Here is a 144,179-nt window from a genome sequence, read left to right on the forward strand (position 1 = left end):
GCGGACACAAAATGGCGGACACAAGATGGCGGACAAGATGGCGGACACAAGATGGTGGACAAGATGGCGGACAAGATGGCGGACACAAAATGGCGGACAAGATGGCGGACAAGAAGGCGGACAAGATGGCGGACAAGATGGCGGACACAAGATGGTGGACAAGATGGCGGACAAGATGGCGGACACAAGATGGCGGACAAGATGGCGGGCAAGATGGCGGACACAAGATGGCGGACAAGATGGCGGCCAAGATGGCGGACAAGATGGCGGACACAAGATGGCCGACAAGATGGCGGACAAGATGGCGGACAAAATTGCGGACAAGATGGCGGACAAGATGGCGGACAAGATGGCGGACACAAGATGGCGGACACAAGATGGCGGACAAGATGGCGGACAAAATTGCGGACAAGATGGCGGACAAGATGGCGGACACAAGATGGCGGACAAGATGGCGGACAAGATGGCGGACACAAGATGGCGGACAAGATGGCGGACAAGATGGCGGACAAGATGGCGGACAAGATGGCGGCCACAAGATGGCGGACAAGATGGCGGACAAGATGGCGGACACAAGATGGCGGACAAGATGGCGGACAAGATGGCGGACACAAGATGGCGTCTAAGATGGCGGAAAAGATGGCGGACAAGATTGTGGCCAAGATGGCGGACAATATGGCGGACACAAGATGGCGGACAAGATGGCGGACACAAGATGGCGGCTAAGATGGCGGAAAAGATGGCGGACAAGATTGTGGCGAAGATGGCGGACAAGCTGGTGGCCAAGATGGCGGACAAGATGGCGGACACAAGATGGTGGACAAGATGGCGGACAAGATGGCGGACACAAAATGGTGGACAAGATGGCGGACACAAGATAGCGGACAAGATGGCGGACAAGATGGCGGACACAAGATGGCGGCCAAGATGGCGGACAAGATGGCGGACACAAGATGGCGGACACAAGATGGCGGACAAGATGGCGGACAAAATTGCGGACAAGATGGCGGACAAGATGGCGGACACAAGATGGCGGACAAGATGGCTGACAAGATGGCGGACACAAGATGGCGGACAAGATGGCGGACAAGATGGCGGACAAGATGGCGGACAAGATGGCGGCCACAAGATGGCGGACAAGATGGCGGACAAGATGGCGGACACAAGATGGCGGCCAAGATGGCGGACAAGATGGCGCACACAAGATGGCGGACAAGATGGCGGACACAAGATGGCGGACAAGATGGCGGACAAGATGGCGGACACAAGATGGCGGACAAGATGGCGGACAAGATGGCGGACAAGATGGCGGACAAGATGGCGGACACAAGATGGCGGACAAGATGGCGGACAAGATGGCGGACACAAGATGGCGGCTAAGATGGCGGAAAAGATGGCGGACAAGATTGTGGCCAAGATGGCGGACAAGATGGTGGCCAAGATGGCGGACAAGATGGCGGACACAAGATGGCGGCCAAGATGGCGGACAAGATGGCGGACACAAGATGGCGGACAAGATGGCGGACACAAGATGGCGGACAAGATGGCGGACAAGATGGCGGACACAAGATGGCGGCCAAGATGGCGGACAAGATGGCGGACACAAGATGGCGGACACAAGATGGCGGACAAGATGGCGGACAAGATGGCGGACAAGATGGCGGCCACAAGATGGCGGACAAGATGGCGGACAAAATGGCGGACACAAGATGGCGGACAAGATGGCGGACAAGATGGCGGACAAGATGGCGGACACAAGATGGCGGACAAGATTGTGGCCAAGATGGCGGACAAGATGGTGGCCAAGATGGCGGACAAGATGGCGGACACAAGATGGCGGCCAAGATGGCGGACAAGATGGCGGACACAAGATGGCGGACACAAGATGGCGGACAAGATGGCGGACAAGATGGCGGACACAAGATGGCGGACAAGATGGCGGACACAAGATGGCGGACACAAGATGGCGGACAAGATGGCGGACACAAGATGGCGGACAAGATGGCGGACAAGATGGCGGACACAAGATGGCGGACAAGATGGCGGACAATATGGCGGACAAGATGGCGGACAAGATGGCGGCCACAAGATGGCGGACAAGATGGCGGACAAGATGGCGGACACAAGATGGCGGACAAGATGGCGGACAAGATGGCGGACAAGATGGCGGCCACAAGATGGCGGACAAGATGGCGGACAAGATGGCGGACACAAGATGGCGGACAAGATGGCGGACAAGATGGCGGACACAAGATGGCGGCTAAGATGGCGGAAAAGATGGCGGACAAGATGGCGGACAAGATGGCGGACAAGATGGCGGACACAAGATGGCGGACAAGATGGCGGACAATATGGCGGACAAGATGGCGGACAAGATGGCGGCCACAAGATGGCGGACAAGATGGCGGACAAGATGGCGGACACAAGATGGCGGACAAGATGGCGGACAAGATGGCGGACAAGATGGCGGCCACAAGATGGCGGACAAGATGGCGGACAAGATGGCGGACACAAGATGGCGGACAAGATGGCGGACAAGATGGCGGACACAAGATGGCGGCTAAGATGGCGGAAAAGATGGCGGACAAGATTGTGGCCAAGATGGCGGACAAGATGGTGGCCAAGATGGCGGACAAGATGGCGGACACAAGATGGTGGACAAGATGGCGGACACAAAATGGTGGACAAGATGGCGGACACAAGATGGCGGACAAGATGGCGGACAAGATGGCGGACACAAGATGGCGGCCAAGATGGCGGACAAGATGGCGGACACAAGATGGCGGACACAAGATGGCGGACAAGATGGCGGACAAAATTGCGGACAAGATGGCGGACAAGATGGCGGACACAAGATGGCGGACAAGATGGCGGACAAGATGGCGGACAAGATGGCGGACACAAGATGGCGGACAAGATGGCGGACAAGATGGCGGACAAGATGGCGGACAAGATGGCGGACAAGATGGCGGCCACAAGATGGCGGACAAGATGGCGGACAAGATGGCGGACACAAGATGGCGGACAAGATGGCGGACAAGATGGCGGACACAAGATGGCGGCTAAGATGGCGGAAAAGATGGCGGACAAGATTGTGGCCAAGATGGCGGACAAGATGGTGGCCAAGATGGCGGACAAGATGGCGGACACAAGATGGCGGCCAAGATGGCGGACAAGATGGCGGACAAGATGGCGGACAAGATGGCGGCCACAAGATGGTGGACAAGATGGCGGACAAGATGGCGGACACAAAATGGTGGACAAGATGGCGGACACAAGATGGCGGCCAAGATGGCGGACAAGATGGCGGGCACAAGATGGCGGACAAGATGGCGGACTAGATGGCGGACACAAGATGGCGGACAAGATGGCGGACACAAGATGGTGGACAAGATGGCGGACAAGATGGCGGACACAAGATGGCGGACAAGATGGCGGGCAAGATGGCGGACACAAGATGGCGGACAAGATGGCGGCCAAGATGGCGGACAAGATGGCGGACACAAGATGGCCGACAAGATGGCGGACAAGATGGCGGACAAAATTGCGGACAAGATGGCGGACAAGATGGCGGACAAGATGGCGGACAAGATGGCGGACAAGATGGCGGCCACAAGATGGCGGACAAGATGGCGGACAAGATGGCGGACACAAGATGGCGGACAAGATGGCGGACACAAGATGGCGGCTAAGATGGCGGAAAAGATGGCGGACAAGATGGCGGACAAGATGGCGGACACAAGATGGCGGACACAAGATGGCGGACAAGATGGCGGACAAAATTGCGGACAAGATGGCGGACAAGATGGCGGACACAAGATGGTGGCCAAGATGGCGGACAAGATGGCGGACACAAGATGGCGGCCAAGATGGCGGACAAGATGGCGGACACAAGATGGCGGACAAGATGGCGGCCACAAGATGGTGGACAAGATGGCGGACAAGATGGCGGACACAAAATGGTGGACAAGATGGCGGACACAAGATGGCGGCCAAGATGGCGGACAAGATGGCGGACAAGATGGCGGACAAGATGGCGGACAAGATGGCGGACACAAGATGGCGGACAAGATGGCGGCCACAAGATGGTGGACAAGATGGCGGACAAGATGGCGGACACAAAATGGTGGACAAGATGGCGGACACAAGATGGCGGACAAGATGGCGGACACAAGATGGCGGCCAAGATGGCGGACAAGATGGCGGACACAAGATGGCGGACACAAGATGGCGGACAAGATGGCGGACAAAATTGCGGACATGATGGCGGACAAGATGGCGGACACAAGATGGCGGACAAGATGGCGGACACAAGATGGCGGACAAGATGGCGGACACAAGATGGTGGACAAGATGGCGGACAAGATGGCGGGCACAAGATGGCGGACAAGATGGCGGACTAAATGGCGGACACAAGATGGCGGACAAGATGGCGGACAAGATGGCGGACAAGATGGCGGACAAGATGGCGGACACAAAATGGCGGACACAAGATGGCGGACAAGATGGCGGACACAAGATGGTGGACAAGATGGCGGACAAGATGGCGGACACAAAATGGCGGACAAGATGGCGGACAAGAAGGCGGACAAGATGGCGGACAAGATGGCGGACACAAGATGGTGGACAAGATGGCGGACAAGATGGCGGACACAAGATGGCGGACAAGATGGCGGGCAAGATGGCGGACACAAGATGGCGGACAAGATGGCGGCCAAGATGGCGGACAAGATGGCGGACACAAGATGGCCGACAAGATGGCGGACAAGATGGCGGACAAAATTGCGGACAAGATGGCGGACAAGATGGCGGACAAGATGGCGGACAAGATGGCGGACAAGATGGCGGCCACAAGATGGCGGACAAGATGGCGGACAAGATGGCGGACACAAGATGGCGGACAAGATGGCGGACAAGATGGCGGACACAAGATGGCGGACAAGATGGCGGACAAGATGGCGGACAAGATGGCGGACACAAGATGGCGGACAAGATGGCGGACAAGATGGCGGACACAAGATGGCGGACAAGATGGCGGACAAGATGGCGGACACAAGATGGCGGCTAAGATGGCGGAAAAGATGGCGGACAAGATTGCGGACAAGATGGCGGACAAGATGGCGGACAAGATGGCGGACAAGATGGCGGACACAAGATGGCGGCCAAGATGGCGGACAAGATGGCGGACAAGATGGCGGGCACAAGATGGCGGACAAGATGGCGGACAAGATGGCGGACACAAAATGGTGGACAAGATGGCGGACACAAGATGGCGGCCAAGATGGCGGACAAGATGGCGGACAAAATGGCGGACAAGATGGCGGACACAAGATGGCGGACAAGATGGCGGCCACAAGATGGTGGACAAGATGGCGGACAAGATGGCGGACACAAAATGGTGGACAAGATGGCGAACACAAGATGGCGGACAAGATGGCGGACAAGATGGCGGACACAAGATGGCGGCCAAGATGGCGGACAAGATGGCGGACACAAGATGGCGGACACAAGATGGCGGACAAGATGGCGGACAAAATTGCGGACAAGATGGCGGACAAGATGGCGGACACAAGATGGCGGACAAGATGGCGGACAAGATGGCGGACACAAGATGGCGGACAAGATGGCGGACAATATGGCGGACAATATGGCGGACAAGATGGTGGCCAAGATGGCGGACAAGATGGTGGCCAAGATGGCGGACAAGATGGCGGACACAAGATGGCGGCCAAGATGGCGGACAAGATGGCGGGCAAGATGGCGGACACAAGATGGCGGACAAGATGGCGGCCAAGATGGCGGACAAGATGGCGGACACAAGATGGCCGACAAGATGGCGGACAAGATGGCGGACAAAATTGCGGACAAGATGGCGGACAAGATGGCGGACAAGATGGCGGACAAGATGGCGGACAAGATGGCGGCCACAAAATGGCGGACAAGATGGCGGACAAGATGGCGGACACAAGATGGCGGACACAAGATGGCGGACAAGATGGCGGGCAAGATGGCGGACACAAGATGGCGGACAAGATGGCGGCCAAGATGGCGGACAAGATGGCGGACACAAGATGGCCGACAAGATGGCGGACAAGATGGCGGACAAAATTGCGGACAAGATGGCGGACAAGATGGCGGACAAGATGGCGGACAAGATGGCGGACAAGATGGCGGCCACAAGATGGCGGACAAGATGGCGGACAAGATGGCGGACACAAGATGGCGGACAAGATGGCGGACAAGATGGCGGACACAAGATGGCGGCTAAGATGGCGGAAAAGATGGCGGACAAGATTGTGGCCAAGATGGCGGACAAGATGGTGGCCAAGATGGCGGACAAGATGGCGGACACAAGATGGCGGCCAAGATGGCGGACAAGATGGCGGACACAAGATGGCGGACAAGATGGCGGCCACAAGATGGTGGACAAGATGGCGGACAAGATGGCGGACACAAAATGGTGGACAAGATGGCGGACACAAGATGGCGGCCAAGATGGCGGACAAGATGGCGGACAAGATGGCGGACAAGATGGCGGACACAAGATGGCGGACAAGATGGCGGCCACAAGATGGTGGACAAGATGGCGGACAAGATGGCGGACACAAAATGGTGGACAAGATGGCGGACACAAGATGGCGGACAAGATGGCGGACACAAAATGGTGGACAAGATGGCGGACACAAGATGGCGGACAAGATGGCGGACAAGATGGCGGCCAAGATGGCGGACAAGATGGCGGACACAAGATGGCGGACACAAGATGGCGGACAAGATGGCGGACAAAATTGCGGACAAGATGGCGGACAAGATGGCGGACACAAGATGGCGGACAAGATGGCGGACAAGATGGCGGACACAAGATGGCGGACAAGATGGCGGACAAGATGGCGGACAAGATGGCGGACAAGATGGCGGACAAGATGGCGGACAAGATGGCGGACAAGATGGCGGACACAAGATGGCGGACAAGATGGCGGACAAGATGGCGGACACAAGATGGCGGCTAAGATGGCGGAAAAGATGGCGGACAAGATTGTGGCCAAGATGGCGGACAAGATGGTGGCCAAGATGGCGGACAAGATGGCGGACACAAGATGGCGGCCAAGATGGCGGACAAGATGGCGGACACAAGATGGCGGACAAGATGGCGGCCACAAGATGGTGGACAAGATGGCGGACAAGATGGCGGACACAAAATGGTGGACAAGATGGCGGACACAAGATGGCGGCCAAGATGGCGGACAAGATGGCGGACAAGATGGCGGACAAGATGGCGGACACAAGATGGCGGACAAGATGGCGGCCACAAGATGGTGGACAAGATGGCGGACAAGATGGCGGACACAAAATGGTGGACAAGATGGCGGACACAAGATGGCGGACAAGATGGCGGACAAGATGGCGGACACAAGATGGCGGCCAAGATGGCGGACAAGATGGCGGACACAAGATGGCGGACACAAGATGGCGGACAAGATGGCGGACAAGATGGCGGCCACAAGATGGCGGACAAGATGGCGGACACAAGATGGCGGACACAAGATGGCGGACAAGATGGCGGACAATATGGCGGACAAGATGGTGGCCAAGATGGCGGACAAGATGGTGGCCAAGATGGCGGACAAGATGGCGGACACAAGATGGCGGCCAAGATGGCGGACAAGATGGCGGACACAAGATGGCGGACAAGATGGCGGCCACAAGATGGTGGACAAGATGGCGGACAAGATGGCGGACACAAAATGGTGGACAAGATGGCGGACACAAGATGGCGGCCAAGATGGCGGACAAGATGGCGGACAAGATGGCGGCCAAGATGGCGGACAAGATGGCGGACACAAGATGGCGGACAAGATAGCGGACAAGATGGCGGACAAGATGGCGGACAAGATGGCGGACAAGATGGCGGACACAAGATGGCGGACAAGATGGCGGACAAGATGGCGGACAAGATGGCGGCCACAAGATGGCGGCCACAAGATGGCGGACAAGATGGCAGACAAGATGGCGGACAATATGGCGGACATGATGGCGGACAAGATGGCGGACAAGATGGCGGACAAGATGGCGGACACAAGATGGCGGACAGGATGGCGGACAAGATGGCGGACACAAGATGGCGTCCAAGATGGAGGCCGAGATGGCGGACAAGATGGCGGACAAGATGGCGGTCACAAGATGGCGGACACAAGATGGCGGACAAGATGGCGGACAAAAAATGGCGGACACAAGATGGCGGACAAGATGGTGGACAAGATGGCGGACAAGATGGCGGACAAGATGGCGGACACAAGATGGTGGACAAGATGGCGGACAAGATGGCGGACAAGATGGCGGATAAGATGGCGGACATGATGGCGGACAAGATGGCGGACAAGATGGCGGACACAAGATGGCGGACAAGATGGCGGACAAGATGGCTTAAAAGATGGCGGACACAAGATGGCGGCCAAGATGGTGGACAAGATGGCGGACAAGATGGCGGACAAGATGGCGGATAAGATGGCGGACATGATGGCGGACAAGATGGCGGACAAGATGGCGGACACAAGATGGCGGACAAGATGGCGGACAAAAAATGGCGGACAAGATGGCGGACACAAGATGGCGGACAAGATGGTGGACAAGATGGCGGACGAGATGGCGGACAAGATGGCGGACACAAGATGGTGGACAAGATGGCGGACAAGATGGCGGACAAGATGGCGGCCAAGATGGCCGTCAAGATGGCGGCCAAGATGGCGGACAAGATGGCGGACACAAGATGGCGGACAAGATGGCGGACAAGATGGCGGACAAGATGGCGGCCAAGATGGTGGCCAAGATGGCGGCCAAGATGGCGGACACAAGATGGCGGTGGGAGGTGACCCGTGGGAGGTGGGTGGTGACCCGTGGGAGGTGGGCGGTGACACGTGGGAGGTGGGTGGTGATCCGTGGGAGGTGGGTGGTGACCCATGGGAGGTGGGTGGTGACCCATGGGAGGTGGGTGGTGACACGTGGGAGGTGGATGGTGACACGTGGAAGGTGGGAGGTTACCCGTGGGAGGTGAGTGGTGACCCGTGGGAGGTGGGAGTTGACCCGTGGGAGGTGGATGGTGAAACGTGGGAGGTGGGTGATGACCCGTAGGAGGTGGGTGGTGACACGTGGGAGGTGGGTGGTGACTCATGGGAGGTGGGTGGTGATCCGTGGGAGGTGAGTGGTGACCCGTAAGAGGTGGGTGGTGACCCGTGGGAGATCGATAGTGACCCGTGGGAGGTGGGTGTTGACACGTGCGAGGAGGGTGGTGAGCCGTGGGAGGTGGTTGGTGACCCGAGGGAGGTGGGTGGCGACCCGTGGGAGATGGGTTCTGACCCGTGGGAGGTGGGTGGTGACACGTTGGAGATGGGAGGTGACCCGTGGGAGGTGGGTTGTGACCCGTTGGAGGTGGATGGTGAAGCGTGGGGTGAGGTGACAGCTATTTGACGGCTTATTGGCATGGAATTGCATAAGAAGTTGCGCGCCATCTACCGCCATCTAGCTCGGCTGGTACCAGGTGTCACCTCTTGAAAAACATGCTCTCCTGGTATCGGAAATCTGAAAACAGCTGGTTTTGTATAGAATTTCGTACCAGTCGATGGAAAGTTTGAGCGAGAGATGAGGGGTACTTCCCATTTCATCCATCTCACTTGCACTTGGGATTTGCAACTATCGGGAAGCGCCGGGAAGTGAGCGATGAACAGGGAAAGAGGGGAGGGGGAAGGAAGATGTCACCTCTTGAAAAACATGCTCTCCTGGTATCGGCAATTTGAAAACAGCTGGTTTTGTACGGAATTTAGTACCAGCCGACGGAAAGTTTGTTCTCCTGGTATCGGAAATCTGAAAATAATTGTGTGCGCGGCAACGGTATAGTGGTTTTCACAGTTGACCAGCTGATTTGGTCATTGGACAAATTTGTCAGCATTTTGTAAACTCTCGTGGCCCTGCACATATTATTATTCGCGTATTAAATTTGATGCTCCAATTTTAGGTCGTTGTCCGTGCGTCTAGAAATTTAAGAATTTCTGGGCCGATCTCTTCGATCAGTATGAAGACACTTGCGATCATTTCGTCACATTTACACTTGCACATTTACATCAGTATGAAACACACTACGTGCTCCTCAGGCACAATTTGATAGTCAGTAGCAAATTATAGGTATACAACACCACAAAGCTCTCACTAATTTTTCTCAAACAAAACGGGCAAACACTATTTAAATGAATAAAATAAATAAATAGGTGCATGAAACTCATGAAAATGGAAACTTTTCTCCGAGCTTGTGAATGTATAACCTCTCTTTAATAAACCATTTGACATTTTCGTTCATTTTACAGTACAAGAGCGACTCCATCCGTAATTTGTAGTAGGCATATAAACTAACATGAAACGGATGGTACGATACAGCAAGCTTGTGCTCTAAAATGTTATATTATTTTGCATATCATTCAGAACAAAATTCGAAACGAACAAAGCACGCTCGTTGTACCGAGTAGTGTAAAATTTTGCGCCTGAAAGTATGCAAATCATTGTACATGCCTTTCGAAATTTCAACACCACCAACATCTGGCAAATGAGCTTACAACATTCTGATTTTCTATTCGCGGTACACAAAATGCACAAAAAAAAACACAATCTCATGTAAAATACAAACCTCTATTGTGCAAGAAATAATTACCCAGCTAAATTAGTAATACGATCAAATGCAATGGGAAGGATTAAACCGTCGTACCCATCCCGTACACTGCATACACTACGTTGCAAAAACCTTCATCAACATGGTTCAGCGGCATCAAAAGTAGCTTCCTCAATAATTACAACCCTCTCATCATACCCGAATTTCGTGTTTACTCACCGTACGCAGTAAATCAAATGAATGGCTGTTTGGTATTATTAAATTGATAATATTCTTACGGTTCGATAAAGCGCCCCACATCCTACGCTTTGTCGTGTCCTTGCATCCTGCTGCTGTAGCTTCTCCCTGTCTCATTCGATTGTTTTCCATTTTGCTCGTTACAACGGGCACCAGTGTGTGTTTGTGAGTGTGCCGACACCACCAAATGCCGGTTTGCTGATGAATCCCTTCCCTGTTTGCAATCGTTTGTCGATGTTATTAATGACGACCAAATGATGCTGCAAGGGAAAGCTCTCATTGTGCTTTATGCACCCGTTGTCAAGGTAACCGGTCACCCATGCATTGCTTCCAAAAAAAATAATGGTTACGAAAACCAATTAAATTATTTATTGTATCCATTCGAATAATCTTCTTTTACTCTCTCTCTCTCTCTCTCTCTCTCTCTTTCTCTCTCTCTCTCTCTCTCTCTCTCTCTCTTTTCTCTATCTCTCTCATCCCGAAGTACTCTAACGCTTCTGTCAAATGATTTTCCGACGATGCGCGTCGTGTGGGTGAAACTGCTTTTCGCGAACCACAATAGCAAATGGAGTGCAATGAGCTTGTCTTGTTTATATTGGAAAACGAAAATTAATTTTTAAATTTAAAACAAAATGGCTACAAATGAAAGCTTTTGTATTGAATTTCCCGCATTGTGCTTAAAGCAAGTAACCTTCACCAAGGATTTCTATATTTTTTCTTGTGGTATTAACCATTTCCAATGCAGCAATGCGCTGTACTGCACGGAATTAAAATAAAAACTGTTTAAAAGTGTGCAATCAATTGCGCAATGATCACGAAAGCCCTTTCACCACACAGGCACAGTAAATATTGTTCGTTTTCGATGTTGACCGATTTTTATGGAAACATTTTCCCTTCGACATTATTGTATTTGCTTGCACGTTCCGACCACAAGCAATTCGAGACAAAAAATGAACTGATTAAACACAGCAGAGCTTGCGGAAAATCCTTTTTTTAAGTAGTTTACATGCCACATCAATTTTAAATCCGATAATGAGAATATAAAATTGCCGCTGTTTTCTTTCCTTCTCCTCACGCACGTTCGACACCACAAACACAAGCTTATGTTTTTCTTATTTGATTTGCATTTTATCAATTTTATTAATTCTTTTCCACTAGTTTTTCTCTACACGATAGTTTTGTTTTGTTTTGTTGTTTCTTCTTTTACTTGCATACACCACTGCGGTGTCTCATTTTCTTCTCTTTTGCATGAATTTTTCATTTTCTTTTTTGTTTTCGATTGTATTTGTATCTGGGAGGGGGAAAAAAGGTAGGTAGTAAGAAGGAAGTACGGGAAGATTGGTATGACTGGTTTGACGCTGGTGCGCGGCAGTTTGGTTGATTACCTCCAATAGTTTGTTTGTAGTTTGAAAATGCTGTTTTTCACTCTTTCTTGATTTCTGGAGTCATTTGTTTGAAATATGTACAAAATCGAATCGAATTTACACGGTTTTTCAACCACGCACCTCTTGCAGTATATCTTGAAATAGTAAAGTAAACCACCCTTTCGCACATTAACGCCTTCAGCATCAATGATAGACGGTTTGCTAGTGTGTGTTATCCTTTCAGTTCTCTCGGCACCGTATCACTCGCAGTTTGGTTGATATAATTTTACGGCTTCACACACACACTCACAAACCACCATTTTATGCGGGTTTGGTGCTACACCCCCTGTAGTATCCTTTTCCATCTTCTTTTGGTTTAAAATTTGCTTCCGAACGATACAAAACACATTGTGCTGCGCGTTTTCGAGAGTATCCTCTTATGCTTCACTTCCTTTCGCTACTCGTTTCGTTCCTTCCTTCCCACGTTTCAATATGTACTACAGTCTAAAATGATATGGTAATCTTGTTTGCTCTTTCTGTATTTCTTTGTATTTTCGTTCTTCCTTTTGTTCGCTCATCCATTGTCTTATTACTTTGCATTTCTTAGTTTTCGTTTATATATCCCTGTGTTATGCTTCTATTGCTTGCCTATCTCTCTGCTGGTGAGTAGACGATTTTCTTTAGTACTCCGAATTGGGTGTTTTGTTGAACAGTTCTATTTTCTTTTTTTGTTGCTCTATCCTTGTTTTCGAAACACTCAGCCACGAGACGCTACAACGGTTGATAATGCTACCAAATACAGCGAAATGAAGGAAGGGTTCTTAGCTGTTTTTGCTCACTTTGCTTTGTCTATCTTCAATCCAGCTTTCACAAGCGGCAAGGAAGTGACGAATACAGGTACAGAGAGTTGTTAGGGGAGAGAATATTAGAAACGTAGGGAAGAGAAAGAACAATTAAAACGCACTATTTATTGCCTCTATGCAAAACTGCACATTGGAGAGAGCAGTCAGTCATAAAAACTAGATAAGAAAACTAAGTACCAACAATTCGAAGATTACTGCAGTTTCAAATGAAACTACCAAGTAATAAGTGGAAGAAAACACAATCGAAACAGATCTAACTTCAAAACGAATGTAAAAGTGAACCATCAATGTGTGTACAAGAGTTTTGCTATTTTCCTCTATTCTGCAGCTGCTTCTTGTTTTACCTTCGCATCCAGTGACTTTTGTTGAATTTCGTAAAGTTCTATGTCTGTACAGAGTATTTACAGGGTTTTAATCTATCATTGTTATAATGTCGGCGCCATTTTACAATTACACGATCGTTCAGTGGCGCTTTCTCAGCTCACACTGCTTTACTGATACTGTGTTGTTAAACAAAACCTAATGCATTTCTGGGTAGAATTTGTGGTACATTGGCATTAAATTTGCGTGCACACAGTATTAAAAGCAAAGTACAAAATTGTAACCAGTTATTAGGAAGTTCACTATCAAACTGTTTCAATCATCAAGCAGTAATATAAATTACAATTAAAAAACGCATCAACACAATTTGGAAACAAGGAAGTGAAGAAACATGAATCAATGACAATATAATAAAAGAAAATCACTTAACGAGATGATCATCACAAAGACCAAGTAACGTTATCATTACCATTACAGTTGGTAAGAATTTACATCACTCCGGCCATAGAACGGGTTATATTTTCTAAAAGAATTAAAAAAGAAATGATAGTATTTGCATTCGTAATGACAAATACAATAAACAATACAATAAAACACTCTGAATTTCGTCCGTGAAGCGAAAACTGATCATCTGAAAATTCATCCTGAAGAGCACAAAAATAACTTCCCAGGTGATGATCTTATAGAACAAGATAACCAAACAGTTAAAAAAGTAAATAAAAAAATTGCAAAACATTAGGCGCTTCCAACATGATATGAAGCCTATTCTTATGCAATCCGCATTACAAAATGTATCAGTGTTAGGCTCACCAAAAGCGAATGGTGGTGCAATTCTATTGTGATGCGATAGATACAGCAATAATAACACCTTGTTTGTCAACAATAACAAGACTAACTTTGTCGAGATAAAGTCGTCGTCTGCATCGTACAAAGCGATAAACCCAAATCTGTACAGATGAAAGAAAATAAAACAGTAAGCGAGGGAGAGAGAGAAAACGCTTGCTGACCGATCGCGGAAGGATATCGCCTACGCGACATCACGCTGGCTTAGAAATTACGCACAAATTACAACCACAAGAGTCAAACTCACCGAACAACCTTGCTTCCTGTTCACTATCTCACTAGAAGATGTCCGGACAGGACGGATTGACGGGTCGTTATGTTGATCGTGTCTGATCAAAAATTGGTTCAAACAGAAGGGAAAAACAAAACCGAAAACCTAGCAGAGGATTTCTAGCAGAGCTTTTTTTTCCCTGTTTGACAAGGGCATGGGAACGATGGGGAGGGAGGAGTCGAGTAAAGGGGGCCCGAAGAGATCTATACACAATTGTTCCACCCTCTTCACGAATATGCTCCTAATTAGAAACGGAACCTCCACAACCTGTCGCCCATTAGGATACGTGGACTGTGCTCATGGTTTTGCGTAGTATGTTTGTGTGTGTGTTTCTGTTTTCTCTTCTATACGATACGATTATGTGTAAGGAAAGCTCTCGAACCGACTGCCTCTGTTAAGTACCTACCACAAACACACATACTCACTATCGACCATTTCTTCTATACCTAACCCTGCTACGCTGTACACGGTGTGTGTGGTTTTCCTACTACCCTACTGCTACTACTAATATTCGAAACTGCCATTATGGAAACTGGACAGGTGGACAGGCAGCCATTTTACAACCGTTTTACTTCCTCTCTAACGCGCCCAAGATGAGGCGCGTTTGGCGAGTGCTAAACTTGGGTATTTAGAAATGATTGTTTCCTTACAGGGATGCTACTATTAGTTGAGTGGGGACAGTCTCTCTCTCTTTTATGGTGGCGCGCTGCCCCACCCATCCAGTTCCGGTGAGGGGGGCCATTGGTATCTTGGCAAACATAAAAAAAAACAAACTGTACACTCAAATTAAGCTTAAAAAGAAAAACGGACGACGGCTACTATCAACACACACACACACTCACACACCCGACGACGACCGGAGATGCCGGGCGGGGATACGATTGACACTAAAATTAAAATCACATTCTTGGTTTTCTTGTTCTTTTCTTTCTTTTCCTTTATCAGCTAACTCTCCTCTAGCTCGTTTCGGAACGTTTCTTCCCTCTGCCACTCTCGTTCGCTTTCGCTATTACCTCGCTAAATATCGCGTGACCCTTTGCTGATTTTTGTGTGTGGGGGTACGCGACGACCCTTTTAGACGACCTGTTTGACAAGTTTGACTTGTGCGCGCACAGATCACAGTAGAAGCTTGCCGTATACAATACTGGATATGAAGGGTCCGGCAGTTCTGGTGCAGACCGTTGCTTTCTCTCAAGAGTCCACCATCGTCGGTGGCACTGCTGAAGGCTGCTGCTGTTCGGCTGCGTTGGCTGCTTTCGGGGGTACGGCTGCAACACCACTACCACTATTGCCGCCACCACCACCACCAGGACCATTACTGGACGTGGTAGACTGTCCGGTGGGTCGGCGTTGACTCCAACCGGCCACGCTGCGGTTCGACGTTTGCGTATGCTGACTGTAACCCGAATCGGACCCGAAGCTCGAATCGCGCGAGTATATCGAATGGCCGGCAGGATGTGATGACGGTGGTGGTACTCCTCCATTACCACCACCACCGACCATACCCGGCACGCTACCGTTCCGGAAGGTGGTGAACTGTGGCAGAATGTAGGGATGGTAGGCGACACCGCCGGTACTGCCCGTACCGGTACTACCGCTACCACCGCTCCGATCGCTGTACGTGTGCGATAGGCACCCATCGTAGATGAGGCCCTCGTGGAAGACGGGCTCGTGGTAGATGTACTGCGAGGGATCCTGCGGGGCCGATATGACGGCCAGCTGGCTACCACCATTCCCATTCCGTCCGCCGGTTCGCCGGTCGGACGCGCGCGGGTTCGTTCGCGAGCGTCCACCACCGGGTGGCCCGCAGTAACCACCGGGCGCCACCGGTCCACGGTGGTGCCCGCCGCCGTTGCGGAAGATGGTCGACACGGTGGTGCCGATGGGTCCGGACGCTGAGGCGGACAGTTGCGCGTTGATGCGATTCCGCCGCTCCACCGGATCCAGCAGCTCGCCCGCATCGTCGATCGTGCTGTAGTAGTTGGACCGGCCGCCGGTGGTGGAGTTATTATTAACACTGTTCAGGTGATGACTATGGTGACCGTGGTGCGGATGGTGATGGTGATGGCTCGTCGCGAGCGTGTGGTTGTAGGCTGGCGGTGGTAACGTCATCATACCCCGATCGTCGTACATCGGGGGCAGCCCAACCGGTTCCCCACCTCCACCGAGCAGTCCACCGTCCAACGGGCTCGCTACGCCGCCAGCAAACGGATGTCCACCGCCGGCCCTACGACCGGATCCGCCCAGCGTGGCAGGATGATGCTTGCGCGTGCGGAACAATCCTAACGAGGACGACACTACACCGTTACCGTTACAGCTAGCCCCGCTAGCACCGTTGTTGGCCACACTGCCAGGATGGTGGTGGTTGTTGTTGTTATTGTTGTTGTTCCCACAGTCCGTGCTGGAGTTGGAGTTGCGGTTGCTATTGCTGGCACTGCTGCTACCACTGCTGTTACTACCGTTATTGTTGTTACACTGGCCATTGCCACCGCAGGCAGCACCAGCACCATTGCTGCTTGCACCGGACGGTGTCGATGAGCCATTGACGCCGGCCGCTCCGACACGATGGCCGGTGTGGTGCAGGGGATGATTATTGTCATTGCCGGACGAGGATGACGACGATAGGAGCGAGTTGCGCTCGGTGCGGTTTCGCTCCAGGTAGGGCGCGGCACCGGGCTGACCGCCAGCAGCAGCCACCAGCAGCCCATCCGTGACCGGCACGGTAGAGCCGGATGCTGTCGTGGCCGCACTGTTGCTGCTGCCGCCATTGCTGCGATCGTGGTAGATCGTGGCCACCGTCGTGCCACCGTCCGATGGTGATTTGTGGAAGGAACGGTCGCCCGGCAGGCTTAGCTCATCCTCGGCAAAGTCATCGTCCGACTGGATCGGTGGTTCCGAGTCCGTGTCCCGCCCCGGACCGTGCTCCAGCTCCTCGTACACGTTGTCATGCGATCGGTACGGATCCGGACCGGGTGACGAGCAGATAAACAATGGCGGCGACCGTGGCATCGGGTACCCGCTAGGATAATGGATCTGCTTCGCGTGCAGCTGTGTGGGGGAGAGAGTGAGGAGGGAAAGAAAACAACGCACATTAGTTACCGGCCGACAGGCTGAAAAGGTGGTCTCGATAGAGAGGTTCTCTTTTTTAACTAAAGCAGCACTTATTCACACTTCACCCCGATTGCGAGCGATAAAATCACACGAGAATCCTTACAACCTATGGCCCTATGTCTGCGGCTCCGTCGATGACAATCGTAGCTAAAAGCGAACCCTCCATGGCATTGAGCGTTTCAGCACTTTACGTTACAAAGCACAGAAAACACGCATTTTCACACACGCGGACCAAGGGATTTCGGACCACTGCATTCCTTTATGTCCCATCGACCGCGGGAATAATTTGTGCGGTATGTGCCCGAAACCGTCAACGAAAATTCCCACCCTTCCCATTTTAAGGTGTGAATTTATTTTATTACATGAATAAAACCATACAATAGCGCACTTCAGATTGTTTTTCTTTTGTTCGTCCCGGACACTTGTGTGCGGTTCACCTGGCGCGTTCAACATCTATTAAAGCGCCAGTAGTGAGGTTGAAGAAGTGTTTTGCAAACCTACTCCACGTAAAGCTTTCCGCTTTATAACTTTCTTTCCGCTCGCCTGTCCGGATGCAGTAAGCGAAAAGTGCATTGGAAAGTATGTTCCACAGCGTCAAAACCTCCCAAGAACGTCCCTGCCCCGGGGGAAAACAATGATTTCTTGCCGAGTGTTCCTCCGTCTTGGCATGGGACGGAATCGATCGAGAGTGTGAAATTCGAACCACTTGAGTAAGTTTTATGTTAACAGCAGCTCCCAGCAGCCTCTCATCGCAGAAGCGCTCGGTAAATATACACCAGCTATCATCCCGTGATACGATACCGGATGGTTTTGTGTGCGACAAACACACGGACACGGATGGATGGATGGTATGGTATGGTTCCAAACCGAAAAATGTACCAGGGACACACTGGATTGGATTGGATTGAATTGGGCCAAGAAATCCAAAATGGGTGAGAGTTGTTTGCATGATGTGTGTGCGATACCGTTTCCAGCTTCATTGTGCTTCACACACATTCAGCGCCAAACGCGGAGAGTAGCGGTTAAGGAAAATCTTGGACTACTGTCCAAACAAAAAAAAATCCCAGAAGGTTCCCCCCCCCGGCACTGGGGTGGTTTTGCAGGGTTTGTAAGTGAATTTACCCACCTTTTCCCTTTGCTTTCAACTGTTACTCGAGTGGTTTTCCAAACACACACACACACAGGAAAGCGCATTCTGCAGAGTTCAACTTCAACTGGTCGAGGTATTTGATTTTTGGCCACACGACGAACGCATTCGCTACCATCGTGCTTCCACTAAGTGTGTGTGTGCAAAAGGGAAAATAGCACTTGTTAGGTTCGAAAGGAAGGTAGACAACACAATTTTAAACTTATCACCGGTTCGTTCCCGAGTTTTGCACACGAGATGGTTCCCGCACGGACGTGGGCGTTCTGTTTGCTTATGCATGCACTTTTTTTTTCGTTGCTTCGGGATGATCGGAAAACTATCCACTAAATCCAGGTTTGCATTTCCTCCGTGCAAACGGAAAAAGAAAAGAAAACCAGTGATGTATGTATATTCATTTTTTATCCATTTCTCAACACTCACGACTTCATTTTATTATTTGAATTTCCCACAGCCACAGCAGCGCCTCTTTCTCCAACGATATGTTTGTGTTAAGGGTAGTAAGGGTAGTACAACCCTTCACAGCCACAGCCCCTTCGCTGATATACATATAGTTTTATGCATTTCCATGTGCGACAATAGTTCGCGTTTGCCGCGCGTCTTCGCAATCATGCAAAAATGGCATTCGTGTGCAGCAGTTTTCCAATCCACAATACAGCGTCGTGTAAGTGTATGTACATATTTAGAGAGATGCAGCAAGTAGTTGAGCTGTGTGTGCGCCTCGATGTTGGTGTGTCTGCCAGATGTCAGAAACGTGCCAGAGCTTATCGTCCCATTAGAATGATGTGAAGGCGGTAGGGAGAGATTGGGACAAGTGCTCCAAGTAATATGCGCAATAGTGTGTTTCCACCAGCATGGGAAAAAGGTGTTGAAAATTCACGATCAACGGGAAGCATAAAATAAGCGTGTGTGTGTGCTGGTCATGATGAGGAGCAGAGATGGTGCCTCAGAGTTTGATTGTTCGCACCATTTCCGGATATCATTATGGCGTAAAACGAAAACACGACAAGATAAGAGTGTGCGCTCTGCCGCTGATTTTCCCCCAATGCCAAATACCTATTGTTGTGTGGCACCACCACTTCACACCACTTGAAGTTGCCCATGGAAATGGGAAATGGGACATGGGTTTTTGGGCATCTGAATATGAGCAGTGTGTGTGTGGACGAGCGAGTGGACACTTGAAAGACGTGGAAAGATGAGAGGAGCGAGAAGAATAAAGCTGAACATGATTACAACAAAAGGTGGGGGTTTTGGATGGATGAAAGCAGAAGGAATACAGAAGAAGTAGCGCGCAACACACAGGAAACATGATCAGCCACGATCTCTCAAAACATCGCGCCAACAGAGATCCACTTGATGGACGGTGGGGAAGAACAGTGGAGATGGCCGTCCTGGCACCCGTAAAGACATTGTTTGGATAACAAACAGCGTGTATCAGACATTACCACTGTACAAATAATAGATGGCGAAGTTGTGTGTTTAATGTTTTCTATATCTTGTGTGTTTTTGTGTTTCCCATCATCCCCCTTCGCCACCATCATCATCATCATCATCATCATTATGAGGATCGGTTTGATTTAGCATTTGGATATGGAGAGTTGTGTTTTCATTCCGTTTATCCAGTGGTTTTCTTTTTTGCTAGCAGCTGGTTAAGGAGGTTAAGGGATGGCATTAGACGGAGAAGAGTTGTAGTACTACTACTACTACTAGATTAACCACTCGACATCGCGATCTTCACGCGCGCACGCACGGGATATCTGCTGATGGTTGATGACGAACAACTTCAACCCCAACACACCACCCTCGTTTTCGTGTGAGCCGTCGCGCCGTGTGTGGTCTCTGATCGGGTTGCCCGGCTTGTTCTACCGGCTTTGTACGCGAAAGTGAAGAAGAACGAGGCATGAGATGGGGCACAACAACAACGTAAATACCACCCAAATAGCGAGCGCGCGCGCGCACGCTCGATCGTCCCTTCGGCCATGTGCGGGATACGGGGTGGGGCTGCGGAACTCCTGAGAAAGGGAGGGGATGCTGAAGAGTGGTCGTTCGTCATAAGAGACGCGTCTCACCACAGCAGCACCGGGAGGAACGATGGCCGGAACGATATGCCGTGGAGTGTGCCTGGTGCGGGGTGTTATGGTGTTGCTGCGCTCTTTTGTTGATATAAATGTGCCTTTTTGAGGTGGAGTAGTTTGGTGGTTTAGCTCCCTGACAGGAATATCTTTTCTGTTATTTTTTTTCTTCTCACAATACGCGCCAAGCGCACCCCTTGTATATATCTTTTTGTCCACCACCCTCGTGGGGGCTTTACGGTCTAACGCGTCCGAAAGGCGCACGTCGATCAACTCCTCTCTCGGGGATCCTTTTTCTTGTTTTTCCCTTGATCTGATCTGTCCATACCATTTTTACTGACCACAGTCAGCCGGCTTGCTGATCACCCCGAGGGGGTGGGTGGGAGGATAGTGTCACCCCTCATCCCCCTCTCCTCCTTGTGGGTTGAGGTTTCGGATGAAACTAAATATTATTTGTTTGGAGTCGTGTCTCAGCAATGGGGGCCGCGAGGGAGATGCTGAAGGGGGGTAGTTTGCGCTGCATGGTGAGGCGTGTGAACGTGTGTTCCAAAGTGGCCAAAGTCGGACGGAGCAGATAGGGGGAAAAAGATTCGATGAAAATATGCAACCTGATGTGCGAAGACGTTGAAAGGTTTCACACCGGGTAAGGAATGTATTGGAGCATTATTTATTTATTTTTTCATTTGAATTGCATACTTTAAGGCTTTAAGTGAGGAGGCATCCAAACATGGCAATATCATTCGAACATATGCTCACCTGATAGGGGGTTTTGCAGACAGTGCTATGAAATGAAATTTTAAATCTCATTACGATAAATCCTAATTAGACAACAATTCCTAGCACACATTCCTAGAGCGTTTCGCCATGGTTATCAATTTCGACTAATTTTTATCGCCTGTCCGTTGAAGTAACTCAGCTGCCCGAGAGGAGTTGGTCTATGTATAAGTCCGCTCGAGGTTCCTCTGCTAACCTTTCTTGGTGCTCAAGGTTCGCATCGCTTCGCTATCGAATAATTAGGAGTGATAAGCGTTTGAGACGATCCTTAAAATGTATCCCCCCTTCTCCCCTCCCCCCCCCCCCCCCCCCTCCCCCATTCCAGTTGCGGTCCCCGTTGATCACCTTTATTCGAATAAATTCCTGCCAAAGGCCAGCATATTTCGAGGCGTATACAGTTGTTAATTAGCAGCAACGCCGCGGCATCTGCTGAAGACCTACGATTTCACACACACACACACGGTGTACCGCGCGCAGCATGACAGCGAACATGGCAGACAGACGAGACAAACATACAAAGCGGCGGCCACAGCGCACGCTTTCGTGGTTGGCGCACCGGGGCGACAAGGACGGTACACCGAAACCCGCGGGAATACCGCGGGAATAAACATGTTTGACAGCATTATTACACAGACACGAAATTTGATCATCACACGCCAATCATAATTCGCTTCGCACTCACCCCTAACACGATGCGACACGGCCAACCGGGTTCCAGGGGGGTTTTGTGTTGCGCTTTGCGGTGTGAGCTTGACCTGGCCATGGGCTAAAGGTGGAGAGGGAAGGGGGGGGGGGGGGGAGCGGGGGGGGGGTAAAAAAGAATCACTGCCCTGTCTCTCTCCTTGAAGCGAGAGTTATTAGCGTTTCAGCCTTTTCAGCTGGCAAATCCCTGTGCCGGTACACCCAGAGCCCGGTCCTGGGAACAGAGCGAAGAAACGAAGCATCGAGACGGTATGTGGTTTCGATGGAGGAAAAGGATTATATTATTGAAGGTTGCCACCCGGTGCCGTACAAAACGGTACACCACACCACTCTCTACTACGAAAAAGCCTCTCGAATGGTCAAACATCTATTCACGCACGCAGCGAACTCCTCATCTGCGCCCAAAGATTGGTTATTTACTGCGCGAGCGCGAACATCCCCGGCCGGGTCAGCCTAATGAAATGTAAATGGAAACATATAAATTAACCGCGGCGAGCGGACATCTTCCCCGGTCGGGGTCGGGGTATGGCCGAAACCAAAAACAAAACCAAAACATATTATATTGAGAAACAAAACGTCCGCTGCTATGCGAATGGGGTGTTGTAGGCCCAGAGTCGGCGAATAGATATCTTACTCACCAAGCTCTAGAGCCCACCGGTTTGTTGTAAAGGAAATATGTTCTGTGGGGATGCGTGACACACCTGTACACACCACCGCCACCATATCACCAGAGCAGTTCTGCTTTCAACGGTGCGGGATTTCGTGGAACAAACAAAAAAAGAAAAGAAAAGTCCCAAAAAAACATTTCTCTACGCTATTTCTTCTCCTCGCAAGTACTACACCCTTGCCCTTGAGGCTCTTTTTTATATCCACAGGGAAGCAAATATCAATGGACGACGACGGAGTGAGGTAAGGAAATATGATATGATGTTTAAATTTTCACTGGAGACACACGGCGACACAAAAGACGGGTTTTGTGTGGCACACCGGGTTTGGTTTCCATCATTTTCCGGCTCGATTGTTATTGTGGTGTTGCGCTCGTATGATTGAGCAATGGAACTAAATACGTTACCGTTCACAATCCAACAAACATTGCGGAAAGGAGAACAGACTGTCATACGAATGTTTTATTATAATTCTGCCACGGAATGCTCTCAAGATGGACAGCAGAACAGGGAGAGAGACGCAATGGGGGAAGAAAAGGAACCCTTCCGCTGCCGTCGCCACCGTTTGAGCATTTCCAGTTTTGTCCAATTCTCTCACAAGCTTCATCCATCTACACCCCGTTTTTTTTTTTTGGGTTCTGTGCATTAATTTTGAAATCTTGCGCCGCGTGTAGCGGTGCACCGAGAGCTGCACATACAGCAGATCGAGAAGGGCCCTTCATCAAGTTTCAACCCGATATCGGTGCACACACACGAGAAAAAAAACCTGTGTGCTTGTCGTTTGTCATTGATCCTTGGTCCACAAACACAAAATAAAACACGCCAAAGAGGGGCCACACCTCCTCTCCGAGATGCAGGAGGAGGCCACGAAAAAAAACCCAAAAAGGCACTTGAGAACATCATACGGAGGCATAGGGAAGAGTGGCCTTTTCTGTCAGTGCAAAATTCCACTCGCGCCACAAACCGGAGGGGATTAGGAAGCGAACGGGCGAAACTATTGTCGTTTGTGGATGAAGTGCCTTTGACATGGTTTGTCGTAATATTATGACAGTTTATCCCGACGTGAGCTTTATGCGCGAAGTGTACCAAGCCCGATGCTTTTGTTCGACTGTCCCGATTGTGTTTTGGGTAAGGGGGATGTAGTACGTGTGCGCGCGCGTCTGATCCTTGCGACTGAGACGGACGTACCTCTTGCGTGTCTTGTTACAGAGAAGAAACTGGAAGAGGATTGCGATTTGGTAGGATTGTGGCGCATCAAACTCAGTTATAAAAAAGGCCAAATAAATGCTTGCCGTTTGGAGATTTATTTCCCCACGGCCGTACACATCCGGTTTCTATTGTGACAGTTGTTGTGACAGCTGAACGGTGGTTCCTGCTCTCTGAAGCCAGAACTGCATTAGAATCTATTGGATGTAGAAAAAAAAGTAGGCACAACGGGATGCTGCTACTCTCGAACAAAAAAAATTACGCTATCCATTCATGCTCGATTCATTCATTTCATCCTCATTCTTGGTTGTGGTGAGTCTCCAGTAAAAGACGAAACACAAGGTCTTGAGAGGCACTTTTTTCCATCGCCAGTTTCTGCTTTTCTATTGCGGAAAACACAAACCGGTACACACCCTTCATTTGTACCGTAAAGCGAACAACGTGTTCGTGTTTAATTTTGCATCAACATTAAGACGTGCCCAGACTTCGTAACAAAACAATGATCGATAGTAGACACAGAGACACACACACATTGTTGAACAATTTGATTTTCCAATTCATCAAAATTGGACATATTTTGTACGCAACAACCCCTACACTTTTAAAAAGGAAACAACATTCCCGTCGATCGGTAGAGGCGATGTGTGGCAGAAGAGCAGCATAACATAAATAATTAAAACTGAAAACCGAAAAGAGGCCATACGCTGACACACACGTTTGGACATTGTGTATCGGCGGCAGAAAAAAAAAACCCGCCCCCGGCGAGTTCTGGAGATGAAGCAATCGTGAAGGAGCGAAAGCGAAAACCCCCCCGAAGCGAAGTGATTGTAAAAGGTAGAAATTAAAAATTGATTACTGTAACAAGTGAAGTCGGCATTGAACAAAAAAAAAACACCCCCCCCCCCCCCCTTCCTAAAGAAAGGACCGAAAAATGACACGGAACGAAGAGTATGTGAGGTGAATTTTTTAATTTTGACTGATTCGGAGGGTGAAGGGCCTCCAAAAAAAAATATGTCACTTGGAATTATCCAATTTAAAATGATTTAATGTAATCTGACAGAGCAAATTAATTTTGACAAACGCAAACCCTCCCCTCGCGGACGAGAGTTCCCCAAATTCGGCGAGTCGGTTCGAACGTGAGATTTGGGAGAGGCTATCTGACATCTTTGTTTCCTATCGCAGGCCTTCGCGTGCGCTTGGAAATCGGTGTTCTGTGTTTAGTGTGCTTACTCGAGAGAACCTTCCAACATCCTTTTTCCTTTCTCGAGCATATCTCGGCATCCGCCATCGTTACACTTACCTCCATATTGTGGTGATGGTGGTGATGATGATGATGCCGCATCACCAGCGGATGATGGCCTAAGTGTACGTCCGGATCCTCGTACGTCACGGAATGGGCCGCGGATACACCTGTCGCGTCCAGATGCGGTGGTCCACGGGTAGGCGTCTTGCATGGCAGGAAGTTTTGAACTTTTCGTTTGTGTCTGTTGGTGTTGTTAATTGGTGGGAAGAGAAAAATTGAACACGAATCGAATTAATAACACTGCACCGGTGCAAAGTCGGCTGAAAATTGTAAAGTTTCGGGGTAGAACACGGTATATTTTTGTGCGCTCTATAGTTGACAGTTAGTGCCCCCGCTCGGGTCTCCCCCCCCAAGGGAGCCACAGGAATATCTCTCTCCGGCTCCAGGGCGACACACACAGTTAATTAATGTGCACGGGATGGTGCGTTCCCTTACCGAAGACCGAGTAGTGTGTCCCGTGGGACTGTGGGAAACCCAAGACCGGAGAGATACAAAACCCGCGGCATGACGACTGCGGTTGGCATCTTTACACCGCGCGCCGCACTAAAATGGACCCACAAGAGTGTTGCGGTAGTGTGCGCAACCAGACACATCCGACCACCGCATTGTTGCATTTAATTTAAACAACAACAGCAACAAAAAAGCGATCCCCTTACAGCCTCCAGGGTCCGCTCAGCACTTCAACAGCCGCTCGAAGGTTGCTCCTTCTACGTACAGCCAAATGTCAACCGCACACACTGCACACTGCCACACACGTAAACACCACATTAATTTCCAACGGCATTGGTTGCCTCCTAATGACACCGGCCCGAGCGGTTTGTCCCGGGTCGCCTTTTTTGCCGCGTCGCGCCCTTTATCTTGGGCCGGATATTTCAGCGGCCGACAACGCGTACCGCGCGATTGGAAGCAATTAGAGCTGTAAATTAATTCCACTCACAAATTCCACTCTCCGGTGGCTGTATGTCCCCGCAGGGATCGGGAGGGGGTTCTCCTCACTCTCTATGAGCTGCTGGCGAGTGTGAACAATGTTCGGTAAGGATCTTATCCGACTCGAATACCGCGAGAATCGAATACCGAACCGATGGGTGAAACTCGGTGTGGCGGTCGGCGGTGCAAAGCGAGCGAGCTAGCTTTTCTTTTGCAATAATATTTTGTTCACTTTAGACAGGCTAATTAACATTCTAATTATCATAAGCATGCAGCAGCAGCAGCACACAAAAATGCGGTTCTTTCCTCCTTCTTGAACACATTACTTCAACTTCGACACCCCGCCCTTTTGGTTGTGTGGGTGTGACAGCACACACCGGGGGGTGCAGCAATTTTAACGCTTTTCTGCCCCATTTGGCAACGAACTTGCTTAATAATGGGCCTTTTGGTGTGTGTGTGTGTGTGTGTGTGTGTGTGTGTGTGTGTGTGTGTGTGTGCGCTGGGGTTGCAGAAACAAACTCCCCCTACTGGAGACGTGAGCAGTTATGTTTGCTTACTTTGAAAAGCCACTCTGGGGCGAACAGAACACGTCTTCCAACTGTCGTTTTGCGCCTCTATCACCGAAACTTTGCCACCAATTTCGGGTACGACGGCTTGTGGGATATTCGATATCAGTATCAGTATGAATGAATGAGAATCGAGAGAAAAAAAAACTATATCGATTTTGAGAGGTAACGCGTCACCCAACACAGTCACCCACTGGGTGTGTCACCCACCGTGTCGTCACCCAGAATATGGCAGGAAACGTTAATCCTTCAACAATCCCCCACATAAGCCAAATGGGCGGATCGACTCCCCCATCGGCAGCTGCAAAACCTCTCGTGCGTATGTATCTGGGCAGGTTGACACAACACCACCGACGGCACGCATCAACTGTCGCTCACGCATCTCGACGCTCAACTCAACGATCGAAAGGTTCAAGTTAACGAACCAGCCTTCATCTTATTTAACGCTTGACAGAGCATCCTTTTGGGGTGTGCTCGATTGCATGGGTGTTTGTGTGTGTGTGTGTTTGTCCATATTTGCCTTGTGAGTGGGCATGAAAATAACCCGAGTAGCAAGGAAAAAGAAAACCACCCTCTCACACACACACACGCATCAGTGGAACTTCGATTTGCTACGTCATTTTCCCGAACCTGTCCTGTGCCGACATGCCAAACACTCTGCTGTGCGTGGAAGCCGAACGCGGCTCAATGTCCTTTGGCTGTGGGACATCATGCCGACAGCAGCAGCAGCAGGAGGCACCCACCAAAAAGGACACATGCTGCTGCAGAAAAAAATGACAAGTCAGTAACAACGAAAGCAAACAAAACAGAAAAACTCACATCAAATCAAATTCATATCACTCGACTGTTATGAGGCCATGCGGAGGAGTGGGGTTCGACCAGACCAGCAGGGAGACTGCCGATAGAGATAGAACGGGGATGGAACCGGCGACGGGCGATTACGATTGAGGACAGATATGAGGACAGCATACATCGCAATATGGGGCTGTCTGTCGTGTGGCTCGTGCCGTAAGTGAACTGCAGAGCGAGAGATTGATGGATGATTGTGAGCAGCAGCAGCAGCAGCAGCAGCAGTAGGGAAATAAAGTCACCATCAATCCATCTCGCCCGGATCGGGTCGAGCGACAGGAGCAGGCACAAAGCCAGTTTGCTACAAACAAAAAAACGGACCCTAAACCTATTGATTAGTACAGCGCACGAGTCGAGTTGCTGACCGATACTGGTAATCTCCTCTAAGGCACTTCACACAACCCTGTGCACGCGAGAAGCTGCCATTTACTTATATTGCCATCAAAACTGGGGACAAGTGTGTCTTCGTGTCGAGTGTCTATAATGAAATGGTGTTACTTTTCAATCCGCCTGCTCCGGCCAGTCAGACCACCGCGAGGAAAACGATATTGAGTTCCTTGGTGGATGACGCTGTGCGTGTGTGTGTGAAGATGCGTGGGTAAATATTTGATTTATCCCATTACTTACACTTGACGCTCACATCCGGGAATGCCCCCCCTCCCGTACCATTCGGCACCGGCTGACAATCCTGGGCAAGATCGATCGATCCAGTGTCAGATGTCAGCAGGTCAAGTAAAACAGTCGAGTGGTGGTGTGCTTGGTGTGTGAGAGCGATTGGGATGGGCCCATCCCCAACCATTCCCAGGCGCACCCGGCGAAGAATCACTCCTTAAATGGTGACAAGGACGCAAAACGCAACGGTAGTCCATCGTCTTTTGTTCGACCATTAGCACACCGTTGAGTTTGGCGCGGCCGGGGGAGGGGAGAGACCATTCGGAACGCAATGACACGAACATATCGCGCTCCAGCGAACGGCTGACGTGAAGCGAACAGGGTGGAAAGCGTTGAAGGGCAGATAAAATCGTAGCTTGATAGCTAGCGTTCTTTCTTCGCAGATTCTATCTCTCTCTCTCTCTCGGCCAGCAGTAATCTCTTCCTAAGGTCACGAAAAAGCACAAAAAAAAACACGAGAAACCTTGACAAGCGATATGTAGTTACCGGCCATCAAAGCCCGTTGATGTTGCACTGGATCCGGATGTGAAGGATTTATAGTGCAATTTTCCGAGCTGCCCAGCCAATTGTCGGATCTCGTAAGGGATGTCCTCTCTTATTGCTACACCTCCGAGAGCTCTGAGTCGTCTTCCGAGCTTCGGAGCCCCTGACCAGTTGACATCTTATCACACGGCTGAAAAACACTTTCCACGGGCAGGCGTGCGCTACCCCCACACCCCAAGCAGTACACACACACACACACACCCACACCAAGGCGTCACACATCGGGGGCGTTGTCGTGGAGAAATTTAATAAAGTTAATTTATCTACCGTGCGACAGGCCAAGCTTGACGCCGGGAAATGCTTTTTTTTTCTTGCACGATTTTTCCTCTCCCGTTTTTGTACTCCCAGACAATGCCAACCGGAAACGGAACGTTGAGATGAACCGGAGTCGACAATAAAGGCAACAGGGAAACGGCAACAACAAAAAAATACATACAAAAGGGAAGAAGGTTAGAGAGCTGAAAGTTTTTCCGCACTCCGGACCCCCTAACAATCGTCTGCGCACACACGCGACAAAGGAGAAGAACATGGCGCGGTTCTAGAGAGAGCTTTTCCGTCTGCCGTAGAGCGGTGATGGTATCACGTTGGGTTTATGTGTGATGACCCAACGGTGTCTTGACTTTTATTAAACTCGGAACAAACTTTCCCAATTTTACCACCTTCCATTTTGTCGTTTCCACATTTTTTTTGTGTCTGTGTGTGTGGGTTGAGTTTAAGACCCCATATTCCTTACAAGGTGCTGCGGAAAGCATAAGACCGGACGTCCAATGCTTTTCCGGATTTCTGCAGCATGGAGAGCATGGAGGGGGGGAGGGTCCAGGGAAAACGGAATGCATCTCGAATCTTTCGCAAAGAAACTTAAAAACTTGAATATATCGTCCCAGACCCCGGGCGTTCCCGTGTCCGTCGGGTTATCCTCGTCGGGCAGAACCCCGAGAAACTGTACCATCTTCCCGGGGGTGGCTTTTCCACCCCACCCCCCCGATCGTCAGGATCAGGTCTTTCAGCAGGGGTTAAAAGAGATGCAGCCAAAGTGTCGACAAAAAGCGTCCCCGGCCGCTCTGCCGGTAAAAAGTTAAACTAAAGTCAATTTTCTCCTTTGGCTCAGTTACGTTCCGGGAATGTAAGTACACTAACAACCTGTGTGTGTGTGTGTGTGTGTGTGTGTGTGTGTGTGTGTGTGTGTGTGTGTGTGTGTGTGTGTGTGTGTGTGTGTGTGAGTGGGTGATGTGGCCAGTGCTAAGGAAGCGCAACCTTCCAGACTCAATGTTTGCTGTAAGCATTAAACTGAACCTGGACGACATCCGGCCACCTGGGTGTGTGTGGATGTGGGTGTGAACAACGTCCGGTGCAAATCCGGACCTGAGGTCGACCATACCGAAAAAGGGGTGCTGTTGACCGGCCTTCATGAGGAGGAGGGGGAAAGTGTGATGTGTATCATGGAACGGATTTTCTTTTCAAGACCAACAAAACCAAGAAAAAAATGGAAACCCCGAAATCAATGACAACTATTTAGGGGGTGCAAAGTTTTCCTCTTTGAAAAGCGGGAGAGAAACAGAACGGACCGCTTACCGTATCTTTTTTTTTCCTTTTGGGAAAAATTCTTCGGAACAAGCCCGTCGACAACACTGCTCCTCCGGGAGGACCCTAAGAATGGTTGCGACGGGGCTTTTTAGAATGTGTGCAACGCTGCTCCGTTGTGCCTGTGTGATGGAATTTCCGGATAAAATTTTCATCAACCTTGATCCTTTAACTTGCCACCCCTTTTACACCATCCCTCCACCGACACCACACACACACACACACACACGTCCAGAAGCTGTAGCTGGCGTTGCGGTATACTCACCCCTGGGGGGAAAACGGAAAAACACACACAAACCCGGAATCCTTTTTGCGGGAACCATCCAACAAGGCACTTCTTCCCGGTTCCGGGCGACGTGAGCGACAAACCGATACTGGAGGAGGGGGGTGGTGGTTACCATCGGAGAGTTTTTACCCGGCGAGATTGGACAAGAAAAATTGGATGAAATTGGTCGGTAAAAAGTAGGATGATCCATTTTATTTTACGTCAAAGCCGGACTTTTGGGGCGGGGGTTTGGCCGTGTCGGAAAACTCCCAAAAAATCTCACCACAAAAAAGCAACGAAACAAAAAAAAAACATGGCCAACCCCTACCGACAGAATTCGCGTCAGTGAAACCAGACGCCGAAAATAAATAGCCGGCGTTAGGCTCTTGCTAATCCTTTAAAGCCAAACGGATACAGCTTTAATTGCGGATGGTTTTCCGAAAAGTTGGAGCCCACAATTTCCCGGTTCTTCGGTCGCATTAGAGGGAGGGGGGGAGGGCAGGCCAGAGTGGTAATAGAGGTGGTAGAGGATACACTTCATCACCTATACCAGGGGGTTTGTGTTTCTTTTCGTTTCTGTTTTCGGTGAACGAATCGAACCGTTAGGATGTCCGGTCAGTTTCCAGTTGCTGCTTAGCCATGGCGTGGATTAGTTATTTTGCCCGACTCGAAACCCCTCGAAAAGAACGGAAAACTGGACCGAACCAAAGCGAACTGTGGAAAAACTCATTCATCCGCGAACGGAGCCGGACTCAATTGCTGTGTATCCCCTTTCACTTACCCGGGGTGTTGTTCCGGGGTTCTATTTTCCGGTTTAATTTCAGCGGCAACCACCCTGCCGGAAAATCCCTCCGTCCCCCGGAAAGGCAAAACGAGAGAGAGAGATAAGGGTTTCATGCGGCCCACAAGTAACAGCTTGGACGACGATCACGTTCCAGTTGTCAACCTTTTTCGTGCTTGCGCCCCCAGGATGGAAGGAAGGCGAAAATTGTGTACAAATTGAATGGGCGAAATTGGTCGAGAAAATCGGTCCCACAGACCCTTGGAAGCATTTCTACGCATCAGTGAGAAAAGCGAAACACGCACGAAGAATTATGGAAAGTTTTGCTCGGCATAAACTGAGTTGCAACTGATGTTGTGGCACCCATTTGCAACTGCTTCCCGTATTACAAATAAGGATTTTGTGTGCTGTGGTTGTTTGTGCGTTCGGATAGCGGAGAAATATTGTTCGGATTTTGTAATTATCCAAAGCGCAGCGCCAAGCAACGAAACGAATTTAATTTGCATATTCGCACAAGATGGCGCGCGCACGGGACAACGTTTGAGTGCATTCCGTATTTCTTATCCCCCTTTTTCCGGGCAGCAGACACAAACCCTAAACCAAGATTTACCCACAAGCACTCTGACAGAAGCTGTCATCTGCATTACAGCGTGTCGAAAGATTCGGAGAAAGGAGGAATGATTTTCCATTACTTTGGCGGCGCTGTGCGAGGAAAAGCCTTGGTTAAGATGCAATGGCGAGGCGTACACCAAATGCGCATCCAAAAATCCTTTTAACGCAGTCGAACCGCAACACAATTCATTTTCCGTTGCTTTGCATCCGATGTAGTCGTCAGGACGCACACCTCCAGAGGAGGAAGAGATGGGATGCGTGGGGAGGGTGGAATACAAAACCACATCACACTTTTATCGTCTGCTTCTGTTTTTACGCTCTTTCCACGCACCCCAGACGAAGGAATCACACGCACAAACCGGCACGCACGCGTAGCGAACGGGTTTATCTTCATTAAATGGATTTCAGCCCGTTGGTTTGAGTCTTACGCATGTATGTACAGAGTCAGGGGAGTATTTTCCCCCTTATTTTGCTCTTAATCAACGTTCCCATTTTCCATTCCCTTTGTGGGTGACTTGGGCGCGTGCTTCGGAAACCAAAACATGAGGGAACGCTGGTAGCAGGACAATATGTACCCAAGCTGCCGTTCGACCTCTCCGGGAAAAGCGTCCACTAATTTCGATGCAAATTTTCATCGAGTCTCTCGGTTTTGCAGACTACTGCCCTCCTCACCCCATCGGATGCGAATTGCCCCTTTTGTAAACCATCTGTTAACGTGAATAGTAGTAAAGTGGTGATCCTGTTAACATGACAACCGCAATTGGGATTTTAGCGAGAGTAACAACACTAAAACCATAACGCTTTACGCTTATTGCATTGGTAGGAAAATTGGTTCCATAAAACCCGACGGTCGGTTAAATCGTCTTTACCACCGGCGACACAAACACACATTACTAGCGGAGGAGGGGGATTATTTTCTTCTACAGCTGGACAAAAGAGGACCTCCAAAGACACTGGGATAGGACGGGCCCACCATCTACTGGGCGAATTCAACCAAAAAGTGGAAGCAAAAAAACCAAGGTTTATTACATCGATAGATTCATAAATTAATCAAAACGCGCGCGAGAGATAAGCCGCGAGATATACCTTCGGCCCCATAAATTATGGGTTCCCTACTACGGTTCGAAAAGAGAGATGGGCCCATCACGAGAACGTGGCCCATCTACGGAAAAAAAACTAGAATTTCCTTAGCGTTGCGTGCCGCAGAAGTGGACCACGGCCCGAAGAAAAAGGCACTCACACAACGAGACGGAGACGGCGAGAGTGAATATATCATCGCCCGCAGCGCTCCCCTACCGAATGGGGTTTTCTCCCCACCGGTGTGTGATCGGGTGTGCGCGCGCGGTGACGACGAGAATGGATGATCATTATTTGATTTTTTTTTTTCTTTTTCTTCCGACGACACGACTCGGTCCCAGATTGGTAACGATGATTACACGCACGGACACGTACGACCTTCCGCGGAAACGGAACGGAGCGCGCGCGCGGTAGAAGGCTAACAGTGGGGTTGTTTCAAAAATTTATGGAACAACGTCCAAAAACCCAACGTACAACAGCGAAGGAGCTCCCTATTCAGGTCTTCAAGCCCACAGTTTAACAGCGATCGGTTGTCGATGATGGTTTGAAATTATGTAAATGTCTTTTGCGCTTATCGCAACCGCAATTCTTCCCCACTCGATGGCCAAACCCATCAGCTCACTCTTCAAAGTCGAGCATTTTAGCGAGAATGTTATTAGGCAAAACGCGGCTGTGCGTGTATATTTATGAAAATTATCCTGTCCGGATAAGTGAAGCTAAAAGAGAGGCCGCCTCTTCCCACTGATAGCGATCATCTAGACGGGGAGAAGTGTTGCAACACTTCCTCCGTTTTTTTTTTGAACTTGTTGCACATGGGAAAATTGGAGACAGATGTGAGAAAATGTGTGCCACTAGGGGTGAGGAGGAGCAAACAAAAAACGACCCAATGATAAAAGATTAAATCATCCCCATTCCATTGCGATCCTTTCCGGGGCCTCAAGACATGTTGTGCGGTGCCAGTAGAAGTCCACGTGAGAAAGCATTAACAATGTAAAATTTTCCCAAACATCAAAAACAAAAGGCTTCAACAAAAAAAATCAAAAATCGACGAGCAAAACACCACAAAAACATATTGGTGGCCAAAAACATGCCAAAAACATGCCAGCGAAGAGAAGAAAAAAATGGAAAAGAAACGCATTGCCGGTTTAAAAAAAATAAGCTACAAAACAAAAGTGGGAAAAAGCAGTGAGCGCAAAAGGGGGGCCGCGCGATGCAACACCCCACGAGTAGAACATGAGAAAAAATGGTGCCGAATTCGCGAACTCCTCAAAAGTGCTACCGCCAAAAATGGCTATTATGTTTAATTGACCGAAAAGACGAGATGGAGAACTCACGAACATGCCAAAGACCCAGACACACACACACACACACACACATACACACACACACAAACCAGCAAGGAAGAGTGGCAGCAACGCGCGCGCCAGATCGTTTCACGTTGGCTTTGTGTTCCGTAATTTATCTTGTTATCTTCTGGCCGGGTGGAGCCACCAAACCTCGGGGGAGAGCAGCGCCAACGAGAAAACAAAACAACCAGTTCGTGAACAGCGCGAACAAATCACCGGGGTCCCGGAGAATTCGTGCCTTTGGACAAGAACCCGATCCGGAAACTTGTGATGAAGATGGATAAATCTTCCTTTTGAAACAAATTCTCACTCACACACACACACAAAAGCAATGTCCGCGCGCATGGAAGGAATTGCAGAATGTTGATGAGTTATACTCGGTGTGACGGTGGACTTCGCGCCAGAGTACACACGCCACAGTCGGAGTCGGAGTTTCGGGAAGAATTTTCCAGCTGCATCCACACCCCGATATACAGGTGTGGATGAAGAACTGCAACAATTTTCCATCACATTTAACCTCACCAATGAGCCGTGGTGGTGGTGGACTCCAACAACACACTGTGAGACAATGATATCCACACAGCCAGCATCGCCATCGCGCCATCGCGGATAAATCCTTGGTGTACGTTTTGTTGCTTCCAGCTGCAGGCGCCACACAACCGGGAGAACCGCAGCAAAACCCAGTTGCCAGTTCCACAAGTCTGGGCGCGTCCAAGCGCAACCGTGTGTCATAAATTCATGTGTCACCCGAAACGAGCGACTCGTGACAGCCAGGAATGCAGCAGTGTGCTGGGTGGTGTGTGCATTAGGTCCCTCTCTCCGGAGGGGCCGTTTGCTTTTGGAAATAAAAGTGTCACTTTTGGCACACAATAACATTATCAGGCTAGAGGCCTGGGGTGCCTACGATGCAATATCAAAAGCCTAAAGCCCAACACAAAACATCTGTCAGCAATTACGGCCATTGCCGGCGAGAGAAGCACAAGAAGCTGTCTCCAAACATGGACGACAATTGCAGTAACAGTGGTGTGGATGTTCTTTTATTATTTAAATTGTTCCCCTTTTCTACATTTTCCGTTTTAAATGTTAAGTTTATTGACCCACAAACATTGGAGATTTCTGGACACGTGTGATCCCGGTTACAGGGCTCAAAAACAAAGAGTGTCTCAAGCTGTACGCCAGAAGAACATTCCAATAGTTCCACCGGATGTACGAACATCGACCGGAAGGTTTCTCGGATCGGTAAATAAAAGCACAGCATTAGTGCGCTCACAGCAAAGGTGGAGAGTTGGGTAGTTTTTTTTTTTCACCCTTCGCCCGCTGAAGTTTTTCCGACTCCACAGCAAAACCATGAAAAACATTGGATTCAGTTTTAATTACTGATGGCCATTTGGAAAACTCCCGGAAAACCCGGAATGGTGACAACATAGCCTTCCTTCTTTATAACTGTCTCCAATTCTTTCCACTCCATCAACCCTCCCGCCTTCCATATCGGGGCAGTCCATACGCCGCTTGTGCCACCTATCAAACTATCATGGTGTGCCGCCGCGCCTCCCACGATTGTGAAAACTTTCCCATGCGATTCGAACGGAAAAATGATTCCCCATCTCCAGCTGCTCCTTTGTAACCTGGGAGAAGGATCACAAGGGTTAAAAGTGAACGAGTTTCCACAGAAGCGAAGGAAAAGCGAGAGTGCGAGAGAAACGGCACTATGCCAGTGCAATTTTCCGCTTGATGTGGTGAAAGTAAAAATCACACAATGAGCAAAGAGCGGGCAAAGTTTTCTACAATGTGTCCCCGGGTTGCTTTCACACAGAGGATCATGCTTTCGGAAAACCCGGGATCCGGGCGTTTCCACCAACTTTCCCGACTGTCAATAGCCCGGCAGGAAAAAGATGATGAGACAGCGGGGAGGGGTCTGTGCGGTCGACGCAAGTGCCATTCGCCGGAAATAACGCTGAAATCCTTACAGCATCATAAATTAGACTACCACACCACCACCACCACCCAAACCCCGGGAAGGAAAACCCCCCGAAACAGGATACGGTGGGAGGGGAACGGGAAACTTTTGTTCCTGGCGGGTAAAAGCAAAGAAAAACTCCCAACTGCCGCCGTGTATAACCACCCCGCTGGACTGGCCGCCCGCAGTGGGTAGGAAAAATCGAGTTCCATGAAAAGCAGGAAAATGGATACATGGTTTAGTTGGTTCCATGTCGTCCGCTCTCCCTTTCGGGCTGGCACACGCTGCTTGTTCAAAGCGGGTGGACAAAAAACTCCACTTCCACTCTACCACGCTTCGCCACTCCGGAATCGCCCACTTCCCGATTCTTTCCCGAATTTTCCCCCCATGGCTGTGTGTCTCTGGATGTGTGTGTATTTTGCTGACCATGTCTCTCATCCTTGCTATTGTAAATTTCACGTTTTGTGTGCCGAAACCGAGTCACCGGGGTACAAGAATAGCGAAAAAAGGATGTAAGAATGGCTATTATTCGCGTATTTGCACTGTGGTACACTGTCCACCGGGGCCAGCCTGTGGCGGGTCGAAAGAAAGGCTAGAATTTAAAAGAATATCAAGTCGGTGTTTTTTCCCTTCATTGTGGTTTACGAAGCGAGGCCAATGCTTGAGCGGGGCGGCCGGAAGGATAACAACGGACGAAGTAAAAAGTAAATGTTGCTACATCGTAAGGGTTTGATCGGTGGGCAAACCACCACCAGGACGAGTAAAAAGGACAGCATTTCGCTGTCAGTTACTTTAAACACTGCGTGGACCTAGTGGAGTAAGGTGCAGAATTGTCACGTTCTGGCACCGTATCAACTGTTGTTTGAAGGGTACACACCACCACACAGGAAAGAAACAAAAGAGAATGGTTCGCCCAGTAGTAGTGCCTGCCTTTATGATAGTGGAAGTACCTTGTACAAGTTGATTTTCAATTTTATGTCCAATATAGAAAGAATTAATTTTACCAGCATTGTCGTCTCAGGATATTGCATCCAGGGAGCGAGAGAGAGAGTTCCCTTACAACAACGCAATAAAGCACCCGGGTATTTTGCCCAGGATATGCTGCCTCTCGTCAGATGCCACGGTTTTATTTGTTTACAATATGTGTCAACTGAGCGAAAAGCGATTACTTTACGAAGGATAACTAAGCAATACGGCAGGCATGAGTACAACATGACAGTACAACAAACAAGGTCACCACTTGTACCACGCTGAACCACGCAGCAGCACGTCAATAAAGTACATCGAAACAGTGTTTGTTTGTTTTTGTTTGTGTGAAGCAAAAGTTTCAGCAATTGCTTCACAATTGTTTCTTGATGGAATCACCCAATTCAATTTCATCCGACATACGTCTCAGACTCATCCGCAGCGGGAACTTGTGTGACAGTGTCACTGTGTGTGAGTGTGTGTGAATGGAGGAAATTCCACCATTACTCGAGTGACAGTTCGTGTCTTATCTCCTATCACAACCCATTCCATTGCCTGGGCGGCTTAGCGTAGTAGCGGCTAGTGACGCGGGGCGCATCATCGTCTAACTTGTCTCGTCTCACAACCGACCGGCAGCGCCAGATGTCATATAAAATGAGTGACTGCGGTCACCATGGGACCATGACGGTGGCTGGATGGTGGCTTCGTTATTAAATTGGGTGACAGTCGGTTGTGGAGAATATTAATAAAATTGGACCAGGAAGTATGCGAGTTGCTCCGTAGACGATTCCACCACGGCTTACGGTGTGTGGAAGTTTTTGTTTTGTTTTGCTTCTGCTTTTCACTTTCACCATGCAGCACATAATTTCCGATACCAACAACCAGACGTACGTAGGGATTCATCATCACACGCTTACACCGCACAAGGACGTGACAAAAATTTCCAACCCAAAACATAAGAAGGAAAACATCCACTCACACCAGAGCGGACCTCTTGCACAGACAACAAACGCGGTCGAAATTAATAAACAGAACGTGAGAGAGTTTTCCCCCGGGTTGAGGAGGAACGACCCATCAGCCGGGCATTGGGAAACGACATGCACTTGAAAATTAGGATGGGCTCTTTTACGGCTTTCGGCCCTCGGATGGTTTCACGTAGCGCACAGCACATATGGGTCGAAAGTAGAAACATCGGCTGACGAAGTCCTTCTTAAACTCGCTTTGGTTCGCTGTCAGCGGATAGTTTTTCAGCACTCCGTTGGGAGATTAATTGTCAACGTGTCCCTTTTTTCGTCGCTCGGTGGTAGAAGAAAGCGAGGAGGAGGAGGACGTTGTCGGTGGCGGGTGTGATACAGGATACGGGATTTTCGAACAGTGTTGATGGAAAGTAGGCACAAACGATTGTGGTGTAGCGGAAAACTGGAGTGACTTTCGTAGAAAACGAGCTCGGATTGGACGTGGGACCAATTATCGAGAGCGCACCATGATGACAGCAGCCGTTCAAGAAGCTGCTTCTTCAGGAAAAATCATAAATCACCCTCCCAACGACAATGCGCGGCACCAGCGGGACTCAAATGGGACCGGTTATTAGAATGGAGCTAAAGAGAGAAAGAGACTTTCCACGGTTTGTTTATTTGTTTGCAAGTAAATCATCTGCCATTTTGCCGTTTTTCGGTTTGTCCAGACTTCCGGTGTTTGTTTGTGTCTGGACCGAAACGAAGCGGACGAAAGAAAACACTGCGCACGCCTTCCCGCCTCTCCCTGTGCTTAACGATCATTTGTTTTCCAGCAGAAGAAATAAGCGCACGAAGGATCATCCAATCGCATCTCCCGTACTGCGCACCGTCGTGTATTGTGTCCTTCCGCAACAACTTTCCACCAGGCAACAACAACACTCGACAGTCCCATTGATTGATGGCCACCGTACACACACAGCACTCGAAATCCGCATGCAGCATGTGAAAGTGCATTCCGGGCGGGTATGAAAAATCAATTAGAAATAATATTTACGCTTTCACGTCTTTCATCAACAAACCGAGCTGCGCACGCATTTATAGAGCTGCGGCGATCGCGCTGTTGTTGTTGTTTCCCGATGAAATTTGGCATTTGACGGGGAGTCGTCTTATTTTCATGTTTGCTGCTACCCACGTCAGCCGAATGCATCCAACACAAGCAGCAGCGGCCACAAACATTTGCGTGTTTACTTTAATGCCTTTATACGCTACAAAACCGCATGACTTGACTGCTTTTAGATAAACAGCAGTAGCGAAATCATTTTTTTTTTTTTGCTTTACGGTTTTGCTCAAGTCGCAATAGTGGGCGAGAATCAGTTATGCGCAAATCTTTCGTACAGCTCAGAAACAGTGCGACTCCCTATGGCTGGTGTATTTTTGGTTGTTCTTGGGCATACCATAGCACCTTATTCCAAGTTGCATGATTTGACAGCTGTCAAAATGACAGCTAATGTTTGATGCTCGATGTGGGGTACTCCTGTTACTGAGGTCTATGATACCTTAAGCAAGAAAGCATATATTCTTTATGTGCCTAATAAATCATTTAAAAAAAGAATCATTTGTAAGAATCTTAAATGAGTAATTCATTCGAATCAGGAATCGACTCTTAAAAGATTTATGAAATTTTCGACTCGAGGCGAGTGGATGCATGACGGACAAGCTCCGTCGAGATCATAAATTGTGGATGATTCATGAATCTTTCAAACAGAGATTCAGATTCATTGATTCTGATCAAAGATTCATTCAGATTCATGATTCTCTAGATCTAGATGCTGGACTCGAGATCAGATTCATCTAGCAATAGCATATATCTTAAGACAGCATACAGTAAAAAGGATCGAGTTGAGTGTATATCATTTAACAAATTAAATGATCGTATCAGAGATTAAGTAAGAAAAGGATTGGTCTTCGAAACATCAGGATGTTGTTGTTGAAAAACTTGCTGAAGTTATCATTGAATGTCTGACAACTTAATGTGTAACCAATTCTATAGTAATTGAAGAGCCTTTATTATCAGGATCTCAGGATCAGAAACTGTTTTATCCGCCACCGACTCTTTCCACAGTATTTTTACCCAAACCCCCAAGAATCACATACACTTGTCATCTAACACCCAACAAAACACGCCGTTGTTATAACGTATGCACGTCCGTCAAATAACTCGCAGTGCTTCGCTTCACCCCATTGGAATGCATTTGTGCAAGACAAAAGGTAACAGCGGAAAATGTGCACTTTGCTATTATTATCTGCAACAAAGATTTATGCTTTTGTGGCATACACCCACACACCCACACTCCCCTGGGTAAACAATTGTTCGCGCAACTTTTCAGCTAAGCTGTCAGGGCGTGTAACACCGTCAGGATGGCTAAAAAAAAATAGCCAACAAAACTACAGGACCGCATGCCCACAGGAACCACCGGAAGTGGCCTGGAAACACTACCCCACATGCTGCAATCATACCTCCCCGCGTCCTCCGCGTCCACACCCCCTATCCACCTTTACAACTGTCCGGAAGTAGATCGTTTTCCTCTTTTCACCGCGAGCGAGCGTGCCAAAGTGATGAACGGTAAAAGGCGAACCCGCCGTCTGCGTTCGAAATGGGTGGCAAGTGAACGTCAGCAACACCGCTGTAAAGCGGGGGGGAGTTAGTATACACCCTCCCTTACACTCATGGGACCATTTTATTGCTCTGCATTATTCAGCGCTCGAAGGGGGAAAGAAGGAGAATGCGCTTTTCCAGTGTGCACCCCAAAGGACTCACCCCAACCGCGGTGTGCCGTTGGGAGCAGCGACTACACGAAAACAACTACTGTCAACTTCAATTGTCTCACCAGCGAGTACGGCGGCGGCGCGCGTTCCGGGATCGTCCAAATCGTCCCGGACCGGCGTGCGAATAACGACTGACAGCTGACGGAGTGTGTGGGCCCTCCATTCTTGATGAAAAACGCTTCCACCGCTGGAGGGGGAACAGGCAAAATTAGGTTTCTGCCATGCAGAGTGAACAGTTTTGTTGCTGAGCGGTGATTTAATGAGCAGTGCAATGAATTGATGTTTGCCCTTTTGGCCCGGAACACCGGCAAGGTAAGGCAAACAAAAATCGTCACTAAACCCACCCAGCGTTATTTCACCGTTTGGTATAGCGGGTGCTACTGCAACTGCTCGTCCAAAAGTGCAGTATGCCAATGGATAGGGGGTGGATGGGTGCACACGTCATGAATATTCATAGCGGTGGACTGTTCCCATCGTGCTACCTCTTCCCGAAAAACCTATTCCGCCCAAGGGCACACCATACTACCATGGGGGGTTCTTTTATCGCTTGGCTAGGAAGTGTGAGAGCACTTCCACGGACGCGATCTTGGACAAGCGAAAAAAACACCCCATGGAGTAGGAGAGGAAGCGCGGTTCTAATTGAAATATCTCAAATATCTTAATTCGTTTAATAAACATGTAAAAAGATTTAATTAAACTCGCCGTACGCGACCAACGGTCTTTAGAGTGTACTCGCACACCCGTGTGTTCCATTCCAGGAATTCATTCGTGTAATATCTCCCCATCCGTTGGATGACGGAAGGGTAGGGAGGAAAAGGAGGGGGATAATATGTTGCGATATGCTGGTTGGCCACCCCCGCGCTTCCCACTTATGCGGGGGAGGGAGGGGGGATTCAATTGCAGCGACCATCACACAACCATCGCACAACATACACACACTCTCTAACCGGTGTGTGTGTTCCGGAGCCGATCGACTTTAGTCACCTCGGGATAGAGACACACCAATGCACCACGCGCTCCGCTTGGGAAAGGTGCAGCGAAGAGTTGCATCCACCGCGCGTATATGCAACAACCCTCGGTGCAACAAAAAATAGGTGGGAAAGATTTATGAAATCGTAAAGTATTGGTTCATTTAAATAATTGAATATGCAAATAAGGTGCATGTGCGAAAAAGCGAAACGATCTGCGCACACCGTCGTGTATGTGTGCACAAACGTTTGCCAGCAGCTTTAGGTCCGTGTGTGTGTGTGTGTCTGCGCTTCCTTCAGCCAACTCCCACGATCCTTTCCCTTCCGGGATGAGCGGGATAAATGGTGGTGAGATTGTTTGTTTGAGGCACTGTTTGCGCTCACTGTTGTGTTTTTTTTTGTTGTTGCACATTGCGAAAGGAATAGTTGAACAAATGTGCACTATCTGCCGCGTGTGCAGTAGAGAAAAACGATGCGTTTTTAGCATTGCATATCTTCGCGCCATTTTTTTCCTCTTATTTAAAGCTCGTTGCGCATCTTCCACTTCTCGTTTGCTGCTGTTCAGGTGTTGTCCCTTCCTTGTCAGGTGTGGAAGCGGATCGGACGCGGTACGGCAAATAATCTCTGCCAGCATACATTCGAGCATGAAACACTTGGTCCCCCGTCCCTCGCATCCACCATGCAACTCACTCCCCCATGCCACAGCACAACTTCAAACGATTGCTGTGCAAATAAATCTTCCGTACCCGGCCAACCAAGGGAATGCTAAGGGCAAAGACCCGGGCACGCTAGGATACGGTAATTGAAAAGGTAAACATGTCGCGTCGATCCGGCAACCGATTCCACAACAGCACCAAACCCGTACGCGTGGTGTTTGGGGGGCGAGGAAGAAGCCCCCGCGGTGTGTCCGTAATCCATCTTAGATGGATGGATTATTCATGTCCCCCCTCCTGACACGTGTGAGTGTGTTGGAGTCTGACTCAACTACTGGCCCCAACTTGTATGGTCGTGTGTCTATCCCCTTACGAATCTCGTCTGATCTTGACATGCTGTCCCGGCGTGTCCGGAGTGCTCCGGAGTAATTTCTCCTCCCTCACCGAAGTAGCAGCAACACACAAATCAAAGCGAAGGCATTGCGCGCTACGCTCAAGGAAGTGATTGCATATTTCACAGCGTACGAACTTTTGCAATAAATAATTGCACATTATACTGCGGGGGGATGAGGTGTGATCCGGGTGCCCAGCTAGTCCGGCATTCAGTCGGCTTTGTGGCATAGTTTTGACATCACATGTCAAAATCACCGCGTACGTGAACAATTAGGCACGCATGTAACTGTTGATGTTGGTCTGCGAGTGTCTTTTCCGCTTGTGGAAAAGTGGAAAACCATAACGGAAGACGGTAAAAGCCTTCCATACGGAACATCCCTTGGTGGGGGTATAACACTCCGCTTCCGTTTCACCATCGAGAGCAGCTATTAATCAAGTCCGGTTTCTTGTCTACCGTTGGCACGGATATGTCCCAATCCAGATAATTCAACATCGGCGTCTGCAGTTGTTCTTCAGCAACTTCAGCAATTCTTCGAGGAGTGTGTGGGGGAATGAATTTTAAAGTGCAGGAAATCCCACCCTCCCAGGTCCCGGGGAGAGGACTCGGGGAAAATGCTTGCAAACATCCCAGCATGTGGTCACTGCCGTATGCGTGCATAGAGGGAGATTATTATTAAACCAACATACAGTCGTCCGGGAGACGGTGTCATGGTGGTCTATCCCTCTATCGATCGATTAGACCCGAAGAACACACGGTACAAACTCATCATGATCATCATCATCATCTGGCATCGTTACCGGGCTTCGGAAGATATTAAACGTTGTAACTCGTGATACTTTGTCTATCGCAACGACTCTCCCCAACCGGAGTCAATCGATTCTTCGCCCGAGCGGTCGATCGCGGGGGGATGCGTTCGACCTTTCGATCCCCGATCTTCCACTGCCGGTGCAGAGTGCAATGTAAATAGACTCATCTAGGCATCATCAACTCTCTGCCACGAACATACGGCCAGCCAGAAGGGTCATGCGCTGATCATCCTCCTCTCCCTGGCAAGATGTTTGTTGTGTCCGGTTATGCTTTGCAATTTTTACCCTCCTGGAATCTGGGGTCCATGCGACCTAAAAAAAAAGATTCCCCCCAGTAATGGTGTGTGCGTTGTTGTTGCGTTCCGTCGTTGCTTGGGCAGTTGGACGACGGGCATGAGATTTAAGATTTCTGCAAACGTTCCCTCTCGCTGGATGATCTTTTGCACAATCTCGTATCCAGTCAGCGCGGAACAAGCCCGTTGAAACAAAACCCACCATGCGGAACCCACCATGCCATGGACGGCGGAAGAGCACCCCACTCTGGCCCCTTCCCACCCCGGTAATGGCGTGGAAAGAAAGGTGTAGCCAACGGAGCACACACAACAGATGAGGGATGGATCGATGATGTATCCCGAGATGGTTCGCAAGATTCATCATCTTTCGCTCGAAACTCTTCGGTCTCCGGTCGTCGGCAGTAGTCCAGTGGAGATCTTCTGACGATGCGCCCTTCCCCTCCGGATGTCCCGGGTGTTCGCCCTCGAGGCAAGAAAACACGGGGTGAATAAGTGGAGAATAATCATGAAATATGAATCGAGCAAAATGCGTACTTCGCTTATTAATGCATATTTGATATTGATATATTGTGCCGTAATGACGTTACCTCCGGCCGAAGAGAACTTGGCTTCCGAAAAAGGGTACAGCGGCAGCCACGAGAGAGCAAAGCGGTGTGTGTGTGAGAGTGATGCCGTTCACCGAAAAGGGAATATGCCAAACTCAAGAACACAACACTGAACTAAGGGGGGGATAATATTTTCCCCCCTTTCCAGAAGGGCCTCCATTGTTTTTGTAATACCATTTCCTTAAGGGATTTAGCTGTACTCCGTGTGTTCGCACCAAAAACTGCAGTATGAGAGCAGAGGAGGTATGATTATAACGAATGGAAGGGCCGGAAAATCCATTATCACACCGGCGCGTCCCACCGGAAGTTGTTGCTCAATTCATGGTGCAATTTACCCAGCAAAACCCATCTCAACACCACACACTGGCTGTTGTGTGTTGCCTGCCAACCATCTAACGCCAAGAGGACACACACACACATATATGCTCATTTCGGTTCGTCACGATGACTTTGCCGTGTGTGTGATCCTTATTTTTTTTATTTCAACGAGCGAAACAAAAAAAAAATGATATCGCTAAAAAGGCAAACACACCGTTTCGTTCCATTCAAAGTGGAGTCAGCATTTTATCAATCTCAGAGTTCCCTTTATCCCTTGCCGAACCCTCCAGGAAATTCTCGCTATCAAAACAAAAAAAAGGGGGGGGAGAGACCACCATGATGCAGTTAGTTTCCGTTTAATAAAACGCCAAGATCCTTACGGATACTAAACGCACAATATCTCCGCGTAGGTACGGTGACGCTCTCTCGTTGCTCGTGTTTTTCAAAGCAAGCGGAAAGCGAAAAATATTGTCGTATTATTTTCATTTTAATTCAATGGGAAAGCATAAAATTTCGAGCGAAAAAGCAAAGAAAAAAGAAACCCTTTTTATTTCCCATCGCAGTTAGGGGGCCTCCACCCGGGTCCTTTGGCGGGTGTTGCCGCGTACCCTTAACGGGATTTTTGATGAAGGCGCACGGGATAGGCACACAGTTGCCGTTGATGGTAGGCGGCGGTTTTGGTCCTTTTTTTCGCTGAATTGGTGTGTGTCTGTGTGTGAGAGAGTGTTCTCGTGTGGTTCTTCCTTTGGCCACATGCTGCATGCTGCTGCGCACCAAGAGTATAAGCATGTTTATGTGTCGGGCAGGCCCGAAAAGGCCCTCGCGGTCCACACACGCTGAGCGCATCGGAGGTTCTTGACTTTCAAGCAGAGCGAAACCGAGGGCTTCTATCGTCGAAAGGCTTGGCAGGATTTTATGCGCGGACTCGCATGGCTAGCCATTGCCAAAGGGTGAGTTAAACACACGCACACTCACACACAGCGATGGCTAAAAACCCTTTAAGGCTGCTTTGCTTTATTTGTCCTCTACGGTCGCATTTTGGGAATGGTTTCGAAGCGCAACCACGCTTGTGCAGACGCGGCGAGTGTGTGGAAACGGATGTGGTTGTAGCAAAAAGGATGACTACCGAGTGGCACCGGGGACGAGACGATGCCCTGACTGAAGGTCCTTTTTTTAGATCAAGATTCCACCCGGCAGGCGATGATGCGTTCCATCTTCGCGGGACACTGTTGATTGTGTGTGCGTTTTTTTGTTTTTGTTTTGTTTTATTGTGAAGCTTTTTTATTTTTACACTTTCTCAGAACCGGGGTTTGTCCGGGGGAACTGTGGTAGGCAGGCTCGACACCTAGACCCAACCCAGGAGGGAACAAAAAATCTGATCCCAGCTCTGATGTGACATTTGATGGCGGACCTATGTACCGGTTTTATTGTATTTCTGGGACGGTGGTGTGCAATTTGACTACTTAACGCCATTGCCGTGATTTCGGACCGTACATTTCACGTTCGAATGGACACAGGCGCAGGGACGATGTGTTTATCCTTGGAACAAATTTACGATCCTGCGATGTGAGACACTTTGCCGCTGTTTGCCTGTTCCTCGTCGGGCCCGGTCCCTCATTTTGGGCCCGGTTTTTCTTTTTTTATGAAGCCCAAGGGAGTTTGTTTCCTTGGCAATGAGATGAAGGTATTCCTATTCTTTAAGAGGGACCAGCACTGTGCCGAATAAAAATGAAGCCAACAGAAAGGGGGCATTTTATTTTCCTTTCCTTCTGACACCATTCAAGAACGGTAAAGTTCGTTTGTTTCCGGATTTTCCGGAACCAAGGCGCTAACAAACATCAACCCCCGGCGAGATGGATGAGTCTTGGTCCTTCGCTCGGTACACATAATTTAAAATCTTGCCCCATTACAGTGCGCGCAAAAAAAAAACACAGGGGTGTGAAATTGAAACCTCAGCATCAAGGGTGGTGGAAAGCAGCAGAAGAATGGAACCTCGAAACAATGGGAAGCGCATCCGATTTGGCGTGGTTTGCTGATTAAAGAACAACAATCGCAATCACAGCGGATCGAGGAAGCAGCTCACACTGCTAGTTCCACGTGCCGCGTGGTTCCACTGTAGTTAAACAAGCCCTTTTTATTCGCTGGTTTTTACAGTCAACAACAGCCCGGTGGTGTTAATAATAGAATGCGTCAAAGGGAGCGAGTTTTCCGTGGGTTAGCGACATTTTAAAGCGAACTAACTCCGCGTTAGGGGTTGGTTTTTCGAGAGATAATAATAATGATGCTGCTGTTGCTGCCGCACTCAAAAAAACAGGGGAATGGGGGTTTTAAAAAGGGGTTTCGTTTGTGTTTATTAAAATGTAACCGGTTCAGAAAATGGAAAAAAAAATATATAAGTGGATAAACAACGATGCCGGTGGTGTGCCTTCCGAGGATCTGGTTACCGGTGGTGTTTACCATTGTGTAGGTAAAACGCAATTGTCGAAAGGATATTCGAGCACGGTGGATAAATAATGAGCGAAATAGTAGCACTGGCACTGAGGCGCTGCTGCGTTGACAGAGCATTATGTCGTCATTGGAGATTCATCTCACGCGGGATGACCTTTTTTTTGTGAGTTCAATATTAAAATTATTTATTGCAACAGACATAGGCATCAAATTACTCCCAGCTTCCGAACCGTTTGTTCGTCCCATTCGCAGACAATAAGTTGCGCTGCTATGAATGAACGAAGTCATTTATGCTACAGCAAAGAAAACAGCGTGGTGAGGAGTTTTAGTGGAAAATAAATTAAGCCGCGCAACAGAATTTGACATCCGGACCCGGTCGGGCACGGTTGACTGCTTGTTTTCTTGGAAACCGTTTCGCCCCACATAACAACAACCCTTGCGCCAAATCGTGTCCCATTGCAAGGGGATGAAGACTACCTTCTTCTTTGCACTGAGTGTCGCGAAATGAGTGAAATTTTTACAGGGATTTCGCTGCCGTTCTGCCGTTGCCGGAAAAGCAAAACCCACCACAATGACTCCGGGGCATGTGAAAAATGTGGCTTACCACTAACTTGCGACCTGCCGCCTCTTGCGAGCCCTCCCCAAAACCAAAATAGCTCGGAAAACCCACCCAACATCCTCCCCGCCTGGGGGGGGCAGAACACGGAAGGAAGGAAGGAAGAACGGAAATTGCTTAGCATTACAATTTTACCCAAAAATGTACCGGCAATAGCAAACCCCCCCCCCCCCCCCCCCCCCTCCCCCATTCACTGCCACAAGATGACAACAATCCCCGCTACTACACTTTGGGGCCATTACTTCCTGCTTCTAACAGTTCGTTCCGGTTTCGGTGTGAGAACGTGGGGGCACCATGTATCTGCATCATTCATATTCCGAAAGTCGCACTGTCTGCTTCAGCCGCTCCTCCAGTGGTTTTCGGTCTCGGTTTGGGAATTTATAAGTACCTTTTGCTTAATGACATTTGGCTTTTCCTTCGCGGTAAGAAGTTTTTCTTCCTCTGTTCGCCCAACGCGACGCGCATAAAGCGAATCATTTCCTTCGCAAAAGGAAAGTGCTCTTTCCACCCCTATCGGTGGGTGATGGTGGCAGGCAGTGTTGGTCCTGAAGCATTGGAAAGAGGACTCAATGTTTGAACGATAGAAATTGAGGAAAATGATTCTTAAAAATGGAATTTATGGTTTCCGAAGTGCAAAACCCCCAGTCTAGGCGTGGAGTTTTTCCAAAGCGAACGTTGTGTCTGTGTGTCTATTGGCGAATGGCACTGGAACCCATGCACAGCACGAAGAGGTTTCCAATCAGATATAACCCTAGTCATCATCGTCGTCTTGCGTTCGTACCAAACGGGTAAAATGTCTTGTCACTAGGAACATCCAACTAGAAGAAGAAGAAAAAAAAACGATTCCTCTCCAATAAAGAAGGCGAACGAGAGATAATGACTTCAAATACTCCGATCGAACGGAAACGATGATGATGCGTTTGTATTGCTCCCGGATTCGACGATAAGTACCTACCAATTTTCCAACGACAGCATTAATATTATCACAAGGAGGATTAGAGGCGAACATATTTCCTCCGATTCGCCTTTCATCATCCACTTTGGCCGTTGGCCGAGAGGGGGAGCGTTGTGATTTCCCAAAGCACGTGGTACACACACACACACTCTAATATTCCCTGTCAGTTTCTTTTATCGCAAAAACGATCTCGGGCACCGTGGGCGCGCGTGCACAGCAACAGGATGATAACCAGCGACATCGGAGCTAATCATCAAACCAGACATTCGAGAGCTCCTCGTTCAAAACGTCACAGCAAGGGGACAAGCAGAGCACAGGATTTTTCAGCAAAATGGCAAGGAAAAATAATTTTCCCACCTCCCATCGATTTCGATGACAGATCCCTGTTGTTCTTCCCTTCCCTTTTTTTTTTGTTTGTCCTTGCTGTTGGTCCGACCAACCTGAAGGACATTCACCATGTCGAAAGCATGCCACGCGCGCACTGCAAATCCGAATTATTTGGCATCGCAACGAAAGACTCACCACCCCAAAAGGTGGGTCCAAACACACGAACGAAGACGGTCGTCGAAACGTTCGTCCCGCCGGGCTTAGTGTGTGCCAGGGCACTTATTAGCGGTAATGAAAACGGATTATTATCCTTTCGGCGATGAACCGCGGCACGGACTCACTTCATCGGTTTCCGTTGCGCTTGCGACCGTCGCCCGTGATTAAAAGGGGTGCGACGGCGCACAAAATAATTCACTGGCCAAAATAAAAATACGAAAAAGGGAGATGAGAGTTTTTGGCACAAGCGGTGTGTCCTACGCACGTGGATGGGGTGAACGAGTTCTGCCGGGAAAATCGCGTAGGATGGAAATGAACGTCGGACCGACTGGTGGGCGATGCTTTTAATTAACGTTTCCTTCGTGTCTGTGAGTGTGTAGTAAGCAACGACATTTTCACGATCGGTTGTTTTCGAAGTAGCAAAATCTGGGGAGTTACCAGGCGGAGTTGATGATTGTCGGTGACAGCTTTGCTTGTCGATAAATACTAACCGGTGATTGAACCATCAGTAACAGTCGACAAAAAACCTCCCTAACCTCCCTAAAAGTTCATTTTTGCGTGCCAATTTTCTTTTTATTTGCGATTGTTTTTGTTGATAAATGATCGAGCAGTCAAGCCATTTGATAAGAAAACACACGTTTGAAGAGCGTATCGGTTACCCGGGTATTTTTTTTTTCATGCATAAAAGTAAAACAACAAAGTAACTTCACATAAAAATCAACCAGTTCCAAGCGTTATTTTCGACCCCTTTTCAAAACGGGTCAAAAACAAAAAACACCCCAGAACAGATGGTTAACTTTGGAAATCAAACCACCAGTCGACGAACAATAGTGAAAGGCTTACGCGCAACAACGAAAAAGCGTACCCGGGGCGGGGGTTTTGGAAAATGCCTGTTGATGCAAATTAAACGTACTTCAACGTGCTCGAGAGCGAAATCTTGATTAACGTGATTCTTATCGTACCGAGCGCACACTACTGTTCACTTGGAAGATGACGGTCGCCCCTCATCAACACACGTGGCTCGTCGTAACGCTCGGACCGGGAAATGCCGGTGAGGAGTTCTGGAAGAGATTTAGTTGTCTACGGTATGCAACATACGAACACCGGGCGAGGGTAGATGCGATAAATAAAACATTATGATGCACATTGCTGATTGCCGCCAGGGCACGAACCCAAGCGAGTGGTTGGGTGTGTTGACGGTCTCCTAGCTACACTAGCTTCCCCTTTTTACTCTGCTTGATGGACACACGCGTTGGTCCAATGTAGTTTTGCATTGTTTGCACACACACTAGGCACACCGATTGCTCAAGCGAACTGTTTAACCGGCTTGCGGAGAGTAGCAAAGAAGCGGCGCGCCTGTTTTTAATTAAACCTTAAACGGCCAACCATCTGTAGCACCGTTTAAACCACTGCCTGCCACTGGAGAGCTTAAAGCACACCATTCCCATGCCGAAGCCGATAAAGATTATGTAAATTATGCCCCGCCAAGTGGGGGTGCTTCATCACCGCTTCACAATCAAGTTTCGCCCTTTAAAATGTGAAAGATTTTGTTTCCCATTTTGCTGTCTTTTCTTATCGGGAGAGCGCATGTGATTTTTTGTCCCCTCCTGTCCCTAGGGTTGTAACACGTGGTAACAGAGAAGAGCACAAAAAAGATAGATTAATATTTTTTGAAACGGTGATGATGACAGTTCGCTAATGTCTTCTTGCTGTGCTGTACCGGCACACACCGCTGTATAATCTCGCTCCGCTTCCCGAGATTCCCCCCCCTTCCCACCATTACATTAATAGAATTACTGTAAGTACCATCTAAAGCTTTTGCTCCCTTTTTTCTCCATCAGGCCGCTGGTGTTTCGCGTTGAATAAGCGTAATTAAAAGGAATCAACTGACTAACGCAATGACACACCACGGACTCCATTTCCTGGGGGGGTGGAAGGGGGGTGTGAGAGAGAAAGAGAGAGAGGGAAGGAGAAGGAGAAGCATATTCTTTGTTGCCGTTTGCTCTTGTCAACGGAAAAAGCACTTACGACACGCTGTGCTCTCATCATGCAAAAGCCAAAAGTATCTCCCTCAAACCCATAATCAGGCCCCAAAAGCGGTAGGGAAAATCTTCCCGGGGTTTTCACCATTACAGGACTCGCAACAACAACAAAAAAAAAAACACCCACAAACCCGCTTCGATAGAACGAGCCTCCTGCGTGTCCGTGTGTGTACCCCCCGCCAATATTGTGCCGACGCCAGTGTTCGTCGTAATCATTATGAATACGTCATTATGCAGGCACACTCCACGTCCCCCCACCGATGGTCGGGGGGGATCGGAAAAGCGTCAGGCAGCAGAAAACGCACCGCCTAATTCGCGTCCGCCTGGGTTTGGGTAAATCCGTGCACGGGGGAGCAGCTGAACGATCCGGCAACCGGGCGAAAACGCTCTCGCCCCAAGTGTGTGTGTTTGTGTGAGAGCAGGATCATCTAGCGCCGCGATATGTGCCCCGCGGTTGAGAAGCCACCGTGTACGTGGAAAAGCGGTACGACACAACAGTGGCAGTACGCATTCTTCGCTGCACACACCAGCTACAAAGTTGATGGCGACACAGTGCCAATGTTCGACGGGGTGGGCGATGCAATGGGGTGCGCGCGTGGTGTGGGGAGTATATTAAAACTTTATTAAACACATTACGATAATGACTTTCATCTCGTGCGCGTATGCGTGTGAATATGTGCTTTAGAGAAGGGAGGGAGGCAAATTTTAGGCAAATGCCAATGTGTCCCCCCTTCTGCCCTTGCACAGGGAGCTTTAGTCATTTCCACAAACTGTAAATTGGGCGACTTTCTAATGGGCATCATGAGGGCCCCCATCACCGCAGGACATCACCACCCGTGTGAGAGGACCGGCGAAGAAGAGTTGCCAGTTTTCGCATCCGCGCCTCACAATATCTATCAACCGAACAGCGGGGCAGACGTGTTACGGCAGCTTAGTAGTGTGCGCGATCGTGCGCTCCAGGAGGACAGGGATTTTCCCCGAAAACCGAAAAGGATAAATCACTAAAAGCATGACCTGCAGGAAGCGTCGCGTACGGGACGGGCAAACGGTTCCGTTGTGTTTTCCGCGCAAAAGCATGCTGAAATTGGGGTTTTGCGGCAAATGGATAGAATATTTAATTCATTTAAGAGCATGTAAGTCGAGTGCCGCCCGATCCGCTGGCAGGAAGGCAAGCAATCTCTTTAATGGGACAAACTACCTCCCCCCCCCCCCCCCACGTTGCTAAAATCCGACGCACACACTGTCATAATGTTGCACCATTATTGGGTCCCGGTGGGAATTGCTGGTGGTGATGGTGATGATGATGGTCTTCCAAAGCCTTTCAAATATGCTGGTTTTCCGCCGCCCCAGAAATAATAACTTTCGCGGTTTATCCACTTTCATTGACAAGTTATGGAAGCGGTTGAGCTAAGCAAAGATTATCCGGGCGTATCGCAAACATCACAAGACATCACCGAAGTCGCGGGGCAGAGCGATGGTACGCTATTTTATTTTATCCTGGCGATGAAAGATGAAAGATGAGATTTAGAAGGATTACAGCACGGGCACGTCATCCACACAGCAACACGAAATGGTTGCATCCGCAAGTGGTTCGTTGTGCAATTCTAATGTTACATGCACAAACAAGCATGAGCAGCCATCTCCAGGGCAATGTGTGGAAGATAAAAGATTACATTGCAATTTTAATTAAATTGTGGCCAAACGGTGAGTGAGTTAGCTCTCCCGCTTAGTCAACATTGGTTTGTACAAATTTGCGGAAAAACAGACAGCTATTTTAAGATAGCAAACCTGCACTAGTGTGCATTACATCTGCCCAAAGAGCATTTAAATTCTAGTTGAAGTTGGTTCTACGCAAAAGAAACTCACAGCAACCGCCATTTCCATCAGCTGCAGATCAAGGAATTTTTCATCGCTCATTTCATTAGCACTCACGCCCCCCAATACTGCAACCTGTTGTGCCCCATGTTCTTCAGCATTCCTCTCTCGTTCGTAACCAGATGCTAGAAATTTTCTTTCCATTTCTCGAACAGAGAAGCAAAAATTGAAGGAAAGCTCCAACAATTGCAAAAAGGAGACGCCCGGTCGTTTGTGAGCGACGGATTCAAATGCTGCTTAACGAACCGATGGACATTGCCACCCCTAAGATGGCGTCAACAATAATAAAAATAATGACGAAAAAAACCCCTCCTCACGGATCTGCCCCGGAACTAGGCATGCCCAGCACGTGGCACAACCATATCCTCCTGCAAATCTCCTCTCTCTCGCTCGGGTCGAATCGGTCGTTCCTCGGTTCCATCAAAATGATGGTTAAAATTGAATTTAATTTCATGAGAAATGTTATCGGCATTTTTGTGCGCTTTCATGTTCCCTTTTTGCTTCTGCTTTGGCTGATCCCGGTGATGTGCCACCGAACTCGCTTCGGGCCGGCATGTCGTACGTCGCTTGATCGTAGAGCAAAAGCTACGCGACCCACAGCAGGACGCCACATTATGATGAGCTTTGCTCCAGCATCATACACCCGCACGACCCCGCAGCTTTTTTTTATTGCTTTCATTTTATTTTATACGTCTCAACCAGTCATACCACGGCGGGGGAACTACACGCGCGTTCAGAAATGGAATCGCGTTTTTTTTATTATATATTTTCTGAATGATGCTTTGTTCGTTTATTACGCATTTTGTGTTCAGGGGGAAGGGGGATGAATGGGGAAAATGTTCGGGGCAAAAGGATGCCTACCCGTGGACACACACATCAAACGAATGCGCGCAGCAACTAAATATTGAATTATTATTACTTTTGTTGAGTTATTTTTTTTTCATTTTTGTTTCGGAAAATTTTGCTGAGAAAAACCCATTTTCCCATGCACCATATCTCATTCGATTATAATGATTCCGTGACAGCTGCAAAAAGGACAAAGCCATTTTTCGCTGACCTACACACTGACTGCTGCTAGAACCGTTATCGGTGGTGGTTTGATAAGGATAATTGCACCCACCATCCTGCTCTCCTGCATCGAAAGGCGTTAAAGCAGCAAAAGAAGAACGGAAAACAAAAACCTCCCCGAGCGCGGACGTGACCCGTGTTGGAAACTTAATTATAGTTGGCAGAGAACCTTTGTCTTCGTACCGATTTTCCTTTGAGCTGCCAGTTGAACAGCCTGTCACGAAGAAGATGCAAATGCACTACACACCCGTGGGGCGAGAAGGAAGACGATGCTTGGCGCTTTTATTAATGGCGGAGCGTTTCTGCTTCTCGCCTGCAAATAATAGTTCATCTGCTTCGATCAATGACGGCGACAAAGTGCTCGAAATTCATTTTTATTTTCCCTCATCACCGAGGCAGGTCATCAGGACTTCAGGGGAGCCGTTGCCGAGTACAGGGCAACTGGATTGGGCAAACAACCAAGGCACTGATAATGGCTTCCACACCGCGCCACGGCTGCTCTTTCCGCATAGTGCGCACGTTGTGTTGCACACACTTTTGTCGAAAAGTACGGTCGGTGTGTACCATTTTGCAAACTGTCAGCACGTTTCGTTTTCCGCAAGCGCTAATTTAGGCTAGTGTGCAGCAGCAGTTTGATAATAACGTTCCAACAGGACCTTGACAACCTTCAGCGTGAAGCTGCTCTCGTTCGTTAATGGAGCGTGGTTTGTTGTGGATGGTATTCTTGAGCTGAACTGGTGGGTGTTTAATGCGAGAAAGGCAAGTAGAAAATTCTTCCCCAAGGACACCGCTAGGAGACACCGCTGGGCTATATATAAGCAAACACGGATGACTCTCGAAAGCACAATCGAGAAGCGAACGTGTGACTGGCCGTGTAAAATTGTGGCACCGACTTTCTCAGGCGCACGCAAGAAACGATCACGACCACGACACCGAATGTCCTCAAAAGCCCAAAGGTCCACCTCCCCTCCCCTCTCTTCTCCATCACGGACCCATTCAACCCCCCCCCCCCCCCCCTCTCTAGCATCGTTTCGTCGCAAAGTGGCGAACGGCCGGAGAGAAAGAAAAGGACATTAAAAACATTTTCCTAATGGCCTCTAAAACCATTACCCATTATAAATCATTTTAGAAGCTGCAAGCTGTAAGCACCCGCGTGACTTTCGTGGCGCGCGTCTGGTGTCTCTTTTCGAAAGGCGCCACACCCGCGCGCGGCCGCTGTGCGAAAGTGATAGTCCTCGTCGTTTTTTCCCTCGACTGCATCAAAAAACCCGACCCGGGTGGGTCCATGCTGGTTTCCTTTCCAGCATTTGGCGAACTTTCCACGTCCGTTGGGTAACAAGCCCCACAAAGGTTTCGCTATCTGCGCGTTGCATCTTTGCTCTGCTGCCCCCGACAACGCTGCAAAAGTGGTTTGACCAACATGGAACGCGCATCGGGAAGGACAAGCAATATGGGAAGGACACTCAGCCACACCGCGCATCCCAAGAAAGTTGAAAGCATCCAATGAATATTTCCCAAGCGGTGTGCCACAAACTGACGCTACGGACAATGTGTGCGGAGGGCACACCAAACAGTAAGACAGAGAGCTCGTGGCCGATTCTGCAGTGGCAGGAAAAAAGCATCCTGCTGACGATGCATCCACTCTCGACTAACGCTGCTGCTGCTGTCGTCACTTCGGATCGGGGGATGGAAAATATCACTTTCGCCACAAAATTGCACCCTGTACGATGCCTTTTTTCCATTGGGCCACCAGCAAACAACCGGGAAGTGTACCAACTGGAGCGATCCGAGCGAGCCGAGGTGTGAAGTGTTCACGCTTTCCACGTGGAAAAACGATGACCTTTTCCACCAATATTGCTGTCATCTCGCTTGTGGGGAATCTGGGATAGTGCGCGATGGTTAATAAAAAGTAGTAAAAGGTTAAAAGGATTTCAAACTTTCTTGCCTTTAATTTGCTGAAAAATATGAGACAAGTCTTTTCACGCTGATAACGGGTAGGAAGACGTATTGCCGATAAGGTGTATTGTAATACACCCATAAACGGTAGGTAAATTACCCAACATCATGCCAGAAACATAAAGAACCACCGAAAAGCTTTATCCTTTTCATCAATCAGAGCTTCCGCAGCAGCAAGCGAATGAATTCTCGGAAAACAAAATCTCACCTGGCTCTCGTAAAGGTGGGGAGCTGTCAGGAAAATATTCTAATTTCCTCATCCCCATTTCCTACGTACAACCATGGATGGAACCATGGAACGGAAGGAGGATGTGATTCGTTGGTTGATTCGTTAGAAGCCTGCCTAATACGAAACGAATTCGGAAATTGATCTTTCTTTCCTTTTTTTCTGGTGCAAGCCTTTTGCGCAGCAAACAACAGCAACACAAAAAAAAACACACTGCGCCCGCATAATGTTCACCTGACTGGCGCACCGCGCGTTCGAAGCAGATCCACCGGCGATGATGATAAGACTTCCCAATTTCGTGTGCCTATATCACAGCTTCCATTTGATTGGATTTCGAGCGATTTGTCTCGGTTCGTGTGCAATGTCGTCTCCCTCCGTGAAGAGAGGGAGAGAGAGAGTGGGCGAGATTCATCTGTCTTAAAAAGTGACAAAAGCCTTCCAAACAAAAAAAAAACACCGGCGGCAGGATGGGGGGGTGCTACAAATTTTCCGCTGGGTGGTTGTGCGGTTTCCATTTTGTGGGGCCGGGGAAAATACTTTTCTTTTCGCGTCGTTGGTGGAAAACATCGTAAGCTTTACAAAATATCCACTTTCCTCGTTGTGTTCGTAAGGCGGATGGGCGCGAGGAAGCCATTTTCTTTTTCTTCTTTCGCTGCCGAAAGAATCCGTAAATAAATGGATGTGGGGCCCGGGCGCCGGTACAATCTTTCTTCCTTTCGTCGATAATCCCACCGATGTGTCAAACGAAACCCTCTCCTTCTGTGAGGGTGTGAGTGTGTGTGTTGGAGCTTTTGGAACCCCCCGTGAGAGCGTGTGCGACTTTCGACTTCCTTTCTTGATTGATTGTACTCCTGCCTCCTCTCTGTCCCAGCTATCCCAGAGAAAGGATCCTTTTTTTTCTGAAGTATCTCCCATTGAATGCAGGGAAGGTTCTGGAGCTCGATTAGGAATCTCATAGGTGTCTTCTTACCCAGCATTTGTGGTTCAAGCGAGGGTATAGAAACCGAACGTTCGATGGTGGGGAAAAAGAAACTCTTTAGGAAGCTTTTCTGCCTCACACACGGAAGGTACACACACGACGTTCGTGTGGAAGTAATTTTCCAACATTCACACTCCCGCGCATACATTTTTTCTGCTTCTCCACAGTAAGATGCCGGGTGCCGGCAGTAGCAGTATGGGGTGGAAAAAGCCAATGATAATGGATGTCTTTTCGTTCGTGGCTGCGTTTTCTATGGAAGACCGATGTCACGAAGCTTCCTGCCAGGGGCCGAAATATAGCCCTACTGGAGATGATGAAGCTCTCCGCGACTCCTGGAGGCCCTTACCTTGATGATTCCCATTTCTCACTCAGACTTCCATGAAAATAAAATGATACATCCCTTCAAGTGGCCAAAAGATAAGTTCCACCACCTTCCAACAGCAGTGTGCCTCTTTTTCCATCGTGCAGGCATCGTTTAGTCGAGGCAACGCGTATGGCAACACGGGAGAGACGTTGTTGATTCTGGTGAATTTCTTTTGCCTCTGATTTTTCCCTTCTTCAAACACCTGGGCAAAAGTGAGGCTCCAGCCCAAGACGTCTTCTCCTTGCGAATAAATGGTACAAAAGGATAAGAGGGAGGGCGAGAGAGAGAGCGAAAAAAAAGTAAACACTCCCACCCCAAAAACCTTGCGCTACAATCAAGGACACGGTTCTGAAATCACGTGCAAGGATGTGCCGTTTCTTTACGCTTTCATCCGCAACACGCCACTCTACCCAGGAAACGGACGGATCACGAAGAAGTGAACGAATCGCTACAAATCTAATTTAGTACCAGGGGTTTTCCACACGATTTTTCCTTCATGCGTCCTCCCTTTGCGCGCACCATTTTCCGGATCGTCCGTTCAAGTATGCGCCACTCGAGCGTTAATTTGACAGACAAAAAGGTAAACAGTTGACTTTTGACTAGTTTGCTCGGCGCGTAACAGCCATTGGTGGCTGGTGGTGTTTTGTTGCTGAGGCTTTCGTCGTGCGTTATTTTTTTTTTTATTTCTACTCCCCCCTCCACTGTGGGGAGAGTGTGAAAAATAGCAGGCAGACCACCCACCCACCACACTGGCCACTCTCATACCCGGGGGTACGCTGTTTTTATCCTCGATAAATGAGCAGCTTTAAACGAGCAGAGAAAAAGCGTTAAACGAAGCAAATCATTGGGCGCTCTCCCCGGTCCAACAGCACAACCAACAAAAGGATCCAGAGCAGAAGCACACTGGCAAGGGTGCGGTGCGTGAAGAAAAGGTCCGCAAAATTGGATACCAATATTTGATTTTCCACCTCGATGGCAAACGTGGCCGTCGTGTCCCGGGCCGCTATGGCGGCCGTTCGATTCCCTATATTCCGATGGGTGGGCGCGCACAGCAGCGTATCAAAGCACAAATAAAGCAAGATTACGAAAACACCGGTCCATGCGCGGTGTGCAGAACCCTTAGCAAAAACGGAAAGAGACCCTTGTCAAGGGAAATGTAGGTTCCTCTCAACTAAAAAAAAAAGACTGGGGAGAGGGCAAGATGTAGATGCCTAAGCCCGTACGAGAAGGCAGAAATTACATCAATAATTCATGTTGTACAGGCTTTTTTTTAATGTTCGCCTTTCTTCATCGCTTCGTGACCGAAGTGTTGTCACACCTGTCTCACGATTTGTGCCTAAATGTCTATGTGACTCTCTGTCGTAACGTATTCAGCCGTAACGGGTAGAAAAGGTCAACGGAACAGAACCCTCTCTTGGCGGATGGTTGGCCATGGTCAGCAATAAGGAACGAGCCGCATAATTTAGGCAAACGATGGGTTTTGGACATCGACGAATGCTAAAACGGTGACTATTTGTTTATTTAAATTGGTTCAGCAGCGGAAGGAAGAAGGCTCCCGGCTTTATCGAATCTTCTTCCCCCTCCCAAATAGAGAGGCACGGTTTCTCCAAAATGGCAAAAGCAGGCAAAGGCAGCGACCGTTGGTGCGATATGACGATTTGCATATAATAAGCGCACACCGTGCGTTTGCGGCTTTGTGTTCGCGAACATTATTGCGTCTCTCCTCTGGTTATTATTGACCCGCCGTACAATTAACCATCTGACGGCTTGCCATTGCACGCGCGGTGGATTGTTCAGCCGTGTGGATTGTTACAAGCGTAAAGAGCTTTCGGCTCACGATTCGAGTACGGTCAGTGCCTTTGCTCAAAATCCCATTTCATGCTCGAACAACGGGCCCGCAAAATGGTTGTTGTGCGCTTTGCGTCGGAAAACATGACGCTCGGACCATTAAAGGTTTGAAAATTGCCCCAAGTTCAAGTACCTGGGAACAAGCGCGTATGCATGTGCATACGCATCAACGTGTGCCGGTGTTGCAGCGCGACAAGAAACGTTACATTTATGATATCCCGGGCAAATGGATGTCCATCGACCAGCGCCGCGCCTGGAAAACCTTGGTAAGGTTCATCCCGGCATTACGTGAGAACCTTTATCCAATGGTACCAGAAACAAAGGAGAGAAACCTGATATCCGGGACAATAAAATGGTGGAGGGGGGGGGGGGGGGGGGGGGGAGGGGGGGAGTGGTTCTTGGTAATAAATGAAATATGATTTATTTGTGCATTAATATGAATTAATGCAACCTGACCCCGGAGTGTACCTGTGGCAGCAGTGAGCCTCCGGTGGTTGTGCTTTATCATCACAGCAGCACCGGCAATGGCTCCACCGAAAGTGCATTTAAATGAAGTACATTATCCGGGAAATATTTGGGCAATAAAGCGGCCGTTTGTCTACCGGTGGGAGGGGGACCGGCTTTTATTTTAATACCGTTCACCCCGATTCGCAAACAATTGAAACTGTTGCCCTTGTGCGGAGGGGGTGGTTTGTGTGTGTGTTTTTTGTTTTGTTTTTCACATTGTCGATAAATAATAATTGATGGGTGCGCACGCGGGTGCATTTATTATATTTGCAATGCAATTTTTATCGATAGCCAGGCACGGCCAGGCTAACGGGAGGGCGCTCGGGTGTTGTTTGTGTACGTTAAATTTTACCGAGTAAAAAGAAATCTTAAATTCGTGGAATGCTTCTTTGTGTACGTTCATCTATGCAACTAACAAGCATAATAAATTTTAAATGAATTCTAACGAATGACATTTGTACTTGCTTCGAGAAGCCAATTGCAAAATGAAGTAATAGCAACTGACGTAAACAGTTGTTTTCTGGTCAACTATATTTCTACACCCTTGGACACGCTAAGCAACCCATCAACTGCTGTTCGCTCCGCTGTGGTTTAAGAACCATCCCCAGAGGCAAAATCTAGCCCGTCATGCACATTGTTTCGCTCCGTTATTGCACACACCCTCATGTGTCATGCTGTGCAGTGCGCGCCACCCACTGGAGCACAAAGCAAGCGCTATCAACTTTTTTCCCCTCCCCGTCCCGGTGCACAAATCGTCGAATTTATGGTGCGATGAAACAGTACACACACAACATTGTTTAATATGTATGTTTCCGTACCGCCCGGGCCGGCGGAAAGGGATCCGCCGTTACGTTTTGGTTCCATGTTTGATGGGGCCAAGCACTCTGCTCCCCCAAAAAAAGGACATCCCACAGCAGCTCCCACAACGCAACGGGCAGGAGAGATTTATACTTTATGACATGACTCGACGCCGACAGTAAAGTACGGGGCAGACAGCAGAGATGACAGCTTTTATATGCTCCGTTTTGACTCTCGCATGAAAAGCGCTGGTGCTTGGATTTTTCCCCAAATTTTCTTCAGCCAAGTGTTACATGTAGGACCTTCTGCACTGCACGACCGGCAGCATGTGTGAGCGGGTTTTATTGCTACGGGCTGCAGAGTCGGAAGACCATCTCCAGCCAGCTGCGAGATCGAAAATGAAAGTGGTAATCTCTGTTCCATATATCGTCCATCTGCTTACATTTGAACGACACAGTGTGTTCGCCAAGGATGCCTTCCGCGAAATGGTGACATACCAACAAGATGCGCGCTAAAATGAATCACAAAATAATATATTAAGATTGTTCTCGGTGAGATACTGCACAGTACTGTGCGCCATATACCTGAGCACAACACGCGTGTGCGACAGTGTTTGATGGAAAATGTTGCTATCTTCCACAGCTTTGATCTCTGCTGTTTGCTGTTTGCAACCGTGTGTGCATCATCTAGCCGACCGGAAAAGCCATGTTAACACGCCTGACGCACATTCCGTACATCGCAAACATAAAAGAGCGCTTTGCGCTGCTTCCTTTACCGTCGCACGGAGCCGTAAGGCACCTTCCACAGCTGATGCTGCTGCTGCTGCTGGTTGTACGTAGTGTTTTCCAGTTGTCAACAAAAAAAAAAGCTGGAGCTGGCGCTGAAAACAAGCTTCCAATCAATTTCGAAGCTAATCGGAATGAGCACACATGCTCCCGGATCAAAACCGAATCCGCTTCACGGTCGTGTGGCGGTTCTCGTTGATTCCCCTCTTTTTGCTCACATTTCACTTGATTAGCATTTTATTGGAAAACGGTTCTCCAGTGGCTCCACAGCATAACCGAAAGGACACACACAAGTTTTTGCTCCGAAGGTCCTCTTCTTCCTGCATGTGGGTGGTGTGCGTGTGTGTGTTTACTGCAGCAATTTTCACCATCATCAACAGCTCACACATAGCCCCCTCCCGACGCCCATCATCACAGACAGCATGCCAAACTGCTGCTTTTCCGGCATCATCATTTGCATTCGGATACATTTTTCACGCCCGTTATCTCCATTGCGCCATGCTGCCATTTGCGATTCCGTCGGGTTGGGCGGGGGCGAGGAGAGAAAAAATGTCTTCCGAATGATTTTTCATCGGTTCGCTTCGATTCGATTTGATTTCACCAAAACTACTTCCGATTCCACTTGGTTGGCAATGGTTGGGAAACGGGTTGGGGTCGGCGTGCCAGTGTTGGGGTGATGGCACGCTCTAACTTGTGGCTTCCCAGTTTTCCACAGCCAACGGAGAAAAATACATTTTCTTTCATGCTTGAAATTTAACTAAACCGTGACTGGTAGTTTGAACTTCGCATGTGTGAACAGATTTTCCCATTAAAGGCGCATCCGTAGTACGGTGGAAAAAAGCGAGTTTCCCTCCAGGCGCGCGTTGGTAAATAAACACTCCATATTCTGTGGACAGAGGAAGGTCCGGTTGTCGCAAACGTGTGTCCCGGACAAAGGGAAAAAGTGTCCCTGCTGACTCTCACCCGTTTGCTTTCAACCTTCAATCTCGGGAGAGCTGATGAAATCTTACTTTGTAGAAGGAAAAAAACCCTTCAGGGGTTGCCCTCCGGTGCATAAACACACGCTAGAAGATGATGACTGGATGGTGAACGGAGAAAAATGTAGGTTGATTAACTACTGTTGACACTTACCTGAAACGAGAGTAAATAAAGCAGAAGAAAAGAAAGCATTAGTAAAGGGCGGCAGTTGGATGGTAAACAACGCGGAATGGAAACGTTTAATGCGGGGCGGGGAGATTTTCCCACATTTTCCCTTCTTCATACAACCATAGCGAACAGTAGTGAAGGTTGAGCTACTTTATTGCACATTGTATTGCCGGGGAGGAAAAAGGATTTATTATGTAACACTGCTTGGGTAAACTCTTCAAAGGATTTCTTCCTTACATCTACAAACCGATGACCTTTGACACTTGCGTTCATTTTCACAAACATTCCGTATATTTACACTGCAGTAAATAGTAACCATCACACTACGAATAACCAAGGTCTATCATCCGCCTTTCGTATAAAATCCGTGTTCTATATGGCATTCATCATCCGGGCGTGGTCTTCCAGCCACGCGAGTCTGTGTGTGTGTTTGCTGATGTACCACTTAGATTAGAGTGTGCCCCAGTGCTGGTAGTAGTAAGCACACTTATGCTTTTGCCCACACTATTTGCATTACGGAAGTGGTGCTCAAACAGCGCGTTAAGAGCGTGCTTCGGTCCGAGTGGGAATGATGGATTCTGATTAGTTCACACTTCCACGGCACACGTTTCCTAATCGTGCGCGTTTCCACTGATGAATAGCGCGGGGGACACCACACACATTGGTCTGTCCAAACTAGGTCAATGATGCAACTTTTCCGGCCGCGATAATCGATGGAAAGCGGGACGAATCTGACAGGCGATCGCTGCGCTAAGTTTGCACCTGGCGGTGTTGGATCGAGGGATTGTGACTTGTTTTTAAAATGTATATTCTAAGTTCTTTGAAGACATCTTTAAAAAAAAAAGTTTTCCACCATTTGTTCTTGACCAAAGGAAGATACATTAAAAGTACCCCAGCTACACATGTCTCTCTACGAACTACACACACCGCGGTTCAAGGTATGCGACATTCACCCAATCAATTTAAACCATAAAGTTTTGTCTCTAATTAAATGTAGCCCTTAATGCGGGTAATCGAAACCATTACAACACGGGGCAAATCGCCTCACAAAACCCATGTCACAACCTTCTCTCCTCCGACCTGGCCCTCCGTGTGGATGTTTGACATTCTTCTGCTGCTTTCTGTTGGCTCAATCTTAAACCACGACGTACGAGGAGCGCTCTATCTATTCCAGAGATTCCATGTCACCCTGGCCAACAACATACACACAAGGGGTTGACGCTTTGCGAAACTCCGCAAGCGGGGTGAGATTTCTTCACCGGCCTGGGGGGGGGGGGGGGGGGGGGGGGGGGGGGGGGAAATTGCCCTGTGTGATGTGTCTCCCACACCAACGAGACACGAGCGATAATGATGGTGATAATGGTACCATTAAAGTTAAAAGCTGCATCCCCGAAAGGTGATTGAATGGAGGAATAACATCCAACCGGGAACGGCCGCTTGTACGACACACACGGGCAAACGACAACGGCGACGACCAAACTTCCACACACCGCTCGATGCAACGCTCGAAAGCAATTGCGCGACAACCACCGTGAGTGAGAGCATGGTTGGGCGGGCTACTGTCCCCATCGTCCCCCATGAGGTTAACCGGGGGTGGTTTCTTCTTTTTCGAGAAAAAGCGATTTAGAAGCGATGCGCTGTGTTGGACGTGTTTCGCGTTTACCACCACACAGAAGGGGCCTTTCCGTCCGTCCACCAGCAAACCAAGCGCAAGGATATTGAATATCATCCCGGACGTTGCAATGCACCAGAGGCACCGTTGTTTGATGCTGTAGCTTTGTTGCTCATTAATTTACCACCGACACTTGCAACCAAAAACCACCCCCGAAACGGTCGCTCTACAAATTCTTTTCAACAAGCGTCCCAAGGGTTGCATCTAATGCGGGGGCGCGCGCACAGTACAAACAAGCAGCATTAACATCAAGTGCCTTTCCTCGCTCGCTTGCCTTCGAGAGCCCTCCGTGTGTGTGCTCATCTGGCCACCGCCATCGCACATTGTATAGCACCACCCCCACCAGCGCTTGGGGCTGTAAGATTGGAAAACACCGGTGTCTCGGTGTCGTTGGGGTGAACTTGGTAGACGATGCTCCAAACATCCGGAAATTGCACCCGCAAGCCAGAGGTGCGCGCCACACCGGAATGGGCATCCCTCCCGCACTAGAATCAAGTGGATATATGTATATGGTAAGCTTAAATTAAGCTTACATTATGCGATCGTAATTAAGATTGTATAATTTTATTAGTTTAACGTGACAATCTGTTCGAGGGCTACGGTCGGTCCTCTCGGTACGACTAACATCCCTATAAGGGGGGTCGGAGCAAGCGGGAGGATGCAGGCTGTGGTGGTGGTGATTATGTGTGGCTTCCTGGATGGTTTTAGTTTTCTTACAGAACACGTTTTGCGGTCGATTCTGTTGTAGTGTTCGCTCGTCGCTCTCGTGGCAGAAGAATCTGCAGGTGTCACCAACGGAACACGCTATATATCCGCAACGCAGAATGCGCAGCGTTTTATATTTTTTTTGCACCGATATCGGTACCAATTCCACTGGTATGCGGAAGAAAGATCTAATTGCAGGTGGGGTTCGCATACCGGAGTCCCCCCGCTCTAGCAAAAAGTGGAGCAAAACTGCTTCTTCAGGCGCAAAAGGCATCATTTAACCTTCCCACAAACACACATCGATTAGTTTGTGGCACCCCCGCTTAGCCTGTTACATCCAACAATAAGTCTTTCCGTAATGGTACGGCGGCCCCTCTCGGGTAGGACAGCAGAGTCCTGCAGGAAAATACAACCCCACCCGAAGCGGCCCACAGCGGTTGGGTGGGTGGGTGACTCCTCGTAGGGCAAAATTGTGTGGGCTATTACCGAAAATTAATATTTGAATTATTTATCACCACCACCTTCCTTCAACCGCCCATCGAGAAACCCATCGAACGATACTCACTGCCTAACGCACAGAGAGCAACCTTCACAACAAGATGGAGGTGATTTTTTCCGCCCGCTTTCAATAAACGGCTACACGCATTTCTTACGGCCGTTGGTAGGAAAGAAAATACTGGCCATTGTGGTTGATTCTGGAGGATGGGCGGCATCCGTTCTTATCCCGAGGAGGGGTCGGGCATCAGTTGCTCCATTAAACATTGATCGGTGTGGTTTTGTGGCAGCATTTCCTTCCGCAATACACGGGAGGCGCTTGGCAAATAGTAGGGCGACTTTCTTTAATGATGATTTGATTCGCAGGGAGTTTGTCTGGAGAGATTACAAGCACATCTTGGAATTCTTGTGATAGAATCGTAAGCGCAATGGAAGCTGAATCCGCTGTGCTTATTTAAGAAACAATAAAGAATTTGGTTTATAATAAACGTGATTTTATGTGAAAGAGCTAAACAAAATGGCAGTTAAGAATCATCAGAACTCTGATGATTAAGGTGAAAATGTTAACCCATCACATAAATAAGCTTTGCCTGGAAATAATAAACAAAAACATGATTTTAAAACGCGCCTCGCTAGCGCACAGCAGCTGAATGGGAAATTCGATAACTTCCAAAAACAATTGTTCAAGGAAAAGTAAAAATAAATCGGCACTCCTAAAACCCACATAGAAACAACAGCAACAACAACAAAAACATTCAACCGTTTATCATCGCAAGAAGCTAATAAAATTGGCGACCTTTTCGGAAGGACCATTCACCCAGTTTCTGTGTGTAGCGTTCTCGCACAACCGTAAAGGAAAACAAATAAATGTGCCAACCCAACCCTCTCCCCCCGCACCAAAGCAAAAAAAAAAGAGAAAAAGCTCCACAAAGCACAGTACCTACGTGTTTTTCTTTCCAAATTTCCTTCCAATGCAGTAAAGGGTGCGTTGGCCGGGCTGTTGTATAAAATAAACCATCCCTTGCCGGGAGACGGGGATGGAACACCTTTTTCCAGCGGGGATGGTGGTGGTTTTTCCCGTTATTGGCCTGTGCTTTTAAAGCGAACCTGTGTGCGCCTTGGACAGGAGGGATGGTTTTTGCTATCGGAAAGTCTCGCCCCGGCGAAGGAAGTCGGAAAGGAACTTACTCTCCCAACCTCTCCCTCCCACGGTGGCGACCGACCGGATGAAAACTGTTGGTGCAGAATTTTAATTACTTCGTATCGCATTTTCGGCAAACCCCCCGGTGAAAAAGGTCACATTAGCGGAAGGAAATAGCAAAAAACGAAAAAGGAAAAACATTCCACATGCCGAAACGTTGTTCTAGGCCAAAGTTTACGAAAAGAAAATTTGTGAAAAATCTCCTTTCCGTTCGGTCGGGTTGAACAAAAACTGGCAAACTGAGGACAATATCTTTATCGTTAATTTTAAGCAGAAAAGAACGCTAATGAACGCATTTAAAGGTATATTGTGTGGGGGGCGAGAAAGGGGAGATGTAAATAAAAAAACCGAAAGGTATCATTTACTAATAAGAACTGGGTGGTGGGGGGGGCGGATGCGTTTTATTTTTCCACCCACCGGAAAAAAAAAACAAGGAAAACTCCAACAATTAAGTCTGTTTGCTTTGCTAACCATTAGTTTACCGCATTTTCCACGAAGATGACATAAAATGCTTCATTCGTACGAGGATTTTGCTTTCCACACACACAGGCGTCATAAGCTGTCTGTAGGTTGATAAAATTAGTGGCTAAGTAGTGTTTAGAAAAAAAACCACTGAGATTAGCACACGTGCAACGATTACAAACGTAAACCAATACGGCTCTAGATACGGCTCAAACAAATACAAAACCCATCGGCTAACCATTTGGTGTTTTGTTGGGTTTCGTGTACCAACAACTTCCTGCTTACCACCGCCGGTACACACATTGAAGGGCATCCCTCTTGTCATGACGGTCCTAAGGATTCCTAATCCTTCCAAAATCGGCTCTACGAAGAATTAATTCTTCATAACGTTCAGTTTCGTGTTCTTACGCTACAACAAGTCCATAGCTAAAAGCACAAGCCACAAACAGGAAAAGAACGAATTGTGACAAGTGATTACCCCCAAAACAAGCTGGCGAGGGGGGTTTTGGGACAGGAGAACGAGTGAAGAAAAAAAAAACCATAAATCATCGGTACTTAATGCTATGCCCTATCTGTCTGTGGTAGCTCATTCGTATGCGATGCCCCTCCCGTGCATAGAGGTGCGTAGGTTTAAAATTCTTGGAAAACATGTTTAGTGATTAGAAACACACAGAGGCTCTCTCCGTCGCTTAACGCTTAAAACCTCGAGGCGTTACAATATTACGAAATCTTCCTAATCAACACTCCGGGCGTTGACAGCGGACCCCGGCGGGTAGAGAGATGTGTGCAGGACAGCAGTTCAACAAACGCAACCCAACGGCGAGGGAGCAAAACAAGAAACTGTCTCACAAAACAACCTGTGCCTTTGTGACCCCTCTGCCTGCGTGGAACGGGAAGAAAAGAACTGATGATAAGCTGTAATATAAGCAGCATTACATAAACACCATCGTTGGCTATGCTCAACTCGAAACGTAAGGGGATTAACAAATCACCGCGCCTGTAGACGAACCCAGGCAACACGGAAGGGCGCGGAAAACGGAAGGGCCCGAAACGAAAAAAAAAATCGATTTAGAAACAATCGCCCACTAGGTGGCATTTGTAGGAATGCGATCGATTTATGTTACAATTGCAGCGAAACAAAAGCGGAAAAGCGAAACGAAGGCGGTACCCATGTTTAATTGTTGTCCTTTTTACGTTTCTGAAACGCATTTTAGAAGTAAAAGCCAGAAGGAGGACATTCGGAAAGCAAAAGTACAAGCAACGGAGATTTAAACATCAGATGTAATCCTCCCGTGCTTTGCTTTGTGAAAAAAACATAATAAACTCCAAGAAGATCCACTCAACAATCCTCAACGGGTCGGAAAAGGGTTCGAAGAGGTAAATAGAAAAAAAAGGGTGCGAAGAGCACAACGACAGCAAAAACTAAACGTTTAAAAACAATCATAATCATCACGATCGGCCCACGATCTGAGGGGACCGGGGTAGCCGAAAAGAAGGAAAACAAAAACACACGAAACAGGATAATAAAAGTCGAACAAAGACATGAAACAAAACGAACCCAGTAAAAGATGATACCTCACCCCCTCTCGGGATGCGATTTCGATTTCGTGATGGATAAAGAAGGTACGACGTACAAGCTTGATTTATCAGCAATTTGAATCGAATACATTGGATGAGTTTTCAATTCCTTCGTTCTCTCTCGCGCACCAAAAAAAAACCCATTCCCACTGCCCGGAAAAAGTCATCGCGCGCGGATCAACTCGAAACACCGTCCGTTGCGAGGAGTTTCTTCGGCAAAAGGGCTTAGAAGAATCCCTTCTTTCCCGAGGCGCACTTAAACACTCCGGTGGCAAAAGTCAACCTGCCACACACACACAGGATGGCGCGCGGTTGGTTCCTGGGAAAAATCACTGACTGTTTCGAGCGTTTCTCACTTTGACCAACTCCCCTCGAAGGGCTATGCGAGGTGGTGGTGGTGGTGGTGGCCGGGAAGTGCCGAGATTTAGGATCAATTTGGGTTTTGTTTTGTTAGGATCAAAATCTTTTACCGGAAAGCGCACAACAGACACACACACACACATTTAAAGAGAGTTTTTGTGAAAACAAAACGTCCTAACCGTGTGGGCCTCGAATGGCTGGAGGGTGAAGGTACCTTTTTCCCATTCGAAAGTTACACTCACTTTTACCGCAACTCAGACACACACGCCCGGATGTATCGGACGGGTTAAACTGTGTGCCGGTGCACTGTATTTTTGCAACCTGTTCCCGTTCCCAGGCCGGGGAACCGACTTTTACATTTTCCATTACTTATTTGACGTACAGCCGACACACAAATCGATCCCGGTGTGGCCCCGTTCCGGTTACTTTTTTTACCCGAATGTTATTGCTTTTTGATCGGATTTACCGCAAAACGGTGCGCAGAAAACATCAAACCTGGACTTTGCTTGCAGGGGGTGAGCGTGCGTGGTTGGACGCACAATTTTAAGGGCTTATTCCTGCCTTCTCGTGGTTTATCTAAACACCTTAAAAGGACCCCTTAGAAAAGCTCAAGGAAGATGGAGAAAAATTACACGACAAGAGCGTAACACTTGTTAAGAATTTTGTTGGGCGCAAGTTATCGGGAATAACAGATTACCACATCGGATTCCCATATGGGTTCGATCAAACGAACGTTAGGAATTTTCCTCACAACTTTCGACAACTTTTCCAACAGAAACATACCTTCCTGCCATCACAGCGATAATCTTCTCCATTGAGTTTCCAATTAAAATGAAGCTTTTTTTGTCGCAGACGAACATCCGAGCTGTTTAGCACGCTACGTTATCTTCACGTTAATCATCCTTCCAACGAACAGCCATCCCTCTATGTATGCGCATCAAAGCTGTGACACAGAACAGGCACAGGTGCCATCTTATCGCTTCATTTGACGTGTGCTACACCCCGAGAACTTCCAATGGCACACAGTCGACAGAAGACTTGCTACAGAGACAAGAAGGTGCGCTCATCCGCCACTACTGCCATTAAATACCGACACACATGACACGCGGCCACTTTTATCAGACCAACTGCTTTCCAAGGTTTCCGCAACCCAGCTACGAGAAAGAAAAAAACGCTTGCATTGCATTTCCGCCCTTTTGGCATAAAAGATGGAGTAGTGTGTGCACAAGGCGCGATTACGGCATCCACAACCACTCTCGGTAAAGCAATACGGCGGTGAGATGGGGTTTCGCTTTCACTGTTTTTAATTAAATTTAATTACTGTCACACACAGACACTCTCACAGACAGACGCTGCAGTGTGCAAAAGCAACTTTTATATTATCTAATTTAACTAGCACAGCAACAACAACACATGAAAGATCTTGATGCTGTCACTATTACGAGTGAGCTGCTGCAAAGGAGACGCTTTTTAGAGTGGTCACTTGAGATTGTAAAATACAGTCCACTGTCGCTTTGGATGTGTTTCGTTCCACTGTGTATGTGTGTGTTGAGGGTGATATAGTTTTGGTATTTAAAAAAAATTAAAACCTCTCTGTTTAATTTATTTTAAAATTGCATTTTTTTTCACACAACGAAAACAAAAACAAAAACCCAAAACTCTTCCAAGAAGTACACCGGGTGACATCGAGATAAATTGCACTTTTCCCATCTAATGAACGAAGCTCATTAGTTTATTGCATAAAAACAGATCAGTAGAGGGGGTTGAAATGAGAGAGAGAGAGAGAAAGAAGAGGGGGGTGGGGTCCAATCGGGGAAGCATAGAAATTGGAGAGAGGGAAAGATAGTTAAGATCTGCATGTTGCACACAGGCCCCATTATTTTTTAAGGGGGAGTTACGAATGGTACTTAAATTATCACGATAGTGAACACTCTGCCACCCAATCCCAACACCGGGGGAGCGAACTTTGCCCAGGCCAACAGAGTGATGATTCCCCCCACACCAAGGGATCCTTTTATTTCTCCACCTTCCGCCATCGGGCGAATATAGAAAGAATTCCCAGGATGCATTTTTTTGTTGTTGTTGTCCCCCTCCCGTGCTCAGCAGGAGGAGAGCAAACACAGCTTCCTCCAAATCGCGCCAGTGACCGGTTGCTCGCCAGTTTTCCTATCTGTAAGTGGGCCACTCGAAGCCGAAGCCGAGAAGGAAGTGCCAGGAATGCTGCTTAATTTCAAATTTATTGCAGTTTTACTAGTTAGTTTTACTTTTAATTATTTTAACGGGGGTTTGTGCTTTGTCGTACGCTTCTGCAAAGCTCAGCGCATTTCGCCCGGTTCTTGGCTTGAGGGCTGGGGGGTTCGTTCGTTGGAGATATCACGGTTATTGCTAAGTAGCCTTTCGAGTACGCGTGCACATGTTTGTGCAGCAGCAGCAGCAGCAGCGTGGGGGGGGTTTGATGTTTTTGTTTTAATTTTCCATTTGCCATTTTTCCCATTTTCCGGGCTGTGTGTTGTTGCTGCATTTCTTTTTCTATGCGGTTTGTTTTTCTTTTGCTTTTGTTTCAGAATCCAATTTTTGCTCACCTCCCTCTCTCTCTCTCTCTCTTCTTTCCTCCCCCCTCCTCATCCCCCTTTTCTCTTGTCACAAAACACATTGAGGGTAAACAGTTTTGGTCTACTCGCTCCTCTGCCTTTGCTCGTTTCGTGTGATGAAACTTTGGCAGTCTCTGGTTTTTTTTTGGGCGCCAGGACTGTGGGTGCACACACACACGGAGTGAAGTTCTCTGGTAGCTTTCGGTGGAAATTTTTAACCCACCGGAAATTCGCTCCCGAACCGCGCGCCTTTGTATGAGTTGGAAGGTGTATTTTTTTCTCGTTTTGTTGGACGCCAGAAGGTGCTTCCGTCTTGTGGAATTTTTATTTACGAGAGGGAAAGATCGGAGACGAACAAAAAAAAACAACTCACTTTCACATCGTTCGTTTTGGCCCGCTAGAAAAGCTTCCAAAACAATTCCTTCAATACAGAAAAGGAAAGAAAAATGGTACCGTAGCAGCGCAGCGCAGCGCTGTTGCCCGCGTTAGTTCTGTTGATTTTTCATTATACTTCGAAAGTACGCCCGGGTTTTTTTTCCTCTGTGTGCTTCGGAAAATTGTTTTCCACTGGCCCACAACAGAGCAGCGAGGAAGCGAGAGGATGATGGGCCAATTTTGTAGACATTTGAGCACTTTTACACGCGTGCAACCGCAAAGGAAGCTAATGTTAGCAATTTAGTGCATTGTGGCTGAGTTTGGATTTTGTGTGCGTTTTTCTTGGTTTTTTTTTTCGTTTGGTTATGGCACACGATAACGTTACATTTAACATGCTAAGATCCGCTGCACGCCAGTCAGCGAAGACCGGAACTTTCCCGGTCGAGGAAGCAAACGCCGTGGTGCACAAAATTGAAAAGCAAAAGTTTTTTCACGAATTACACAAAGTTTACCGACTCCTTGGCTCCCGCGGGAGGAAAAGGGGATCCGTGGTTTTGGGAGGGAGGCGCACAAATGTTTAATGAAATAGTTTTCACACCAAAAGAAATAAAGCTAAAGCTAAATGAATGTTCGGTTGCTAAAGTTTTCCACTCTACCAGCACACGTTGGAAGTTTCACGAATAGAAGAATCTGCGTTGGAAAGTTAGTGCAAGCGTTGCAACAAAAATATTCCAATACAGCGGAGGGAGCATGCGATTTAAAGACATCGACCCCCCCCCCAAACCCCCAAACAACATTATCGATCATTTCTAACGGAATCAATAGCATTGTTATGGCGGTGCAGGGGTCGTGATAATAATTCACCATTGTCGATATAAATAACGTACATCTCATGAGCACCTTAATGATTTATAAGACATTATATCAAAAGCCGCATCTTCCCGCGTGTTTTTCACAACAGCACAACACACACACACACACACACACACAAACATGCTTAATGTTGCGCCGCTTGGTGAACAGCATAAGTCGCTTGTGCTCAGATCCAAGCGTATTGCCCATCAGCGGTACTGTGATGGCAATCAAGGGAGGTCCAAACCAATCACTGGTCGGAACAGACTATTTTTCCCCCCTCTTTATTCCGTGTGCAAAAAAAAACATCAGTCCCTTTTGGGAGCAAATTTTGTCTGGCCTTTAGATCTACCTTCACAGGCATCGTCTCCCGTCTCCCAAAACCCTCCGAAACTTCCTCTCTCTGCCATTTCCCTTGCTTGCTGAAGTCATGTTTTCGTGTTTTGTTTTCCACCTTTCGGCTATCGGAGAAGGATCGTGATGAAGACATTTGCTCGTAACTCGCGTGACCTGATGTTAAATTACCGCGAAAGCTCTGCTGCTCTGGACGATGGACACGGGGTGGATAAATGCTTCAACGGTGGCGACGTACCTGGGACGAGAAGACATGGCCGTATAATACGATAGATTATGATTGAAGACGAAGGAGTGTGCTGCAACGATCATGGGCGATTACAGTTCTGCACCCTCCCGGTGCACCTGGGACGAAACCCACACCTTCTTCCTCGACCTGTTCCCGAGGGGGGCCGAGGTGCTGCCAATGGATTGTAAAATAATCGATTTTTCATGAGTTCTGCACCAGATACCACCTCCAGAAGTGCAGAAGATAGCGACCTGTCTGCACTTGGAGCAGTGTAATCCATAATACAGCAACACACCGCGCGAAACATTGGATCACAATAGGGTCCAACACAACATTTGGGGTGCACCCTTTTGTCGGCAAACTCTGGAGGGTATTCTCTCTTTCTCTCTCTTCTCGTCCATCTCCGACATCATGTGATCATGATCCTGACCTTAAGGTAATCTTTAATGGAGGATCAACTGCAACGAAAGGTTGATCCCAACATGTTCGAGCTTCCCTACCCGAAAATGTTACAATATCTCACCGTTACGCGCGCGGTTTTACAGCTCGATGAAAGCCACAAAGAAAGCAAGTAACACCACACAGCGACGATTTTCCGAAGCAAATACATAAACATTATATTTACGGCGAACGGTATGCATTCCCTTCCTGATGTGTTTTTCATGTGCTGACTTACCACCAATAACGGGCCGCTTGTTGGAACTTTGTCAGACACTGTCGTACTGTCTCCGGTGGTGGTGGTGGTGGTGATGGTAAAATTGCCATTTCAGCACGGTTACGATGCCGTTGTAAACAAACATCCGATCGGTCTCTCCGGTCGGCAATATCTGAACGGGTCCTCTCCCCGGTGCATTTGCTTCACACCGCTGTGCTTGCTTAACTCGCGCTTCTAGTAACTTCTGCATCTTCGTCCCAGAGATCGAGGTATTAATTGTTTACTTCAAATGTGCGCATCTCAAGTTGCCACCCCACACACAAACGAAGCGCAGCATGTGATTGTTGGATCGAGGGTTTTGTTTTAACTTGTTTCGTAGAAATATCATTCCACCAGGCAAGTTGGGGTTATTTTTGGGAGCGACTTGTTTATAACTCGCTTGGGACAAACACATTGCCGCCCCCCCTGGCGCATTCGTGAGTTCTCGGTTCATCACCGCGTTCACAAATGTTTCCAAGCTGACATAATAAAACTGAGTGAGGTCCTTCATTTCAAACTCAAGGACAACGAAACGCAGGCACAAATCCCGCCTCGTTTGCGAATTATCTCACACAGCGTCTAAGCATCTTCACCGTCTTCTCTTCGTCGTTCGTTTAGAATACCCTACAGTGCGAGGTAAATGACGCCAGGTCTGGCCAAATCCCACCACCCCCAGCCACCCCTTTGCCAACCATTGGTGTTGACCGTTCCGCTGTGATGATGATAAACGGGCTAGTGTGTGCGGGGACCATTTAATTTTGTTTTACTTGCCCAGCCACCAGGATGCTTGTGTTCATCCTTTTTTTTTTTTTTTTGGGGAGGGATAGGAAGGCCACGCCACTCCGTGGGTTGTTGGCTCGCGCTCAGCTCGCTTATTATACTTTTTAAAGTCTTTTTAATTTCTCTTCACGCCACCGGCAAACGACGGCGAAAAATGAGCCAATTCCCACCAGGAAACGTGGCCACCACACCCGCGGGGTGGCGCAGAAGGGAAGGACCTTGTGAGTTCCGAGCGGTTGGTTGGCTCCCTTTTCGCACCCCCCCGATGGTACGCCGATGGTGGAGAGATGGTGGCATAAAATTGCAATAAATTTTCGTAACTTTTTCCACCGTTCTGTGCTGGCGTTTCTTTCCTGCCCAGACTTATTGTGCAGCGTGTGATGTGATGGTCACTTCATTTATGGCTGTGTGGCTGGATAATGTGGAACAAGCTTTGGGGTGCATGGGGTCAGCTCCTTCAGCTTTGTTGAGATTTGTTTTATATATTTAGTTCGCCGTCTTAACGCCGTCTTAATAAAAACATAATTATTAAGGAGAGATTCATTGCAAGAAATAGTATCCCAAGTGAATGACGAAGATTTAAAAATGAAACTAAACTATTCCACGTGCAGAAAAAAAACTCAACAGACAAACCTTCTCACATCAGACAGGCGGAAGTAATATACAACACACCACCAAGTTCTGGCAGCAAGAAAAAAAACTATCACACCGTGAACATGCTACACGAACGGAAACGATGTAGACAAATGTCGTTTCGACGAAACGCCAAATAAACGAAAAACCAACAAAAATAAAACATGTCAACCGCAACCCGATTGGTGAGCAAATAGCCGATCGAGTGTACAAACATCTGCCATTTAAAACGCATCGGGCATTTAAAAACATAAAACGAATGTTGTGAATTCGCATGCTATCGAGCGGAAAAAGAACCCCACCCGAACTAGTGCTTCCACAAGGATGCGGGAAACGTGTGATCATCGCATTCGTAGAACGCTTGCTAGACCAAGGCGAGAAACGGACGCACGCGCGACCATTCTCACAGAATAATAAGCATAATAATCTCATTATCATAAATATGCTAATGACGTTAGGCTAGGCGGTGGTGGTGGGGCACGGTGGACAACATCATCACCGATCACACGGATGCTGGTGGTGTGGTGTGTGCGCGCATACGAACCCGACACATTGGCCACAATCCAACGTCACAAACTGGATCGGAAACGTTATGTGGGCCCCGGACAGAGTCAGCCACACACCATTTTGCACATCCTTAAGTGTTCGTTCTTCAGACGGACGGGTGGCCGTACTATATGCCTTTAACGGGGCAGCCTCGCAAAAGAAGCGCTTCCAAACATCGATCATGTCTCATTGCCATTTGCATTGTGGTTGATAATATGGCGTAATTTGTGGTGGTTTAAAATAGCAAACAAAATCACCACACCAACCACCCGATGTATGTCATGATGGACAATATTATATTGCTGTGAAGTTTACCACAAAACGATAATTGAACAGTAGCAATTGAACAAGATACAGTTCAGCAATAATTTCATTAAAATATTCAGTACTGCCCGTACTTGGACCAAGCGGACAACAAACAAACACAGCACGAACACACAAAGGCGTAGTTTATGTATTTCATTTCCATATGATTCGGGTGCCGAATGAAACATAATTCAAATAATTGCTTGATCAACTTCGTCAAAACGGCAGCAGCGTGATTGAAATATTGTCACGTACCGGACACGAAACGGTTCCACGTTTTTCGCCCTTCCAACATTTCCGTCACCCCCCAATTCAATGGATCAATCGGGAGGAAGCAGAAGAGAGAGTGAAAATAAAAAAAAATCGGCCATCCAAACGATGCGCAAAAATTGTGGTCCGGAAATAAGCCCAGGAACCCGGGTCCAGTGACAAATAAACCATTTATTCCAAACGATTCGGCAAGAAGCAGGCAACACAGAACTAGACGGGAGGGGAAGTGAAAAAAAAACGGGCAAACGAGAGGAAACAATAAAAAATAAAGATGGAAATAATAATTTGAACATCTTGGCAGCGACTGTGCGGGAAAATTGAATTCCCACCCCCCCAACGCCTCTCGCAGGGGGAAAAAAACACACCCAGATGTGACCCCGATTGCGGGAATGTGCTGAATTTGCATAAACAATTCGTGACCTAAACTATTTTGCACAGCGCGCACACTCGGACGAGAGACGCGCTGAGGAGGGACGGCCACCGACTGGGCAATAATAATTTGACCGCGCACCACACACTAATGCCCGCACTGCTGCTGCTGGTGATGCTGTGTGCTGGCTGGTCGATAGCGGAAAGAATTATTCTCTTCATTACCGAACACAGTCATGTGCGGGACCGCCAAACGTAATCGGGGGTTTTTGATGGAGATAACATATTTATCTTGGAAAAATACATTCTATTTTTGGATGTTGCATTAAAAGGCAGGTTGACAAATCAATTTAAAAGAAAACAATTTTGACGTCACAGTCGCAGGGGGGGAAAAGGTGCAACTGTCAATAAAAATATCTCTCCTCCCGGGGGATTATCTTTCCCAGACACGGGGAATATTTTTTTTTATTTATTTGGGAACTTCCTCTCAAGCAGTCTCTCGCTCTTCCACTTTCGCCCACCACAGGCAGGAACAACACCATAATGCGGGCTTCTTCAACTCAAGCCATCTCTAACGAACCGCGACTGATCGGTGTGTATCCGCGCACCTTCCGCCCAGAGAGACTAATGGCCTTACGGAGGACGCCGCCATCACGTCAACGTCAACCCGGTTGTCATCTTGGCCACCCACACTACCCGAGCAACAACAACCGCAACGGGAAAAAAGACTCTCCACCACCCAAAGCCACTCGCAACCAAAGTCGGAGGCGCTTCAAGAGCGTTACGCACTGTCTATCTTAATTACTTAATTGAGGCAAAAGTTCGTTCCGTTCCAGCCCCACAACCGGCAACGGGTGAGGGATGACGATGATGATGATGAAGTCTCCGCGGAGGACCCTCCTACCGGGGGGTTGGTGAATATTCGCTCGTGGACCACGACCAACTTCCACGATGGTTTGAGGAAGCTTATTAAAAAGCAATAAGCGAACAATGAATGACAAAAAAGTGGCCCCACCGCCGCTGGCGGATTTGTATTCTTGTCTGAATGTTACAGCCACAGTCGGGACACACAGTGTGTCTTTAAAGATTTCCCCGTGCGCACACCACAAATCTTGAAATCGAGAGCTGCAATCAATGGTTAACATCGATTTTTTTGTTGCTTCAGTTTGAAAGAAAAAAACAACACCAGACCTAGCATTTGAAACTAAATCATGCCTCGAACAGGGTTCTAGCTAATCGAGAAACCGAGCACACCTGGAGTGCTGTTTGCCGCCGCACAGCTCATCACAGCTCGTCTCGGAATCGAATTCTACACGTCCCACGGCCGAATGGGGCCGGATCATTTGCCGATGATGCAGTGATTGGAAGCTAACGGTTAGCCGATAGTGTTTTGCGATCGGTTTGTACAGTTTGAAATTTAAAACATTGTTGATGCTGCTGCTGCTTTTTTGCTTCCCCTGTTGTGCTGTTGTGTTCCGGAATTCATTCTACATTGTTCTTCGGCAGGTTATTGAAAGGGGGAAGAGGCACTGAGGACGTGTCTTTTTTACGTTACCGCGTGCGCGCGCTCAGCGGCGGCGACTCCAAAACAGCGGTTGAAGAATTTTTCCTATGTTTTAATGAGCATCATTTCGAACCTGATTGGGCTTTTTGGGGAATTTTTCGATTAACGCACCTTTTCTCGATGTTTTTCTCCACTCTCCTCTCTCTATATTTACTGTGCTTATCTCTCTCCCTCGTTCCCTTTTTATGAGAAAGTATAGACAACGTGGAGAAGGAGACTTAAAAAAAGGTCCTCCCCAACAAGGTGCCGCCCGGAACGATCATCATCGTGTCCACAGAGCGGTCGGGGGATTGGGTTTTGTTAGTTAACGTTCTTATTATTAGTATGCTTTTTTATTATTTGGCAGAACCTACCGAACAGCACTCCAGCTGGGCAAGAAATGAACCAGAATCATGCGCTCTCCTTTCGCTATCGCGTACAACAACTCGAGCCTGTACATGGTTCGGGTGGTACAGGCCCTAAAGATGAGGCGCACAGTGTGATCATTTTGTTAATGATGCTACGGAATGAGTATTAGCTTTGATGATCTAGAACGAGCAATTCCACATCTTCCCTCTATCCACCTCGCAACGATGGCACGGAGAAAAAATACGATGACAGTTATCTCTGCGCGAGGAAATCATCTCACCTTCCCCCCGGCCTGCTCACGTCTCGTTGCATTTCCTGAGCCCCCGCCAGTTAACGAACTTCAACCATGACCAGAATGGTGGCCGAGTCCAAAACCGTCACCACGAGCGAGCGAGACACGGCGAGAATGAGGGAACACCTCAACCACGGCACATAAACAAAACCCGTGAAACGGAGGACCCGAAACAAGTTGCAAGTTAAAATAAGGAGAACTAATTCTAAGCGACGATCGCCCTTTCGTGGTGCACGATCGCGTATGCGTTTGTGAGTGATAAATGTACACACATAAAAAAAAACAACTCATCCACATATCACTGGGTAATTTAACGAGCCGCGAGAGCCATGAGAAAAGCGAACGGACAAAGATGGACCGCGTGGAGGGAAAGGACCGAGGAAAAAAACGATGCCCAGCATCACCAAACACAACCCCCTCGGGGAAACTACTCCCGATCATCCCCGGCCGGGGAATGGTGGTGGGAAGAGCGCACACATGAATCTTCTCGCGGTCTATACCTCGCACTGACGTTCGCATTGAAATTGGTGCTTTAACGCTTTGCGTTTCTTTTTCCACTTTTTAGTTCCAGTTTTAATGACTTCATTTCCAATGATCATCGTCCCCGTCCGGAGTGCGGTTTCTCTCAAGGCCTTTTTTTCCTTTCTTTGTTTATTGCCTCGACTAATCAGACCTCTCTCCTACTGAGGGGTTTTCCCTTTTTTTTCCTTTGTGACTCGTCTAAGTAGGATATAAATATGTCCACCAGAGTGTCATTTTCTGGTGATTATTTATCGGTGCCCGGTGAGCTTTCCTTTTCCTACCTCCATTCGAATAGAATAAGATTTCTGAAGGGCAAATAATGTCATTAAGAGTGGATGAATGGATTATTTTAAATATTCCATCGACTAGATTTTCATACAAATATACGAGAATTTATAAGTGACGAATTAAGCTGGTAACACTCTTATCGCGACCGACCGTGAATGTATTGGGCAATTGAATAAGCAAGCAAGGGAGTTATTCATGTACACTCCAATATCATAAGAATCTTCTTCTCCTTTATCGGCATAAATCAAGAGGCCGCCATTCCAGGCTTTGTTTGACTCATCCCGGATTATTAAGAGATTACTCTTCAACAATTACCAAGAAATATTATATATGTCTAAACATGGACAACATAGACTATGCAGAATTTATACTGTCCCAGAACTCTCATACGCCTCTGAGACATGAACTTGGTTCAAAGTTGACGAAACCTTCTTAGCCGCGTTCGAGAGGATGGTGCTTAGAAAAATCCTTTTGCCCCTTTTGGCCAAAAATGATGAAAGAAGAATGGAGGAGTCGCTACAATAACTAACTTTACGACGAATTGTATGACAAACTCACTGGCGCACAGTTGTCGTCAGGCACCGATAGGATGGTAATGTCATGAGAATGACACCGAACGACCAAGCCCGTAGAGCCCTTTTAGGCTGTCCACATGGACAGAAAAGGCGTGATAGACCCAAATTGGCATGGAGTCTCATCCACCAGAGACGATGGGATATCAGATTGGCAGACGACAATTGCTGCTCGATCGTGAGAGGTTTAGATGACACTCCGGCAGCAGACCAAGACCGTTAAGCGACAGTACTACCTGATAAGTTGACATAACTTGCTTGCTATTAAACAATTGGTTAATATTTCTGGAGCCTCGCAAAAAATCGGAGTGTCTGATCGACAATTAGAGTGCTCACAGTACAGAATCAACGAATTACGTTGTACGCGTTCAACACATTACAAATTTTTATTATTGCCATTAAATTTCAAATTAAAGGTAAAGCCTGGGTTTTTTACGGACAAAACGGAAGTGAACGAATGATTTAAAACAATTGCCAATCCTTGTATAAACCACAAGAGAACCTCACAGTTTATAGTGTTTGGAGGTTTTCCACACAAGGGGGATTCCCATCCCCCCCCACTCCGGAACTGAATTCGGAAAAACTTTCACCCATACACTTTCAACTTTCATTACACGCTGGCACCGTACTACTGCGCAACCATGAAGCGCACTGAAGGGTTCGAGTTTTCAACCGCAATTCAACGATCATGATATACCCAAGAGGTCAACCGTGAGAGGTGTTTTTCCAACCAAATGGAAACATCTGTTGCCACCAACGGTGTGTGTGTGTGTGTTGAGTGTTGAAAAATATACGGCAAAGTTGTGCGTGCGTTAAATCCGGGGTTCAGTTCTTCCATAGGGGTTTTTAATGTTTCTCCGAAATTCACAAACAAATAGGATTGTATATTCTAGGAACCGTTTTGGCGCGGTTCAACATTTAACCGTATGTGCAAACATGATTATGCATCGCTTTTCGCCAATAAAACAAATATAGCTTACGTTGGGAACCATTCGGAATTTCCCAGCTCGTTCATTTCTTAGCTTTAAGGTTAAACCCAACAAGCATCAATTCAGAACATTCTTCCACTTTTTCCACAATTCCGTGAAGGATGTAAAGTGAAACAAAGAATACATTCCCAAAAACAAAAACCTGTCATCATCTGTCGCCATCGTTAAGGCGGGGACGGGTCGTGGACACCGCCGGTTGCGTCCGCCGACCACTTATCAGATGGACAGCTGTCCCGCTGTATCGCTGATTTCTGTGAACAAGCGCTTCGTGGTCTCTGTGTGTGTTCACAGATTGCGCTACACGCGTCCTGAGATTTGATTGCGATCATCTGCCGCACAAAGGCCCCGGGAACGGGCCCCGGAGTTCTGGGACGGGTGAGAGATCGAGAGACTTAAGTTTGGTGGCCTTCCAGAAGAAACCGACTCGCCGATATCCTCCATTTTATTTCAACTAAGCCGATTAACCGGCACATAACGGCGGCTCATTCCGGACACCACAGAGGCACACGCAAACAAATTACAAATGAATTGTTATTGTGTCTCTTTTCCATTCCAGCCGCAGCGAGACAGAAGAGCGCTTCGTTAAACAATCCACCAAAAAAAAAAGACGACATTTGCTGAACGTTGGAAAGCTGCTGCTGCTGCTGCTAAAGCCCGGTAGCTCGTCCGGGGGCCTCATTAGAATCATCAAAATCCGATCGTCTCGATCGGCTCCTCGATTGAAGCTACCGCACGCGATCGGTACGCCGCAAAGCGTTATTAAATCATCTTTAAGCCATCGGCGGGACCTCGCGAGCCGAACGGTGGAACCGAAAAAAAAAAAAGTGAATATCAAAAGTTTATGAAGCTAGCGCGTCGGCTGAACTAGGTTGCCAAACCAGTGTTACTGCGCAATGCCGCTACACCCTAATGTGTGGTCGAAGCAACCCCCTCCACGCCAGACAAACAACATTTAAGAGAGATCATAAAACATCTGTCCATCGTCCGGGCAGGGCAGAAGGGAGGTGCAAGCAGATTTTACGGCAAAATGAAACGAAACACATCTCTCGCGCATTCGAAAGCGAGCTTCTTTGATAGTTGTGTGTCCTCCCGCTTTTCGGTTTAATGTTTTCATACCCCAAAAGTGTTTGCGCGTTGGGCTGATTTTTCTCCCGTTTCTTTTGGGGTCATTTTTTGCCAGGAGATTATCCCCTGTCCAAGGGAGAACCACGACGGATGGTCCAACAAATGAAACAGTGAGTTAAGTTCAAATATTCCCAATTCGCGAATTTCCTAAGGTAGACCCCAGAATGTTACTATCAAAAGCCTGAGGTCTTTTATCGATTCCCGTGCAACATTTCGCTGTAAAAGGAGCTACTGGTCCTCTAAAAACAAAAAAAAGATCAATGAAAAACCACCCGACAATGAGCATTATTATTGCAAATGCACGCGCGTGCTGCACTCCTGGCTTCTGTGCTCGCTTAGCGTGTGTTGCCGATTGCAATCTGCCCTGGGGAACGGTGAGTGTGTGGTTGTGTGCACCCGAATAATAAAATAAAACAACAAACGTAACCAAGAACGAAAAATTCGCTCTTTCTAAAAACGATCGAATTGGTGGAAGTTTCCATTCCATACAGAGCGCACCATGGGGCCACACGGTCACCGTTGCCGTGGAGTGGTGGTGCGCGGTGGTTTTTCGGTGGAAAATTTATGGTTCTTTTCTGATAATAAATTTTACCCTACACCAAACCCCATTACACCACACACGCTTCGCCGCCTTCGCTGGCACTGGTAACAACACAGATTTTGCCACCAAAGAAGGGTTCGGAAAGTGTAAAAGCGGAGGCGGGGGGAAAACGCAATGGAACCGATGGGGAACGGAAGGATGCACACACATTTCGATTTTTAGCCGAATTTTTCCCACTTCCTTCCTGTGCCAGTCGGTCGTTCGGTCGGTAGGTTTCTGGAGCAGTTAATGAGAAAAATGGGCTGCATTGTGCAGCGGATGTGCGGTTTGCTGTGGCATACACGCGCGCGCAAACGTTGGCGCTTACGATCCACAATATCTCACACCCTCTCCCTCTGTGGAAAAATGGGGTTGGGGAGCTGGGGTTGTTTGCAGTTTCTCGCGTGCCTCTTTTCGGTTGCGGAAAACGTTTCCTGAATCTGTGTCCAGAGCTGCCGTGAGGCTGCCGGGAACCGTGCAGGAAAATACACTGTTTTTGCACCGTATTGCACAGGATGTGTGTGTTTGTGTGTGTACACATCATGTGCAGAACGCACATACCGACACACGATTCCCTCCGTTTTAGGCGTTCGAGCTTGTGGAACCATTTGGAAGCCATTGGCTCGTAGTTGCTTGTTTCCGTAATCGATAAAAAATAACTAATGGCATGTAAGCGGTACTATTAGTTACGTTGCGAGCAGCTCGCTCTTAAACCTGTTCGTCTGTTGGCGAATATTTCAGTTGAGCCGAGAAACTACTCATATTGAGTGTTTAAAATTGGCTCCAACAGAACCAAAGGCCAGCATTGCGTACAATTCAAGCAATTAAATAACTCTCAACCCGCGCTAAGACACATCTCATTAATAATGTTTTCCCCCCTTGCTGTAGTTGCTCTTAACTCATTACACCCTCTTCTCGAGACCTATTATGATGCTTGAACGCTACAGAACGCTATCACAAGGCTGGTCGTGTTCACACTCTTTTCAAAGTACCCATCTAACACATGCGGCAGCTGTAATGTAATCATGCGCGAAAACACGGTGTAAGGTGCAGCAGAAGGTCTTACTGGGGCCTCCATTCTTGCCTGCACTAGGCTCCACAAAATCTGATGACTCACTTAGCGCATCACCTTTTCCATCGTTGAATCCATCATCATTATCCACTTGAATGGGAGACGGTGCAAGAACGGCGACACTTATAAAACAGTGATGCTCGCCGATGGCAGTTGCATTTTTTTTTTCGTATCACGTGGAAGCAAACAATCTACATCGAATGCGCATAGAATGCGTTAATCGCACACTGGTGGAAGGAAATCATTGCATAATGAAGGTAAAATCAGAAACTGTCACTGATTTTAGGGCGCTTGGGAAGGCCTCAAACAAGTGGAAATCAAGCGACTTCCCCCGAATAATACCATACACTGCGCGAGAAAGAGAAAGAAATACAAACAAGAAAAACAGAGTATAAAAAGGCCGGGTGGTAACACAGTCAAGACAAACTGCAGCATAATTGCAATTATCGTGGCCCTTTTCAGGTGCAGCAACCGACACAGCATAAAATTGCGAACGGTTGTGAGTAACGCGGCCTAGCAGCGCTATGGAAGCGTACGGCAAAACATTAGCCTTTCTTTGCCACTGAACGAAGCATTCTGGAGGGGAGTTGGTTCTGCATAACTAGCATGCTTGCTCCAACGACTGTGGACTGTCAGTGACGATGTGGTGGCCGTATGACGCGGGCTTATGATGCTACTGTCATAAATTCTTCTACCCAGAGAGAGAGAGAGAGAGAGAGAGAGAGAGAGTGAGTGAGAGAGAGAGAGAGAGAGAGAGAGAGAGAGAGAGAGAGAGAGAGCGAAAAAACGTAAAGTGGTCCAACACGCTGTCCCACTGTCTCAAGCGGATCCCAGTCACGGCACCACGAGCTAGGAGGCAGACACAGCCATCGACACGAATGCGCGCCCAACCTCACCGAGCGACAGAATCGGAAAGATGGTATTTAAAAAACCGCAATTATTTTAATTGAAGTGCTCCACGTAACAACATCATCATTTTTCACAAGTTTGTCTCCCCGGCACCTTCAACAGCATCGTCGTCTGGGTCGAAGAAGGATGTGGAGTGCTTCTTTCAGCGACATTTAGGACGGGAGCGCGAAGAAACAGAAGACCAGCATCTTCTACGGCTTGGGTGTGTTGCTTTTCACGATTGTGTCTTTCCATCTAGGCGCGTCTGACATCCAAAATCCCGGGTGCAACGGTGTGTCTCGGTATGCGCATTTTCCTTCCTCTTTTCATAACATCCAGACACACACAAACATGGATCTTGTAGCCGAAAAAGCGAGGAGTGCAAATAATTGCGGCATATCTCAATAAATTTCTTTCGAACCACAACCATCATCATCATCAACTACCAGCGATCGTCTTCTCGTTGTCGTCGTCGCCGCACGTCAGCGGAGTCTTCCCACGAGAACAACCGCAGTTGCAGACACAAGCGCATCCGTCCGCTCGCGTGCAGAACCACGGGCGGAAAAGGATTAAAAATAATTTCTCAATTAAGCAGCACCATCTTACACGGGCCTCACTTCGGCGGTGCACTCAATTATCGGGTGGTCCTCCCTTCTTACAAACAAGCAAAACAACAAAACGAGATCGCGAACGAGCCGCCATAAGATGCTGATTATGTTCGCGACGATGCTGCGCACAATATCCATTGCTGGTTTGCTATTAATTTCTGTGCCAAAAGAATGAAAAAAAAAACTCCCCAGCAACTCGCGCAACCATATGGTCCTTTCGGTGGAAAAGGGTTGGATTTACTTTCGCTTTTCTTACACGGTTTACCAACAACACCATGTCTCCGCCAATCCGCCGCGCGCAATGTTTCGGCGGAAGTGCGCACGGATCTCGCGGTATCCCATTACTCAACCTGCCACATTGCGAACAAACTGCGCCCGATGCTACTTCGGTGGTAATTAGAAGTCTACCTCACCGGCCGTGGTCACACAACGAGCCGAGGACTGGAAAAACCGAACGACGAAGTGCAAATAGACACGGCAATCGATCAGTCTTCCGAGGGTCCCCAAGCGGCTTACGGACGGGGTTCGAATCAAAGGTTGTCACGTGTCTGTTTGTGTACGGCCGCGGTCTGTCAGTTGAATAACCCGCGGCATTCGTTGGGTCGACTCGAGATCTCGACCAGCTTGATGTTTTGGGAGCAGTCGTGTTGCGATTTTGTAACTCTACACCCAACCCAGACGGGTACCACCCAGACAGATGGCCGCCGGGTGTCGTCTTGCCTGTCTGGGACTCGCACATCTTCCCTGCTGGCCCTGCTGGCGACTTCTGGAGATAAGAGGAGCGATTTAACTCACTCGAACATTGCATCCCGTGGTATAGATAAATGGTTGCATGTTCATCATCAAGCCAAACGACGCTTCTTTCATGTCCTCTGAAGTTGCCAAAGCACTTCGGAAGCAAATTTATCCGACAAGACGCTGAACGCGCGTCAGGCAGCATAGACTTTTGATGGATAAATTATAATCTCTTACGAAATAAATGCATAACCTTAACAAGGAATCCGTGATGTCACTATAAAACAGCTAGTGATTTCTTCGCTTATAAAAAGAAATAAATCGATCATCGTGACAGCGAATTGCTGCATACAAGAACAACAACGAAAAGCCCCCCTCAACACACACACAACAATACACAGCACAACCGGATCGTGCAAAATCAAATCTCAAAAGCAATCAAGAATGTGCAGTCGCAAATGCAAAACCTGCGCCACTGCCACTCCCGGGTTGTACAATTTAAAATTCAATCCAAATCAATGCCATACCAAATTTAAACTTATTTCCCACTCCCGTTCCTCCCCGTCTACCAGAGGGACAGAAGGAAGGAAGACTTTTCCAACTTCAATCTCGCCACGCCTGCCAGCGATGCAAAATAATCTTAAACAACAATGCATTTCCCGGCGACGGCGACAAGCAATGTGTTCTGAGGCACATAACACAATCCTTGGCGAAGGTCGTTGGGAGGTTTGATAAGAACCATAAGAAGACGCCCTTTCACGTGCAGAGATCGCAATCGAATGCTCAACTTGCACCCGGGTGTGTTGTGCAGTAAAGCAGCTGGAAAATCGTGTACGCTCTTTTTCCGCTATCGAACTGCTGGAAAGCAACAAAAAAAAAACTGGTAGCGAGAAATGGATTGTGTATGTGTGAGTGGGGTGAAAATCGATAATGCTACCAAAGAAAACTGATGCTGAAAAGCATGTCTTTGACTGCTCGGCAATGAACCGACAAACCTGGTGCACAACACGTAAAGATGAATGCATCACAATGAAGGAAAACAACCGATGAAAGTATGTGGAAAAACAATCCTTCCCCTTAAAAGTTTCATCCCTTGAAGAACAAAAAAAAAAAGCACAAAGAGCACAAAGTAAAAAGGCATTCACCGATAGAACCGATGCGCCAAACGCGAGAATTTCACTAATGGGGGAGGGGGAGGGGTGGTCGGAAAAACGGCGAGGTCAATGGCAAGTACTTTTCCACAAACTATTTCATTCCATCCACCATTAGCTATCTGCTAACACAATCCGCTGCCCCACCTGCAATGGCGCGCAATTGCATTCCTGCTGCTTGTTCTCGATCACGGAAAGCAGAAACTTTCACCGACCAGTTCTTCGGGGGTCGGGGTCGGTGGATGGAAATATGCCACAGACACACGACCGACCACGAGCGACACACAAGCAAAAGGATAAATACCATCCCCATGCACTGTGTGTCTGTGTGTGGCTTCTTCGTACAACAATGTTCGTTATTTGAATAACGCTGGTGGTGGGTAAGTCCCTCGCTTTTAAATCTTTCAAATAAATAAAAAAAAAAATTGCAAAGAAAAGGATGCATTTTCCGGACAATTTTTGCCATTCGCTAGAAAGGGTGGAAAAGGGAGTGCGATGAAACTTTGCTGGCTGCTGGAGCACAGACAATTTTTCTCTTTCCACCCGTTCCCATTCTGACAGCTCTCAACAAAAGCCAAACGGAGTAAATGCATTCCAAAGTGTTCGGAACCGTTCAAAATCCCACCACCATTCGAGGTCCTTCCCGTCCCGGGATCAATAGACATAACTGAGCGTCGAACAGAAGGCAACAGAAAAGCGTGCATTTGCAAATGGTGAAGACGGATGGGTGAAATTGCTCAAATACTTTCACTTTCCGAGATGGAGGAGAATGGGGCGAACGAACTTGCGCTGGCGGCACTGTACCGGAGAGCTACTGAAAATCAACACTTAAAACCACCCATTCTTAACCCCCAGAAGCAGCAGCAGTCATGTACCACCGGTGTGTGTAGCTAAATTGCTAACCATCGGTTCATGGATGGCAGCAGTTTTCCACCACTCTTCCAATAACCGAAATTTCCGAAACGATTGGAAAGGAAAGTTGAATCGATTGCTGAGCATTTATTAATTTTCTTTATCTACCGCCGTTCGACCGTTGACTGGTCTTGGCGCAAGAAGACAGTCTTACGCGTTCGTAGCTGTGCACACTAGCGGAGCGATAGCTTACAATATTACACACCCCAAGCATTCCAAGACGTTTGGCCCAAAAGGGACGGATTGCCTCCCCGTTCTTCCGCCTTCACTTTGTGGGTGCGTGGCGCGCTCGCGCGCTCTTTCCAGACCATTTATATTTTATTACTATTTAATCTCGATCTTGCCATTCGCTGGAGCAATCCACATACCGAGCATCCCCCCAAGGGACACTGAACTCCATTATTACCTTTTCCCAGCTGCGGGGGGGGCAGCAACACTACCGGAACGGGATGGGGTTGTAATCCTTAAAACCGTTCACAATCGTTTAATATCCACTTATTGATAGTGAACTGTACGTACGTATACGGGTTGGGTTTTGCAGTAGCAGCAGAAGGACACTCGACCAATTCCCGTGTAGTGTGTGTGTGTATTCTCGGGTTTCCGATGGGGTAAAGAGGGAAGGATTGGGGGGGTAAGATGTGTCCGCACGTGAGGCAGATGGAAAGAATATTTGAAGCAGATTTCGAAGCAAGCTAATGGTGTAATCCTATGCGATTACCAACCATCACATTTGGCTGCAAGTGGACTAAAGAGCTTGGAGAAGATCGAGAGAGCGCAGCACAAGCAGCAGCACCCACTGCGGCGGAGTACGGTCGGTTCGAAGGGATGGAGAAAGCCAAAGGGTATAACTTTGAATTGTAGGACGGCGTATCGAACCTAACAGCAGCAGCAGCAATCGAATGTGCCATGTCTGATTGTGTCATGTGGAAGCGCACCGTGCCGGGAACGCTGTGTGTCCTCCTTGTAGTAGTGGCTCTCGGAAAAAACATTCCCATCGACCATCGGCACATACTTGCCCGACCGAGAGAGAAAGGAGTTTCGCCTTCTGCAGGTTATCCTATCAGACGCCAGAAGAAAATCCCTGCCCCTCGGGCACTACGAGATCTCAGCGGCGTGTGAAAATTCTACCGCTTCTACTGGTTCCTCTCTCTCTCTGCCCGGCCCAACCGAAGCCCATCGACCATAGACACGTTTTATTTCGAAACCATGTACTCTCCGTTGTGTTTCGTTCAAGAATGGCAAAAGCATTCTTGCAAACCGTTCAAACCAATCAAACCGAACAAAACGAAGTCCCCACCCCCAACTAAACACCCCCCCAGGGGGAGGGTGGTTGTGACCAATATGCACACTCTATCCCGTGCCAGAACACGATTATGTTCGGACTTTGTTATCCATTATCTTTGGTTGTTTTCAATCACGTTTTATTGCCAACCCGCTCATCTTGGATTGATATTAATGTTCGAAATGCACAACGGGTTTTGGCAAAGACATTCTATCCCCGGTCGAAGTGCTTTCAAGCGTATATTAAATACACTCTTTAAACAACACTAAACGGAGCGATTAATGTACTTTTAAGTCATCCCCGTCAGACCGTCAAGATTTACAGCCTCCGTTTGCCAAAAACGTACGCGCATGGGAGCGTTCATGGCGTGAGTTTGGAAAAAGGAAAAAGGCACGCAAAGGAAATAGAAATTCGAATCCAATTCGCTTGAACGATACGGGGACTGAGTCTAACGCACATACGAAAGCGGGAGAACCACGGGAATATTTCATTCGATACCTTAATGTCTGCAACACGCCCGGACGGAGCAATAATGCCACATGGAGCATCGAATGGAAAGGATCAACCTTCGACAACTTCCTCAGCAGGTAATCGATATAGGTGCGAACGTGAAAAACCACATTAACGAAACGCGATCGTAACGGATCGATCGATCGTATGGGTGGTGGGAGTAAATGATACTTCTTCCCTCCCGTACCGAAACGTCAAACGTTCTTGACTCAATACACAACAACCGTGACGCGCCGCTGGAACAGGACAGTTTTGACTGTGGGCCGAGGGTTCTGGGCATAAGATTTATTGGCCACTGCGGGTTAACCGCAGCGTATCGAGTTCTTTCGCCCATCATCGCCTTTCTTCAACCTCACCTTCCGTAACAGGGAACGATTGACTAAATGATTTCTAAACATTCCTGACCCTGCGCGCTTGAAAGATGTTCTATTCCTTCTGTCAATCTCATATTGATGGTGTCCACAACGAGTGACACAAGCGCCCCGAAAATTCATCGCCAGTATTATCTCGCAAAACAAAACTAAACCAAAGCAAAAAAAGAAAGAGACTCCATAAAACGTAAATAATGCTTCTTTATTGAAAAGTTTATTTGATTTAAAGCGGAAAATAAACCCATTTAAAAAAATATATAAAACAGACACACGATTATCGCTAACCACCACGGGCGTTAATGATGTTCCGCCGTCACATACCTACACAGTAAAGCCGTGCCCCACACGCTACAGGAGGATCGAAATCGGTTTTTTAGTGATGTTACCTCATGTTATTGGGTGCTCGTTTTTTTCCCACCATATGTTCCCCGATGGGATCGATGAATGGTTTAAATTTGTGTTGCTGTTGCGAGCTGACGCGGGAGTATCATCATCAATCGCGCTTGGAAAGCTACTCAGCGCGCGCGTCCTGTGTCTTTAGGCGAGCGCATTAGGACAAACACACCATTAATCTTTCATTTTGTCATTGAGCGGCAGTGGTGATGATGGGCTGTGTGTGCAGCATCAGCAGCAGCAGCAACAGCAACATTCAATACTATTTCAAACGATCGTCAGCAAAAGCAAGATACATTTGGAATTTTTGAGGTTTTTTTTCCGGTGGTTTCCCCTACCCCCCTCCCCTTCCACGGTGAGCAGTACCCGATGGGGGGGATGTGGAATGTTTTAAAAGCGCGTTGTGTGCGGTTGAAAATTCCGTACGGAAAACCACAGAAACCCTAACCTAACCCCGGGATCTGCTGCTGCTGATGACGAGGATGGTGGTCGCGGTGCGATGGTGAGCACATTAAACGCTCCAACCGCATTAGCCCGTCAGCGCGTCTTTTGCCACGGCCGTGTCGTTTCACTCAGAATGGGGCGTGTTCCTCCCAAATGCGTAACACGGCAGTGGTATTGGCAAAATTGCGTCCCAAGACGAGCAAAGGCAAAGCAAAAAAGTAGCAGCAACTAAACCACAACTAAACGAAGACGAGGAGTCGCGCGAAAAACTCCGACCAGTTTTCACGCATACAACACTCGCCATCCCGCTTCATCCCGCGGGTGAGGAGTTTTCCCACCGCCGACCGATCGTTTCTCGTTTTTGCAAACACGCGCGCACACGTCAACGGCGGAAAAACCACACCGCACGCCCATTGATTAACGATCTGCCCCGGTGGCACGGGTGGTGTTTTCCCGGTGCTGTTCCGAGCAGTAAACCGATCGTCCCGCGGTCCCCCTTTTCCCATCGCCGCGTACGGAAAATTCAACCGGTTTTTGCTTGAAAATGTCTTGCGGTACTGTGACGGGTGTGTTTTCTTTAATTTAATGCCTTCTTCGATGTGCCCGCCCCTAAGAGAACAACGTTTATTTTTATTCTGTTCCGTCACATTACACATCACTCCCCCGTCCCACTGTTTCCGTGACACTTTGGGGATGGGGTGCGCAATGTCACCCGAGTGTGCTTGTACCGGGTGGGGGTGCCTCCTCCCTAAACACCGAAAATATGCACCGCAGCATAGTTTTGGCGACGGGTAAGTACATCGTTTACGACCACGCCCAAACAGGGCGCTGTGTGTCTGCTGTCAAGGAAGGATTCGGTACGGGGAAAAACGCATTTTCCGGCCACGAAATCTATCTACGGTGCGGTCGGTTGTCCGATCAAATCCACCTCACTAGACTGCGCCGGAATGGCTGTACGTTGAACATTCTGAAGAATCGCGCGAGGTATCCTTTGGGGAGCCATTAACTCGACTCGTTAGGTGACAAAACATCAAATGCTCTTGCTTTACTACGCGATAAGTTAAGACATTTTTGGGTTTTTCGTTGCAACAATTTAAAGATGCAATAGATGCCTGCAATGATCGACTCTTTTACTGTTTTGGGGAAATTGTGCCGCTTCCAATATAAACATTACTTCAACTATTTGAGCAAAATGTGACTTTAACGCAACTCTCAGTACTCTAAAACACCCAACTGTGTAAATATCCCTTTTTCCTAACCAGAAACAGATATTGTTATACTAAAGAAGCCATATTAAAATACTCATGTTTAGAAAACTAAATGAAATTACTGCAATGACAGATCAGTATTTGTTTACTAACTTTTTAATAAATTCCAAAGGTGTTGAGATGGGATACAATAACAAATTCAGCGTAAAATATGCTATCTTCCCAGAAATTTGAAAGTTGCAAAATCTCAAATTTCCCACATGTGTGCAAAAACTACATCTCGGAAAAGTATGGATCAAACAAGCATTACTTATTTTAATTAAATTCTGTCCTTTTAAAAGAAAAGCCACTGTTCAAAGTAAATAATTGTGCTCGGGTATGAAGACATCCACTTTGGCGCTGGTAGGAAAACTCATTCCTTTCACCTGCCTACAACAGCATCGTCAGAGCCAGCGTCGAACACTGAGTCACCACCACCATTCGCTCTGCCTATCTGTCTCCCATCATATGCACCACTTACTTTTCCTTTGGCCAAAAAGTTTCTTCGTTTCTCGGTGCAAAATATCATTTTCCTTGGTGCTTTTCCGTTCAGGTGCAACAATCGATGTACACCGAACTCCTGCGTTTGCAATGGGAACTGTGGGTGCGTGTTTTCGAGCGGAAGGCGAACCAAGGGTGGAAGCTTTTTCTCGAAACTCGAAAATTGGAACGCCACACAACCAACGTGGAGTGTGTGCTGGAACTGCCAAAACATGCGCAACCCACACACCCACACACACCTTCGTGAATGCCACCGGAACTTAGTTCATTCCACTCGGGTACCTGTCAACTGAAGCGCAGCATCAGGTCTATGTGAGGACGACATGCACAACACACTCTCCGCCTCCCCCCCTATACTCTTAATTTCCTTTTGGAGAGTCCAAGCTGTAGATGCCGGCCCCGTATCCGGCAAAACGGTTGGAAATTAGAACCGAGCAGCAGGAGGCAGTGGCCGCTTGTGGATGACTGCGTACCGACAGCAGGAAGACAGTGCCAGAATTTTGGAGAAAAGTTTCACTAGCCACACCTACCACCCACCAACCCTGGTAGTAACAACAACGGAGATGTGGTGGATGTGATCGGAAAAAATAAAACAACAAGATACTCTATACAAGCAACCGAAACATCGTAGCGCATCAGTGTTTCCAATATCTTCCGAAGGCATCCGAAATATGCTGGCGGGCGACACCAGCGCCGAGTGGAAGCGGCGGGCATCCGAAGGTTTTATGTTTCTTGTGGCATTCTTTTGCCGGAACAGGAAGTTCCACTTCTGCAGCACCTTTAGGGGATACGGGAAACCCACCGGGGAAAAACAATCGTTTCTTTAATGTTCAGGTTGATTACACCGAACAAAATGAAAGCTTCCAAATGCCACCCATCCCCTAACTAGAGAGAGAGAGGGTAGATCGCTCGGCTTTGGTGGCACTTGTGTCATTTAAGTGTTTTTTTTTGCTTTTTTGCTCAGCAGTTTTTGAATGCTTTGATGCGACAAAATAAAAGAATCGCAAACACTTTGTAAACTTTGGAATAGTTTCAGTTGGGGCGGTATGTTAGTTTTTTTCCTTTGCTTCTTTCTCTCACTCTTTGATTTGCTATTGTGTGTGTGCGTGCTAAGCGTTACAAGAAAGGAATTTCTATTGCAAAGCACCTTGAAGAAAACCAAGTTAAGGGCGCAAGTGGATTTCAGAACCGTTACGACACGCGTAAGTTACTGTTGCCAAGAATGGGAAAATTTCTATTGAATCTTCATAACATTTGGCCATAAAAAAAAAAAACAAAAAACTTTGAAGATAAGTAGAAAGGAATGTTTAGCAGAATGATGATGCTCAATAACACATTCTGCCAAGGGGATGGTGAAACGTCACAATAGACAGCATTCTGTTGTTTGTCTAGAAATAGTCGAGATGTTTCGATGCTTGTAATAATTGTACTGGTACTTGATCACGTTAATTAATGCGAACACCAATTTGCATCAGCGGGATGATTGCGCCATAGAAAAACATTCATCCAATATGCAGGCTCCATCCAGGATTAAACTATTAATTAGTGAACGCGTTGTTTGTAAGGAATTCGTGGAATAATTTGGCATTTGTAACGACCAGCAACAAGCTATTTTAAGTTATGGACACACTTAGGAAACTCTGGTCTTCAATTAGTGATACGATCTTCAACGTCTACAATTGATGATTAAGTATTTGCTTGCCCCATAATCAACCAAGGCCACCATAAGATCCGGGACCGACAACCTGCAAGACTTTATCCTGCCAAGGAAAATGTTAATACCAACCGAGACGGCGTACACATTTTGGTTGTAATGAACAGAACCGAACCAGAGCTCACTGGAAACGATTACCTCAGTCACAATACGGTATAAACAAGGGCAAACGTTCCAGAACAAACAGTGCCAATACGGGACACGCCACCATGGCCGCATCACGTAACTCCGCCATCAATCACTCTGCTCCGCACGATTCCCTCTAGAGAGAGAGAAAGTGAGGGATAGGGCGCTTACCTTATCTTCATCTTCACCAACTCGTCCGCAGAAACACCGGAAAGAAGGACGACTTTCAACACTTCCTCTTCAAACTAGGGTCGGTGGCGGAAATCTATCCCCGGGTCCCCCCGGTACAAACACACACACACACAGCGAGACTATCCAAACAAAACAATCAACCTTTCACAACATAAATATCATAAAACAATCTAGTGTTCCGCAGTGCTTCCCGCTACGCCCAAGCAGCTTGTGGCTGACGTTCGAGGGAAGCTGTAACACGCAATTTATCTACATTTTCTGCCCGCTTTCGTAGCCGTCCAGTATCCGTCGACTATCGCATCTCCAGCAAAGGGAGAGTGGGGCGCAAACCAACCGGCCTGACTAGGGCGATCGCTTCTCACGCTAAGCAGAAACGTCCTGTTGTGCGGCTGCTGCTGCACGGGCAAAGGATAATATCCAGCGGAAACTCTTGCACGCTCGCGTCCGCCTAACGGACTTTGATAATTTGTACGCTGTTTGCCAGCCACTGTTACCCCGGGTCGGCTATCCCATGCTGACCGGACGGTGTGTTCTATTGTCGAGTCGAGCTTCCGCTTTGCTGTTTTTTTTTTGTTTTTCGTTTTCGTGTTTTAGGAACATCGGACAAACCAGCATCGCACTTGAGCTGGAGAGTAACGGTTACACACAAGGAGGCAAGTGCAATGGGGGCACAAACAGTCAGGAAGCTTTCGGCTCTTGTTTTCCCAGCGTATCCCACATACCTCGCACTTTTCTCGTTCTTTGTGGAGCTAATTAAATTAATTGAAGCATATTTACAACAAACTTCTGGTCGTGCTGCTGTGCACTCTCCCTTCGGGTGTTGAGCATCGGCAACCGGATGTCAAGATCCTGGACTTTCTTTACAAAAGGTCCCAACAAAGACAAATGATAAAGTGCTGGTGGCCGACGCTGAATGTTGTAGAAACAGAAGCACTCTTGGTGCTTGGCTTGGCGATCTCAATAAAGGAGTAAATGAAAGACAGTTGGGTTTGAATAAAACTCCTTTATGCTTTTGCTTGAACAGAATGTCTTTCAAAAATGGAAATACTTCAAGATGGCTACCATCTTGAGAATTAATTGTTGTAAAACCTTTTGATTTTACTGCGGAACATTGAAACATATTTAATGTATTAAAATCAGAACTGCATCGACCCGCCAACCATTATCTCTTCGACTATAGGTAAAATTAATGTCACTTGAATTCTATTGAAGAACTCGACCTAATTTCGACCGATGCTGTTAGGGTCCAAGCAAAAAAAAACAAGACTCAAAGGGAATTAATAAACACAACCGGAAGTAACTGTCAAAGCATAGCGAACTCTTTGCGACCGAGACGGATTGGACGATGTTGAGGGTCCTTTACTTTCCTCATTCTTCTCACTCTCTCCTTTCATGTTAATTGGTCCAAAATGTGTTTGATGTCCCATTAAGTAGAGAGGCAAGTTGTATGTCTTCCTTCGTCTATTTTTGTTTCTTTAAGAGTCGATTCACCTCATTCAACGAATTTTTAGACTTAAGTTCAAAATTGCATAACCGGTAAACCTCAATTTCAAATTAAATCTGTGCCGGACAGGGCAGAGACACTACAGAAACTTGTCACCCCTTGGCCATGGATAAGCCGCATAAATTGCAGATATATGCGATGGTTGTACTTACTTCCACACTAGTAACGATGAAATAAAGATGACTAACAACAAAAGTCCCGTACACAGCACTATCATGGCGGAGGTTTGGAATGATGGGCCACTATGGTAGCTGGCGTCGATGATCTGTGGAAGGAGAATTGAAGAAAAGAAAGATGTATGCGTCAGTTTCGGTCAGATTCTCAGCGCGAGTACCACACACTCTCGTCGCTTGTTTATTGTTAATTGATGCATGACTCGGTTGAGGAATGGGGATGAGGCTAATTAAAACTAAACCCTCAATTAATAACTCAATTAAGCGACCACTCCGAATGATCGCCCGGTCAACGGCGCGCACTCATACACGTCCCCCACCAGCAGCTGCTGCTGGTACACAGGCTATCGAAGATTCTCAAACCAAAACCCGAAGACTCGCCAATGAAAAGTAGCGGTTGGAATCGTTTCATTGCCGGACCCATTTACCACTCATAAACATTCAACTGACTTACGCGAGTGCGACTTGATGGGAAAAGTTCGGTCGGAAATATGTTTCGAAGAGCAGCAAACTAAGGAAAAACCAAAAACGTACTCCAGTTGAAGCAAACCGCTGATGGGGAGCTTTTCTTCATCGAACGAACTGATAACATCCGTACCTCGGGTTCTTCCGATGTGCCATTTAGTGGCACGTTACACGTTCGCTGAAACAAGACATTAAAAATAATTTCTACAACAATTTTTAATGACAAAACTTTTCACTGTTCCGCCGTACAAAGGGCGTGCGCGTCCGCGTTGCTTCTGCTTCATCGATTACACAAGAAATGTGTTTCTTCCTTTAACGGAGCAACTTTTATAAGGAGCCACTGCCAGTACTCCACTCGACTGTGAACGGTTCTCCCCCATTGGGTAGCATTGGGCGGCTGTGTACTTCAAATGTGAAATTTGTGTAAAGCATACCGGGGAGTACGCTACGAATCGATGGATTTATTTTATATTTCCCATTTCGGGTGCAATTTTACCCTGCCCAGTCATGCCCCGCTAGTTCCACACGCCCCTGTGTTTCGTGTTTTTTGAGCGGAAAATTTTTCAATGAGCCATTTTGACTAACTTCCTTGGACAAGAAGCTTTCCGCTGAACAAGGAAAATGTTTCGCGAAAGGGCAAAAAAAAAGGAAAACAATCTCAGAATGCACTTAAAAAGGAGCGGAAAAAGTTATACGACTCATTTGAATGGAGAGGTTGCCGAAATTTATAGACATAAGTGAAAACTTTCGAGATAAAAATCCCACCCGGATGGCCAGTTTTCCACTTTTATTCCTGCGCGTTCTAGGCCGGGGGTTAGGGATGAAGCTAGCAACAGAAAACACACGCGGACACGTGCTACCCCACGATAACGAGACGTGAAAAATGGCACAACGATGATGATCAGCAGCACGACTGGAGAGACGAATGGGAAAATTGCATGTCGTAGTTATGTTTGAACACAACATCGAATGCGAAAAAGCTTCCGTATGTTCTGGCAAACACAACAACACAACACTAAAAACAAACGAAACGCAACGCGATCCATCCTTTTGAAAAGTTTCACAATAAAACTTTCCACTTCAATGGAGGACATTTTACTCCACACTGCCCCTGTGCTGGCAGCTTGGAGGTACAGCCCATAATACCCGTCCATTCGATGGGACTGTTTAGCGCGAGCGAGCACACGGGGAACCGGTCCCGTAACAAATGGGAATGGGACAGCAGAAGGAAAAACTCCATTCTGTGGCAAGGAGGAAATGGCTAAAAATTTATAATTAAAAGCCATAAAAATGGTTCAAAATGGTAGGAATGCGAAGGGGAGACAGGCGGAGGCGCGAAGGTGTTCGATGGGAAAATGGAAAATGGTTGCCAGGGAAAAAGGGACGTTCACCGAGCCATAACAGAGCCAACATAAATTTGTTCGTCCATGTGGCACATCAACTGGCAAGTCCCGGGCAGTGTGGCGGCACATTCAATCAATTGTCTTCACTGAACCGCGCAAATGGAAATCATTTTTGCTTACGTGCCACCGGCGGGGGTGTAACTTTACAACAGAGTAAGCACGGCAAAAGACATTTGTTTCCACCAATTTTCACAATTAGACATATTGTGCTGAAAAGCGCTGTAAAGCAGGCGCATCTATCGTACAAAATAATAGCCAATCCGTCAGGGAAAACTCGCTTATGATAGGCAAAAGAAAATTCATAAATCATTAATTATGCATCGATATCTGGGCTGATGATTTTGGAAAGTAAATGCAGTGGAGCGGAGAAAGAGTCACCAAGCGGCCCCTTATTATTAAATTATTGTCGGGAAAACGATCCTTTCATTATCCCGGATTTGGATGTGTTTTTTTTTTCGTGACGGAAGTTATCTATTTCCTTTTTTGTCAAACAAAAATATCATGATTTTAAATTAATGAATTAATTAAAGACGGGATTGATTTCATCAACAATAATTTAATTAATTCATTTCCTAACATACAAACAAAAACAATTTTAAGGATCAATTGTAATGCTTTTTCGTTTACTTAATTACGGCTTCCAGCAGCAGCCAGATGCCAGATAAAAGCTTTTCAGGTCTAGTGCCATATTTGTAACCCGGAATTCATTAGGAAAATCCGTTTATAGGACCTTTACCTACCACTTGCTGCAGCATTCATCGTACACGGGCAAAAATACCGAGCAAACATCCCTCTAATCCAATGCGGACCAAGATTCCATAAAACTTAATTCAACCCGACATTTATAGTGCCGTTAATGGATTTTCCAACACGAACACACACACACTAACAGTGTGCTCTATTCGCCGTAAAAAAAATCCTCTGAATCTAGAAGTTAAAAGCTGTTTGAAAAGGAAAAACACATACACCCACGTGTGCTTCGGAGTGGGAATCCTTCCCGTACAAAATGGGGCTAGCATGTGTGTGCGCTAAAATGACCCACAATCCAGAGCCCGAAAGGTGCAGGGAAAAAAAGGAAATTATTGGAAAGAATTTCACCCAACGACAACAGGGTGAGGAAGAAGGAAGTAACAGGGTGGTTGTTAACAAAATCTACCAGACGATAACTTTGCATTACAGCCGTACACAACACAGAGGAAAATCGGTACCGAGCCGTGTACGTTCCTCGTGCACGTTAAACACTTACTCTCCGGCTCCGGGTAGGAAGGAGCAACTAGGATTCACTTTTATTCGTGTGTTCGTATATCCGTACATGTGTGGAAGAAGAAAAAAGGGCCCTCCGGCCGGAAAACCGGAGTGCAAACTCTGGACACATATTAGGCGTTGGAAACACACAAATGTGAATGGGTAAAACGAAAATTGATCGCGATGGGGCTTTGGGGCAAATCTTCTACGTCCGGTTGGGATGTTTGGGATGTTTGCTCCCTACCCCCCTTACGGAAAGCTATTAGCTTTGGTTAGACGCAGTGAGCAAGATTTCCCATTTTACAAAAGAAAGGAATAATCAAATAAAACCGGAACAAAGATTCGATTTGAACAAGGATTAATCACATAAAAGCTTTAACTCTAAATTTTATCATTTTTTTTTTCTTGCTCCCCCCAATACGTTCTTTATTCCAGAACAGAAATTTTAACAACAACTGTAAATGTTTTCGGTTAGCCCGTTTGGAATTTTAATTAACGATAGCGACTCGTTGAAAACCCTTTCGATAATTTCAAGGCAAATAATGTATTTCTTTTTTTCAATTTACTAAACCACTCAATGCGCTCCCCAATCAACGCCCATCGCAATTGTATAGCTTCGGCACACAGCACAAACAGGCCCTTACAGGGCATTGAACAACCGAGATCATTACAGATCTATCTAGCGCTGATATCAATGCTGCCTCCTCGATGAGCTGCAGTGGGCCACAAACTAAACAATGGTGAAAAACCCCCGATGTGACGTCCTCTACGCCCTTTCGTATCATTTGATCACCATCTTTCGTGCGTCGCATTTCTTTCCGGTTTTAGCGCAAAACCAGGTTGGCGCGATGGTCGCACACAATGGTCACTACTCGCCCGTCGATTCGATCACATTCATCTCACCCCTTTCACCGCGCACACACACACACACACACACGGTATGGTACGTCATCACACCACGTACACAAAATGGGAAATTGCAAACGCAACCGATAAGGAAAGGACACGGTCAAACCAAAGCGGGCGGACTGTGCGAGTTTTTCCGCAAACGAAGAGACGGGTTGGGTCGGGGCCCTTATGATTGTTTGACCATCATCAAATCATAGTCAACGGAAAAGGTCGCTACATACAATAGTCAGGCCAACCCCCCTTACATACGCCGTAACGGGTTGGATCATTGGGTAGGTTTGATTTATTATGATAAGGAGAACAAAGGCTGTATGGGGTGGAATGAAAATAGTTTCCAGCAAGATGAAGAGTGGAGTGTTGCCCCTGCAATGCTGCTTCCTGTGTCCAGCCTCCAATAATGGTACGATTCTTTCATCGCCTCTCACAACAAGCAGGGGGGGAAAAAATACCCACCTTCGCGAAAATACCAACCCAAACACCACACTCATAACTCATGGCCCCCGTCAGTAGATAGAAAGCAGTAGTACAACAACGAGTAGAAGAATAGAAGAGCTTAGGAGGAGTCCCTTTTTTTCGTACTGCCCCCAACCCCAGTTAACAGGTCAGATTTAGAGCCGTCTCATCTCGAACCTTCAAAACCGAGGGGGGGTTTTTTGTTGGTTTATTGTCTGTTAGCCCCAAACAATAAGGATCCAGGATCCAAGGGGGTACACCTATAAAGCGTCCACCATAGCAATTCGATGGAGGGATCATCGTCACCAAACCCTTCGGTGGAGATGCGAACAGAAAGATAACGTACGACGGCAAAGGGCTCCAAAACGGACCCGTAGGTGTAAAATAATCGAACATTGATTCGCCACACAATGAGATGGGGGGCTGCTTGCAAGGGAGCTGTCGGGTGTGAAGTGTGATAAGCGAAGACAGCCACTGTAAGGGAAAGGTTTCGGTTACATTCGGTAAGATAACAACAATAAACGAAGGAGCAGCATATATGTGGCGATCGTAAGTTTATTTCGAGCACGTCACCCAGCCGTTCAGCCGTTCGGCGTGTGGCCGAAGAACGTGGGAGTAAAAACCAATTTTCCAATTGGATATTCTTTTTTTTTATTTGCTTCCTCCATTGGTGGAAAATTTTCAATTATGAAAAACTCTAGTGGAAGTGGGTGTGTGTAAAAAGTCAAGCATCCCCAGTTTTATCCGCGCCTGGGACAACTGTGCTCCTGGTTAAAAGGTCCTGCATCGATACCGAATGCATCCGATGATGCATAACGGGGATGCTGATGGGGAGGGTGAAGCGTAGGGCAACACAGAAACAGGCTTTCAATTACACTTAATCCGATCCGACGAGTGGAATTGAAAGAGCTTCCACCTGAACATGAGAGATATAGCCAACAGAGCAGCCCCGGGTGTGGATGTCTGGCTGCGTATGTTGGACGATGTACGGCCGACGATCGAGGGATTTGATGAATTTCGGAAAGAAACGTTTCAGACGGATTACGGCACTCGGGATACAACGCAGCACAGCTGCTGAGGTTTTACCTTTTTCGACTCACTGCCTTGTATGTGTGTGTCCGGGTGGTCTACCGTATATACGAAGGATTATTATCTAAAGCACTTCCTCCCAACCCAAAGAGGAAGAGCTTATGCTGTTCAATAAACCAACGGACGGTACGTCCTCCCCCTTCGGATGGCAACTTTTCACCAATCATGTACGAAGTTTTCCCGCACATTACCGATGCTTTCTCGTTCGGCTGCAGCAGCAGTAGCCAATGCATTTGGCCGACGATTCGAAACGAATGTGCAATTAATCGATATTTTACGATTTATGTCTAAAAACGGGTCTCTCAAACCGTTCGCTTCACTTACCGGGAACGCCTCGCACATGTCGACATCGGCGAAGGAACCGCCGGTGGCACCACCACCGAACGGTGTCTGCTGCAGCTGCTCCTCGTTGCAGTTGATCAGCTCCGCCAGGAACGGTGGCCGGGGTGGCGGTGGCACGAGAAACTCCGGGGGAGGCCCCGGCCCCCCACACTCATTGCCACACTCTAGGTCGGGATCCAACATTTCCCACATGTAACGCCACTACAAGCGCCGCTGTGTGGCCGGACGTGGTGGTGGTGCTTTCCTACACACCACCCTCCCTCTTTCGAACACTTCCTTTCCCCTCCCCTCTTCCACCTTGCTTCTCCTTCTCCTCTTCCTCCTCCACCCAGCTACAGCTTCTTCCTTTCCCGATTCACACCCTTCCACATCAACCCCCGTTTCACGTGCACTTTCACACTTTCACACACACACGAATAAAACCAAACAAACATGCACACACACACTGACCACCTTTCTAGCACCGCACGTGCGACATTGAAACACTCACACGCCGGGGGGACAACCCGGAAGGAATTGAAGCGCCACTCACTCACGCTTTTCACCATTTACACAACACTGTTGCCCCATGGAAAATCTGGCATGAAATGCAATCGCCCTGCAAATATATGCAACACCTGGGCGATCACGCACACGCAACACTTAACACTGGCGGGGCGTCGAGATGACCAGGACGAGGGGACGAAACGGACGTCTATGTTGGGTTTGCGATCATAAATCTGTAACGAGAAGAGAGTGGAGGAGAGAGATTTAATACAAAAAGCAAATAAGAAAAAAAACCATTCAGCTTACTGCTAATATACTCGTCAAAATCAAGGAATTGAGAAAAACCTCATTAAAACTTGCGCGTTGCCTAGACTATTGAGAGCAAGCGCTGCTACCTCCGCCCCCCTCGGAACCGACACTCGGGGCAGCACCGTAGTATTTTAATTAATTATTAAAACTTTTTAATTTGTTCACAATTAGTCAGCAGAACGTTAGGCGAAGAAAAACGACACCGAACAAACAAGGCCGAACGCCGATCCAGTGCTGCAGTTTTAACCAACAAGTGTAAACGCGCCGTCGTGGGTGACGCGGCGACGTGCTTCGAGACTTTCAAGGTTTTCTACCCGGGGATCTGATCCTGCTGCTCAAGGTGTGGTTTATTTTTTATTTTGTGCTATCGGTTCGAAAAGCTCAACCACTTGATATGGCGCGCTTCTCATAAACGTCAGATGGCGATCTTCACGGGGCGGAAATTAAAACCATCGTCCCGTGCAAGACACTGTCGCCGGGGACACTGGACACTTTGCCTTTGCTGTGCCACCAGTGGCCCTTGGCTCGCTTGGTTTGCTTCCGGTTCTAGCGGCCACACCGTCGTCCAGGGTGGGTTTGTGCCGCGAACCGTGAACCCTCGTCACAGCGCATCAAAACAGCCACAGACATTACACCTTCCCAAGATGGCCGCACTCACTTACACTAAGGCGGGTTTTGCTGTCGGGACTAAGAGAAAGACGAAGGACAGCGGAACGATGGTTGGTGTAACGTTGCCAAGACACCGGGAAGGAAGGAAACCCGATGGAGGAATCCCGGTGGGTCTCGCCGTCTAAGGCTTCAACACGAAAAACCGCCACAAGCGATTAATTACTTCATCGTGATAATTGGAAATTTTATGGCTTAATTAAGCTTTGTACTTTGCTGATCGATGAATCCGGGCAAGCGGACGGGGGTGTTGTGATGCCACCAACCACCCTACGAAAGCAGATGAGATGATGATTTGGCTTGGTTTCATAATTCTCGCATCACTGGGAACGTTAGCCGCAGCGCCAAAAACCGCTGATCATTGATACTGGGGAGGTTACGAGCCGCATATGAAACCCTCTGTCTGGGCTTCCCATTTTGATTACTCGATCAAGATAATTTTAAACGTTTTATAAACAAAGCTAAAGCAATGGGAACCAGCTCTCCTGGAAGCACCATACTTTGAAGCATCTTTCGGACACAGCTGAGTAAATGCAGGGTTCGTCTGTGTTGTACGACATTACAAAAAAGTTTTTTCTCCAATAATATCACGAAATAGCCAGCGATTGGAACAACAATTTCCTTTCAACGCTGCTTTCTTCTGTCAAGTAAATAACAAAACAAAACAAACGACACGCACAGGAAGAAAAACTCCTGCGATCATCACGCAGCACAGAAATCCTTCTATAAAACCGTAATCAGAGCGTGATAAAAATAAATCATATGATAATCCCTTAAAATTGATGATTTAGCAGATTGCAGGAATGGAGGAGAGAGTCGAACCCGCGCGCGCGTTTGCTTGATGCCTCTCGTTTGTTCGTTTATTTATTTATTTAAGATTTTTTTTTTTTTCGTGTTGCCACCACCACGGGGGCTTCATCTCGTCAGCTATCGGGATATTCATATAGACATTCTCGACCTCCCAATTTTGCAGGAAAAGTTCACACAGATGGATATTCCGGTGGATCGTTTTTTATTTTCCTTCCAATGCGGCGCCGGGGAGAAAAAAGCGTTTATCATTTGTTTTTCCACTTTTCCGCCCGGTCTTTCGACGGTCTCGCGCGTTCCAAAAGCCGACGACATGGAGTGGTTTGTTTGTGCGCGCGTTCCATTCGCGCTAAATTCTTATCGCGCCCCGAACAGGACGACACACAAAAACCGCGAGAGATGAGCTTCTCCCTTTTTTCCATGGTGGGGGAGGAGGTGGTGGTGATGATGAAGATTTTCGCGTGACCCACTTCTTACCCGGAGTCTGTGCGTGTGTGTGTGTCTTGGTGTGTCATTTTTTTCCGCTTTGAGGGCACAAAAACAAATCATCGCGCTCGGGTATCGCGCGCGCAACCCGGATGATGACGATAGTGGTTCTGCTGAATCAGTGGCAACACACAAACGAACGACGAACATTACTCCCACTCCCCCGAGCATCGCGACGCTATAAGCGCTTAAATCAACCCAAGCTCTAAGCACCACGGCCATCACTGACCCCTGCTGCTTCTGTCACACCGTTGACTTTTGATCCGGGCACTTCCGCGGGAAAGAGAGCAGCACACCATCACACGGAGACCGGAAATCCAAACAAAATTAATTTTTCAATTAAACATGACGAGTGGGTGGAGGGGGGAAGGGGGAGTGGATTTTGTTTTTTTTTGTTTCCCCCCCCACACCATTCCCGATTGCTGCAGAATTCCAAGGAGCACAAGAAATGTGTCCACAACGAGAGATATTAAAACAGGATTTTGCCGAATCAGGAACTCTTGGATGATGATGCCCGTTGTCCAGGGCGATACGAAACGACGGGTTAATAAACAGTTGATGGGTGGCGTTAGGTAAGAATATACCGGAGAGATTGTTATATCCTTTGCCGACTAAATAAAAAAAAAACCAGAAACTACAAATGTCTCTTGCGTGATGAGTTGGTGACGTATGAAATTGCCGTTGTGGTTCCACACTCTCTTGGCATTGTGATGGTGGTGACAAAATTCTCGAAACATCGAGCATATTTTTGTTTTTTGTTGCACCATCAACCAATATCACATCACACACTGCAAATAAACTGTGGTCCAAACGATGGGCGCAATCTAACCTAACTTTACGCCAAGTTCTGGAGCAACTCCACACCTCGGCGAAACAAAGCAACAACACAAAAAAAAATGGTCCATAAACAGAAACTGGCTGTACACAGACACGGTTTTGCGATTGTGGTACGCGGTGTGGTCCCTTCGGGGCAAATTCCAAGGGCCCGAAAGTAGCGATATTCTGGCGATGTGCAGACGCCCTTCCCGTCACACACCTTTTACTGAGCGCTTCAGTCCTACATTGGAAAGCCAGCGAAATGGTTCTGCAGGAGTTTTCGTTTATCCGCACGTTGGCATGCAACTCACGTTTCACGTACCGGGTGCGGGTGAGAGGGCCGCCGCCTCCTCACTCCCTTTTCCCATCCCACTTTCTTCCGCATATCACCCAAAAACGGATGGTTTTCAGTTTGCTGCTGCTCTTGTTGTGTGTCCTGGTCCTGTGCCGTCTTTTCCTCTCGTACCACCGTGTGTAGCAATAGAATCAAACGGAGGTGAAAAAAATAAGTTAACCGGTCTCTTAACTCACCCCCCTCGGCCAACCAGTTCCACAACCTCACCACCCCCCACCCAAGAACGCCAGCAAGGATCAGCTCACACACGATGATGAGTAGACTCTGATGGGCGATAAAAGCCAGCGAGAGCGAAATAAATATTCACTGATATGTTGTTGTGTTCCGGGTTTTTATGTGTTGTGTGGTGGCGGTTCCAACATTCACCCACATTGACGGAGGGGGTTGGAAAAAGCAACTTATGAAGCAGATCGATACTTCCATTTCCACCTTTTCTTCTGTTGCGGATCGATATTTTTAGGACCCGGCGGGGTGTTCGGAACTCCAAGAGTTGGTTTGTCGGTGCGCATCCATAAAGTGCCAAAAGTTAAGAACGTGTCGATTGGAGTGGATTATTCGATTATGATCGATAAGCAAGAATGGTAGAATCACGCGTAGAATGAGGAGGATTTCGCCAGTGATTTTGCTCTTTTCGTTTTCTGCCCTTCACCGTTATCACATTGCTTACTGGCAAATAAAAAATCGGAACTTCGTCAGGTGATTCATGTGAACCGGAAGGGATAATAAATAAAGGTACAGCTGATGAAATGAGCAGCCGTGCGACATTTGAGCTTTAAAGAAATTTTTACCCGAAAAATAAATAATTCCCTTCGATTCACGTGTTTAGTTTTAATTCTATTTTTAGAACACACCACACAATTATTACGAAATTTATGCAAAAAAAATGTAAAGCACGTAACAAAATACATCCCATTTCGCCAATGGAAGCTGTACCTCCTACGCGCAATCCACGTGTGTCCACGGGGATATCCGTTATTTTTTCCCAGCGCTATAAACGGCCCCTTCCACGCTAGCGATAACTTCATCAGCATCAACTGTCACGTTTTTCGCAGAGACAACAACATGTACATGTGCGAATTTGAGCCCGCGTGCAACATAAATCAGCAATTGGAAACAATCCCTAGAACGGCGTACGCGCGCGCGCCCGTGATTGGTAAACATCGCCCATCATTTGCCACTTCGAAATCAACTCCAAGCACACACACACACACACACACACACACACACACTCGCAAAGTGTGGAGTGGAAAACAAAAACAACCAAGGGGGGGAGCCGTTGTACCAATCCCACCAACATCATCATCATCAACGCGAATGCGTTTTCCGAATCGTTTGATGGAACGCAATTGGAAACCTATCGCGATGAAAAACCGCACTGAAAATATCTGGATATCTTCCCAGTGATACCCGATCCAACCCCCCTGCACAATCCTTGTACAGCCAAAACAAAAGCAGAAAAAGCACAAAACCGAGCTAGAATTGGATTTCCGGGCATCAGATTCCAGGCAAATTTCAGCTGTCAATCGCGTATCCTGATGACGACGGTGACGACAATGGGCTTTTCCACCGGAGCTGGAATTTCCCGGTGAGTGTGTGTGTTGGTTTCGGAGGGCTGCTGCGGGGATGAGAAAACGTGCCACGTACACAAGCCCGACGGACTGGCACGAAACATGCCAAACCGCGCCGCTGTTAGCCCAGAACCGGGACAATGAAGCCACCACCCGTGCCGTACCGTGGGCAGTATTGGCAGGGGCTAGATGGAAATTTATGCTGCGGCAGCGTATTTCGGCAAGGTGGTTCCGTTTTTCCTCCTGTTATCGGACGGTGCCACAACAACAACACGCGCACCTGTATTATTCCGTACGGTTTCGACGTCGTACAACACGCACGGGTGTGTTACGCATATAGCGCAGTTTCTAGATTCGTCCCCATTCCAACGGAGCTCTCAGGTATGCGACTGACGCATAGTAAGCACTTCGTTTAGCAAGCGATAGGGGGGGCCTTCGAAACGGAGGATCGAGAGGATGACGCACCAGAGAGCCGTAACGACTGCGGTTATGGCAACGCAACATATCAGGCACGCTATTTTTCTGCTGCGGGAGGAGAAAATGGAATACAGTAACTTTTCGCCGGGAAGCCAATCTGGGGCTTTACCCAAATGAGGAAAATCTTCATGAAGAAATATGGCGTTGAAAAAGTAAAAAAAAAACGCATACACACACACACACACATACAGATACACCCCACAGTGGTCAAGGATGCAAATGCGTAGTGTGGGAAAGCGAATGATCAGCTCTGCAGATTCATCCTTCCCAAAATAGGTTGCGCTTTCTAGGCTGGGAGTAAACTGTGAGCCTATTATCCCACCTGTTTATAACAACCAGCACACACCCGCACGCATTCTGGCAGGAATTTTTCGTCCATCTGGCGTAGACCTTTTGCACACACGAAAACACGCAACTACCGAATTGTTGTCTCAAGCAGCAGGAACACGATAGCGTGCAGACACGGGGAGTTTATCGGACGCGTATCATCGAACTCGTTCAATACCAGGGCGTACGCAAGCATTTTCCCTATTTGCGAGGAATTTTCCAAACATCAGCCAATATGGCCAAAAAGCCGAACCACCCTGTTGTTTTGGGGGGACGGAAATGTACACTTTGACCGATATGCGAGCAGCATAGCATTCCATTGCTTCCGAACAAAACATGTTTCCCATGCGTCGTACACTAACTATCTAGTGGATGCCTTTTGTACAATGTCGCTTTTTTTTGGGGCATGCTTCTACTCTTCTGATTTTAGTCCTTCTTAACACCTCTGGAAGGGATGATTTTTTCCACAAGGTCACACGCATACGAGCGTATAATAATAACAAAAAAAGATAAGGGAAGAGAATGACAAAAACCTCCATAACGCGTTCCGCGCTACGTCACCCAAATATGGGGTGACGCTCACACGCTGACTTTTGTCAATGAAATAGTTGAAAAATTCCGTCCACATCAGTTTCGTGGTTTTGGACAACTCCACTAAATCTAGTATTTGCCGTTTTGTTCAATAATTTTATCAGTTTTTTTTTTACATATTTTTCGTTAGTTTTTAACGGATCCCAAATGCGACAAATGTACTGCGTTTTTTTTTTTTCTTTGATATCAATTCTGGTTTTTGTTGGCAAAGACTTGGTTTTGGACAACTAATATTTGATAATCATTTCATAGAATATTTTTATTTTAATTATTGCAGTGTTTTTAAACTTTAAAAATTCAACTACAATCCTTGTCCCAACAACATTGTCGATAAGTATATAATTTTGCTCCGTTTATGCATTTGTTGCAGATAAATGACATTTTGGACCCGCAAACAATTATTTCGCTGGATGCCAAAGAAAGTGGCAGTGGCTATGTATGTGATAATGATTTTCTATAATTGTAAGAGCATGTTTTAACACAGGATGCCAAATTCGCAACCAATATTGCCTGTTATCTTTATTCACAATATAAATATTCACAAGAGCATTTTTCTCTTACACACAAATGATGCCAGCACTTTCTATTAAACACATTTTCTCCATTCAAAATGATTAACGAAATGGACAGCTAGAATTTCCGTCTCGGGAAATACGATGGAAAATTTCCTCCAACACGTAAAGAGCAAGGAAAATTAATGAATACCATGCGTACTAGTGGCAGGTGACTTGTGGGGAGGGCAAGCCCGCATATAAAATGGATAAATAAAATCGTTACAGCCAGAATTAAAAGACACTGCCGCGGGAGGGGGCGGTTTCGCCTCTAGTGACGAGGCCTTTTCCCATCCAACAACTGGATGCTGCTTTATACGTTTGATGAAAATTAATGGACGTTTCTTGAAGCATTTTCACTTAATAATTTTACGGCTGGTTGGGGAGGGTGGGGAGGGAATTTTCCGATGGATGCGCGCGTACACAGGCCTTTTGCCGGAGCAAAAGAAAAATGAATCGGCAGCGCGTGCTGGTGGGCAATACAGTGCAAACAGAGCGCTATTAAATACACAAAAATAGGAATGGGGAAAAAATATTACTTAAAAGGTGAAAAATTGAGCTGACTTTATATGTAGTTAGAATGAAGCATTCTTAACAGCGGAAGTGAGCCGCGAGTGAAAACTTCACCGGTGACCCCCCTCTGAGGGTATGTGTGTTGTGTGTTGTGTGTGTGTTGAACATTTAGAGGTATGTAAATTGTGTTTCCCGGGGATTCTGTAACACCACCACCTAAACCTTCAAAAGCCCAGTCCTCCGCTCCCCCCCCCCCCCCCCTCTCCCCCCGGCTCCCTGATCCACACAATCACATCCGCTGATAATGCGAACTTGTAAGAGCAGCATGTTAATAGCAGCTGTAAACACGCCCGTCTGTGTCCATATACGCACACAATGGATCCACCCAACTCCCACCACCCCCACCTCCCCTCTACAGCGACCGATACAAAAAACAGTGCCGAAAAATCCCACATTCACACATTGTCGGCTTTTCGCTTGCTTTTTTTTTGTTGTTGTTGTTGTAATGCTATTTATGCTGCTCTACTACATCCCCCCACTCACAGTGTTTTGTCGAATCAACACCTAGGGAGTGGAGGAGGGTTTTGGGACAGCGGACAGAAAAGGGAAGTATTTAACTGAACACGAAAAATGCATTTAAATCGAGTGTACAATCCGCCTGCGTGTGTGTGTGAGTACGCCCTGGAAAAGTTCACGCGTGTTGTCGCGTAATTGCTCCACACAGTGTCACCACAGCAGGTTCGGGAGACCCGGAAGGATGGGGATTTGGAACAGACAGGTGACAAGTGTCTTGGAGGGGGCGCGTGAAAAGAGGGTACATTCTGGTGGACAAAACATTTACAAATGACGATGGTTCGCGATGCGATCGGTTGTGGAGGATTAGGGAGGGTAGTGGTGGTGGTGGTGGGATGAAGGACACTTAACAGGATCCAACCGTGGCAACAACACCATACGGAGGAGGGGGTGGTTGCGAACCCAAAAATACCTGTTGGAACTGGATCAGCATGTTGGCGGTTGGCGCGTTGGTATGCCAAGCTACGGCCAAGCTCGGATATATCGGGGGTAGTTCTCGTTGCATTACAACACCCCTCCCTCTCTCACACACCCTTTATACGAGGCTTTTCTCCACACATCCTCGGACCATTATATGATGCGGATGCGTACAACAAACCTGCCCCAACAAAGGGAAAAGCTAAGGTGAATGGGGAGGTTAGTAGGATATATGGTGGGAGGGGATGAACGAGTTCACTTGATTGCAGGGGACAAAGCTTTCTAGTTCGAGCATGAACAACCATGGTTACATGACGGGGGCTAACTCTCTTTTCCAATGAAACCCCAATTAATCGATCTATGTGTGTGTACGTGCTTTTGTGCAAGTGACTTGTTCTGGGACAAGGCAATATATAGGGACACTTCGTTGCACTGCACAACACAAAGCGTGCATTGTGTGTACCTTTTTTAAAAATAACGAGCAAACAACAATATACTAAACATAGAATTTTAGTCTACCCTTATCGCCCGTTAGGGGTGGTTTTTGCAAAATTCCCCTCGGGTTGTAAAACGGGACACGCACGAACATGATAAATGAATGTTTGTCTAAAGCACTCCTGCTGTCGGCACAATGGGGATCGCTCCCAACATCCCCCCCCCCCCCCCCCCCCCTCTTCCCCGCCCTTCCGCTTCACATGCACACATTTTCCATTTATCATCGGAACAACTTCATTTCCAATCAATGCACTGTTTATGCAATCATTTCGATTGTTCTAGTGCTCAGGTTACATTAAATGGCCACTCGTTGCCGCCCCGTACCAGCAGCCAACACGGCAAAAAGGCAGGACCTTCCCATTCGAAATATGAATCAGTCCCCGGTGGAACGGATTCCCCAACTTGTCCTCCTGCTTGGTTCACCGCAAGTAACATCTCTCTATTATTTCTGGTGTACCAAAGCAAATTGCGAACCCCAAACAAAACTGTCAGAGCAAAAACCAACCAACCCATTCCGCTTCTGCAGGAAATTCCCCATACCCATGCCGAAGGAAACATCAAACTTTCCCAATCGATTAAAAATAACCAAACCGAACCATACAGCTGCAATAATTGATGCTTTACGATAGTTGGGAAGGATGGGGGGCAACAAAAAAAAATCCCAATGGCCCACGACCACCACCGGCAGCAGGGAAAGGAAGGAAGGAAGAAACTGATGAGAAACTTTCCCGCAATGAATTCATTTCCAGTGTGCATGGAAGGAAAAGTCCCAACCACGCCACAATGTAAGGTGTGTGTGTGTTCAACTACCCCCACGGTGGGGTTCATACATGCACGGCGGTTACACGGCGAGGAGATGAAAGTTTTCAAATTACTGCTGAATTATTAGTATCGGAATTGTTTGGTTGGCCCAATGCAAACAAGGGGAAAGGATGACTTGCACTGCAACATGGTTGTTATTTTGGGAATGTGGAAAGTAAACCCTGAAATTGAGTTTCCAAAGTTTGCCGGGTTTTTTTTATTTCCTGCACCAAATCTGGCACAATTTTAGCCGGTAGAATTTAGATTTAGTAGCAAGTTGTATTTATTCAAACAAAAATCTACGATTCAATTTTACTGCAGAGTTCAATAGTTATGGTTTATTTTTTTTTTTTTGTACATTCTTAGACGCTCCTATCGTTCCATGAAAGCTCGCCATGAGAGGAGTTCCTTTGGAGACACATCTCCAACACAGAAAAATCAAACTTTATTCTGCAAGCTTTTAATCCTCGCTCATCGCTTAATGCGACTAAAGCGTTGGCTTACTTTGCTAAGTGAATTGTGTTCGGTTCCGGTGCGATAATAAAGCACAGCACGGTGGACACCGGTCGTAGGGGTTGTGTGGTGGAAAAAACGGTCCACGCAACAGCCAACACACACACACACACCTTACCAACCCATCTATCGAACGTTCTATGTGTCATCGTCATTGTCGACTTAAATTGGATTTGAAGCTCACCGAGATCAAGCAAAGTCCACGGTGGTCAAGCTGGAATATGCTGAAATCCACAATGCTTCCCCCATACTAGGGGCGAATTCTGCGCGAGGTAACAACCGAGCAATAAAGACAATGGGCAAAGGATTAATAAGGTTGGCTTACGGTTCCGCTCGGATTTGGTTTCGCTCGATAAGTCCTGAACAAACCTTTCGGTTGGCTTCGTTCGACACACACACTCACACTCGCATCGTTGGTGGTGATGGCATTCGAAACCGCAGGATTTCTGGAAAATCAATTAAATCCTGCAACCCGGTTCGCATCCGGTCAACGATGAGAAGCCATGGTCTTCGGGTAAGGATAACATACCGTGCTGAAACACCGATGTGGTAGCGTCCATTCTCCTCTTAACAGACTCCTCCTTCTCCCCACACAACTCTCACAGGACACAACCTGGAAATGCCAGAATGAGTCACACGGCAAAACAGTTTGCCACGAAAACCCCACAAGAACCTGAGGTGCAAAAGGACGTGCGGGCTGCAGCTGGAGGTCGACACGGTCGGCCAGTGGAGACAGTGAACCAATGCAAAACGGCACACTGAAGGCGATAGTCCCGTCGGGAAATCCCTCTCCGGTGCGTATCGTATCGTTCTCACCGAGATCGAGTGTTTGTGCTTGGGGATGCTGGCTGCTCACACACAAAGATGTGCCGCCGCAGCCGGGAAGCACATGGTACGAGAGACATTCGACGCTAATGGCCAGCGCCATTACTGTGGACATCGTGTACGCCACACAGTGCGACAGCGCAAACACAAACCACAAACATACGGTGGAAGCATCTTGGCACAGAAAAACGTAAAGAGATTTCTTCAACTATTTGGCTTAAGCAAACACACACACACACCGTTTACCTTTCGTTTGGTGGTTGGTGGGTAAGACGACCGCGGCACGCTGACGCCGGTGTTTTCGGTTTTCATTAGCATCGCAGGGAGTAGTAGCCGCCAGACCCATGGCGGGCGAGAGAGGGGTGGAAAACGAATCGCTCAAAAATCAACAATTTTCTGGACGAATTGTTCCGGATGAGGCGCCCTCCAAAAAAAAAAAAACCCCACAAGGAACAAAAGTATGTGCTAGAAGAAACAGGGAACCCACATTGACACATCGAGGTTCGAGTGACGTTGGGGCGAGTTGTTGCACCGCGGTGAAGAAGAGCTAATGGTCTTGGGGTGGGTTTTAGTTTGGAAAGCGCAAGATGCATTCAGTAATGTGGGGGGGGTTTCACGTACCGGAATTCATGCTGTGTGCACCGTCCGTAAAGTAAATACAATTAATGCTTCTCCCGACGCTCCATGCAGCGCTAATAATGGACGAGATGCTGGGGTTAATGGCAGCGAGTCTCTTTGCTTGTTTGTTCATCCTGCTCTTCGGGTTAAGAGCGCACATCACTTTTCTTTTTTACACACACACACAGAGAAACACATCGGAAAATGCATTGGTAAAGAGGGCCAAAGTTCAAAAGTAAATAGGAACTTACTAACCTGTTTCAGGAAGATGTAACAAAACCGTTCTGTTAATTTAAGACATTAGAAAGACTGTGTGCGTAGATCGTGAAAATTAATTTGTGATTAGTTTGGGAAAATGCTTCCCTTTTATCCGTTGTTCAAAGTTGCATGTTCAAGGTGGAACGAGATCCAATGGGTTGACGGACGTCCAGACGGAGAACCTCCACAAACATCATGCCCACCAAAAAAAAAAGTACTATGTCCTCCACTCCACTCCAAATTGGGAAGGATAGACATCTCGGAGAGGTAAGTTCGCGCCGTCATGCTAATTATGGTTGGCTGTTTCCACACGCCCAAGATACCAGCGAGCGCTTGGGTTTCCCTTTTCGGACAATGCGGAACTTAAGCGATCCTTTCTTAGGGCCATCCAGCTGTCCAACTTACGGAAGAGATAGCAGAAAAAAAACGTAATGTTCCAAACCAGGGACTGTAAGTGTTTCCAGTATTGGACACGGTGTGGTCCCCCTACTTCACTCCGGTTTGGGGCCAGAGGAGGTACTGATTTAAATGGAAGCAGCTTATTACCGTGTCCGTTTGCTACGTCCGGCGAGTTTGCATACTCCGAAGAGTCTAGCCGAAAGAGGAGGCGCATTATACGTATTACTCTCCAGAAGACTTATAAATATTGCAAGACATAGTCACCAAGCGGCTACTACTAGCACCGCCGCCGCTTAGGGCAAAAGCGAGTGCTGTACAAAAACCCCGCCTCTAGGATGACCCACGACATCCCTCCTCCCGCTTCTGCTTAGCTGAATTTTTCATAATAATCCGTACATATTTTATGATAAACTAGACGCTCGGTAACAACTCTTGTGTGCAGTTGGACACAACCGGGAAGCCCAAAAATGGTCTTTCCGGACGAAAGAATCCAGGGATGAACCATTTAGGTGTTGCCGGCTAGCCCCGGCTACGATATGGTGTACATGGGCCTGGGCACGGCCAGGTCTAAGTTTCCGGGATGCTCCTCTTCGGCAGCAGCGGAGAAGCAGAAGAAAATTGGTACTGCATAAAAACGAGCAAAATATGATATGCTTCTTCCATCTTCCATTTATGGCACACCAGAGGGCAGCAGTCAGACGGATTTATACAGCGGATATATACCCATCCGCTCCGTGCCACACACTTGGCCACACTTGGACGGTTAGGGAGGATCTTTTGGAGTGTGAGCCCGATTTGTTCTCCCTTTTCACGGCGTTGGCAAGGAAAGATGGAAATATTTAACAAAAAAAAAACACACACACACACACATGCAACGAGAAATAGAGAGGCAAACACGACTGACCAGCACACCAGTGTATGTTCCAACAAGGACCCCGTGGGCGATAACTTCGGATGGTGGATTTGCTCTATGGAAATGGCGATAGGAAGACAGAGAGAAAGGGCCAGAATGTGTGTGTGTGTGTGTGTGGTATAAAAATTGCACAACCAGAAGAAAGAAAAACAAAAGAATGAGCAATAAAGGTGAAATTTATATTTGCTCTTCTGTAATGGGCCACCCGCCGCATATTTGCGGAATATGGAATCAAGGAAGAAGTGCACGGGAGGCCCCTTTGGTTTATCGGACAACGAACCCAAAACCACACTACGGAGATCCTCATGCCTCACCTTTGGTGGGACGGGGAAAACAGGGCCACTTCTTTGCGCTAGATATATGCGAGTGTGTATGGATGTGTGTGTGTAAGTGCCCTTTTTCTGTGTCTAGTGTAAAGATCCAGTGCGCCAAAGTAGCATAAGATTCAAGGTATCAAAAAGAGAAATTTCTTCTGTCGGCATTGCGGCAACACCCGGCAAGTGGAGCGCGTCCGAGGATGCGGCGAGGCTTTAGGGCCCTATTGTGTAAACCCAGCCTGGACCCCGCCAGATAGTGTACGGTGGTGGTCCGCGAGAAGGTATCAAATGCACGAAGGACGACAGGAAAATTATTTCCTTCTTACCGGTGCTGAATTATTTACTATCAAACTCTATCTCGCCCCGACTAACGATGGGATTTTGCAGAGTAATAGGGCATCCGGCACTGCAATCCCCATCCCCATAGATACCCACAGCTCGCATAGCGTGTATAGGGTAAGGTCGTACCCCTATTCAATGGTAAGATAAAAAAAAATTCTGAATGCTCAATTCGGAACTGACCGGCCACAGTTGGTTATGGATATGGCAAACGATATGCTTGCTGGAATGGACCACCCATTCTCCGGGATAGCGGACAACGCTATTACACACGGGTGGTACACCGCGCGCAGCAGACCACTAGAGCAACTAGAGCTTCAAGTTCAACACTATGCGCGCGGACGTACGACAGGAACTTCTTGCGAAACCTCCCGAAACTGGAACCATCCGACACGTCCAAAAGAACAAAGCGCTCATACTTCTTATGGGCTTGGACGTTACAATGAAGCGCAAGACGCGACCAGGGCCCTGGAATGTCTCGTTGGTGTCCCTCGGGACACGGGAGCACCTAGAATGGAAGCGATATCTTAAAAAAAACGAACTCGCTGCTGACACTCAACTTAACACCCAGTAGTGCCCGGGTGGGGGGGAAGAGGCACAACGGGACAACCTCGACCAGCCTCTGCCTGTCACCGCTTACGGGGAGCGAGAGCAAGATATCACCATTTTTGGATCTTGCTTGCGTTCACACCCCTCACAACCCAAGAATTGGCATTGATTAATGCCGAATCGTTGCTGCCGGTGTTTGTGGTGCCAGCATCCCGAACCCATTGGGGACCAATCGGGTGTGATAATATGCACAGATACTGCACACTGCCTGCTTCGTGCACCGGGTGTGAGAACATGGTCAAACTCTGTCAGATTTGGGAGTGTTGTGCCCCACAAGCAGAAATGCGCTTGCTTAGAGTACGTCACAAACATCAAGGCTTTGTGAACTCTTCCCATCTCTCTACGTTGCGCGCAAGACAAGACTCCGGGAGACGCGTCGTTTCTGCTCGCCCGGTGCACAATGCTGTCGCATCCAAATCGCGCTCCGTCCCACAAAACATGGCGCAAAGACGTTGGGGTCCGCCGAAAGGTGCGATAATGACACCTGGAATAATGGCGTAATTTTTCTCTCCTTCCGCTGTTGCTTTTTAATGAGCGCTTAAGATTGGCCAGACCCCGTGCTCCATCCCAACTCCAACCCCTGCTGATTGCCCCCTCCCTGCGCCCCCAGGGGGAGGGGGTGTGCGGGTTTGACAGGAAGTGGTTACCTTACTAGGTACAAAACCCACTCCGCCGTAGGCCACACTATTGCGCTTATCCCAACAGTGGCCGCGAAGTCGCAACTCCGCACCCCCCACAACCTCCCGCCCTTCTGGTGGAGCATTTTTCTTTTTGCTCTGCCACCATCACCGCAATTATGACTTTGTTTATGCATCGTCTCGCACATCCTCCACACCAGCCGCCTCGCAATTCTTCCCGAGGTGCGATTCGGTGTGAAGGATTGCTACTCCATTTTTGTTCTCGAAAGTCGCGCAATGGCATCAGACACACTATGCCCCCCCGGGGATGCGATTGCCGTGCGCCTGGACCCAGCAGGACGGTGTGCGCATTAGCTCGTGTACTCGGCAGCCGAGGCAATCCATCGTGCGGATGACCACCTCCGGTGCGACAAGATGCTGCCGCGTTTTGCTACTTCTTCGCTGCGCAGTGCTATGGCGTTAACAACTGGGCATCCACCGGGATGGTGTTGCGTCGGGCAAAAGGTACGCACAAATGTTTCACAACAGAAGTATCGCCCGATAGGTAGTGCATTTACATTCCCGGGTGTGTTGAAGTTGAAGTTCCAATTTGTTAAGGAAGGAATTATTTTTTTATCAAATCCACTTTTCAGGATGCACACACACGCAGACATCCAATTGAAGAAGAGCAACATTGAAATAACATCATAGCGGGAGAGTCTCAATATTTCAAGTCTCCTATCTAAACCGTGCCGTGTATGTTTCTCATCTCAAACGCAGCTAAGTCGGCGCTGTATAGCAACCGGCATCTGTTGCGCTGTTATCCAGCCAACAACTTCATCCACCGAACAGTGACTCATTGGCTCATGAGTCAACCACGTACCACGCGCCCCGATACGGCCAGCCAATTTTGGGATCATTAAGCTAAAAATATCCAAACATAAAACAACCGCAACTCCCACCACACATCAATGGTGGTGTGCTCTTCTTACTATCTACTGGATTGCGTGTTTTTTCTTCCTTGCAATGATATGGCCTCGTCCGGGATGCCCGGTTGAAGTGGTTAGAAAAACTCACCCAATATCCAACGATAACGCTGCTTCACTACGACACTCGAACTTCAAAAAAACTCAAAAAGCCGCGCTATCAAAACACAAGCAATGCATCGTTTCGGGCAAGTCAAAAAGCTGACGAAAACGGCATCGCTCATCAACCCAGTGCAAGCGGGGGAAGTGTCTTGAGAGCATCCGATGCTACTCCCATTCGTTAAATCCAATTTTAACTGCATCCACTTATGAGGTTGTTTCGGATGATTGCGTGGCGGAAAGCGCGGGATGCTACCGGCTGTGTGTGATACCTTCGCGCTACGGTGTACGTAATGGTGATGAAGGAACAATGGCATCGCCGTCACCGGCAAAGGAAAATTAAGTGAATTCCAAAACCCTTTGAAGTCTTATCACCAAAAAGCAGCTCTAAACGAGCGGAGAGCCCATGTGGATATCAGCACCGAAAAATACCGACGACGCAAACATTTTAATCCCGCACCATTGGCGATGGATAGCCCCGGAGTGCCTGCCGAATTCTTCCCCAGCAAGATGTCCCGAGAGCTACCCGAAAGTGGTCCGTGGCAAGGGTTCTCTCGCGAGGTTAGATTTTAACGCGCCCGTTTGTTAGATAAAGCGATTACACATACTCCAACAGCTCATCCGTCCAATTAGGAGTCAATCTTTTTCACGTAGGAATTAGTTCTGAGAAGCCGTTTTACCGTGGTGTGGTTGTCCCGCAGCCGGGAATGATTAAGACGCACACGAGAATAATGAGCGTCATATAGGAAAACCGGACTGAGCGACTGATAAGAGCCAACAAAGAGAAGAAATCTCACCAAAAACAACATAAAAGACACAAGATTAACACAGCAGCAGCAGCAGCAGCACGATCTAGACACAAAAAAATGCCCATAAAACAACACACCTAAAAATCTAAACCAAAAGCAGGTAGATGGAAAATACGGTAGAACCAAACATATAACAAAACAAAAAAAGAACAGATCCCAAACAGTACACCCATTAAGAACTGAACGCGACCGAAATGGCCACGAGCGTCGAAGCGAATGAAGTAATCTAAGAAAATGAGGCAAAAACTACACCCCAAAAACCCAACACGATCCGCCGGGAAACGCGGTGGGGTTTCAAAGATCCAGTTCTGCTGCTTTGCTTTATAGGTTTGTCTTAAATGTCTTAATTGGAGGGAAGCCACGATCTCTTTCCGCGGTAATGATCAGTTGGGACCCCGCTAGCCCTTGGTGTTGTATTATGCCGTGTTATGCTTTTGATTCGTTCGAATCGGAAGGATGAAGGATTGGAGTTCTCAGATTTGTGGAGATACCTACTCGCTATCTCATGCAGCACACGCGTGCGCGCGCAGACGTCTAAATGTAGCAGCTTTTTTTTCACGTGATTTAAAAATCTCAACTATAGCTGCGAATCAGATGCAAACAACTTCTGGCGATTCGAAAGGCATTGGAACGGCGGAAAGGGGCTCCAAGCTGTATGATAATAGTATTCCCATCAAACGGGATCATCACGATTTATTGAAAGGCACCCACTATTATATCCAGTGCTCTGGTGATTGGTGAAGAAAGGCACGGACCATTCGAGAGGAACCTCCGAATGGCGGAATGAAAAGCACAGCTACGTGATCTTGAGTTTACCCTTACTGTATCCCACTGTACTGCCAAGGATAGCTTTTCATCCAGTGCGCGTCCAATGGTTTCGTGCCCAAGAAGTGCCCATTGTCCAGCGAGCGCCGCCGTCCCATTCCCGATCAATAAGGCAAAAGGAAAGCAAAATGCACATGCTTTGAGGGAGATTATTTTTCGTACAAACAACATAATCCACCTTATCCGCAAGCTTCTGAACAAAGCAGCGGAAAGTTGGTCGGTTGTGCACAGAATGGTTCGATTATTTGCTTTCTGCATTCTGGAAGTTTAGCTGACTTTTCGCACCGCCACAACTGAACCACTCTCTCTCTCTCAGGCTGGAGCGCATCAGCTAAAGATCCTGATCGGAAGAAACGGAACCGCCGCTAGAGAGTAGCCGCCGGCCGGTTATTCTGAGCTCGCTTCCGGGTCGCTGAACACACATAACTCGACGCGCGCCCCGAAGATGAACGATCTTCCGGGGGAGGAGTACGAGGCGCGAGTGCCGAAAAAGTTTCAACCTCACAACAAAAGTCGAACACGCTATGCTTGAGAGGAATTTTAAAACATTCTACGCTGCGTTCGATTTATGTTTGCTGTTAGGCGCGGGTGCGCGGCAAAGAAGGAAGTGGAGTGAGAAAAGGCGCGCGCGCGTGCCCAACGAGGTGGAAAACGCAGCGCGGAACTTTCGAACGCTTTTCCCGCGCCGTTCGAGTTTTATGACCGTGCGCTGCCTTCAATCGAACTGTCTCTTTAAATTTACCTTCCCGACCGTGTGCCATCATCATCTTTGGCATCGACGTCGGGTGCTGTGTGGTGCAAGGTGCGTGTGCTGGTTCGGGAGTTTTCCGCGCGAATAGCGAATCTGTATTTTTCCGCACGGCAAAACAGTGACGGTTGGAAAATGCTTCACCATCGACGGGGGTAAGACGAATTGCTTTTCCTTCCAGCCGATTTCTTTCCATTTTGGCGGCGGTGAGGGTTTGGCTTGGGCTGAAAGTTTTGCCACAAGCGTGGGTCGGTTTGAATCGGGAAAATGCAAAGGAAAACCCACGCTTGGTGATGGCGCGGAGAAAGGTGGGTTTAGTTTAGCAGAGAGAAAAGAACGTGTTTGCATTATTGATTGGTTGTTTCGCGTTTCCGTTTGCGTTTAGCCGAAGGCTGCAAAGGTTTGGAGCAGAAGGAGGGCGGTGATTCCCGCGCGTTCCACAGGACCTTAATGCAATCGCTCGTTCCGTCTCCATTTCCTACGCTGGGGGAGAAAAAAAAAGCACGCAAGTGGTTCGTCATGTCATGGCATTCATCCCAGCACACGCGAAATGGTACACGAGAGTCGGAAAATACACTTATCTACCCGTAATCAAAACGATGCTTATGATGATAATGATTATGATGATGATGATGATCGGCATTGCGCCAATGGCACACACACCTTGCTGGGAAGCTTCATCATTATTCCGATTATTGTTATGATGATCAATGCTATCACATTGCGGCATCGAGAGATAGAGAGAGAGGGCGATTCGTGAAAATGTTTTCCGCTTTTCACACATTGGATTGAATTTTTCGGTGCCCTTCCCCCTACGGCCGTGGGGTGGGAGTTTGGTGGGTGTCTGAATCTGAATGAACAGTTTTGATAGCGGATGCGGAACGAAGCGGAACGCACGCTGATTCACCTGCTTCAAGGACTATTGATGATTGAATTACGAAAATATACAGCGAGCGCGATTGCTGTTTGTTTTGCTCCAAACAGAGGAGAAATAAAACAGCAGGGCATGAAATAGGCAAATTTCCTCGAAGCTCGGTTCGCCGAGTTCGAGTGTGTGAACAAGTGGAGTGAAACATGTTTTCTTTTCAGGGAAACAATACAAACGGCGGCGCGTCAATCGGGGGATTTATTTTTAACCGAAAGCGAAACCCATTTTTCTATTACCACACGCGGTGGTTTCCTCAATATCAATCCTTTTTGGACTATTTTGGCAAACGTTGGAATGGAGCTCCTGTTTTCGAGAGCAGATTGAAGGAGTGCTACAGCATACCCCAAGGTAGACCAAAAAGCATGTGCGCCCTCCAAAAATCTGCCCATAACCATAACGCATACGAGTTTTAATTCCTGGAAATCGACGTCAAACAAGACTGTATGTGAAGAACGAGAATAGACAGACCACACCACATGCCAATTTCGTTCAAGAGATTTCTGATACGCACACGAGGCCCTAACACGACTTCGGCTACTCGCCAAGCATCACCGTAGCAACGCACTCCAATAGCCAGCAATGCAAAAACAGATGGAGAAATAAACATACGCAGACCCATACACAGTGCGCTAAAAAAAATCGCATCAAAATCCATTTTAGCCGACGATTTTCCAAGAAGGTATGCGCCTGTTTGTCTGACCCATCGACGAGCGCATTGTGTGTTTACGGTTTATTGGAGGCATCTCCACTAACAGCGGAGATAAGGGAGTTTAGGAATAGATTCACAATTCCTTCTAAAAAAAAACGGAGAAGAATTGAATTCTGGGAAGAATCTCCGGAACATCGGAACACTGGGTCGGATGTCGGAAAAGGACCCTTCGGCCCAAGGACGATAAAAAAAGAAGCGCAACGTTCCAGAATTATCTTGCTCTTGCAGATGAATGAGCGTGCAAAATATAGCCGCCGTCCACTTGAAATTCCCTACGGGGGTTTTTCAATTTTGCCGGAATAAACGTGAATTTCCTCAGATGGTCTAAAACTGTTTCTATCGTCTCTTTGTACAGCGACGCTGGAACACACTTTACTTACAACAACATGTAAATAAGTTACTGTAAAATGTTACCATGGAGTCATTCTCTGAACATTAAAACATATCTTCATTCCAAAGCAACAAGCAGGGAAGAACAAGGAAGATTACTTCATTTTCGTTGGAACTTCTTCTGGTGGACGGACCAGAGACCAGAGCACCATAAATCAGTGCCTGCAGGAATTAATGGAGACCTTTCTCCTTGACATTGACGATGACTTTTGTAATGTGCCGACCCGGGCCCTGGTTGTCTCAAAGCTGGTACTACGTACCACGTTGGTGCCCTTTCTTCTTTCAAATACGCGGGGCCTCGTTATTAAACCTCCAACCCGAGCTACACACCTTTGCACTGCAGCTTGCCATCAATTACTCGGGATGAAACCCAAACGACAACCAAACCAGGGCCAGACCAGGGCCGATATGTCCCGACGTCGTCTGCTCCATTTAACTCTGGTCAACCCCTAGCGCGCTACTATCTCTTCTGCTGTACCCGTACAAAGGATGCATCTTTTCTCAAAAGGATATTCGATTCGAACACAATCGAAAAGGTGCTCTCTCTCTCTCTGCCAGGGCTACCTTTCGCCTAAACTGCTTGCACTCGGAAGCCTTATATTTTCAAAAGGGCACAAACAAAGCAGCAGGCAAGACCACATGAAAAAAGAAGCCCAACGACAAATCTAAAATGGACATGGAAGGGATGTACCAGAGTTAAAAAAAAACCTTCTCCAGGGCGCGTTTGTGTACTTGCCTTTCTACTCGATTTGTTCCATTTCGCCTCGAATCGGGTTCGATTTCTTCGGGTTACAATAACGAAATTTGGGACAGAGTACAAAATAAAAATAAAAGCCCAACAACACCACCACCTCTTTCCGCCAAATCCCCATTTCCAATTCTAATAAGTCATTTCTTCGTCGCCTTGGTAACGGTGGGCCGCGTTTTCAATATTTCCTCCTGTTTGAACACGCAGGACTTTACTTTACACAACCCCCCCTACCACGTGTTTTCCCTTGCGCACCCCTCTCCGCACATTGTTGTCGCCTGCTGGGTTTTTTGGAAATTGGCCCGAAAATTGGCATTAATTAAATTGCCGAAAAGCCCTTTTAGCAACGCACACCACCCTTGTTGTTCCCTTTGGATCTTTTCTGTTCCCTGAAGAAAAATCCCTGGAAATATGCCGCATACCTTAAAAGGGACAGAAGGTCCAGGCGCAAAAGAGTACCGGTAGTTGGACACTTAACCAACAGCAAAAAAAAACCAACGCTCTTGTGAACTGTCAACCCAACGGGGGGAGTAAAGCGAGCGAAAAAAAAATGAATATTCATGATCGATTTACTTGGTCTCCCACCCGGTGTGTGTGCGTTTCAAGCGTTCCGACCGATTGGGGATCGAACGAAATGGGAGGAGAGTTGTCCGAGTAGTTTGTAGTTACTCTGGCTCGACCTGGCATGTACCTGGTACTAAGTTTTTTGTTGTTGCTGTGGCTGTTTTATTTTCCACCACTCAACGAGCATTCTAACACACTTCGCACCGATTTGGATCGGAGTTCGGAGTCTTCGAGAGGACACTCGAACTCGGGGTACCTTCAACACGGTACGGCTCCGTTCGGAAAGAAAAAAATAAAAACACAGGCCAAAGAGAGAAAGATTTTTGATGAACTTGACCTGTTAAGTTGTCAACCTGCGGTACAACACAACACACTCTTGTCAGCGGAAACTCCCGCTGGGCTGGACCGCTGTTTGCAGCAAAGGGTTGGGGTGGTTGGTCCAGGATGACAAAAAAAAACTCCCCAGATTCATTCGTTACCGTCGAAATGAAGCAATTGCAGCAGGCCTGGGTTCCATCAGCTCACAAGTGGGGGGGACACACACGCTCTTCACAACAAAACTGTCGCAACAAATAATTTATACAATTATATCCAGCTCGGTAGACAACCGGTTATCTGACACCGGATTGTCAGATGGTCGTCGACGTGTGGAAGAGCAGGTTTAAAGCCAAGTAATGAACGCTCTCCTTAAAATGATCGATCGATCGGAGGGCGAACGTGATGGCATTCCAGAATTTAGTAAATTAATGTTCTGTGTTGCTTGCTTCTCGCGGTTGGCTTAAATTTGGAGGGACACATATGTGTTCTTTCATACAGCGAATTGCTGAAAAACATAACCAAAAAAGGGAATTTTCCGGATGTTTCCAACTAGAGGTTTAACGGTTGTGAAATGTAAAAATCAACAAAAACCCAGCGAACGAAAACTAGCGTTTCTCCATTTTTCTCTTCTCGGTCGGAAACTCCCAAAAGATTTCTTCTCCCGAAACAACTCGTCCACCACAACTCCACACACAACAATGAAAGTACAATAGACGATGCAAATGAACATCTTATTGTTTGATTAATCAAGCCCGAAACCTCTTCCAGCGGAGCCTTATTTCGGGTCCATCACCTAATTTACTACCGTAAGCAGCAAATGCAATCAGCAAAACAAATGATTCCACATGGAGACGGCCACTCGGGGGTGGTGTGCAAGTACCGTAAGGAGTCGGTCTGTTTGCCCAGCCTCACCCCTCCGCATATCACCGAAACCGGCCACAAAATTGCCGATCACCAAGCAAATGACCACCTACTCCGTCCGTCTTCTTCTCCAGCAGACCACGTTGGTTCGCTTGATCGGAGAACTGTGCGGGAGTGCGCACGAGAAGATGATATTGGGTATATTGGTACCCATAATTAGCCCCATTTGCTCGCACACTACTCACTTGCTGCTGCTCGTTCACCGCGCTTCACTCCCATAGTCCGGGTCCGGGTGCGTCGTCGTACCGATGTCGAATCCGGACCGCTTTCATGCTACTACTACGACGCGTTGCGATGCGGCTCCTGTGCCGGAGAAGGAGAGCAAGAAAGAAAAAAAAAAGCACAGAGAAATAATTAGACGAAAAAGTGTTTGCCACCCATTAGAAATCTTGTTGCTCACTCGAATTGATGAGGATCCGTTTCCTCGTTTATGCTAATGCAAACTGGTTGCCAAGTTGCCTGGCATAACATACATACATACACCGGAGTGTCGACTGCGGGGATGATCCCAAAAGTACGGAGCGGAGCAACAGAAAAAAAAGGTGTCGACAGGGTAACCTCTTCCTCTTCCCCCGGGGGCATCATTCACCCTTCAACAACACCGGCAGCAAGCGAGAGAGAAAAAAAACAACCACTCCATCCCTGCTCTTACACACGGAAATGTGATCGGAAAATTTAAGGCGCTCCCCATATAGGTGCTATTGTAGAAGAACCGAGAACGATACTACTGTGCGCGCTACTGCTGCTGCCGTACTTTCGGTGCCGAAGAGGATATCGGCCAGGGCGAAAAAACAAGAAGGGCCCACATGCGCGCATTATTGGCTAATCATACGCCTGGGAGAACTTTTTAGCGGCCCATTTGGGCTCCTCCTTTTGCCAGGAGTTGTGTGGAGTGGAAGGGATGGGATGGGACAAGGGAGCGCACATCTTTGCCTTCAGGTCGTCAATTTTGAAATCCATTAGCATTATGCAGAGAAAAGCATCCCTTTACCCCCTGTACAGAAAACCGTTTCGGACTCCACCGAAAACGGTAAGCAGCAAGGGGAGTTAAGGGCAATTAATTTACACCTAAATACGAACACAGCGAGAGGAGCGTAGGAAACCTTTTGCTTCACGCGCAAGAGGCAGGTGTGGCAGGTGTGTGTGTGTGTGGTTGGTGATGATAAGTCCCACCTCATACCCCAACACAGGTTTGAGAGAGACGAAATTATCTTTAAGATATTAAAACTCTAATAATCATGTATATAAAAAAAAATAGTCGGTAAGTGGTGGCATCAAGGAACTTTCCAAGGCCCGCGTAGAATTCTATACACTTCCAACAATTAAACTCCCATATACAATTCCCCATTGTCCGTTAAAGAGGTATGCCGAGTACCATTGATTGGGTAATGGTCTACCAGCTTTCGGGACTATTCCATGCATATGGCCAGGTCTACAGACACCAATAGCGTGTTAGAGACCTACCTTCCGGGAAAGGAGAACGTTCTGAGAGTCGACCTTGCCAGACTGCACAAAAAAAAACGACGGAACCGCTGAAGGTCCATCAAATGTCCACTTTAACGCGCGCGTGTCTCAAACTGTGTTGTCTCATACATTTTTTTTTTTTTTCATACAATTAATAATCTTATCATCATCATCTAGATCGTGATGACAACTGCAGTTACACATTACATAGTGACATGGGACATCTACACATATATCACATTACACAGTTTGTTTAACATACAAAGCACACCTACGCTTAAATTCCTGTAAACTACTCGCATTCCTTATTTCATTGGGCAACCTGTTGTACCTTTGAATCCCTTTGAAAAACAAAGAATTTCTGGCACTATGAGATAGTAAGTTCGGAACTCTGGCGTCATCTGCCCTGCGTGTGCAGTACCCATGTACGTCAGATCCCCTCACTATTCTATCTCCTAGATAGCCGGGCAGAAGGCCGTTCAGAAGTCGAAATATAAAAGCCATTGTCTGATACACAATCCTCTGCTCTACTGACATCCATTGCAGGATATTTAGCATTACAGAAGACGATGTACGTCGACCACAACCCAAAATCAACCTCATAATACGATTCTGCAATCGTTGAAGCCTAATAATTTGCCCCTTGTTTCCAAGAAAGAGAATGGACGAGCAGAAATCGAAGTGTGGTGAAATTAATGATTTGTAGAGGTGAACTTTCCCAAAAAAATCGAGATCGTTCGCCAGTCTACTTATCACTCCACACTTCTTAGCCACTTTGCTGATGACCCAGTCTATGTGAGCGTGGAACATCAATTTGTCATCTAAAATAACCCCCAAGTATTTAACTTGCCGGGTTCTCTCGATTCGTTCCGTATCGATAATGATGGATGGAGGGTTGTCCAATCCACCAGTACACATTACCATATAGCTGGTCTTTTTAATGTTTAACGCTAGCTTTTTATGCTTTAGCCAAACATCCAGCGCATTTAAATCGAGATTAATAAGAGACTCTGCTTGTTTGATGTCCTTGTGCGAGATAAACATAACCGTATCGTCAGCAAAAAGATTGATCTCACAAGACTTCAAAACCTGTTTCATGTCATTTATGTACATGATGAACAAAATTGGTCCAAGAACACTTCCTTGCGGAACTCCAAGGGTGTTTTTTATAGCCTCTGATTTAGAGTTTCCAAACAATGTTCGCTGAGTTCTATCTTTTAAATAACTTTCGAACCAATTGAGCTCCCTCCCCACAATACCAAAACGCTTTAATGTTGACAACAATAACGGTCTTGATATTGTCTCAAATGCTCGTTTTAGATCCAAAAACACAGCAATTATCTTATCCTTTTGTTCCATCAACACTTTCCATCTCGCCAGTACAAGATTCAAAGCAGTTTCACACGAGTGACCTTGCCGATATCCTGACTGCTCGCGAATCAATAGCTCATGTCCATTCAGATATTGCACCAATTGCTCCTTGACTACAATTTCTAGAATTTTTTCGAGTATGTGAAGCATGTTGATGGGACGAAAGTCTTCCGCATTAGCAGCACCGTTCACTTTAGGAATAGGTATTACCAATGACTCCTTCCATGTTTTTGGAAAACTACCACTCTCTAGTGATTCATTAATCACTTTGAGAAGGCTATCTCCCATCACATGGAAGCAGTCCTGAATTGTTTTAGAATTCACATTCCCTAGACCTGCCGTTCTAGTCAGGTTGAAACAAATCGTTCTAAGTTCATCTAGTGTGATCTTTTGAAAACTGAATTGGTGCTTTGGCATTTCATTTCTTAACAAAAAGTCAGGGTCACTGACAGAATCAATGTTTTCATTTAGTTTTAAAACACTATTTACAAAAAACGAGTTAAATTTGTTACAAATGACGGAATCATCTGATTCAACCACGTCATCAAATCTAACTACAGAAATGCATGATTTGTTCGGTTGTATCATGGTTTTCAGTACTTTCCAAAGCTCCTTACTGTTGCCTTTATGTTTAGATATCTCATTACAAAAGTAATTCCTACGTGTTGTTTTGAGACTCCTACTATATAAGTTTCTAAGCCTGGTATATTCTGACCAATCGTAACTGGTTGGTTAGGAAGTTAAATAGTAATAAATAAATAGTGGAAACAACCCCCCACCCCCCCAAAAAAAAAAAGAAACGAAAAAAAATAGGTTGGAGAGTGTCGTTTTAGCGGAGGGTGGTGAGGTTGAAGATCCGCATGTTGATTCTTTTAACCACGCGCGCGTGGCTTTTCTCGTATTCTCTCATGGAGACCGTGGGTGGGTGTGGGTGGGTGGTAACGATAATAATTTCTGTATACCTTTTTTTATTATTTTCCTTACACCCACTACCCAACACGAGCGAAACCCCCCGGTTTGTCCAAATAAAATTAGACCGGCGGCAACCGGTCAGAACGAATTTCCAAAGCGATCCAACAGAAAACAGTCGCGAGAGACAGCGAAACGAAAAATGCTCTCGGTTGGAAAATAATCGGCTATAAATAAAAAAATAATAAATTCCATTGCGCCACACACGTCCAGGGAGGGTGTGTTGGCGGCAGTAGACTCTGTGAATGTCTTTTTCACACAACTGCTGGGTCGCGGTGCGCGGTTTTTCTTTTTATTTTTTTAAGAAAATACTAACCCGAAGAGAGGCTGACACACAATGGAAGTCAGCAGCAGTCAAGATTTTGCTGCCCCACGGGACCAACCACAGAACCTCAACCACGCAGCACCAAGAATCGCGCGCTCTCGTCCGTCTGCGTGATATTTATGCGCGTCGCCTAATTATCACACTTATTTATTTGTTTTCCGATTCGACCGCATCTAGAGAGGAGAGCTCCCAACTTTGCAGGCCAAAACCACCCTCTTCCAGCTCTTACTCACCCCCTCCAGTGGTTGTGTAGGGTGTCTCCCCTATCCCTTTTTTTCTCTATTGTGCTTTAAACATTTTTATAGCTGTATGTGTCATTCCGCTAGAAGCCAGCACCCCCAGGCGAGAGGGTGGTTGCATTCTTGCAATGCAACTCGAGATTCAAGAAGCCGAACGAATAAAAGATCCGCTGCATAAAAGAGCATCAACCCCATTGAAGGGGGTTTTTATAGTACTTGTTGATGTGCTGGGGCTGGGGAGGGGTTAAAGGGAGGGGGTGGGATAATTCTCCTTTTATGTGGCACACATACACACGCTTTGGGGCAGGTAAATTATAGCGCATTGTAAGCAGAGGCTATCTCGAAACCTCTCAACCTTCTTGTGGGTCACACTGTCAGTAGACGACCGTATGCATGTGTGCTTCCCATCTCCACGATGAAGGGGGTGGGAATGGTGATCTCGTTATGCTCGATGCGTTTTCTCACCACCAATTTAATTCCAACCCCCGTTTGGGTTGGAAGTGATCAAAACCATACACCCACAGCCGGGCGATAACAAACAAATAACACACACACACCATGGAGGTCACATACCGAATTATTCGCAGTGGCGATAGCGCACACTATAAACCGCTGGTAATGGTCAGCGTCTTTAGTGCAAAAAAGAGCGAAGCGTTCTTCCATTCCCAGCTGGGGCGGTGGGGGTCGTGAATCATGGGCAAAACTTTACCTTTTCCCAAAAGTCCCCATCGCTCACCACCCCAAAAACCAAAACCGGAGATGAGGGGGAAAAGGTGCAAAAGGGATGCAGCAATCTGCAAGGCCGTAATTGCTAACCTTCATGCTTTCGTGCCCGATGTGCGCGCACACCTTTATCTTGACCCATCACCACACACACACACACCCGGAACCGGGTTGAGAGGAAAAGGCACAGATAATTTATGGAAATTCTGCACACTCCAGTTAGCGCGCGTTCAAGAAAAAACTTCAAGATGCCTTCCATCCGCCATCGCACACGACGGGGTGGAGGTGGGATGGGATGGTAGATGGGGGGGTAGGTGGTTTAAGGCAGGCTCCAGAGCCTTCCTTCTTTCGGTTTCATTTTCGCGCGCGCCTAAACTCTGGGGCCGGTGATGGTAATAAATTTCTCTTTCTTGAATGTGTCGGCAGTAGTGAAAAGGGATTTATGTTGCGCGGCTACTCTATTGCGCGGCTTACAAAACCCCCTTTAACTAAATGTGGGCTAAACCTAACCTTAACCCTGCATAGAAAGCGATACCAATTGCGGGTACATCACCAATGGTTTGGAACAGCGTGCAAACGATTATAGAGTACGGGCGCGCGCGCTCATTTGTGGAGCCGAAGGGAATCGAATTTCGGCCGCTGCCGATTGCCCGTTCATCAGCTATCAATAAATGCCAAAAGAGTGTGCGCGCACGCAAGAACAACGCAGGCGAATTATACACGTGAAACAGTGGCAAAAATAAAATCACCATAAAGAAAAAATTAAACACATTCCTAAATCTCGATCCGGCGGCAACACTTTTCCCGAAACCGAAATTGTGTGCCGATTTTTCCGTTTTCAATTTCGATTTCCTTGAAATGACTTTTAGGGAAAATTGATTGGGAACAGGCGGTGGGCCGTGTATTAAGATCATCCGGCGGGAGAAGGGGAAAACACATTAAGGGGCACATTTCTCATCTCTTACAAGTTACAGTCTTTCTTTATGCCCTCTCGCCACAGGAATGATGACGAACCCTGCTGTGTCCTTTGCACAATTTGACTTTACCGAAGCAGGGAAGCGGCCGGGCGTGGAGGTGGGTGGATAGATGAAAGAGAAGCGATAAAAAGAAATGAGAGTTGTCAATCGAAATCTGCCTCTCGAATCGGGCATAATCGAAGCGCGCCTACACCGAGAACACCGTGTGGTCCGTTACGTTATGAATAATTTAAAACTAATTAACATTTATGCTTTTCCCTTTTTATTTTTGCCGGTCCTGGCGGGCTGATGACTTTCTAGCAAATACACACACACACGCACACCCGCGGCGCTATATTTTCTTCCTTACTTCCACCAGATGACCTCAACCTCGAAAAGCAATACCTTTTCCACGGGCGAGACACTGCTGTTAACAGTGCCGCCGTGCAATAAAACTTCTCCCATTCCGAAAGCAAATGGCTTCCGTCAACAAGAGAAGCTGGTCAAAAGTGCGATAAGCCATAAATCTGTCCCGTCGTGGGTTCCGGGAGAACACGGGCTTCGCATCCATTTTATCCGGCGACTATCAATAAACAAATATGTGACCTCGGACGAAAACCATTGCAACTGCATCGGCCCGAAAATGCGTGAGAAACCGTTTCTTATCTTATATTTGCCCAACGCAGGACCGATTACGCGCTCAAGCATGATATCTGCGAGAAAAGTGGCCTACAAATTGGAAGCATTCTCGGCCAATCATTTTCACCCGATAACATCACGTACCAGCAGCAGCAGCGCAGCCGGAGTCAAACACCTCAGCATGCTCAACCTATCTCCACTGCTGCATATGCGACGCAATCGTCTTCTCTCAATTTTTCTTTCTCTTTCCGTGGACTCTTCAGCAACTTCCAAAACCCTCACAAAAAGTAGAATATATCCTTGGAGGAAGCTTTGGGAATGTTCGGCAAACGAAAAACCCAGCAAAGGCACAACCACGTGGTCGATTTTTGTTGGTCACACAGCATGAGAGGGATGCTGATGATGATGATGATGATGTTTGAAATTGATCACTCAATAACTGCTGCCAGGAGGAAACAAGCCATACACACAGATTACAATTTTTCAAACCAACTCTGCACGTCTTATTGCGTTTCTCATTCTTCGCCTTCGCCTATTTAGAGAATTCCAACAAATCCTGGAAGCGAAACGTGCGCACGATCTAACAAAAATCCTCGGATGTAAAAGCCCGATCATATCCTTTGGCGGAGGGATTCATTCCGGGGCACACAGCAGCAGAGTATGGAAGCCTAGTGCCCACAAGAAATTGGGAACGTTAATAAGACACGCAAGAAGGAAGAAGCAATAAAACGAATCTTCCAACCCAAAAAGGATTCTCCCGTGGTGAGGTGATGAACGAAGGAAAAAATTATCCTCTTGCTCAGCGGGAGATTTCTGTTGCCCTTGCCCCGGTGCTGTGTAAAAAAAGGCCTTCGTGCGAGGAGTTGGGAAAAGATCGGTCCAAAAGAGGTTCACCGTCACGTTCGCTGCCGCGCGTACGTGTTTCCCAACGCAGCCATCAGCTGACAAACTCCCCGGCAATATGGTGTCCCGGGCCACATTCTGGTAAGTTCCAGCGAACGAAGGACGAAGGAAAAAAAAACATATGTCGTCCTTTTTGATGGACTCACATTCGAATTGTTGAAGGAATTAGCAGCAGCAGCCGTCCGGCCGGCCGACCGGGGGACAAATGTTTCGCACACGCACCGAGCGACTCCGGAGCGTTTGTGACAAAAGGCACACGGGATAAGTAAAAACCATTTTCCACCTCTAATACCTTAATGAAATGTACTTTGGGTTTTTGTGTGCGCCACTCGGTACGGACCCCGGGGTGTGCGAGAGACGTGGCGGTGCATGAAATAAGGTGAGTGGGTACGTGGTGCGACATAATGGACACAGGGCGACTTCTCCGCCTCGCTCTGCCCACATCCATTCGCGTCGCCGATCGTTGAGCAATTCATCTTCCATTTCGGGACCCGCGTCGGGCGGCCTCGAGGTAAAAGGTAACCGAAAAGAAAAAGAAAAAAAAGAATCGCACAAAACCGATAAACCTATTTGAGGAAGCTAATTTCCTACAGGCGGATTACAAGCACGACACCGGGGAGGGGAAGAAAATTCGATGGTAACTGGCAATACCGGGGCTTTGCTTTGCTTGCGTCCCGGAACACTCCCGGAAGGTGTGCGGAGAAGGGGGGAATTCGGAACCACGCGCGGAAGAATTCTGCGTGTGTACAATCGCTTCGATCGGTATTATATGAGGGATGAAGAAAAGCGGCCTGTGAGTGAGGGCGGAGATTAGCAATAAAAGCAAAACCACCGGCCTCAACAAGAGCACGCACGAAACGCCCGTACACACGTTACTTAGACGAGGCAATCACAATTCACCACTCGTGTGTGTTTGTGAATGCGTTCTTAGACCAAAACGGAAAGAGGATTTATTTGTCCTTGCCATAGACGCCGGGGAGCACAGATTGATGTAATGATACCAAAGTGTCTTAATTCAAACGCACAACAACACCCTCTCCCATGAGGATTGGCTATTGAGGCTAGAGAGCGGAGGGGCAATGTCTTACTTTGCACGTCGAAATCCTGTTTCCGTGTGTGAGAAGTCCGCTAGACGCGATCAAGAAGCAGTTAAACGCAGACGAACGAAGAAACCACGGGCAATCACACAACAACGAGAACGCTGGGGAGAAATCATAGAGAAACATGACTAAGCCGGTATATGTGGGGGCCTGGGTCTAATAACGCGCGCCGGCTCCATTCGACGATCTCAATCAAGTTAAAAGCGAAATATAAATTACACCGGCCCACCTACCACTCAACAGGGCGGCGCGCACCAAATGTTGCCCTGCCATGCTCCACATGGAGCCACACATATACACAACAACTATTGCCCCCTCTCCCCTCGGTAGACCACGGTGCGGGGGTGGCATGGGACGCGGTGGGTCTCTGGGCCGATGTATTACAAATCGCCCATTTGATCCGACCGAATCTACCCAAAACCATTCGAACCGGGGCAAGAAGAGAAGAAACAGACCCGAAGGCGTCACTGCACAGTGAGACACGCGCGAACATTGGCGAGGAAACGGTTCCGATTCCGGACAACTAGTCTCTCGCACCCCACCTCCTTCTATAAGCTAATAACGACGATTACAATTGATTCTCGCATTGCGAAAGGAAATGTATCTCCGTGGTCCGGGGTTTTTTTTTTGTTGCAGTTAGTTTAGGAGAAGATACACGTAACTGCCTAGATCGTTTTCGACCTCGGAAGGAGGAGAGAAGAGAAGAGATCATCACCCACTGGCGGGGCTGCATCTTTATGGTGCACTCGAACGAATGAAATGACCTCCACAACGGATGACGTTGTGCGGCCCATTTCCGTCCACCGAATGATCGACGTGATGATGATGATGATGCTTCCTCAGTAGGACGACTTCGTAACTACTGCTGGCCGTGCCCTCCTGTAGGCTATTTTGTGTATCGCGCGCATACATTGGTACCGTGGGGGGGAATTGGTATCCGATTGGGGTGGATTTTAAGGGCGTGGAGCGGAAGTCACGCTAATGGAAGATGCGAACATTATTCGCCACTCCACACATACCTCCCCCGAGGGCCCCGACGGAAAAAGCTTTGGAGTGCATAATATTCTTCTGGTGGTATTTTGCTACAACTGTTGGAGTTATGTTGTGGTACAACTGAAGGTTAACCGAGGAAGGTCTTCGGGAATTGCTGGAAGTTGTTCGATAGGTTCGGCGATCGAACATTATTATTAACGCTTAAAGCCATTCGGTTCCTACTGCACTCGCCGGAAGGTAGAAGCTGAGTGGAGTTAGGTCAGAATGGCTTTTCTACATCTTCAATCTATGAAATCGCACCACAACATCAGTATTAGACAACAAGAACGTACCTGATTTGTTGAAATATATCTCTAATAATACTCTTAATTCTTAAAAAAGGTTTAAGAATTGTAGGCAAACTTCCTCTTGAACTAAATTTCTAGCTTGTAATGTAAATATACTGAGAGTTCCTCAACAAACCTTTTAGCCGACCACTGGAATATACCAAAGGCCATCTCCGAAACGCATATCAAAAAAACCGAAACAGAACACAAACATAATTGTCGACAAATTATACCACCTTCGCCGATCTCTTCTTGTGCAGGCGCTATTTAAAATCCTTGTGTTTTTGCAATTCCCTCAGCACAATATACCAGCGCACGAGCTGTTCGATTTTTTTTTTTGCAAAAAGCAAAAGCACTCACGGAACTAGTTACACTCTGATCGACAACAAAAAAAAGAAGGACGAGGCACTGCTGTAGCCACAACTACTTGCTGTGTTTTGTTCGCAGCTCGTTTGCGTGCTGAGACTGTGGGGGGATTGTGTTGTTGAGTGATCAATTTGATCGCATGCTATTAAGCGAAATGATGAGCCCGTCAAAATAATGGACGCTATAGCGTGCGCGAGATCCATATTTAATATTGACAAATCGTGATCTCTGTGAGCAGTTACGCGGCACTATATATTTACCCCCCCAAAAAAAAAAGAACAACATAAAATTGTTACACCGCGAGTTGTTCTATTGGCGGATGAATCGGGCAGATGTTGGGGCAGAAAAACTGACCGCCAAGGGGTTCAAGTGAAGTGTAAGAAAATTATATCGTTAACCATGGCCACAAAAACAAAGCAACCTTTCACAGTGCACAAACAGCATACATACAGGGAAGGCAAAAACCAAAACGCTACATCTAATAAGACAGAACGAACAAGGGACCGGGAGTTCCAGGAAAGAGTTTGATGTGCATGAATGAAACGAACGCAACAAGATAACGAACAAGGCTCAGGCAAACGACAAAAAACAAAGCTACACTATATAACAACCACATCTGATAGATCAGCGCGTCCGATTAGTCGGCCCGATACTCACACGGGACACATCATCATGACGAGCGCCCCCAGAGCTCGCAATCGAAAAGGAAGCCCGAAGATGAAGAAATTAAATTCCCGATTCTCCCGTCACTGGCGGCAAGCAAAGCAAGAGGCAACGCGATCATTCCTTCATTGTCCACTCGCGCGCTTTCCCATGGCCGTGGGGCGGGAGTGTGTGTTCCGTCGGCTGAAAGTTCCGCGCGTGTTTGTCGAGAGGCAAGCCGAGAAGCAAATACACAACGAAGGAGGAAAAAAAAACAGCCTGCCCCCCTTCAGGGAAAAAAGCAATTTTTCAGCTCACACCAACTGATTGGCGTTTGGTGACTTGAGCATTTTTTTTCATCTGGTCAACGATTTTTCCCCCAAACCCCCCGTGTGCCTCGCCTCTCTCGTGTTTTGCCTTCACATGGTCACAGTGATCGGCAATCGGTCAAAAACTGCCATACCCGAGTGTGTGTCGTCTCGCAGCAATTCCGGCGAAAGAAAAGTCAATCAGAGCGCACGCACCCGAACGCAAACCGAGGGACACAGAGGGAGGTGTGTGTGGGGAGATCACAGCCCGGTCGGCGGCTTAGTTCGTACGGTGTGGCTTTTTTTTATTCGGAACTGTTTCACCCATCCGCGGCATGGAGCCGTGAGAGGTTTTCATAGGGCCATTGGCCTATATTTCCAGGCCGAAAACAATCAATTAATGGGCAGTTTTCCCACCTGAAACTCATCTCTGCGGACACGGAGAGCGCGCCTGGCCGTGCTATAGTAGGTAAAACGAACTTCGGGCGGGTCCTTTCCCTCAGTCAGCGCCGCAGCAGTTGGTGGAATTTTTAATTACTCCATCGGTTGTCACCTAACGGGGTTGGACCTCGCGGGATGGAACGAAGCCGAAGCACAAGGCGGTTTTAATTATGTGACACCGTAAAAGGGGTGGTGAAGAGTTACGACCGCGCGCGCGCTCAACAAGTTCAAATCTCAACAAGTCAAAGAGGGAATTGTTAAAAGCTAAATGAAGGAAGAACTCAAGACAAAAAAAGCCACCAAGCAATACAAACAGATTTCAAATTAAATTCCAAAACCCTTCGCAACGGTGATAACACGGTGATCGGGAACGGGGAATAGCCCTAACGGCTATGATCAAATGTCAGTGAAATTACTTTCCACCTGGGAAAGGCTCTCAAAACATCAAACAGCTCTGCTCTATCTCTCCATCTCTTTATCTCTCTCACGCACAAACACTCGAGTCCATAACAAGTCGATAATGGAGCCCAAATCCAAATCCCAAATGCCCAAGAATAAATATTTGCATGCCCTACAGGGACACAACCCCCGCAGGGTGCCGCAGGTGTACACCGCACCATACCAGAGGCTCGCACGAACTCGAAATCATCTTCAAACCAGGCCGCACTTATGTCTTAAGATCGGACCAGAAAGGCGACGGCACTCTCCCGGATGCGAAGGCCTATGGTTCGTATGTTTGGTGCAAACAAACAGGGACAGCGTTCCGGAACAATGCAATCCCTTCACTCGTGTGTATCGGGCGACAGATACCGTCAATCGGTGCCTTTGTTCCTTGGCTGTGGCTCATCTCGCACCTCGGCAGGATGCGCACTGGGTCAAGAGGGCTTGCGAGTCGCGCTACACACACCTCAAGAACACACACTCTTGGAGGATGCTGTCAGTTGATGAATCAACAGCATCGGGTCCAAGTTGTTCCGACACGATATGTCCAAGAAGCGTCAGGTAAATCTCGATACAATGGCGGTGCACACACGCAGAGCGAGCGAGCTTTCCACCAGCGTTTGTACAACCGGAAAACAACAAACGAATCCATTGAGCACAGCTCATCAAAACCCACTTTTACGGCTCTAACGCTACACACAAAAACAACACCGAATGAGGGGTGGCTCGTTAAAACATAATGCTTCGTTGATGTTTATTTCGGAACCATCTCTCACCTTTCCCTCCTTATTACCCGCCTATCAATTACGGATTTCTGCATATGAATGGAGTGAGGAATGTTACACTACTACTACATCATGAAGGTTGAATGACCTGCGCAACAACGGATGTGAAAAGAAGCGTCCTTCAGTTGCGCAGTGATGTAGCCAACCACTATAAAAGTACTCATATCGTGTAGTAACCCCTCACAGAGGGGGGGCGAGAAATATTGGCACTCAATTAAAATTATCGTCCAGTCAGCGGAACGCGTAATGAAACAAACTTCACCTGGCTATGTACACACACTTCTTTCCATCCTTGCGCTTGGAACATCATCACCATCATCGGGTGTGTGGCGGCGGCAACAACAAACACCGCCAGGGTCAGGATTTGTGTTTGCGCAACCAACAAGAACTAATCAATCAACGCAAATCACCGGAGGATTCCACCATTTATAACCATAACTACACCGCACCGGCGACTATCGCTAGAAAGTAGCTTCGATACACTACCACAAAAACCTACTATTACACCGTAACGATGTGGACACCGTACGGATGGGTAAGAGCCGCAAATGTTTCATTCTGTCACAACAACACAGCAATATCCGTCATTTTTTCCCGACATGTCCTGAAGTTGCATACGCCAGTGGCAATTGAACCCTGGTGGAGTTGAAAACAACAGCAATAAAAATCCCTAGCAATATGTGTAAGCCCTCACCATCAAAGTGACGCGATACGTAATACAACCCCGGTATACTAGCTAGCGCGATCAATATTCATATACCAGACACGTTTTACCACCCCACCCACCCCACACCTGGTCCATCAACGCTGCAAACACAACAAACTCACTACACCATTAAATGGACATTTTCTCCCTAGACACTCGCGCCGTTCCCTTGTGCCCTGCTCTCCCCATGCATTTCCACCGAGGAATTTTGTTCTTGGAGCGCGAAAAACTTTTCCACCCCCACCCCGACTAGGCAACTCACCGACTTATCCACCAACCTTGGAGGATAATAGCCGTTGCGGTGGATCGATGGTTCCCCCGAGGATCTGCCTGCCTGAGAGACAGGTTTCGCACTTCAACGAACAAGTGGAAGATGTTTGCTGGTGGTGGTGGTGTTTAGCTAATATTATTACCCTTTTCAACGGACATTTTGAAACATTCTCAAGGTGAGCAAAACATCATTTAACTGTATGCAATTGAGTATTCTTTTTAGACGAGATACAAAAAAAAACTCCCTTGCAGTGGCGTATTTAGGGGTGCGGAGGCCCTGAGCAACAATGGTTTTAGGGCCCCTAATAAAAATGTTTTCCTTATTAAATATATCTTACGTTTTATTTGAAAAAGATGGAAACTACCTGTAGTTCATTGTTTTTTTTTTAATTTAATTCAAATATTTCATTTTGGTTAAACTTATTGATTTTAATTTTTTTTAAGTTGAAATTTGCGTTTAAAGGAAAAGAAAAAAAAAGATTCTAGTCGTTTTGGAGTTCATTTGCAACTATATTTAATTTTGTATCAAATATTCCACTTTTCTATAAGTATGAGCTAAATATTTTTGCGCCTGACTTTGCTAATGGCAAATCCCTGAATAATTTTCTCTGTATCTAGTTGATTTAATAAATCTTGCTCTACATACTAAAGTGCTTAATTGTTTAGCTTTTCTGCTCCTAGTGTATTCCTCAAATATTATTTAACACCTTTTAAAAGTGGAGAACGATATTTCCGCTGAAGCATTTGACATTGGGATGGTTAAGAAAATTTTCAATAATATCTCAATATTTAGGAAAGTGCGTGACATTTGTCTAGTGTATTTTATGCATTTCCTGAATGTTTAGTTCTGAACTTTGAATTGCGTCCTTATCTTTCATGAAATGTAAGTAATGTTCTAATTCATCACCTGCACTGCATCACCTGCAATGCACTGAAGGGTTCTTGGCTCGAACAATTGTGCACACATTGTGCCTCCTGCCGAAGAATGGTCTAGGCCAAGATCGGGGCATTTTTAGAACAGTAGATCAGTAGACTTTGTCTTATAAAATTATCTTGGATTTTACCTGCATACCCGTAGCTTGCTTACTCCAATTTTTGCTTAACCCACTTCCTGAAAAAGGTAAATCCTCATTTCTCGATCTGTCTCAGCTTGGGGCCCCCGTCAGCTCGGGGCCCCCCGCCACTGCTCCCTTGGAATAGTTAATGTTCTGTTGTGTCAACAGATGTGGAGTCATTCTCACCACAAATTCTTCAAAGTTTGAAGACTTTCCCACCCAAATTTTCGTTTCTTATAGAAATATCTCCGATAAAATACGACAACACCAACACCGTTCCACAACTGATTGATACTCCCCCAAACGTAGCTGTTGGAAGGTGCCTCTTGTTGCGCTTTGATGTACGGCCCAGGCCCCCAAACAACAGAAACGATCGAAAGCGCCTTTGATTTGTACAAAACGATTCGATTCGATTCGTCTCGATTGCGATGAATAAAAATCACTCAACAGGGGTGGAGGGGGGGTTGCCGTCGCTTCAAAAACTTACCGCTTGGCTGAACTTTGAGAAGCTTCGCTCTCCAAAATACAGATATCCAAACAAACAAAAACCACAAACGGAAGATGGTCAGTGGTAACGATCAACATACAAAAAAAAAGGGAAAACACATCGCAAAATCAATCGCCAAATGTACAGCAACAAGTCCTGTGTGATCCTTTTTGCCGGATACTTTCGCGCTCGCTTTCTGGTGGACAATGGCTCCTCCAAATGGCAGCAACAGTATGCCTTTCCACACCACTTAGCCAAAAAGAAGAAAAAACACCGATCCCCACCCACCTCACTCTGACAGATGTTTTATCCGATCCGGTTTCGAGCGCACGGGTTTGTGTTGTCGGCTTCCGTTACATGTAGTACACCACCCACCACGCACACCGAAGAGGAGGTCCTCCCGAGCGGGGATGTGGCCACAACCATCAACCGTTTGAGAATCAACTGGTCTGTTTTGGAGCATGAACAACAACAACAGCATCAACAACAAAACCAGTAAAAAGCCCACCGAAAACAACCACCAAAATACGCTTAACATTTTCCCGGACTGCCGAAACATTCCGGAATCAAGGTGAGTGTGGTCGGTGGGTGGAAAAACCGGAAGCTTTTCTTACCTCTGACACATCACCACCATCTTTCTTCACTGGTGCGAGTGCCAACAACATGGTTACACGGGGTCGTTTGGAGATTCACAAACGAACGAGCAAATAACTGGTTCTAACCTTTCCACAACATTCCGATCTTTCGCTTCAGCAAAACAAAAAAAAAACAAGAGTAAAAAACCCCCCAATGTCCGGAGAAAGTTCCCAAGAAAGTTTCCCATCCCATCCTTCTTACCCCCTTCTTCGCTT

At 47.5% G+C, this 144,179-nt stretch overlaps 1 protein-coding gene across 1 annotated transcript; it reads right to left on the bottom strand.

Moving 5' to 3' along the window:
- Positions 1 to 15,625: 15,625 nt before the first annotated feature.
- LOC128297397 (hornerin) lies at positions 15,626 to 104,383 on the bottom strand. The gene is made up of 4 exons (XM_053033028.1): positions 104,111 to 104,383; positions 98,202 to 98,314; positions 25,528 to 25,711; positions 15,626 to 17,601 (listed from the first exon to the last, which is right to left on the bottom strand). Exons 1-4 carry the CDS (start codon positions 104,318 to 104,320, stop codon positions 15,745 to 15,747), a joined length of 2,364 nt encoding a protein of 787 aa, XP_052888988.1. The 5' UTR covers positions 104,321 to 104,383; the 3' UTR covers positions 15,626 to 15,744.
- Positions 104,384 to 144,179: the final 39,796 nt, after the last annotated feature.

This window comes from Anopheles moucheti, chromosome 2 (genome assembly GCF_943734755.1).
Source record: "Anopheles moucheti chromosome 2, idAnoMoucSN_F20_07, whole genome shotgun sequence".
Classification (NCBI taxonomy): Eukaryota; Metazoa; Arthropoda; class Insecta; order Diptera; family Culicidae; genus Anopheles; species Anopheles moucheti.

What these genes read in the sequence shown, in the direction of transcription:
- LOC128297397 (XM_053033028.1), bottom strand. Translation starts at nt 104,320, where the DNA reads ATGTGGGAAATGTTGGATCCCGACCTAGAGTGTGGCAATGAGTGTGGG. An exon ending in ACATGTGCGAGGCGTTCCCG is followed by an intron (nt 98,315 to 104,110) that starts GTAAGTGAAGCG and finishes CTCCTTCCACAG; the next exon opens with ATCATCGACGCCAGCTACCA. An exon ending in TCATCGTTACTAGTGTGGAA is followed by an intron (nt 25,712 to 98,201) that starts GTAAGTACAACC and finishes CAACACCAACAG; the next exon opens with ACACAAACGAAAAGTTCAAA.